The sequence below is a fragment of the Arachis stenosperma genome, chromosome 1 (genome assembly GCF_014773155.1).
Source record: "Arachis stenosperma cultivar V10309 chromosome 1, arast.V10309.gnm1.PFL2, whole genome shotgun sequence".
NCBI classification, from domain to species: Eukaryota; Viridiplantae; Streptophyta; class Magnoliopsida; order Fabales; family Fabaceae; genus Arachis; species Arachis stenosperma.
Window position 1 is genome coordinate 121,090,889 of NC_080377.1, and position 140,473 is coordinate 121,231,361.

The 140,473-nt window shown below is 33.5% G+C and overlaps 15 protein-coding genes across 23 annotated transcripts; 8 read left to right on the top strand and 7 right to left on the bottom strand.

Moving 5' to 3' along the window:
- Positions 1 to 8,714: 8,714 nt before the first annotated feature.
- On the bottom strand, positions 8,715 to 11,641 carry LOC130946354 (uncharacterized). Its single transcript, XM_057875106.1, has 5 exons — positions 11,437 to 11,641; positions 10,521 to 10,777; positions 9,582 to 9,672; positions 9,114 to 9,180; positions 8,715 to 9,005 (listed from the first exon to the last, which is right to left on the bottom strand). Exons 1-5 carry the CDS (start codon positions 11,481 to 11,483, stop codon positions 8,952 to 8,954), a joined length of 516 nt encoding a protein of 171 aa, XP_057731089.1. The 5' UTR covers positions 11,484 to 11,641; the 3' UTR covers positions 8,715 to 8,951.
- A 1,143-nt stretch (positions 11,642 to 12,784) lies between these two features.
- On the top strand, positions 12,785 to 17,430 carry LOC130969217 (uncharacterized). 3 transcript variants are annotated; one of them, XM_057894868.1, is made up of 9 exons: positions 12,785 to 12,881; positions 12,967 to 13,074; positions 14,020 to 14,083; positions 14,205 to 14,349; positions 14,433 to 14,506; positions 14,593 to 15,066; positions 15,341 to 15,748; positions 15,842 to 16,054; positions 16,335 to 17,430. In XM_057894868.1, the coding sequence occupies exons 3-9, from the start codon at positions 14,036 to 14,038 to the stop codon at positions 16,911 to 16,913; spliced, it is 1,941 nt and encodes a 646-aa protein (XP_057750851.1). In that variant the 5' UTR covers positions 12,785 to 12,881; positions 12,967 to 13,074; positions 14,020 to 14,035; the 3' UTR covers positions 16,914 to 17,430. The 3 variants fall into 3 exon arrangements, with proteins under 3 accessions (XP_057750851.1, XP_057750859.1, XP_057750845.1); XM_057894876.1 differs by lacking the exon at positions 14,020 to 14,083 and having other exon boundaries at positions 12,791 to 12,881; XM_057894862.1 differs by having other exon boundaries at positions 12,830 to 13,074.
- Positions 17,431 to 17,970: 540 nt separating this feature from the next.
- Positions 17,971 to 23,467, top strand: LOC130969203 (probable inactive DNA (cytosine-5)-methyltransferase DRM3). 2 transcript variants are annotated; one of them, XM_057894844.1, is made up of 10 exons: positions 17,971 to 18,207; positions 18,470 to 18,591; positions 18,681 to 18,777; positions 18,938 to 18,984; positions 19,451 to 19,549; positions 19,915 to 20,014; positions 20,997 to 21,127; positions 21,408 to 21,507; positions 21,733 to 21,812; positions 21,932 to 23,467. In XM_057894844.1, exons 2-10 carry the CDS (start codon positions 18,475 to 18,477, stop codon positions 23,264 to 23,266), a joined length of 2,106 nt encoding a protein of 701 aa, XP_057750827.1. In that variant the 5' UTR covers positions 17,971 to 18,207; positions 18,470 to 18,474; the 3' UTR covers positions 23,267 to 23,467. The 2 variants fall into 2 exon arrangements, with proteins under 2 accessions (XP_057750827.1, XP_057750834.1); XM_057894851.1 differs by having other exon boundaries at positions 17,975 to 18,207; positions 18,482 to 18,591.
- A 2,385-nt stretch (positions 23,468 to 25,852) lies between these two features.
- Positions 25,853 to 71,303, top strand: LOC130969197 (uncharacterized). The gene is made up of 63 exons (XM_057894833.1): positions 25,853 to 26,122; positions 26,304 to 26,385; positions 27,144 to 27,247; positions 29,283 to 29,378; positions 29,454 to 29,501; positions 30,511 to 30,552; positions 31,660 to 31,763; positions 31,896 to 32,013; positions 33,158 to 33,259; positions 33,385 to 33,585; positions 34,155 to 34,312; positions 34,451 to 34,609; positions 35,325 to 35,417; positions 35,976 to 36,327; positions 36,431 to 36,544; positions 36,913 to 37,008; positions 37,375 to 37,442; positions 37,907 to 38,027; positions 38,132 to 38,353; positions 38,462 to 38,686; positions 38,788 to 38,897; positions 41,660 to 41,756; positions 45,571 to 45,669; positions 45,790 to 45,927; positions 46,762 to 46,830; positions 47,808 to 48,287; positions 48,632 to 48,952; positions 49,122 to 49,253; positions 49,390 to 49,503; positions 49,634 to 49,818; positions 53,962 to 54,070; positions 54,144 to 54,287; positions 54,735 to 55,010; positions 55,356 to 56,030; positions 56,185 to 56,391; positions 56,580 to 56,683; positions 57,125 to 57,420; positions 57,564 to 57,648; positions 58,410 to 59,105; positions 59,198 to 59,516; positions 59,683 to 59,841; positions 59,962 to 60,125; positions 60,272 to 60,452; positions 60,542 to 60,811; positions 60,916 to 61,119; positions 61,434 to 61,488; positions 61,634 to 61,764; positions 61,856 to 62,362; positions 62,462 to 63,265; positions 63,390 to 63,466; positions 64,469 to 64,922; positions 65,017 to 65,103; positions 65,240 to 65,395; positions 65,485 to 65,669; positions 66,173 to 66,697; positions 66,951 to 67,128; positions 67,238 to 67,380; positions 67,461 to 67,587; positions 68,540 to 68,761; positions 69,027 to 69,383; positions 69,783 to 69,941; positions 70,054 to 70,341; positions 70,448 to 71,303. The coding sequence occupies exons 1-63, from the start codon at positions 26,108 to 26,110 to the stop codon at positions 70,589 to 70,591; spliced, it is 12,753 nt and encodes a 4,250-aa protein (XP_057750816.1). The 5' UTR covers positions 25,853 to 26,107; the 3' UTR covers positions 70,592 to 71,303.
- A 1,739-nt stretch (positions 71,304 to 73,042) lies between these two features.
- On the top strand, positions 73,043 to 78,110 carry LOC130941507 (hydroxyproline O-galactosyltransferase GALT3). 6 transcript variants are annotated; one of them, XM_057870078.1, is made up of 9 exons: positions 73,047 to 73,491; positions 74,205 to 74,384; positions 74,577 to 75,399; positions 75,726 to 75,958; positions 76,050 to 76,325; positions 76,419 to 76,547; positions 76,647 to 76,823; positions 76,927 to 77,034; positions 77,731 to 78,110. In XM_057870078.1, the coding sequence occupies exons 3-9, from the start codon at positions 74,610 to 74,612 to the stop codon at positions 77,935 to 77,937; spliced, it is 1,920 nt and encodes a 639-aa protein (XP_057726061.1). In that variant the 5' UTR covers positions 73,047 to 73,491; positions 74,205 to 74,384; positions 74,577 to 74,609; the 3' UTR covers positions 77,938 to 78,110. The 6 variants fall into 6 exon arrangements, with proteins under 6 accessions (XP_057726027.1, XP_057726061.1, XP_057726035.1 ...); XM_057870052.1 differs by lacking the exon at positions 74,205 to 74,384 and having other exon boundaries at positions 73,047 to 73,308; positions 73,474 to 73,491; XM_057870086.1 differs by having other exon boundaries at positions 73,047 to 73,308.
- Positions 78,111 to 80,897: 2,787 nt separating this feature from the next.
- Positions 80,898 to 83,275, top strand: LOC130969274 (probable protein phosphatase 2C 2). Its single transcript, XM_057894935.1, has 2 exons — positions 80,898 to 81,264; positions 81,803 to 83,275. The coding sequence occupies exons 1-2, from the start codon at positions 81,112 to 81,114 to the stop codon at positions 82,790 to 82,792; spliced, it is 1,143 nt and encodes a 380-aa protein (XP_057750918.1). The 5' UTR covers positions 80,898 to 81,111; the 3' UTR covers positions 82,793 to 83,275.
- A 504-nt stretch (positions 83,276 to 83,779) lies between these two features.
- LOC130969265 (dihydrolipoyl dehydrogenase, mitochondrial) lies at positions 83,780 to 86,197 on the top strand. Its single transcript, XM_057894924.1, has 2 exons — positions 83,780 to 84,298; positions 84,714 to 86,197. Exons 1-2 carry the CDS (start codon positions 84,020 to 84,022, stop codon positions 85,962 to 85,964), a joined length of 1,530 nt encoding a protein of 509 aa, XP_057750907.1. The 5' UTR covers positions 83,780 to 84,019; the 3' UTR covers positions 85,965 to 86,197.
- Positions 86,198 to 86,629: 432 nt separating this feature from the next.
- LOC130969284 (uncharacterized) lies at positions 86,630 to 88,969 on the bottom strand. The gene is made up of 5 exons (XM_057894945.1): positions 88,808 to 88,969; positions 88,062 to 88,142; positions 87,820 to 87,944; positions 87,520 to 87,705; positions 86,630 to 87,248 (listed from the first exon to the last, which is right to left on the bottom strand). Exons 1-5 carry the CDS (start codon positions 88,818 to 88,820, stop codon positions 86,880 to 86,882), a joined length of 774 nt encoding a protein of 257 aa, XP_057750928.1. The 5' UTR covers positions 88,821 to 88,969; the 3' UTR covers positions 86,630 to 86,879.
- A 634-nt stretch (positions 88,970 to 89,603) lies between these two features.
- LOC130960366 (transcription termination factor MTERF5, chloroplastic-like) lies at positions 89,604 to 91,014 on the top strand. The gene has a single exon (XM_057885748.1). The coding sequence runs from the start codon at positions 89,691 to 89,693 to the stop codon at positions 90,783 to 90,785; it is 1,095 nt and encodes a 364-aa protein (XP_057741731.1). The 5' UTR covers positions 89,604 to 89,690; the 3' UTR covers positions 90,786 to 91,014.
- Positions 91,015 to 92,993: 1,979 nt separating this feature from the next.
- LOC130961765 (stress-response A/B barrel domain-containing protein HS1) lies at positions 92,994 to 94,622 on the bottom strand. Its single transcript, XM_057887768.1, has 2 exons — positions 94,421 to 94,622; positions 92,994 to 93,397 (listed from the first exon to the last, which is right to left on the bottom strand). Exons 1-2 carry the CDS (start codon positions 94,558 to 94,560, stop codon positions 93,208 to 93,210), a joined length of 330 nt encoding a protein of 109 aa, XP_057743751.1. The 5' UTR covers positions 94,561 to 94,622; the 3' UTR covers positions 92,994 to 93,207.
- A 4,323-nt stretch (positions 94,623 to 98,945) lies between these two features.
- LOC130946978 (pathogenesis-related protein 2-like) lies at positions 98,946 to 99,849 on the bottom strand. Its single transcript, XM_057875897.1, has 2 exons — positions 99,573 to 99,849; positions 98,946 to 99,474 (listed from the first exon to the last, which is right to left on the bottom strand). Exons 1-2 carry the CDS (start codon positions 99,748 to 99,750, stop codon positions 99,179 to 99,181), a joined length of 474 nt encoding a protein of 157 aa, XP_057731880.1. The 5' UTR covers positions 99,751 to 99,849; the 3' UTR covers positions 98,946 to 99,178.
- Positions 99,850 to 103,005: 3,156 nt separating this feature from the next.
- Positions 103,006 to 103,829, bottom strand: LOC130957958 (pathogenesis-related protein 2-like). The gene is made up of 2 exons (XM_057884857.1): positions 103,583 to 103,829; positions 103,006 to 103,491 (listed from the first exon to the last, which is right to left on the bottom strand). The coding sequence occupies exons 1-2, from the start codon at positions 103,758 to 103,760 to the stop codon at positions 103,196 to 103,198; spliced, it is 474 nt and encodes a 157-aa protein (XP_057740840.1). The 5' UTR covers positions 103,761 to 103,829; the 3' UTR covers positions 103,006 to 103,195.
- A 5,668-nt stretch (positions 103,830 to 109,497) lies between these two features.
- Positions 109,498 to 111,225, top strand: LOC130932921 (uncharacterized). The gene is made up of 2 exons (XM_057862387.1): positions 109,498 to 109,984; positions 110,192 to 111,225. The coding sequence occupies exons 1-2, from the start codon at positions 109,498 to 109,500 to the stop codon at positions 111,223 to 111,225; spliced, it is 1,521 nt and encodes a 506-aa protein (XP_057718370.1).
- A 9,927-nt stretch (positions 111,226 to 121,152) lies between these two features.
- On the bottom strand, positions 121,153 to 121,985 carry LOC130957158 (pathogenesis-related protein 2-like). Its single transcript, XM_057884276.1, has 2 exons — positions 121,718 to 121,985; positions 121,153 to 121,626 (listed from the first exon to the last, which is right to left on the bottom strand). Exons 1-2 carry the CDS (start codon positions 121,893 to 121,895, stop codon positions 121,331 to 121,333), a joined length of 474 nt encoding a protein of 157 aa, XP_057740259.1. The 5' UTR covers positions 121,896 to 121,985; the 3' UTR covers positions 121,153 to 121,330.
- An 11,973-nt stretch (positions 121,986 to 133,958) lies between these two features.
- On the bottom strand, positions 133,959 to 134,820 carry LOC130934932 (pathogenesis-related protein 2-like). Its single transcript, XM_057864473.1, has 2 exons — positions 134,551 to 134,820; positions 133,959 to 134,449 (listed from the first exon to the last, which is right to left on the bottom strand). Exons 1-2 carry the CDS (start codon positions 134,726 to 134,728, stop codon positions 134,154 to 134,156), a joined length of 474 nt encoding a protein of 157 aa, XP_057720456.1. The 5' UTR covers positions 134,729 to 134,820; the 3' UTR covers positions 133,959 to 134,153.
- Positions 134,821 to 140,473: the final 5,653 nt, after the last annotated feature.

The window sequence follows — 140,473 nt, forward strand, 5'->3', positions numbered from 1 at the left end:
AAAAGAAACAGAAGCAGAAGCAACCAGAAGCATAAACAAATCCACAAATAAAAAAATTCAACAATATAATAAACAAAAGAAATAGAAGAATTGGAACACTAGGAAGCACAGCAGCGAGTGACGACGAGGAGGACGAGGAGCAGCGGCAACCAGCTAGGACCAGTGACCGAGCGAGGAGGAGGAGTAGAAACGGCGAGCGGCACGCGACGTCCACTCTCGCAGAGTTGCTGGCGTTGACGTCAAGTGAGGAAGAGAAGGCGAGATCCAGCGGCGAAGACCAAACGACGAGCAGCTGCGGCGGATTCCCTTCCCATTCTCTTTCCCACCTTCCCTTCTCCTTCTTCTTCCCTGAACCCCCCGCGTTATTCCCTTTCCCTTTAACCCGTTTTTCTTTGTTTTTTTTAGTTAGGAGTAATTTGGCAATAAAAATTAAAATTTTGGTAAAAATGACGATTTTAAAATTAAGTTAAACTTTAGAGATGATTTTATAAGCAAAAAAAAAAATTGGGGACGAAAAAAATTTTCAGCTCTTAACTTAAAGACCAAAATCGTATTTAACCCTAAATTATATAATAATTTACATGAATAAATAATTTGGAGTTAAAAATTACATAAATATTTTAAATCAATTTTTGTTACTACTAATACAACATATATATATATATATATATATATATATATATATATATATAATAAATCAAATCAAGTACTACTCAGCCTATTAAATTAAATTATTTAATTCGATTTACATTTAATTATCATAAATCGAATCAATTTACATAAAGATGTTTACGATAAAGTGTATAACAAAAATTAATTTAAAACATCTGTATAATTTTTATTCTCAAATTATTTATTCATGTAAACTATCCTAAATTATAAGTCAAAATGCACTAACTTATTTAAATTAAGTAAATAAAAAATTAAATAAATATCACAAATAAACTTTTTGAAAGAGTTAATAATGTATAGTTGAACACGAAAGCATTCTCCTAGTCAATTGCATGATATGAGATATTTTTTGTAGCCCATAGTGTCAATCAGTGAAAAAGAGACCTTATCAACGGTATCATCATATATATGCTATTATTTTCAATGAAATTTAGCCCATAGTGTCATGATGCTCTGTTTCCTAATTCCTATAATTTAATTTTACATGGAATGCACGAAATGAAATGATAGTCCACATACTAGTCACCTATCGCATTCTTGATTGCGCATTATCGAAATTTACACTCTCCATTAATTAATTGATCATAAGATCTTTTTTATTTTCTTTTTTTCCTTTTCTTTGTAAAACACGCAATTGAAATATCATTATGAATGTTGCATCATCGATGAATTAGAATGGGGTTAGACCATAAACTACGAAAACTAAACCATGCATATTATACACCAATAGGTATGGTCATAATTATTTATTTATTTATTTATTAACACATAAATGATTAATAATACTATGTGTTTAAGTTGCGGCAATGGCCGGTTGAGAAAGCTAGCTAGCTAGTACAATATAATTTGTATGATATGGTATATGGGACTAGAAACATTGGACCTTCTTTTTTAACCATTTTGTCACGTTCCCACTTGCCTCCACCTATAATTAAGCCCTAGCTAGTAAAACAATTAAAAATAAATTAAAGGACCTAAGGTCCTGAATTTAATATATATATATATATATAATTAACCTCCGTAGCTTGCAGGGCCTAATAACTAGGTCACAACATAAATTAAATGAAATACATGCATATTATACATTCTACGTATATATCTAATAATAGTATATATGAATTAATACTTTGGGTATTTTTGAATGACACTAATTAAGTGACAACTTTTGGAATTAAAAAAGGTAGCTGGACATACATGCCAGTCAGTCTCACACACTCACTTATCTGTACAAGGGTTGTTTTGTAATTAACCTTTTTTAAGCTTTAAGAATGCTTGTCCACCTTTGCTTGGTCCACAATTTTTTTGTTGTTTTTTTTTCTTCCATCCTTTGATTTATTTTTTCCAAATAGGAATTTTAATTAGTATATTGGATTTAATTCCTCAATTTGGATGACATCTAACTGGCATGTAATATAAGTGATCAACTTGATGTATGTAAGTGTATTAAAATAATTGCAAATTTGTAATGGCGGATTAAATTAGATTCTGTGTGTGAGTCTCTATCATTGCCCTTTATTGGGACAACTTGGCCAGTACTTGTCAACTTGCATGAACCATTGCCATGTGCTCATGATCTTAATAATCACTTACATTGAGTGTGTTGTTAACATAATAATATATATATAATTAGGATTCCGCTAGGAAGACAATGGACTATTTGTACCATATCATAATACCATTTATCCTAAAAATTTCAGCTGATGGGAAAAGATAACACTAATGATTATATCTCTAATATTTCATAAATTTTCACTGTACACATTATACAAGTATTCCATTGGCTCCTCATACTTTTTCATATAATTAGAATAGAGATAAAGCGAGAGACTAAGTTGAGTTGATCTAGTAGTTAGTTTACTAGTCTGTTTAAGTAAGTATTAGGATTCAAATCCCGTCTTGTGTATGTAGCAAGCCTTTAATGAATCTTCAATTTATGAACAAAAATAAGATATTTCAAAAAAAAAAATTATTCATAATACACTATGTATTTAACTCCAATCTCATCAATTAGATTTTAATTAATAAAAAGAATATTAGTTTACAACAACTAACCATCCTATTTTCCTAACATTTATATGTTCTTATAGAAAATATTTTGTGTCTACATAGAAATCAAATCTGTAATCCTAACTCCAATACCAAGAATAGGGTGAAGTACTTACCGTTAGGTTAGAATTTATAATTGTTAATGAAAATTGGAAACACATTTTTTGTTTAATAAACTAATTTCAATTACCATTAGCAAGTATATTATGATTTGATTTGGCTCTAATCACATACGTATAATTCTTTCCTAGTTAGGGTGGCCCAAGGACAATATTTCTGAAGAGTGGACGCCTTATGGTTTTTCTTGTTTTTTTTCTTGTTTTTTTTTTTTTTCCATATTTTCAAAAAAGGGATTAAATTCAAGGCTAGGAAAAGGTCTGTGTGTTCATGCCATTAAGAGTTCATAAGGCAGAAGACCCAATTCATAGTAATGTCTTGATAGCCCCACTTTAATTAGAAAATCAGATAAGTGATTATATTTGAACCAACAATGAACCAAAATTTGGCATTATTGAATAAACAACTACCATATTTATATTTGAGGCAGTTCTTATATATAATAATTCAGCTGCATGCATGTATTTGTTCCTTTTATGGGCTTTGTGATATGAACTGATTGGGCACCTACATTGGAAAATGTATTCTCAACACAAAATACTTTAAAAAATAAACGTATTATTCTATGACTTTTTAGAAAAGTAATTGTAAGATATTATTGAATGTTAATATGAAACTTTGTTAGAGTTATAATGCACAGAAATTAAAATCTAAAATAGAATGAAGGATGTAGTATGTGAGTTTGTAAACAAACTAACTACAATAAGATAAAAAATTGAGATTTTATGTAAAATTAAACAAATAATTAAATTAAATATATAAATACAAAATTGTCATGAAATTCAAATTATAAAATTGTTCGGGTTAGTGAAAATTTATAAAATTGATTAACTTTTTTAAAATTATAATATTAAAAATTTTTAAATAAAATCAAAGTTTTGATTATTATGCTCATAATTAAAAAGTAATTAATATATTTGTATGTTACAATAATATAATCAAATTGAATTAGTCTGTTTTGATTGACTATATATGTATTTTATATTATTATTAAATTTAAACAGTCTAATTCAATCTACATATAAATAATTAAAATCGAGTTCTAATTTAATTTATATAAATATATTTAAAATAAGACGTGTATCTAATTCTAATTTAAAATATCTACATCATTTTAAAAACTATTCGTTTTATTAACATAAATCACCCAATTATGCATTATCAATAATGATAATAGTAAGAACAATAATGATAACAATGATATGAATTAGGGCAAATTAGTTGGAATATCCGAAATATATTCAGAATTTTAAGTGGTCAAAGATTCATCAGTTGACACTGATTTCTTCATTTGCGTTCTGAATCTTGGAGATGCACACATATATATGTCTCCACAACCTATTTTGAACTTTGGAAATTGAATATTCAACAAAAATAAGCGGTGATATCAACAAATCCCTACATGTGAGAAGCTTCTATAGTTGGTCAGTCATGTTGGCACATCAGATAAGATACGCAGCACGTTCCCCTAGTAGATTATTATAGAGATTAAGAACCAGAAAATCTTGATCTTCACTTCTACGCATAAAATACTTGTTTTTTAATATTGAAAACAAAAAAATTTTATAATTTATCTTATTTAATATTTATTTAAAATAAATATTAAATAAGATAAATTTAAATAAATATTAAATAAGATAAATTTTAATTATTTTTAATTTATTTTTTTTATTATCAACTATTTTTTATTTTTTTAATACGATGATAATAATAACCACGCATCTTGTTTCGATGAAGGATGTATCTGAGTCATCAATTTAAATTTAGATTGTTCAACATAGTTCCAATTTTGGACTCCTCCTCCTATGACTGCCATAATGATAATAATAATCTTTTGAGGATTAGATAAAGTATACAAGGATGATTGGAGTTTTTTTATGCCTCCATGGCCAAGTTCTTAGCCCTTTAGAATATTTTTTATTTGGTTAAATAGATTGGATAATTTTAATTTTAAATATTATATTACAAATTTGTATTTATCAGCCCACATAATTATATGAATTTTTATATTTTATTATAGAATAAATTACTATTTGTATTCATAAATTTTATAAATGTTGATAAAAGTATTTATTAAATAAAAAAAATCAATGTCGTACTTTTAAAAGATGGTTTCGTATGATAAAAATACTAAAATTTTAATTTTTTGTTATTTTTTAATAAAATTTTTAAATTATTCCGCTCTTTATCTTCTTTCTAAAATTCTAAACTTTTATAATTCTCACCACCACCAATATCTTTCCTGATTATCATCGTTTCTCCTCTCCCTCTCCACTGCCATCACCTACCATCACCACAATCGACACCACCATCATCACATCTTACCATTATCATCCCTTTTTTTGGATCAATCAAGCATCCAGAACTAAATCTCAGCGCACTGAAAATTAAACCTCAAAATTTTCATAGATAAGGAATCAGACAAGGGCACAATCATGATAGACAAAAAATTGTTATACAAAATAAAACCTCAAGTATTCAACTCTAAATTTATGAATATGTGCTTGATGTAAACTATCTTAGGAGTGATTGTGACAAGAAAGCAAAAAACCAAAGAATAAGCGATGAGGGTAAAAGCATAATTACCCCGGTGCCGACGAGGAAAAAAAATGTGAGCTTGGAAGGACAAGGCTAGTAGCGGAAGAGCGCTTGGCGGTGTTAATAGCGAAGGGGTAGTGGTGGAGGAACCCTAATTTGTTGAGAAGGTAGGTGCCGAAAGTGGAAGTGAGGTACTGAAATGCGGTTAAGAGACTGAGGTAGTTGAATTGGGTGATGACGTACTTGTTGATGATAACAAAGAGACTGGACTAGAGTGCGTAATCGACCACAAAGAAAGGGAATTCTGTGAAGAAGAAAAGGGGAGGCAGTAGTATTCAAGAAGGTGTTGGTAATGGTGAGAGTTACGAAAGTTTAGAATTTAGAGAAGAAGAAAAAGGGTGGAGTAATTTGGAAATTTTATTAAAAAATAAAAAAATTAGGATTTGGATACTTTTGTAATACGAAATTCATCTTTCACGAGTACAACGTTAATTTTTTTTATGAATACTTTTGTCAGCGTTTACAAGATTTATAGGCAGGGGCGGAGTTAGACTAACTATTTAGAGGGGGCGGTGTTTAATAATTTACTAAAAATATTTTATATTACTATTTCTAATGATAAAATAAAAAAAAAACTAAATATATAATCTGAATCAAAGTAAGACAATAATATATAAAAGTTACCACTTACAATTTTGTATTATGAAAAGGCTATTCGACGCTTTTTTCTATTTTCAAAATAATCTATTATTAAATTTGTGTAAAAAATAACTGCTAATTCTTTTTCTATATAGATGACCAAATTGTCTGCAAGAAATTCATCAGTCATTTTACTTCGGAGTCTTGTCTTAACAATTTTTATTGTCGAAAAAGCTCTTTTTGGTGTTCTGGTAGAGTCAAAACAAGACTTATTAATCTATCAATAACCATGTGATAAGTTCTTGATTTTTTCATTTCTTGTAACTTGTTGCACAATTCAAAAAGTGTACCAACCTCTTTCAAATGATTTGGTATATCATACTGATAATGTTACAACTGAGATTTCAAAATATTTAGCTCATTAGAAGAAAAGTCAAGGGGATAAAACTTCTCTGCTAACTTGCTAATTTCTTCAATGTTAAATGATTTGAAATTGTCCTTAGCATCCAAAGCACAACTCAAAGTCAAAAGCTATATTGTTTGCTCATTAAATCTACTATTCAACTCTTGTATTTGAGAGTCAATTGTTGCCAAAAATACATCTATTCGATAATGATGCTCAACTGTCATACTTGGTAGACGAGATCGACCTCTTCCAAAAACATATTGTGCACTCATATTAGGGACTTCAATTTCATGCTTTTCACAAAAATCTTTTAGCATTTGCAAGAAAATTGCACCATCCACCATCTCTTAATTGTTGAAAAAGTAACTTTGATGTAGAAACAATATGCATTGCATTAAGAATATCTTGAGATCGTTGTTGCAGTACTTGGCAAAGAATATTAATGATTCCCATAATCTCTTTCATCAAGTGCTTGACCCAACTTTAATATAAACCCAACGGATTTCATCTCTTTGATTTGGAGGAAACTTCTAAATCATTGGTCGCATTTCAGGATCTCTTTCCAAATGAAAAACATCCAGTTGATTAGGAAGAAGTCGTGGACGCTTTGAGCTATTCAATGGAAAACTTGAAGTAATGAAATTTGAGGACCTCTCAAGTATTGGAGTAGTAATAGCAGAAGCATCTTCACTCCCTTGATCTTTTCTTTTAAAAAATGTATCATTGATTTTAAACTTACCCATAATTCAAATGGCCAAATAAGTTCCTATAATTAAAAATATATTTAACAAAAAGTGTAAATTACAATCTAAATCTTTATAAAATATAAAATATATATTTCAATTCAAAATAAGATATTAAAATTCAGAACAATAATACTAATATTGTACTATAAATAATATAAAATTATAATTAAATAGTTAACTAATAAAAAAAATAAATATACAAACTAACATATAATAACATAAACTTAATTAACAAATAATAGTAAATTAAGTAAATAACTAAATATATAAAAAACATAAAAAATTTAGGCAAGACTAACAGAAAAATAATTAAAAAAATATTAAACAAAAAATTACAATGTTAGATTATATAATTTATTCTTCTTATCCTTTTATTCTACAACGTAATATTTATTAGTCTTTAAAAAAGAATAAAAATAGAATTTTTTTTGGAAAAGAAGAGTAAAGAACCATTTGTTAAACTATTATTTTTTTTAATTTGCAAAAAAAAAAAAAGAGTCAAAGAAATAGAAAATAAAAAAATAAAGAGATAAAGAAAGAAAAAAATAGAAAAAGTTGTTATCTACTGCAAAGTGAAAGTAAAAATTTGAGTGAACGAAGAAATTAAAAAAAAATTATATTTTATTTTTTAAATAAAGTGAACGATGGGTTAGGCCTAAAATTATTATACTTTGTTAATGTTATATAAAAATAGACGAATTTTTTTTTATGAATTAAAGGAGACTGAAAAAATGTACCGAACAAAAAAAAAGGAGGAGGTTGAGAAGGGGCCATGTCTATTATTATTTTTATTTTAACAAAAATAAAAAATTTGGGGATTGTCCCCTGTTTTTAAGTGTGTATCTCCCTCCCTGTTTAGAGTACAAATGGTAGTTTATTATGAAACTCATATTTTATTTTTGGACAGGAGTAAACTTACTATTTCTGTCAAGCCTTTACAATCTCGAAAAGTATTCCCTTGCAATGTGGGCACCAATTGGCATGGCCCAATACTTATAACAAGTTTGAAGATTCACGGCATACGGACCAACAAATAAAGGAAAAAGAAGCTTCATAGCACATGCCACCTTTTTTTTTATTGTTTATTTTTAAAATTATTATTAATTAATTATATATTTGAATTATTTTATTGACTTTATTAAATAATCCTAATGGTTTTCAAATTTGCAATTGAGTCATTATAAATTAATACGTAAATTGATATCTATTGAGCCAATTATTTAACATTTGTACAGTTATAATACAACTAATGTTGCAAAAAATGTATAAAAGAAATTGAACATTTAGTAAATTTTTCTAATGAGTCACCAAAATGTTTAGTAAGACTTACAGTTATGCAAGCAATACGGTGCAATGCCATTTACCAAAAAAGATTAAGATGCAGAAGAACATTTACCTTGAGGCGATCAAAGAAAGAAAGTTGTGAAACACTTACAAAGGCTATCATGACGATCATATCCTCCAATAATGCAATTACTTTAATATAGGCAGCATCTAGATTACGTACCCAAAAAAGAAAAAAAAATCCAGTTACAGGTTACAATAACAACTGCATTAATCACTTTAGATTTTAGTTTGAAAATGACAAGTCATTTACAGGAGGAGCAAAAACAAAACACTTTCGTTGGCATAGCTTTTCAAATCACAACAGAAGATCAGACTTGTGTTTGATCTTAATTCTTGTCTGCACAACTCAACTATACACTAAAGCCTTTCATGAGTTAAACACATCATCATAAGCATTAAAAACACTATTGGAAAAAGGGCAGCTTCAGTACTTTGACCTCTCAATCATACATCCCTTCATGCTCCCAAACATCCACTAGGAATTTGACCATTTCCTATTTTATAGAAAATAGAAATATATATTATGAATTAGTAACTTTGAATTTTCATTAAAAAAACCACAACATGGAACAATATATTATACATATACGCAGCAGACTTACAGACAGAGGTATGCGCTTGGGGAAAGGTTGTCTGGTCCCAAGTAAACTTTCATAAGTCGCATTCCAACTGCAACAAATACAATGACTCATAAGTCATCTGCCGGGAGCAAATCCGGATATATAACAGAAATATGGAACCGAAACTTAGATTTGATGAGCAATATAAATAAACATAACAGATATCAGTTAGATGGTTTGATTTGAACCAAATGAACAGGTTATAGATTACGTGTAAAGTTGAGCAGTGCATTAATTATCAGGAAAAAAAAAGTGGAGTAGTGAATTGGGATATATCTAGAATTTGATTGTACAATGAGGGCAGTATCTTTTTCATTAAATTAATGTTGTTCCCCCTCCTCCAATCGAAATATCGAATTTAGTTATCTAAGATGATACCCCCATTTGTATATAGACTATGTTAAAGACCACTTTAATAAATTGGTATTGAATGTAACGTTGTAAACACACTTTAATCTGGGTTCACGATCTTGTTGGCTTTGCTTCTTAGATCTGCCACTTCCAATCCACTGAAGCCTGCTTTCATTCCAGAGGAGAACACCTGCAATGAACACCATGCATTTGATAGAAATTAACCATCATTTTTTCCTATAAAGAGAATACACGGCAACAATGTACGAGTAAAGAGAAATGAAATGGTACAATAATATTTACCCATATTCTCACCAAATTGCATAAAATAACATAATATATCATTCAGCAATGCTCCAGTGAAGCACATGCACCTACCTACCTTGGTTATAGGACTGGACTTGAAGAGATGGGGAATTTGTATCTGAAAACTTTCTCCTTCATCCTAGACCTTAGGGCCTTGTTGTATTACACGTTGACAACAACAATAATGAAACCTTGTCCCACTTCTGGGTTGGCTAGATGGATCTCATGATGCTATCATGTCATAAATTATGCTTGAATTTAAACAACTAGGAATCTGAATCTCTTTTAATAATTGCACCTATGATTTTTCCCGCTGTCTATAGCCATTGTGTATCCTCAATCTAATTCACTTTCTTTATTGGGATTTCTTGAGACCATTCCTCACACCCAAATGCCGAATACTGGATTTTACCATCCATTTAACATTAAGTGTTCCCCCAACTTTCTCTCCAATACATTCATCTCTAATTTTGTCTAGTGTGGACTCATCTAATAATTAGTCTTGGTCTTATAGTCCTGTCATAAAAAATCCCTTCATATTTTAGTGGTAACTATATTTTATCACAAATAAACATATGACACTCCAAGTATCCATCTTGAATCCCATGGTATTACAGCAGATATTGATTTACTTCCCAAAAAAGTGTCATATGCTAATACGCTATGCCAAGAGTATAGATGAGCATGTTAATGTCAGTTAATATAAGAAAGACAAACTAAAATCAAACTTGCCTTGGTTTACGAATTCAGGATTGGTGCCTGAGGTAGAGGTTCCACTGGTTTGAAAAAGAATTTGATTTAATGTACTGACAGAGGAGATACTTCTTTGAGATTGAATAGTGCTGTTATCCAAATCACATGTGCTTGAGCTCCAGAAACCATCAGTTATGGTTGGTTTTCTTACAGTCTGTCCCTGAATTCTTAAACCCTTTGCTGGTTCATCCACAGCTATAATTGGTGTGGGCTTTATACAGCATCCAAAACAACCACTGCTCTGCTATAAAGTAAGTTAAATAACAGCAAAAACATAGGCAACTGTAAAAGTCTACCGATACATATTGAGCTTCAACAAAACACATTATTGATTGCAAAGAACAATTATGCTATGTGTACCAAGAATCAGCTACCATATCAATACATTTTGGAATACAAAATACATATTAAAAATGAGTGAAACACGTATTTATACACAGGCTGATTTAATAGCTGATTGTTTTTTTTTTTGTGTTCACGTAGCATTTTTGTGGAAAGAAAGAACTATGTGTATTCTTTCCAAGGAGAAAGTGAGAAACACAGACTTCTTGATTGTTATTTAGAAACGTTTCCATACTGTTGTTATTTTATAATAACAAGAAGCAGCTCTTGGTGATTTCATGGCACAAATAAGAGACCTTTAAACCAAATAGGATTATACAATTTATCCAGATACATTGATGTTTTAATGCGTCAATTTGTGAAATAAACATAAATCATTGCAAGGAATCATAGAGCATTATTGTTACAACAGTAACCCCTACTTAATGTTAAAGTAAAGAAGCAATAGGATTTAGGTTTAGGCAATTGGCAATCGGCATAAATGGAAAGAAATTGAAATGGAATCGAATAAAGTACGGAAATTGGGGAAGAGAGAAAGAGAGGAAGAGCTCACCCCATGCAAGCAAATAGGTCAGTGATCCAAGCAGTAATCATCACCATCGGAAAGAAGAAGAAAAGAAGAGCAGCCACATAGATAGAATTTTTCCCCAAACGAAGAAGAAGAAGAAGAAGAAGAAGAAGAAGAAAGGAAGGTTCGGAGAAAAAGCAGAAGAGAAAGTGAGAGTGTTGTGAGAATTGAAAATGAAAATGAAAATGAAAATTGAATGAGTGAGTGTAGTTAGTCTGCTTAGCTTTTAGTTTTATCGTGTCTGCTGCACAACTGTCGCTGTCTTATTTCTTTCTCTTTCTCAATAATGGGAATTATAATTTATAATTCAGACTAATGCTTCAATTAATCAATTTCCTTAGTAACATTATTTTCTAAACTTGTTCTTAGATATTTTAGAATTTGAAAAAATAGCCACATAATTATAAAATAAATTTTAATATTCATACATTTAAAAGATAATCATCGTTTTTATAATAGTATTTTACAAATATAATTAAAAGAAAATTATCATCACTCATAATTGTTATTCTTTCTATGGACAACAAATTTGTACATTTTATTCTTCAATTGAATCCAAGGTGATGTTATTTGAACTAGATTGATTTATTTGCTTTTTTAAAGAATAAGATTTAAAAATATTTTAAATTTATAAATAGATTAATATTTTTTTATATTTATCAAATATTTATTGAGTAATAATAATACTAAATAAAATAAAAATATATAACAAATTAAATATATTATAAATAAATCTCTAATTTTTTTATTTAAAAGACAAATAAATTTGTTATTCAATTTAATTATTAATAACTTTCTTATCTTATAAATGAACAATACATAAGTTCTTTCATATTGAATATAAACTATCACTAAGAAAATTTATATGGTTAAACATTTACAAAGATTAGAGACTGGTATTTTAATTAGAAGAAGAATTTATCTGTCTTGTGATAAACGATAAGGATTTATTCCTTTTTTAATATAATATAAGTAAAAAAAAAATATTAAAGTTTACAGTTATACATATTTGAGATGTATTGAAAATTAAAAGTAGTTCAATTTTTTAGTTTAAATTAGCAACAAAAAAAGAAATTAATCACCTATAGCTTTTTGTAATTATAATTAAATAAAAAATATTTATTTTTATTAATATAATATTACGTAATTAAATACACATAAAATTACATTATACCAATAATACATTAATATTAAATTTTATATAAACATAAATTATTTTTTTTAAAAAAATCATTTAGTAAAATCACTTAAAAAATAATATATTTTTTTAGAAACTCAAAGCCCATCATATCTTATTCGCCTTCAAAGGAAAAAAATATTTTGAATTATTGGATGACAAATTTAGGAATTTATATAGAAATTGAATGACGAAACGCTTCGCATCTTAAAAAGGGTGGAATCTGAAATTCCGACACGCTTTTTTCAAAGGCGTAAGGGCTCTCTGCTCTCTTCTTCTTCCTTTGTTTCGTTGAATATGGTTAGGGTTTCTTAGTCTCAGCCATCGGAATGTTGCAGGAAGCACCTCCTTCGCTGTTTGGCCTCTCCAATTCCAATTCGCGTGGCCACTTCGCCTCCGCCATGCCTTGATTTGTTTCTAACTCTTTCCTTCTCCTTTTTATTTAGGTAATTCCTCACGCTTCGGCTTTTTCTTCTCCCTCAGTTTTGGACTATTGTTTTGTTTCTTATTTTATATTCTTCGATTGAACAAGTTCTTTGCTTGAACTCGAGGTTGACTAGAGAATGCTCCGTGCTTTTATTCAACGGGTTACTTATTCTCTATACGCTTTTTTTTTTTCCTTTCTGTTTTCTGGTTACTCGGTTGCGTCTTAAGGACTAGGGTTTCTTGATTCTGCATGGTTAGGGGAAGGGTTTTTTTTTTTTTATTCCGTTTCTTAATTGCTAAGTTGTTCAGCTGTCCCCTGTTCGGAGGTCAAACAACGTTGGTGTTCATCTCTTTTTGCGGGTGTATTTTCGTTTATTATTATTGAAATGAAGTTAGATTGGATAGTTGACCGTCTTTGGTTTTATATATCATAGGTTGCTGAGTAGTGAGATTTAGCTGTTCTCCCTTATCTGTTTGAGTTTGTGGTTGCTACTTCTATAGTCATGGGTGCCATTTTTGGGGTGTTCAGGCAAGGGAGTTTGACAGTTTAGAAACATTTATGCTTTGTTAGAGTTCGGAATAACTCAAATACCTGACCTAGCAAAGTATAGCTTGGACTCAATTGGTGTATCCTTCAGATTTTTAAACCTAAGCTTGATGTTTTGTTTGTAGACTTTTCATTTATTTATTTTTATGTGCATTGCTAACACAGGTTCAAATTTTTTCTCTTGGTTATTTACGGTCTTTGTAGTTTGTTTGGGTCCAGGGTATTGATTCTTGGTATAAGAGTGCTCCATATTCTTGTTTGTATGATCTTTTGTTGATAAATGAAAACCGTAGCTTTTTCTTAGTGGTATTTTTCTACTTCAAATATGATTGTGTTGATTTGCTTATCTGATTCCACCTGATGGAACAAGATGTAAATTTTTATGTTTGCTTATACTTCATACTGTGGCTATCTGCAGTGGTGGCAGTTCTGTTATGGAAATGCATGATGTTTCTGAAAATAGGAGCACAGATGCTTACTTGGTAAAATTTTGAGAGTTTTATGTGTGGTGTTTATTAATTATTTGGCATTATTGTATCTGAGTCTCTCTGTCTTTTCACTTAATTAGTGTTATAATGATGTTTCTATCTCTTCTAATTTTAGATCGAAGGTACTGGTTTAAACCCACAGTTGACAAGCCCAAATTTTCAACAATTTGAAGCTATGTTTAGCGAAGGAGCCCCTGAGTTTATTGTTGATCAGAACTTGTATTACCCTTCTGCCACCAATTATGGGTATTACTGTACAGGTAAATTTCCAACTATTGTATGTCACTGCTTTTTGGGTCAATGTTATATAAAATGATGTTGACTACGTACTTATTGTGGTTAGGATTTGAATCACCTGTGGAATGGGAGGACCACCATAGGATTTTTGGTGTAGATGGTCCCGAGATTCAGTACATGGTAAGTCTAAATTTTGTTTGCATGTGTCTTCTTTGGTTGGATATGTTGGCCCAGTGGCTGATTTTAGTACTTGCTTCTTTTACCAGGGTGCACAAAACGAAAGTTTTCCATATGTATATTATACACCTAGCTATGGATATGCACAGTCTCCATACAATCCATACAACCCTTATATTCCTGGTGCTATGATGGGAGTTGATGGCTCATTCGGGGGAGCACAACATTATTACTCCCTTCCAAGTTATCAAAACCCTGTTTCCTCACCTGGTTATATTCCTTTTGTTGTTCCACCAGACAATTTACCTGATAGTTTTGTTGATCCATTGATCGATACCAGTGCCTCTGTCAGCAAACCTGATGGAAGAGGTTTTAAACATAAGTTCAATTCAGTTTCTGGTGCCTTTACTAAGAACTCTTCAAAACCATTATCAAATCAGGCAAGTTCCTTGTCCAGGGTATTAGAAGTGCCAAGGGCTAATGCTGGGGCAAAGAAAGATTCGAATATTGGAAGTGTTTCTGGCAGTGGTTTTCTCAACATGACTCCATCACCCATCCATGAGGTAGAATCTTGCATATTTTAGGCTTGACTTTGATTTCAGTATATGTGGTCTTGTGAACATGTTTAGATCAGAATTATCTATTCTATTATTTCTATTATTTCTATTATTATTATTATTATTATTATTAGTAGTAGTAGTAGTAGTATTCACTGCCTACATAATACTGCCACTATTTCTTTGATGACTATTGAATTTTTATGTCAAATTTTAACCAAGAGTGTAGTTCCTGCTAAGTAGTGGATTTTCTGACTTTTGATCTCTTGGTAATGGACAGTCTGCTTCTGCCAAACTTCGTCCAAAGTTTCATGTTGGAAAAGTACCAAGTGACGTAAATAGTAACTCTGATGTATTGGGTGAGCAAAACCGAGGCCCTAGAATTAGTAGATCAAAACACCAGCTTTCTGTCAAAGCCTATACAACCAAGGCAGGAGACGGTAACACACATGGGAACATCATCATTTATACCGATCAATATAACAGAGAGGATTTCCCTCTTGAATATGAAAATGCAAAATTTTTTGTCATAAAATCTTATAGTGAGGATGATGTTCACAAAAGCATTAAATATAATGTTTGGTCTTCAACTCCTCATGGTAACAAGAAGCTGGAGAGTGCCTATGAAGATGCTAAGAGAATAGCTGCAGGAAAATCTGGAGGCTGCCCAATCTTTCTTTTCTTTTCTGTGAGTTTCCAATAGGTTACTCTACTGATTCTGTTTTCTTCCGGATCTTTGTATGTAATATAAACTCTTCTGCTTCCTCTCTTGCAAATGCAGGTTAATGCGAGTGGGCAGTTTTGTGGGGTCGCTGAGATGGTAGGCTCAGTTGACTTCAATAAAGATATGGACTTTTGGCAACAGGATAAATGGAGTGGGAGCTTCCCTGTAAAGTGGCATATTATAAAAGATGTGCCAAATGGAAGTTTTAGGCACATTATACTAGAGAACAATGAAAGCAAGCCAGTAACTAATAGCAGAGACACACAGGAGGTATATTATTTTTCTGTTACAGAAGTTCTGCTTTCAGTGTAAAATTGAGAACTGCACCAATAATAATTGAACATTCTTGATGAGTAAGATTTTACCTAATTTTCTATGCTAAATCGTTTTCCAATGTGAATTGATTATTCTATTTTCCTTAATTGATGTAGTTGGAATGTCAATTTTCTTTTTGTATATTTTAATGTGAGGATAAGCTGTATTTTTAAATTGTTGGGTTGTTCTCATGTTAGTTGTGATTTTGACAATCAAACATCTGTTTCTTGTGCAGATAATGTATAAGAAAGGTTTGGAAATGCTGAAAATATTTAAAAGTCATACTTTGAAGACAACTTTGCTTGATGATTTTATGTACTATGAGAACCGTCAGAAGATAATGCAGGAAGAGAAGGCAAAGTTGCTAATTAAAAGTTTTCAAAATCCATTATTGATACCGACAATGGAACCACCCCGGAAATTGAATTTTGTTGTAGACGTTCCGCAAGTCAATGATGAGAAGAATTCAAAGACAGATGATAAGTTTGATAGATTGGTTTCTAGTGTTAAGGAGACTGTTCAAAGTTCTGATGTCACTAGCACCAAGTCCACAAATGAAAAGGCCGAGAAAACTACAGCTGACAAAGAGGATATTTCCTCCATCTTAAAGATTGGTTCAGTCAGTATTACCCCAAAACAAGGCGAGACTAAACCTTCATCCATTGGCGTCAGTGATAGGGAACCAGTTGATATTGTCACAGTGGGCTCGATGCAAGTCAAAGTTAATGGTTTTTCAGAGTCTTCGAGTGTCTTGAAGGTTGGGAGTATCCCACTGGATCGAAAAGCACTGCAGCTGGACAAAGGAACTGCTTAGTTAAAAGTGGATCTGATTCTCAAGGCACGATTGGGTCTCTCTTGTTTTGTGCAGACTGCGTCGGTATCTCCTTGATTGTTTGATACAGTTGGGAAGTTGGGTTTCTCTTTTTGTTTACTGCTCTGTTCTTTTACATCTGATACTGATTGCTTTGATACAAGGCTTATACAGGATGCAATGGATCTTTTGGGAGGTGTCTATTCAAGAATCTTCACTGAAATAGTGTTAACTGTTCTCTTTTGTATTTCGTTTTATTTCGTTTCTCTGGTCACCGTGGGAGGGTGGCGTTGTCTTCTTCCCTCCCCCCTTTTTTTTTCTTCTCTGATTAAATTCCATCTGTTGTGAAACATTCTAAAACATCCTGTAACCTTCCTGTTACTGCTGTTCTGTTGCATTCAAGAAAAGATATCCATTTGATTCTGTTTCTTCTGTATTTTAGTTTGATTTGGTCTAAAATGAAGAAATGTAACGGCAGAATATCTAAGAATTATGGCACCATGTTCTTGGGCTTATTTCCTTTGTTGTGTGCGATTGACGTGGTAGAAGATGCCGCCAAACTTCTGACTTCTGAGTGCACGTTCTTCCGATTGGTGAAATTTTTTTTATTGTCCAAGTGGCGAAGGATATGACCGTATAGGTTATACGAGATACATGGATGATATACAAAAGTTAAATAAAAAATGGGAAGTGATGTTACGGTAAAATTAAGAGTAAATTAGGTCCAACACATGATACATTGTTCTCTAAAATATTATTTTTTATCAGTAAGCAAAAGTGTAAGGTCTGATTGGACTTAAGATAGCCAGGAAATGGTCCTTCTATAGCCTAACAATTTTTAACTTTATGAACGACAAACTCTTAGGTGGAATTCTGTGGAAAACAATTTAACCCAACAGTACTCATTCTCCATCTACCACGTGTAATCCCATGTTAGCATGTCGAATGGGGCCCAGGAATCCAGCTTCACAGAATCCGCCATCTTGACTCTGCAGATTGCAATGTGTTGAGTTTAGTTTTACACTTTTACCCTTTCTACGACACACCTGTAACTCTGAGAAAGTGAGAAGTGTTAAATTGTGCGAGTTGTGTCACGTGTTTGCGCACTACTAACGTGGGCAACATCCCTTCCTCCTTCACTTTCACGGTTTCACTTCACTTTGCTTGGGTTCTTTTCTCTTAACCAGTGTGCAGCGAGTGCGATCACGCGCCTTCACCCCTTCATCCTGTGCGCGTTGGAAAACCCACACTCAACTCAACCGAGCACAGCTCTGTCGCCGGTTCTAGCTCCGATCAGGTATTCCCATTTTTCACACTTGCCCCCACTCAATTCAATTCCCTTTTAAACAATCACTCAAATTCACGAATCTCTCTCTCTCTCTCTCTGTGTCTCTCTCTCTCTCTCTCTCTCCCCCCGAATTAATTACCTTAGTAAAATTCATCAGAAAAATTAACGTGATTATAAGAACAAGAATTTTTATGTCAGTTTATTAGGTTTTTCTAATAATGTTTATTCGATACCTAATTGTAATGTAATTATATTTACATTCATTGGGCAGTTGCAATGGCAGGGAGTTCAAATAGACGAGAGGGCAAAAACGCTATGGTTCCAAAACCTGAATTGCTGGATTTTGATGTTGAGCTGCAGCCACCTTATGCTACATTCTCTGGGAATGTTGGGGTATGCCATTCACACATATGAATATGGTCCATTCATACTATTAATTGTTCCTATTATAGAATAAATTTACATCAATATACGATTGGCAGGATAATGTTGCAAGTTCATCTGGAAGCCAACTGCGTTCATTTTTTGTTGGAATGGGATTCCAGCCATCCCTTGTTGATAAAGCCATTGAGGAGAATGGTACACTACTTTATGTGCTAGCATGATTTTTTTGGTTGAGTCTTAGAGTCTTGACCTAATTGCATATCATATTTCATGCTATTCCAGTATTATGATCTTCTGCAATTCCTCATTGATTATTATTATTATTATTCTTATTATTATGTATGTGTATAATTAGGTGACCAAAATTCGGACAGGCTATTAGAGGTCCTCTTGAGCTATTCGGTGAGTAGACCATAATTTATCTTACGTGCACCTTCAATGTTCGTGTTCTAGCGTTGAGGATGGAGAAGTTTTTATTTGATTATAGTAGATTATAACTGATAATTGGGAAGTGAAACTTTATGATTTCGTTACACTTGCAGATAGATATGCATCAAAGATTCAATTTAACATTTCGTTGAGCATGTTCATTAAATTCCATGATACTTCTAGAAAGTAGAAAATGGTGAAAAAGAAAAAAGAACCTAATTTATTATTATTATTATTATTATTATTATTAACTGTAATTTCAATGAGTCAGGAACTGCATAAAATAATTCGTTTGCTGTTTCTGTTTATCCACTTTTATTTCTTTTGTATATGTAATTAAAGGTTAACTTACAATATATTTTCACTTTTCCAAGGATTATTCTTTCTACATGGTTGATGTAAAATTTTTACAGCTGCAACTTGTTTTGCAACTATATAGGCACTTCAAAAATCAAATTCAGAGTCTTCAGATTCTCTAGAGAGGTTATTTGATGATAAGGATTCTCCTGAAATTTCCACAGTCAATCAACCAAAAGAGGTACTTCCTTCTTACTCCTTTGGAAACAGCAGTTTATTTTGCTTCTTCTCATCAACCTTTAATACCTGTACAAAATTTATTTTTGAGTTGTTGTCAACTTTGTTACATATATCACGGGCATCAGTTATGGCTGTGGTCAATAGTTTGTCACATATGCTGACAATTGAACGTTTGCCTTTTCTGTATATGGTGACAATTAGCTTTGCATTCTACGTTTCTCCTTTCTCTTGGCATTGATGGCATTCAATCCTTTCCTTTTTGTGCTTGGCATTCATTTTTTTTCTAGTTTAATCAGTCTTCATGATATAATATTATGTTTTATATAATCTGAGTTTTGTTCTTGTTTGGCATAATATCTCATGCAGGAGTTAGATGAATTTGGTGAATTTATTGATGACAAAAGAAGTTCCTTACTGATGATGAATTTCTCCGCAGAGGAGGTAGACTTTGCAATCAGTAAGCTTGGTATGTGAAAGTATATGTAATCTGAATGTACATCCTTATTTCTGGAGCTGCTTCTGAGTGATCAATATGTACTTTCCTATGCTACATGCACAAAGTAATTTTTTTATTGGAAAAGAAAATGTGTAATGCCTATGTATGCTCAGATCAAAGTGCATTTTATTGTTATGGTCATTTTACAAATCGGGTGCACCGATTTGTTTTTGAAAAGTTGCAAATTTTGTAATGTTGAAATCGGACTATCCGATTTTACTTTTCTAAAAATTAAAAAAATTAAAATATTGAAATCGGACCCTCCGATTTCTATTTTAGAAAGTTTAAAAATTAAAATCGGATCTACCGATTTATGTGGTGTCCAGAAAAAAAATTGCATGCACTGAAATCGGAGATTTCATATTTCTTTTTGCCACTCAACAAATCCGTCCGATTTGTTTAATAACAATTTAAAAAAAAATTAATACCATATTAAGAAAAAACAATTATTCCAATAACATTGCATACCACACCATTTTCATCCATATTAAAAAAAATTAGCCATGCTACATGGGGTGGCATTTATTTTCTTATTTGTCTTTTCTGGTGTTAACTGACCTGGAAAATATGTTTTATGCTTCTTTTGACTATTTGATGAAGTGTTGCATGACTTTGATCGAATATCTATGGTTTCTTGGATTATTAGTTCCAATCTGCACTTTTGGACATGCTAGTAGTATTTGGTTAAAGTATGTAAAGTGTAAACAAAAACATGAAGTCCACCATAAATTGAATTGATGTGCATTTAGACATTTGGGGGTAATATTTTATAGAATAAGTGCTAGGATGAAAAAACTTTTACGTTGGTGTAGCAGCCAACATTTCCCTTGAAGATATATGAATATATATAACTTCTAATAACACCAAGGTCTTTTGATCTAGGTGGCAAAAACAACAGTAACTTCATGCATTACTGCTTCAAATAGAGATTTGATTGTGTGTTTCAAAACAGGTGATGGAGCTTCAGTTCCTGAGCTGGTGGACTTCATCTTTGCTGCACAGATAGCTAAGAAGTTAAACAGAGAAACAGTTCATATAAAAAGGGAAACAATTGATATCACCTGCGATGACACAGGTGGTGAGGTATTGAGATTTAATCCATTTTTGTGAGATGTTTCAGGAGATGATGCTATGCTTATGTGAGTCTGATACTCTGATTTCTTAAGTTAAAACTCAACTGTATCCATATACAAAATGTTATCTACCATGTTCCTATATGTTATGAACTTTATTTCTTTGTGTCTTTTTCAATAATAGGTATGATCTTATCAAGAAGTTTGCCCCCGTATTATGTTAACTTATGTAAATTATAATTATTATTATCTCCTTAATATGCATCTAAAATTTGTACTTGGGATTTCAGACTAGCAATGAACGACTATTTGGGATTATGGAAAAAACACTTCAATTGCTTGAAATGGGTTTCTCTGAGAATGAAGTATCCTCAGCGGTTGATAGATTAGGTCAGTAATTGAGACGGCTGATCTATTTTAACTGATAAGCTATGTGACTATGCTTTTTACATTTTTCTTTGGGAAGCAATTATCTTTAGTTTGCGTAATGATGTTATTGGTTGTTTTTTTCAATTTGGAAAATTCTATATATTTCCTTACCATTTATTTCCTTTACAAAGTCTTACGGTTGCTTTTGTCTCTGCAACTTTGGCTTCTAATATGGTGTTTTATCAGGGACGGAGGTTCCAATTTCAGAGCTTGCGAACTATATTTTTGCAGAGCAAAGTGGGATTGAATATGTAATGGAATATAAGGTTAGACTAATATCGTACTGTCCCCAGAAATTTTTTGTTATTAATTTTTTTGAATAATTTTTTTTTAAGAATAATTATCGTCGGTGCTTTACTGAATCTCAAATTTCTTTTTCATCCAGTATCCCTTTACTTCAATGTATTCTATGGGGATCAAAGAAGAGCAACAATGGGATGGTACAGCTGAAGTAAAAACAGAGTTTTTTGGATATGAAGCTCCACAGTCAGGGCCGATCAACTTTAGGGGAACTTTTAGTGACAGGGGTAAACGAGTGAAGGAAGAGGGTATTGATGAATTTGCAAATGGTGCTTCTGACATGGGATACTCTGATTTCATGGAGAATGATAGAAGTAAAAGGCCCAAGAATGAATATGAGGAGGATGAGTCGAGCTCTTTTCTTGATATTTATTGGATGGAAGAAAGGGTTGATGCTCAGGTTGCTAGAATGACAGAACTTCACAGATCAAAACCAGCCAGGACTCTTAGCGATATTGCTGCGAAATCTCCATTTTTCTTATTTGGAAACGTCTCGAACATTTCTTATGAGTCATGGACAAAAATGTCTCAGTTTTTATATGTTGAACCTGAATTTGTGAATACTCGGTTCTTTTCAGCCTTAAATAGAATTGAAGGATACTTACACAATCTCCCATTTGAAGGCCGGACACACATCCTTCCGAAGCCACCTTTGACTATAGAAGAAACAATGCCACGGACAACGAAGTGGTGGCCATCTTGGGATTCAAGAAAGCAGTTGAGCAGCATCTGTTGTGAAACCAATGGAATATCTCGCCATTGTGAATGGATAGGAAAGATTCTAGCTGATTCTGGTGGAGTGCCCACACCTGAACAGCAAGAAGACATTGTTCGAAGCTGTCGCATATTGAATCTTGTGTGGACCGGTCAATACAAACTAAGCCCTGTAGAGCCTGACAAGTTGGAGTTTATCTTGGGCTACCCTTTGGATCACACTTCTGCCGTGTGTAACTTGGCTGAAAGACTAGAATTACTTAAATACTGCTTTCAAACAGACACATTGGGGTATCATCTCTCAGTGTTGAAGCCACTGTTCCCTAATGGTTTGACAGTGTTATCAATTTTCAGTGGCATTGGTGGTGCTGAAATCGCACTTCACCGCCTCGGTATCAAGATGAAAGCAGTCGTCTCCGTTGAGACTTCTGAGGCAAAGAGAAAGATTCTTGAGAGATGGTGGCGAGTTTCGGGACAAAAAGGTAATCTGGTGCAGATGGAAGAAGTTCAAAAGCTGACTGGTAAAACACTTCAGGGTTTAATCAATAAATTTGGTGTGTTTGACCTGGTAATTTATCAGCACCCTAACTCTTACGCAAGTTCCAGGATTGATCCCACAGGGAGACACCCAGCTTTTGATTTTTCTTTGTTTGTTGAATCTGTTCGCCTTTTGCAACGTGTGAGAGGCTTGTGTAAAAGGAGTTAGGTTTAGTGACTCGTCTGTTTCTTGTAGTAAATTATGTCAGTCTATGTATATATATAATATATCCATGCTTCCATTTATTACTAGATGTTTAGGTTCAATGCTATCCATCCTGAGAATGGTGGTTGAACTTTATGTATGACTTTTTGTAGATCCATATGGATACATGTCTAAACTGGTTGTGTGGATATTTATTTTCGTTTTGTTGCGTTGTATCCATAGAAATTAATTTGGATATTTTCGCTATTAATCAGAATTTATTTGTGGTGTTCAGGGTTCGCTTGTTCGTTTTCTACGTTCTACAGCACAATTATCTAATCATTAAATCAAATTATCAATGAATACGAATGGCCGGCAACGGTGACAAACAAGCAGGATAATGTTATAGAATGGACAAAGATTTATTTATATTTTTGACAAAGTTTTCAACTAATATTCTAATAGTCTAACATATTAGACGGACACAAGAAGATTACAAAATACTTGACCTTTCCTATTGTCTCGTGCTAGTTAGATGTACATGCATCAGCCGTATGTTAAAGGCAGCACATATAATTTGCGTACACTTTTATTTTTATTTAGTTTATAAATATTAGATTTAAGGGTAAATTACACAAATAAATCAGAATTAATTATACGACATAAACACCTCTATATAATCGAATCAAATTGACTTGATTTACGCTATTTATATGTAAAATTGTAGTCGAACAAGTTGATTCGATTTACTACTTGTGCAGCACATATATCATAAATCAAATTAATTTGATTCGATTCTACATATAAATAGAATAAATTGAATCACTTTGATTCGATTTATATAGAGGTGTTAAGGATTAATTCTGGTTTAGAACTATGTGTAATTTTAATTTGGAATTATATTTTGTGTAATTTATCCTTAATTTAACTATTTTGTATTTTAAAGACAAATTTTAAAATACAATAATAAATTTTTTAAAATTTTAATTATATTTAGTGCATTGAAAATGTAAAAAAAAAATATTTTTATAAAATGTTTTTTATAATATTTTTAAAATATACTCTTAAAATATATATTGGCAAGACCATAAATATTATTAGCTTCAGAAAATATAGGCATTCATCAGTTGTAATAAATAAAGTCCGACAAGCTTGATATAGTCATTCAATCCTTCGTGTTCGCAATAAATAGAGAGTTCAAAAATAGGTTTTAAGGGACAAAATGTGGGAAAATTTCCAAGGACACTGTTGTCCTCGGAAAAGACTAACTTGATTTTGACCCATAATAATTATAATGAGTGATTATTCGGTTTGCTAAGGATGAGTTTGTCCTGTAGTCTGTACTTTTGATAATATGCCGGATTTATTACTTGAAAAATCAAAACAGAAAATTACTATTTTAAATTATGATAATGATTACTATTTCATATTTACATGTCAATTTAGGCATCTATACTTGTCCAACTATGTGAGAACTATGTACCACAAGTTTCACACAAAATACCAGAAAAGTTTCTGCGACAAAACAGACAAATAAAACAGAAATTAATTACCGCCGGAATTAGATTAGATTAAATTATATATAATGAAAATATTATAAGAATTAATGTCTAATTTTTTATTATGTATAATTTATAATTTTTTATTATTTATATATATATATTCAATAAATAAATAAAAAGTGAATTAATAATGGCTATTTATATAGAGAAATTCTAGAAACAATAATTTTTAATAATTCTAGCTATCATTTAACCATTATAAACACTAAATTAACTTTAAAAAAAATAAATTCTACTAATTTATGTATGTAAATTCTAAAAAAATGTGAATACAACCTGTATTGATTTGTAAAACTCTAATAAATATAAGTGTAAATTATATAATTTTTGTGTGCAAAATTCTAAAAATATGAGTATAAATTATTATTGGTCAAATATTGTACTTTTTATTTTTGTTATTTGGCTTCTAATGATATTTTTAAACACTGGACAGTTATGTGTTTTTTTTCATGTAGAGAGTACAATTTTTTTTAAATACCTAAATTTGAGAGTCAGATCTGGATTTTTTATTTTAATTTTTTTAAATATTAAAATGTGACACTCAAATTTATATTTTAATATTAAAAAAATTTTAAAAGTTCAATTGAATCTTTAGATATATTTCACAGTAGAAAAAAAATTTATTTCAACGTAAATTAGACCTTCTAATTTGTCCACTATACTCCAAATCTAAAAGTTCGATTTATTACTTAAAATTAAAAAAAAATTTAAATCCATATAAAACAGATACACCAATTATTTATTATAATAAATTACACACAATCTTCTTCCATATCCAAACAAAATTAACCCAAATATTGGTAAAAAATAATAATGTTTGTTCACATAGTATTGCTCATTTATATATACTATCAATAAAAGGAAAAAAAAAAAAGAATGAAGGTTAGAGCGATAGAGGGTGGGGCGTGTCAGAAGCAGAAGCAAGTTTTAGCAGCAAGGTTATGTTAATTGCCTGATATGTTACGGCCTTAGGGGTTGTCCCCACTTATAAACGTGTAAGTGCAAGTGACCACTGACCGCGACCTATATAGCTTCTTTCATTTATTTCACACATATTAACAAACATCGCATTCCGTTTCTTCTTTCTTCCAATTCGCTCTTCCATTTCACGCCATTTCTTCCGCATCTAACCGCCACCACCGTTTCCATCATCCTCATCATCACCGAACCCTAACTTACTCTCTCTCTCTCTCTGATGGATTTCGATTTCGATTTCGATTCCGATTCCGATTCTCCTCCTCCTCATTCTGCCGATTGATCGTAACGCCGAGTTTCTTCGGATCGTTCCTGCTAATCCTTCACCATGTTCGAAGCTCACGTAAGTCTCCTTACACAATTTTTCCTCCGAACTTAAATTCTTTGTTTCCAGAATTTGTAACTGCATATAGTGATCGTATTTTCAATCGTCGCTGTTCCTTTTGATGTTTCGGATGATCGTGTGAGCTGAGGCAAATGAGGTAGTTGATAATGTTGCATTCTGTTGTTGCTATTGTTGACAGGTACTGCATTTGCTTCGAAGATATTTGGGCGAATATGTCCATGGACTCTCTCAGGAGACCTTGAGAATTAGCGTCTGGAACGGTTCGTATTCTCCCTCATATCTCCTATTTCCCGTTTTCTAGCATTTTACGCTCTTTATCACTCATGTCCCTGCTCATTCTCATTCTTACCTCAAAATTCATTTAAACGTACTCGAGTTGAAGATTAAACTGAACATTGAGCTGTGGACTGCGTTTTTGTAATTTTTTATTTTTTCAAGTCCACAAAGCTGGCAAAGGTTGTGAGGTAGTTTGCTAGTTATGGAGCATGTAAACATTGGATATTTCCTGGTTTCACTATTTGCTATTTGCTCTCAATTTTGTAATCATCTTTAATGGCTGTGAGTGTACATAGGAGGATAAGAGTAGAATTCTACTCTTTTTAGTCTTTTTAGATGAAATGCTTATGGTGCGTTTGGTTGGAGCTTAACTATAGAGCCTCCGGTTAGATATTTTTTCTTTGACATATCTTGTGAGTAAAGGCTTGCCTGTTTGTCACACCGTTGATATAAATTGTTACTGTTTGTTTTCAGTCTTACTAGAGCTGAAATTGCGTATGTAGCAAAATATCTATTATTATTATTATTAGGAGGTGTTGTGAAGTACCTTTTGTTGTTTTATAATTATGATATTTTTTATAAGTTAAATTTATTGAGGTGACCTTTGTCGCATACATCTAATTATGTGATTACATTGGGTTGAAATTGTGTCATAATTATTCATTCAAGTTTTCACATTAATCTTAAATAGTTGAGAGATAGTTCGCACATTGTTATTCTAACCCAAGTATGATCACTTCAGGTGATGTGGTCCTCAAAGATTTGAGGTTGAAGGCAGAGGCACTGAATTCGCTAAAACTCCCTGTTACTGTCAAAGCTGGCTTTGTTGGTTCCATTACATTGAAGGTAACGATACGTTTAGCATTTTGAATTGTTGATCTTTGGTTTACATCTAAAATCACATGGATATATATACATTTTTACATACTTACTTGTATGCGTAAGTCTGTTTCTAAAATCCAAGGAGGGAAGTATCTGGTTTTTAGCAAATGGATGTTATTTTGACATTTGACATAGATTCGTGTGGTGGTTTTCCAATGGGGGTGTACCTTCTAAAGTCTTTTTGATGATGAAGGGAAAGTAGATGGATCAGGGAGGATTTGGATCAGAACTATAGGCAGGAAAGTTGAGTTTCCTACCTAACCATAGGACTCTCAATAACTAACAGATAGAAGGTTGTTAAGTATCTAAGGAAAGTAGGGAACCACACCTTAGGAAAGTGGGGAACCACACCTTAAAAGCTAGCTGGGACTTTGAGCACCCCATAATACCCAAGTCCCTAACAATACACCGGCCCTGGAGAGCCGACGTCCATGGCGGCTTCACTCTATCGACACTGACCCAACGGTAGCCACTTTGCTACGGTCTATCAGTATTCGGTATTCACCTTAATCCAGCCTATATGTAGCCCTTTCCATGGCGCCGACAACCACGCTCTGATACCATTGTTAAATATCTAAGGAAATTGGAGAACCACACCTTAAAAGCTAGCTGTTAAGGGGGAAGAACCACTTTCTTTATATACAACATCAAGCATTCCATACTACTTGATGTGGAACTTTGAGCACCCCATAATACCCAAATCCCTAACAAAGGTCCTAACTACCACTACGTGTATGAAGAAATGCTTCAGTTCTCTATTAAAAAAAAAAATAAAAATCTAGCATGCCACTTAGTTCAGCTTGTTATTGACTGGGGAATGAGTTGCTGCCGTCTACTAACCCTAGTTTGTTCTAAGCCATGAGAGCATGTTTTGAATTCTTTCTTACAGTGTCAGAAGTTTGTTCATCTGAGGAAATATGAGCTATGTGTGAGTTGTGCACAATTCTTATCGAACATGGAATAAATTTACCTCCATATGTTTGTGTCTTGAGTGTAGAATTGGATTGTGTGCAAGCGCATTAGTACTCCAGTAGCCAGCGTAAGCAAACAATTTTGGCAATAGTGTAGCTAAGCTTCTGTCCTCTGCCCTTGTGCTAGATCTAGCAATGATAGGTTGCATCTTTTATGGCCATCATACGAGTTTAAGTTCAATCCGGAGAATATACAAGCACCTGAGGTTGGTCTTCTATCATCTATGTTAGTTGCCCAATCAGCATCACAATACCCTATATTACAAGTTACCCAAGTTCTTTGATTAGTTACGTCTGTTACGTAATTGACATCACAAAACCCTCTTAAGCCCAAGAAAATGAGTGGATTTTACCACATGCAGGCCATGCTGAACTGCTCTTTCCAATGTCCGAAGTGATGCCTTCCAATGAACCTCTAAAGGTTCCGACATAATCCCTGTTTACATTAAAGTATATAACCTTGTAATTGTTGTATACCAAGGAGTGTTGGCAATTGAACAATATAATGGCATTTTTATCACAGAGAGGGAGGAAAGCTTTGTATGGCTGAGTAAACGATTGGCTGACGGGCATAAGATGTTTTTTCTGGACCTAGTATGCATTAGGTGAAAGCTTTTTCATGAGGAATGGAAGGAGTCAGGGGTGGTGGTGAGGATAGCTTTTTGGCCTCAAAGCAAAAATCTTCAAGTTTGGCTAAGATCAGTCTATTGTTACTTACGGGTAAAGAAAGGTCCTTCGAACTTCACTATAACACAGCCATAAAGGAAGAGAGAGATAGTCAGTTTCCTTATACTTTTATTCCTCTCTCGCTCTCTCTACACACACACACACACACACACTTCCTATATTATGGGAGAAATTATGAGAAGTGAGTTTATATAACAAGCATTCTTTTAAGGTTTCATAATTTCAATGCACTCCATTATATTGCTTTTGTCAATGCTTTCTGGTTTACTCTGTTCATCTTTTGTCAATGCTTTCTGGTTGACTATTTATTTGATTTTTCCACCCTTTGTAATGGAATATAGGTTCCATGGAAAAGGTTGGGCAAAGAACCTGTAATCGTTTTGATTGATCGTGTGTTTGTTCTTGCTCAACCTGTACCTGATCGTCGGACTATGAAGGTACAACAGTGTTCTGTATCTACTGGTGTAAGTGATATGTTTGTATCTCTCCAAACTGACTTTGTTTCCTTGTAGGAGGAGGATAGGGAAAAGCTTTTCCAAGCCAAACTCCAGCAAATTGAGGTAAGATTCCATGCAACTTGTGTGTATGAAGGCTTGTTTACTATTGCTTAGTTGCTTGTGTTATTTTTCCATTAAAAAACAGCTACAGGACAATGCTAAAACATGTGAATTTGATTCTAAATTAGCCCCAACCATGAAGCAAACATTATGGGAATAGCCTTACATGGCCTTTGAACCTGTAACATGTAATTAGTATTAATTCTGTTAAGCATAACTCTCCATATATATGTGCAAGATTATCACTGCGTTTATTTTGGACCAATGGTGCATCGTATATTGTCATCCAATATTCTTTTAATTGTCTATAATCTAAAATGAAAATGATGTTTTTTGTTCAATTATCTATATTTTTCCTTAAAAAAGAAAAACCATAGAAGCACCTTTTGTCAAAATTAAGCAGATGCATTCTAAATGATATAAATATCTGCACCTGACAGTCATAAGTTGTAACTGTCCCCAAAACTTTCTTCAAACAAATAGCTAATGGTATCCCCCCAACTCCCTGACAAACAAAAATCCTGTACACATGTATTTTTTGGGTTACACGCCCTTGAAATGTCTTCCACATCTGAGCTCTTGTCTAAGTATGAAACTAGGGGATTAAGTGATTTTTAAAAAAATGAAGCTGTTGAGTTCATAGCGTATAATTATGGAGTTATCTTGGGTGTTCTCTGGCCTGTCTGCAGACAAGCTTGTTTTTTTTTTTTGGTGTCTAGAAGGGTACATTAAAGAAAGACAAACACAGAAAAAAAGAGAACTAAGAAGGATTATAAAGAGATCCCTTCTAAGAATTACACAGTCTTTCCCAAGGCTCTAGCCATTCTCAAAGAAAAAAAGATCAGCATTTTTAACTATAATGTTTGACATCTTGATTGAAGTAAACAATCTTATTTTTATATGCCAGAGGTAACTTTAAAAGCTGAAGTGTTGGTGAAGTTTATTTTTGTCACTAAACTCACCTTATTGTGATATTTTGACCTAAATTCTTTTGTTTTCTGTCCTTATGCAGGAACTAGAGTCAGCTACACTTGATGCAATATCCAAGTCAAAAGTAGGAAGCATACGACTTTTGTATAATCTGGCTTTTAGTTTTCAAATTCATTTGTTTCTATGTTCCTAATACCCATTTCATTTTCTAGTTATATTAACATTTGCTTTAAAGGAATACGTTTGCCATGTTTACTAAAAGAGATCTATATAAATGGTTGAAACATAGATATTATCTATGATAGGGAGTACTAATGTATCATGTTGTCCTTTGATGCATGCAACTGTCTCCACCTAGGATATAGAGCTTAGTTGTTATTGAATGGGTGTGCTGTGCAAGGTCAGATGTTAAGATTCGGGTCCATTTTGGTGATGATTTAAATTGAAATAAATCCAGATGATTGTATTAGAGTCATTTTGTGATGCCTTACTTTCATATGAAGTTACCTCTGCAATATATATTGGTTCAATCATGTGTAAAAGGGTATATGAAGCTGCGTTTAATAGGTGGATCGAAAATAGAGAGGGAAGATATAGAAACTAGGCAAAACATTTGTGGTTTTACCGCTGTTCTACTGTCCCTGTTTTTTAGGTGGAGATTTCTGTCTGACATAGTGTCTTGTAATACCCGTCTCCAGCTCCAAATACAATCTTGTTTTTTTATCCATGTATTTTGGCCTGTCTCAGTCACCAAGCTCAGCTTAAGAGTATGTAGCTCATTGTTTGAGGTTGAAAGGATCTTAGACAGACACTATGAAAATTTGATTCCTTTTTTTGGTTTCTTATGAATTATTCTCTCTTCTTCTGTATATACCAGTTACAGTAGTTTCAGCAGTTGTGTCTGTTATGTAGTTGCTGGCCATAGAGGAGTGATACTCTACATTACACCTATACTAATCTCTTACTCTGTCACGATGCACTATCTGTATTGAAGTGTTTGAAATGAGTTGTGCGAGAAAGAGATTATAGATCAGGTTAGAATTGGTCCAATTTGGAAAAATTTAATATTCCATAATTAATTCATTTTGTTTGATGTTAGATAGAGTGAGATGGAATGAATGTTGACTTATGTATAATCACATTATAAAACTGCCGATAGTATTGTAGTTAAGAAATTAAATGATTTGTGTTTTTCTGATTATAGCATGACTGACAGCTAATTGTCTTACAGTCAACTTCTGGAAATTCGTGGCTGAGTTCCCTTATTTCTACAGTTATTGGAAATCTCAAGATATCTATCAGCAATGTGCATATCAGATATGAAGATTCAGTCAGGTTGGTTAACATTAATAAATACCACTTGAGTTCACTTCCTTCATACCATACAACTGTGCATCCATATTGCCATTTAACTCAATTCCCTTGGCTTATTTTCCATATGCTTATGCAAAGAAGTGTTGTGTGCAGTAATCCGGGCCATCCATTTTCTTCAGGTGTGACTTTGGCGAAGCTTGCTGCTGTTACAATGGATGAGCAGGGAAATGAAACTTTTGATACAAGTGGTGCTTTGGATAGATTGAGGAAGGTGAGCAGTTCCGCTTCATTAAGTTAACTATGAACAGTTTGTTGAAGGTTAAGTCTTATTTAAGAAATCTAATTGAAACATCTCGAGGTTAGCTTTGACATAAAAGAAGAATTTGGCTAAAGTGCAATAAATAAGTTTCATGTAATTCTATGATATGGTATTAGTACACGGAATTAGTTGAAGATTGAAGAAAAGAAAGCAAGATGAAGGAAAACCATTCATGCCTGTGGAAATTAGATCAACGGTGTTTGGCAAGATTGGTGAAACAAATCAAGTTTTGGCTGGCATTGCATTAAGAATTACTTTGTGAAGCAGCAAAAACTCTGATTTGGCCACCATAAATTTCAATATCAACTTTTTAGAATGTATGTTTTCGTGATTAAGATATGTCTGCTTTGGTTCTATTTATTTAGGTTTTTAGGTTTCTTGTTAGATTATCTCTAATTTTTTTTTCTTTAATAAACACGTATTATTTTTTTTTGGGATAGAGCTATAATTCCTTTCTCATCATAAGTTTGAGTGTTTTAATCATAAAAAATAGTTGTAGTATCCAAAAACATGGGAAGAAAAGTAAGTTTGATAAGCCCTTATGAAAAGCTGAATTGGAATGTTACAATAGAGGATGGTGCAAATGAACCAATTTTAACAATTGAAAATGGAGAAAAAAGTGAAAATTTCTGATATGGTTATCTTAATTAGCTCGGTAGAGCATCTAGTTAGGAAGCTAGATGAGATGGAAGGTAGATAGGGGGAGGAACGTTGAGGAAGGCCCAAAAAACCATACATGAGGTAGATCTATTTGTAAATAGTCTCGCTGTAGATATGATACATGATAGGGATAAATAGCGGCGTTTGATGCATGTAGGTGACCCCACATAGTGGATAAATCTTTGTTGTTGTTGTTGTTGTTTATCTTAATTAGCTCCCCTTTGCATAGCGGCTTAGAACTTTTTTTGTTCTATATAATTGTGGAAGAAATTGAAAATATTAAAAACCTTAGTAATATGTCATAATCATAAATCCTAAAATTAAATTGTATTGTGTAAACAATGAAAGATGTAAAAATGCTGATTTAGGTGAGCGTTTTGCTTAATTTAAACAAGTTTAATTATTTTGGCTTGAGATTGTTGTTTTTTCATTACAGTCGGTGCAGCTTGAGAGGTTGGCTCTTTATCATGATTCAGACAGGCTTCCTTGGGAGATTCACAAGAGTTGGGAGGATATCAATCCAAATGAATGGATCGAGGTTTAACCCAATTTATTGATATGTCTTCTCAGTCTATGTTATATATCCATGACTATATAACTGTAACTGGCATTATGATATTGGTCTGTGCCATTTCATCTGTTTTTTATTTTGTTCTGTGCTAGATATTTGAAGATGGCATTAATGAACCTAATGATGAAAAAAAAGTGGCTTCTACGTGGGGCATGAATCGTACATACTTGGTTTATCCTATCAATGCAGTCCTTCAGTATCATCGACTTGGAAACCAAGAAAGAGTTAATCCAGAAATTCCATTTGAGAAAGTTTCGCTTGTCCTCTCGGATGTCTCTCTTACTCTATCAGAGGTATTGTAGTTCTTAATACTTGATTTTTTTATTTTTCTGTTTTCTAGACTCACACCTTGCATTTATTTCTCAAGAAGAATCTAATTAAGAGAAATCTAGAAGCCTGAATGCAACAAAACCCCAGCCATGTTTGTTATGTCACACATCATATTCATCATATAATATGGGTACTTTCGGCTTTGATTTTAAATTTTAAATTTTAAATTTTGAATTTTGGGCCAAAATAGGTGGTATATATCATAAGAAAGTCTAATATTGTGTCTAAAATAATTTTCTTCACTTTCTCCCTTAATTGTGACATGACCTGACCCTCTTCTTTTTCTTCTTTTATGATAATTGATATGTAATGGTTATGTTATTTTCTATATATATGTGATGTCATGTATTACTGTAATCATATCCTAATTTTCTAGGATATTCTGCATGCTGTATCTTGAACATCTATGCATGTCTGTTCTTGTATGTGCACATCACAGAAGTGTTATCCTTCGGAAGAGCCTTAGATTTCCAAATAACTTTAACCAATGGACATATTTAATATTTTGATGCCTTTTCCTTCTTCAATCCAGGCTCAGTATCATGATTGGATTAAACTTTTGGAATCTGTTTCACGGTACAAGACATATATGGAAGTTTCTCATTTACGACCAGCTGTTCCCATTTCAGAGGCTCCTTATTTATGGTGGCAGTTTGCTGCACAAGCTGCACTCCAGCAGCAGAAGAAGTGGTAACTTAATTGTTGTTTTGTTGAAATAAGCTCCTACCTTTTAATGGGATAGGTATATCAGAGTATGAGGGTGCTCTATAACAGGGTTTATGTCATTCTAGAAGTTCAGGCTGACTTAATATTCTTGCATTAAATCAGTTTTCGCTTGTCATGGGATCAAATTCGGCAACTTTGTCAGCGTCGGCGTCGATACATTCAGTTGTATGTGGCTTCACTTAAACAATCATCTAATGTTGATCACGCTGAAATGAGAGAAATAGAAAAGGATCTTGATTCAAAAGTGATTCTTCTATGGAGGTATATGTATTGCTTCTGTTGTACATTGCATCATGATGACAAATGCTATTTATGTTTGTTCTGAAGAATGGGATGCTTTATGTTATACCTAATACCATTTTACATCCTTCATCCTATTTCAAGAATAGCCAAAAGAGTTGTTTCTAGTTTTCTCTAGAAACGTCATATATGTATTTAACAGAATTGGTCATGGGAAGTTATTTTTTTAGGACCAATTGGGATATGTTTAGGTGTATTATATTTTTTGGATTTTTATCTTCTCTTTGGTTTTGCTTATGATCGAGTCTAATTGGTTATTTCGCTTTTGCACACCATTAATTGGGAGGTGGGGAAGGCTTTTGAGCTAGAGGGAAAATATGTAGAGGAAAGTAAAATAGTTCAAGTTTTTCAAATACCTATGTGAAACCTTAAACTAAGGTCAATGCAGACAACTTATGTCCAATCAGGGGTTGCCTCGAGGAGAGCCATATTCGTAAAAATGTGAAGACAAGAAACTTCACAAAAGTTATTTTCTCATAGTAATTCTGGTCAAAATTGTCCTTGACTGATGTTTGAGAAGAGAAAAGACTAATGCATATTATGTTTTTTGCCCCCTGGATTATTTATTTATTTATTTTCGTTATGATAAATTTTTTGTTCTTTTAGGAGGGGTCTTGCTATTTTTGTCTTCTTCCACCAACATTTTTGTATGTCACCTTTTGCTTGGTATGTATAGATTACAAGCTCGTGCCAAGGTTGAGTCTGTGAAGTCAAAGGTAGCAGCTGATGAAAGGAAATTCCGGAAGAAGGGTTGGTTTTCATTTAAATGGTATGTGTATGTCAATTATTATGATTTTCTTGTCTTTTCTTTTCCTCCGGTGTTTGGATAAATGGAAAAGGTCACCGAGACAACGGAAAAAAAAAAAAAAAAAAGAGATGGGAGGGTGAGATCCTCCTTGAAAGAGCAAAAAATGAAAATAGTTACCTTGAAGCATAACTTTCCAATCTTTCAATATGTCTATGTTGGGAAGTCTTCAAAATTTGAGCTTTACACCAAAGCGAGTCAAATGTCTAATCTATTATCTATGCCATAATAACGGCTTGTCTGAAGATCCATCATTATTGGTGCAAGAATTAAAAAACCTAAAATTCCGATGGCATATGCCACACATTTGCACAAAGATCTTCCTCCTTCCACTACCAAACTAGCAAGTCGAGGGACAAAGTATTCCGTTATTTCAATCTGTTCTTATCACTCAGAATTATTTTGCTTCCTCTTTTCACTTCTGATGGATTTACTTCCGTAACATTCCCTGCTTTTTCTAAATTATGTTTTCCGACAGATTTTGTGTGTATGAAGATTTACTGTAGTTGCATTTCTATGTAGGCGTGGTGATTCAGAAGAATCCTCTTTGGATGATGCTTCTGAGGGATCAGAGGGTACGGAAGAAACGTTAACCAAAGAAGAATTGCAGGCAATCAATAATTTACTGAGTTATCAGCCTGATGAAGAATCGACGAAGCACTCTTCGAAAGATATGCAAAATATGATCCAACATATGGTAACTGTATCTGTTGGTCAGGCTGCTGCCAGGATTATCAATGTGAATGAGACGGAAATTGTTTGTGGTCGATTTGAACAACTTCATGTGTCAACAAAGTTTAGGCATCGCAGTGTTTACTGTGACTTGTTGCTAAAATTTTATGGTTTGTCTGCTCCTGAAGGTCCACTTACTGAGGTTTGCTTCTGTTTGATGTTTGGTGCAAAATAATTAGCATCTGTTAACATTTATTATTGTCTAATTTGAAGTTGCTAAAACAACTATTGAACTGGACGTGCAGAGTGTCCATAGTGAGCAGAAGGTAAATGCTTTAGCCGCCAGTTTTGTACACCTACCGATTGGGGAGAATATTGACTGGAGATTGTCGGCTACAATTGCTCCCTGCCATGTTACGGTGATTTCACAATCTTTGGGATGCATTATAAGCCGTGTTACTATATTTTTTGCTTTTATGCACAAACCTTTCTTCTGTTAAAATCGTCTTGCCTACTAATAAATCATCAAACCCAAGTAGAGAAATCTTGAGATGATTAACTCTTTTATATAAAAAAACAAAAAGATTTTGAAGGATTCTGAAACAAGTGCTCTCATCAAATCTTCTAAAGAAACAAATTCTTGTAAAGAGAAAGGGTATGGACTTCCATTTTTAACAAATAAAATAAAACTTGAACTGCGAAACGCTAGATCGAAAGAAATCAAACTTTCCAATGCAGAAGATTATTGTTTTCACTGTTTTATCTTTGGAATTTTTATTACTCGCAGGTTTTGACAGAAAGTATTGATCGTGTCTTGGAGTTTGTTAAACGAAGTAAGGCAGTCAGCCCCACTGTTGCATTGGAGACAGCTACTGCCTTGCAGGTATGTGTGTTTTGTCTCTTTCTTCTAATCATAATAGAAATTTGATTTAAAAGAAGACCATAACATTGTTTTTGTTCCTGATTTTGCATATATTTGTTTTGTCTTTCAATTACACTTAATAAAAATGAAGACATTTTTAAATTTATTGGCTTGGAAGGCCTAAAAATGTTTATTTTTTCAAAATGGGAGTCTTTAACTTTATATTAAGCATTAGATAAAAGCATTTAGGGTTTCATATCACTCTCAGGAACTCCTAATGTGAAATATTTCCCCCAGCCTTGATTGAGTGGGATCTTATTAGTGTTTTATCTTTGATTGAAATATTTCCTTTGTGTTAACAAGTCTTATTGGTGATTGCAAGGGCAGATGAAGATTGAGAAAGTGACTCGTAGAGCACAGGAGCAATTTCAGATGGTTTTAGAGGAGAAAAGCAGGTTATCTCTCTTTGTTTTTATCTTTATTTTCTTATTATTTATGTTTTATTTTCTGTCTTTAATCTTTTTGTTACTTTGAATATATTGGGTACTGGATTAGAGTAGCCATAAATAAGAAGAAAATAACATGAAGCTAGGATAAAAGATAAGAGGCACAATAATTTCTGTACGTGTGTGTTAGTCCCAAACATAATATGAAAATTGCACGGAGTATTAGAGACATATTCTCATGTGTCCCGATCCGATTCTTTATTGCCTCTAACAAGAATTTCCAAGGTAGGGATCTTCTTGAACCACATTTCATGAGATGTGTAGTTTAAAGCAGTTATTGTGCCCCAAGGGGAAATTTTCCACCGTTTTTAAACAGATGAACAAACTTCCGAATATCTTATTAAATTTTTCGGTTAACTTAGAAAGGTATAGAAGGCTCATTTACAGATTCCTGTTTCTTGTTAATTTTTCAGATTTGCATTCGATGTTGATCTTGATGCTCCAAAAGTTAGAATTCCTCTCAGATCTCGTGGTTCAGCCAGATGTGATAGTCATTTTCTTTTGGACTTTGGTCATTTTACACTACACACTGCGGTATGCTGCTTGAGCTGTGGGGAATTGAGTTGCACTTTTGTTGTTTGGCCTTTTTATTGACAACGTTGTTTGGCCTTCTCTTGTCTGATTTGGTGTTTTTACAGGAAAGCCAGTCTGATGAGCAGAGGCATAATCTTTATTCTCGATTTTACATATCAGGACGTGATTTTGCTGCCTTTTTTACGGACTGTGGCTCTGATTTCGGGAGTTGCAGTTTGGTTAAACCAACTCATGATAGTCAAATAATAAGCTCACCACGAGCCAAAGAAGCTGATAATGTGTATTCTGTCATTGATAGGTGTGGAATGGCAGTACTTGTTAATCAGGTTTGTCTGTCGTGTACTTACCAAAACTGTACTACAGTAATGATCTGCATCGCATTTTTGTTGAGCATAATTTGTTCTTATCCTGTTTGTGCCTCTGGTTTTCTGAAGATTAAAGTGCCTCATCCAAGTTACCCATCAACATGTATATCCATTCAAGTGCCAAATCTTTGCATTCACTTTTCACCAGAGAGATTTTGTAGAATCATGGAGCTGCTGAGCATATTGCGCAAGACTATGGAAACATGTAATCAGCCTACACCTGATAGTTTACACTCCAAACTCGCTCCTTGGAGTCGTGATCTAGTTGTTGATGGTAGAATCCTAGTTTGGAAGGTACTTCTGCAAACCTTTTTAAAATTTTTCCGTTAGCGATTATATTTGAGGTAATAACTTTTTTCGTTAAATCAGAAACCTAAATAGCCCTCATCTTACAGGGAATTGGGAATTCAGTTGCTACGTGGCAAACATGTTTTCTGGTGCTTTCGGGGTCATATCTTTATGTATTTGAAACTGCAGAGTCTCAGAGTTACCAGCGATACCTAAGGTTTTAAACTCCTTTCCTGTTTTAGAATTTTGATATTATTTCCTATTTTAAATTGAAGAGGAGAGAATAGGGAAACATTTATATGGAGAGTGAAATATAGAAATATACTCCAAAGTAGGATGGGCAGTTCATTTGCATGTCCGAAATGGGAACTTCGTTAAAAGTTAAAACAATCATGATGCAGTAATGTAAAGAGGACAGTTACTGCTGAGAGAGGCATCCTGGTTTATATTGGCATTTTTTTCTCTTTGAAAATGCATCAAGTGGTTTATTTTAAACTGCATTGTCATACACTTGACATTCTTTTCTGTTCACCTTATCCTTGATATATTTATTTATTTATTTTTGAAAAAATAAGAATTTCATTAGGAAGAGAGTAGGATAGTACAAATTGGGGATAAGGGTTCCCCCATACAAAAGCAAAGCAAACAAAAGATGTATCTATGAAGCATAGCTTTCCAATATCTGAACATGTTGGAGAGGGAAAGCCCCCTGTAAAGATTACGAGCTTTAATCATCCAAATAATGGTGAAAGCTGCACAGTTCCAGAAAAAAATTGCTTCTTTTCTACTGCCAAACCCAAGAAACCTATTCAAAATAAGCTGATCTAGGGTCACATGGCACACCCAACATTCATGAAAGATACTAAACAAATTGTTCCACTAAAAAAACACCCATTGTGCAATCAAAAAGCAGTTGTGAATTTGGCTGAGTTTGCCACACCCATAACACACGTCATGGGAGATAGCCTTACGTGGCCTTCAAACCTGCAACATCATTGGTATTAATTCTGTTAGCCCTATTGTTGATGAATGCAGCAACTAAGGGTGGGTTTGGTTTGTGTTTTCATTTTCATTTTCATTTTCTGTTTTCATTTTCAATGTTTTCTGTTTCCTGGATTTTGTGAAGGAAAAAGTGAAAACAGGAGGTGAAAACAGAAAACAGGATTTTATTGTTTTCACTGTTTTCACTTTTCCCTTCACAAAATCCAGAAAACAGAAAACACTGAAAATGAAAACGCAAACCAAATGCCCCCTAAGCCTTGTCTTTCTAGGTAGGTTGGCTATAGATAAGATGACACTACAATGCACTATCATAAATTGCTTATGTTGTTAAACCAATTATGATCAAATCTCTTTTAGTAATTTCCTTTAAATTTTTCTTGGCTCTCCAACTACCATTGGATTCCTAATTATCCCCCATTAGGTGCACCATTTTTCCTATAGGACAATCTCCAGAACTTTCCACAGAATCTCCCTTGGTACCCTATTATGCTTAGACTTTATGAATGATAAGGGAAAGTAGATAACTGCTCCAAATCAAAATGGCAAACCAATTCCCTTTGATTTTCAACAAATGACTTTCTTATTATCGAAGAAAATGTAGCCTGTTGAGATTGATCTGCGTATCATATATGTTTGGATGGGGAGTATTGTATGGCTCATGAATTACAAAGAGTGGTATAAGAGATGAGTTTGAAAGGGTAGTTCAAGGCATATGATATTGAAAGTTATTGTATTTAAGAATTCTATTGAGTACTTCTGTCCAAACAAAAATTTAATCCTAGGAAGACCTTTGGGCTCAACAATGGGTTTGTCAAGCAAGAATATAATGGCTTAGGGGAGTCACGTCTCACATGCTGAAGTATTTGTCATAGCACAGCAGAAATATGAAGACCTGTTTTTGTTTTCAGTTTTATTAACAATACCACCACCTTATTTTTTATTCGTTTCCTGTTTTCAGGGTTTTATTAAGTAGATATTGAAAACAAGATTGTTTTTTCACTTTTCCCTTTATCCTAAAAATGTGAAACAATGGAAATAAGGTTAGATTTTTGTAATTAAGTTTGTGAATAGAAAATGATAACAGAAAACATTTTAAAACACTAAACAGGCCCTAGAATCCCTTCTGTGGAAGTAAATAAGCCAGTAGAATTCTAGAAACTCATTGTAGTTGCTCTAAGACTCCCATTTAATTGTGTATGGAACTGAATGTCCCAAATAAATTTTTACAACCATGAATTTAAGAAGAAATTCGCAATGGGCAAATTATGGACAATAGGGTGCTTATAATGGATGTGAAGATCCTTTAAGCAGTGGGTACTCATAAGCCAAATGTCTTCCTAGAATTTTGTGAGCATCATCACCCATGTGAAAGAAGTTAGAGCTCCTTGAGAATTATAAGTTTTTAGGGCAGGTGTGAGTACTCACTGGGTTAGCTCAGTCATTCCATTCTAAAGCATACTTTGAATTTCTTTGTGCCATAATCCGGACTCAACCATTTCCCTATTAGGTTTTGATCAGACCTGCTAATTGAGAGATGATATCTCCACTGGTTGGCCACACTTCAGTAAGGGAATCTCTTGATTTTCTCTGTCCTTAGGCATCCCATTCCCACAAGAAGCGGAAATGTGAAGGATTTGTGTGAAAAACCTCATAAATGATAGTATAAGTTTACCTAGTCCCCACACCTCCCCGTCTGAAGAAAAAAGGATCCAATCCTTGAGTGTTTGATGTAGGTAATCAATATGGGGATAAAGTCCCCATGTAGTTTATGAAAGAATGCTGTTATCAAATAGGTTTCCATAAGAAACAATGATAAACGCACCTAATATGAAATAAAATTATAGAAAAGTAAAGGAAGGATCTGTGGTTGTTTATTGGTTATAGCTTTTGGTTAGATTTATTCTATTTTATTTTTATTTATTCATTTATTGTTGCAACTTGAACTTTTTTTGTTTAATATATTCTTGGACTTTGCAGCATGGCTGGCAAGCAAGTCCTTGAGGTTCCCCCAACAAATGTTGGTGGTTCGCCATTTTGTATTGCTATAAGCTCCAGGGGGATGGACTTCCAAAAGGTAATATGATGTCTTCTATTCATCCCAATAAAGTTATTTTATACAAATTTTTGGAGCAACTTTTTACTCAAAACTGTCATTGGCACCTAATGTTGTTTGGTTTTCCCCTTTAGGATTTACTTTCTTTTTGTTTCTTGAGGTGCTATTGGTCATGTGATCAGATGCACCTGAATCAATGATCCATGGTGCATTCAAATTTGAGGTTCAGTTAAGAGAAGTAGGAACACTAAAATTATTTGTTCGAGTCAAAGAACCACTAGGAGTACTAACCACACAACTGGACTTTAACAGCCTTATGAGCTGCTCAACCTGTTCCTTAAAGATGATTTTGCGGCCTCATAAGCGGTTGGAGTAGAACATGTTTTGGGGCCAGGTTTGCTGCCTTTAAAGTGTCTGGCTTTCCATGAATCTTCTAGCATGTTTCTTGGGTGTGTCAAGCTTTATTGCAGTGGTCACACAAAAGGTTAGAGGGGTTCTTCTAATTTGGTGAACTTTTGAGTGCAGAGGTTCCACTAAGAGTGCATTCGATTCCAAATTTTGTTCAGTCATGCCCTTCCCCATCATCAAAGCTCTACGGATTTTCTCTCTTCTAACTTCTGCAAATACTTCCCGAATTGAGGGTGGGATTGCTCTTCCAATATTTCTGCCATGAACTTCATCTTGTTCTACATTGAGGCCTGTAAGAAATTGAATATTCTCCCTTTTTCTGCTGTTTGTTGGTGTTGTTTAGCATCAACAGCTGTATTCCACTTGTAGGCAGCATTTGGTTGCTGTCCATGTCTCTCTAAGACATGGACACGGCCAAACATGTCTCTCGTTTGGTTTAGTGAAACACATTTTTTTGATGGACACGAGGACACGAATTGACACGGAGACACTAAATTTGTGTATCTCCAAATAGTTGAGACACTGAGACATAACTTAGTGAGACATTGATTTTTTACACTTATACCCCTATTTAATTTTCAGAATCCCAAATTTACCCTCTTAAACTTGTGTCCCTCCTGTTCCTCTCTCATGCATCTTCCACCTCCCTCTCTGCAACTCCTTAATTTATTCTCAGTAGTTCACCATCCTCCACTCTCGCTCTTCCTTTTCATGGCGCCCACCGCCTCTCTCCCTCTTCCTCTTCGCAGCACCCGCCACTGCCTCTCTCCCACTCTTCGTCTTCGGCCACTGTGCCTTCTCTCTCCGCTTCACCCTCTTCCTCAAATAGTTAGACCTGGGTTCAACTTCTCTGTCGATCGCCACTTCTCCTCCGTGTTTGCTCATCTTTCTTCTCTCTCGAAGGGCTTAGGCTTCGGGTCGTCGTCTAGATCCGCCGGTGGCTTTGGGCTTTGACGGCGTCTCCCTCCATCCGCTCTCTGGCGATGCCGTTCCCTATGCAAGGAGAACATCTCCTCCGATCTTCTCACCTTTCCTCCTCTATTCTCCCTTCATTGAATTGTTTTCTATTAAAAAATTGAATTTGTGTATCTTATTTTGTTTGGGATGCATCAAATTGGATTTTTGTTGTTGATTTTATACATATTAAATTTAATTTGGATTAGGATACTATTGTTTTTGTATTTGGTTGAAGATCGTGGTGCCATTGATGACTGACGATCTAAGAGAGGGAGAAGGACAAAAATTATGGTGGTGGGGGAATGGTGAGGGTAAAATTGATATTTTGGTGAAATTTTGAGTTGTGTGTTGTATTGTGTCTAAGTTACCAAACAAGATAAAACATTAAATATCTTCTTGTGCCTAACTTCTATGTAATTGTGTCTATGTCTTCATTATTTGAGACATCAACCAAATACAACCATAGTTACTGCTGATATACTCTTCCATTGACTTCACCACCCATGTCATCACCATGGAATTTTCAGTATCCCACACATTATATTGTGGGTCAGTGACATCAGGCTGGCCTTGCTCACGGGTGAGGTATCCAATCTTCCCGCTTCCACAGGCATACATCTGAACTGATTGGGACCACCTAAGGTAGTTCAACCCATTGAGTCAAAATGTGATCTGAACTGAATGAGAGTCACCACCAACTAGTACCCGTTGCTCAGATTTTGAATATGAGGGAGTGGGAGTGGCAGTCTCCTGTTCATAATTAGTGGCTGAGAAACTGTCAGCTATGGCTGTAAATCAGAGGCATAGTGCTGAGATCCTGCCCTAATACCAACTTGGAGTGTTATATTAAATGTACTGAAAATCATCATCTTTATCAAGGGATTACAGAAATAGGAATAATTAGAAAACAGGAAAATACTTGCTTAAAATAAAGGAAAGCTTCCAAATAATAAACTTTCTAAAAATAAGCTAAACTAACAAGGAAAGAATATTATAACTAATCCTATTTACAGAAAAGGTTTGTGAAAGAAATCAGGGAATCTTTTCAGATTTGATGTGCTTCTTGACATCTAGTCGATAGGTGCCCTTGGATTCACACACTTGTTGCTTTTGCCAATAACCTTTGCCATTTGTATACTACAAAGACCTAAAGGCAGCCCAATGTAGAGGCATTTTGCGTTATACAGGGTTTGGAAAAGGGGCACACCCAAAGGATGTTCTGTAGGCAGCCTATCATGATGCAAATGTTAATAGTTGATTCCACGGTTTGAACCTGTGACAACTAAGCCCTCTACTACAACTACAAGGACATAAATAGACATAACTTATTGTTCCCTCAATAAGTTAATGAAATTCTTTCTTTTTTTATAGAAAAAAGCGCGCGCGCGCGCGCGCACACACACAAAAGGTGGAAAGATGTTGTATTAAACGAGTGAGTTGGGAATTGAAAATAAGATTTCTGACTAAACATACTAGATGAATCTAGGGTAACCTCTTATCTAGGTTATATTATCAAGGAGACCTAACAACACGGGTATTTGCGGCATACAGATATTTGGGGAAAAGTAACGAGAGGTTGCAGTTTTGCACTAATGGATCATTTTTCTTGTGTATCCCTTTTAAGAATAACAATTCAAACAAAAGCTTTGGTTTTTGTGGGAGCTTAAGCTCCAAGAGGGTCCTCTCTCTATATTGAGAGAGGAGGTGAAGAACTGAAAGTAAGTTTTACTACCAAATTCTTTCCTGCCCTTTGTTGGTCCATGTGGCTTAACACTTGTTTGTTTAAGCATAGTATCACTGTATTAGTACAACTATGTAAACAAAAGTTCAAATTTAGAGGGTTTTTTGGATTTACATATTGCTTATAATAAAATATGAGTTTAAATAAAATGAAGAAAGATTTGAAAAGAAGCACGCCTAAAGAGAGTCTTTAGTCCACAATTTGATGTCTTATTTGGCAGCAAATAGAGTGGGATAAGGTAAAACAAAGCAGGACTTTGGCTAGATGATTTCCTTTTTGTTCAACTCTTCAAATTTGGAAACTCCAAGCATCCGAGTTTAAAGGAAGTGAGTGTTGAGATGAAACCATGCTTCTAAGCTGCCACTCTGTTCTATACATCAAGAACAAATTAAGTTGTTCTGAGTTTGTTTTTATGTTTCCTTTCCTTCAGGCATAACCTTGTGAAGATAAATCTATATGTGGGAGGATACATAGATCTAGAAAATTTCTGGTTTGCTTAAAAAATTGTTTACTTGAAAGTGGCGAACAAAAAGGTGTCTGTTTATTATCTGTAATGAATATATTTCTTCCTTCAGTTTTTGTATAGCTAATTATAAATACTGGACCATTCAGCAACATTCTGTTAAGCTTTTAGTTTTTGTTGGTCTATTCATTGAGAATGTGTATTCCTTTTTCTCCCCTTGTTAAACTACTTCCCATTTCTATTTGAAAATATGCATTACTTTACAGGCTTTGGAATCTTCTAGCACCTGGATTTTGGATTTTCGAGAAGAGAAGGAGAAGGCTAGGTGGTTTAAAAGGCTTATACAAGCCACTTATGAAGCATCTGTATGGCATTTTTAATGTGCTCTCTTTTCTATTCCCCTTTTCATTTCCTTAGTTTTATAAGTTATTATTTTTGTGATATTCGTTATTGACTTCTTTAATGTATACATGCTGCTTATGTAGGCTCCCCTATCTGTTGATGTTCTAGATGATTCAAACAGTGATGCTGCTTGCGACAATGTTCTTAATACAAGTAAAAAATCAGCTGACATTGTCATAAATGGAGCATTGGTAGAAACCAAGCTACTTATATATGGAAAGGTTAACGTGTTTCTTTTACGCCTTTCTTTGGAAAACATAGGGAATAAGCACCATCTAATATATAGATTCAAATATATTTTCTTGATACATATTTTCTTTAAGGCATATTTTGTTTCTTCTTGTCACCTTTCTCAAATTTTGACAGGAGAGAAATATCTGAGGTATTCTTAATCAGCATGTTCCATGTTGCATATATTCCCACCAAATGTGTAATCTTAATATACCCTGCTTCATGCCATGTACTAGGCTAGATAATGAAATTTTAAGACCAAATTGTGTAGGGTCTTTCTGATTTCCTATTCATTTTCTTTATTTTCTTATTTCAATTTCTTATGAACAAAACCGTGAAAACAGAGAATGGAAATGGTTAATAAGATTTTATTGTTTTCACTTTTTTTTTACAAAATTTAAAGGGAAAAAAAAGATATAGGAAATGAGAACAGATCACAAAGACAAAATTATACTTGTCTGATATATAGGATTGAATAGTTGCTTGACATTAGGTCTATCCTAGTCTCCAATTCAAAGTTAGGATTGAGAACAACCTAATTTAGCTCAAAAAGCTAGCTCAAGGTGGAAAGAACTAACATTTCCAAAATGTTAAACTGTAAGTTGAACCCGTGTTAATGACTTTTATTGTATCTATGTTAAACAATTTGGCTAGTATTTGATGGCTCAGACTCTTGTTCAAATCATGTGTTTTTTGGCACTTTGGATTAGTGGATATTTTTTTTCCTAACCTTCCTACCACGTAGTTGCATTAGATCCAAAGGTTAATGTCATTTTGTATTCTTGCAAAATTGATTGAAGCATACCTGTTTAACGTTTGTGCAGGCAGGGGACACCTTAGATGGGAAATTTGGCGAGTCTCTAATGCTTGAGGTTATTGCAGATGGGGGAAAAGTATGTGCAAATAAGCTTCTACACTTGTACTCTGATAGATAAAATCTCAGAATTGCCCTGGATTGGTGAATTTTTTTAAGTATTATGTTATACACATTTATCTTTATCTATTTGAACAAAAACACAGAAGAAAAAAAGGTGGTGGCTATTGTTCTGCATTTTGGTAGTTGAAAAAACCTGAGCTTTTTTTTCCTTGGAGTTCATTTGGCATGCTTTTTTGTTTTCAAAATTATTTTAGTAGGGATCCTCAATAATACATGTTAGATAATATTTTTTACACACGGTGTCTTAGCATTTCCTGTTAGAATATTTAAATAGAATAGATTTAGAATCTCAAACTTCGTATTAAGGAAAATAGTGTTGTTGAGAAAATTGGGTTTAAATAGGGAAGGAGAAAGAAGAGAAGAAATACTGAAATGATATGAAATGCCTTGATTTGATTATATTGTAGTATGTTACATGAGGAACATCCATGCCCGTTTATAACAACAGGAAATTGCTTATTATTTCAAATAAGGAAACAATCCTAGGAGACCAAAATAATTATGACCCAGCAATTAAGGCTGAAGATAGTGCAATATTGACTAGGTTTGCTTGTTTTTTTGTAGCATAAAGAGACAAGATCTTTTGCAATGTGTAGTAGATTCCACTGTTTGGAGTGTTTGTTTGCAGTGCAATTATCATACCTCCAATGTTAGATTATAGGAAAATGAATTTTACGGGATAGGAATAGACGTTTTGCTTTTGTTTTGTGTAAAGCTCATGATTTATTTAGAGGACTTTCTCTCTCAAATTTGTTGAGAGATAGGGAAGCTACGCTTCATATATATCTTTTTTTTTTGGTTTTTGCTCTTGTATGGCGGATCCCTTATCCTCCTTTTTCTTGTACTTTTCTTCTTTCGGTCTTGATGACATTCCTTTTTCAAATAATAGTAGTTCAACAACAATGATAATGTGGCTTATGCTTTCTTACATAGATGCATCTGGCTCTTGCAAATGCTGACCTGACAATGAAGATGAAGTTGCATTCGTTGAAAGTTAAAGATGAACTTCAGGCTCGTCTGTCAGTGACCCCACAATATCTGGCTGTTTCTGTCTTGAAGGAGAGTGTATCTTCTTCACCCTCTGCTTTATTTGATTCACATGGGAAGGATGCATCTCTTGGATTTCCTGATGATGATGATAGCTTTAGTGATGCTCTATCTGATTTCATTTCTCACGTAGAAGGGGGAAACCATTTACATAATATGGATTGGGATATGCAAGGGGGGATGGGGATTGCTTCTGATTTTGAATCTCTTGAAAGCTTAATACATGAAAAAGAAATTGAGAAGGGAAAGAACACTCCTCGAGAGGTATATTATGAGGCTGAGGGAACTGATAACTTACATTTTGTGTCTGTCACCTTTGCAACAAGAAGTTCAAGCTCACCTGATTATGATGGTATCGACACACAGGTATTTATGGATTCTTAATGATTAATTGTTGTTTCTCGTATACTCTTTTCTCTTATGATATATGACATGAACTATCTCTCCTAAAAGTTTTAGTTGTTAGGTAGAGGACACACAAATAGTTATATATCTAATACGTCTCTTCATACAAGAGCTTCCTTTATCCATAGATCTAGAAGAATGGAGGTAACAAGGACCAATTTAGACCTTTTGGTTATAGAAGCTTTGATACCTTACACGACCTATCGCTCATAAGAGTTTAAGTTATTAGATAGAGGCACATGAATAGTTATATATATATATATATATATAATGTTATGTTTACATTTCTGATTGATAATTTTCAGATGTGTGTTCGAATGTCCAAACTGGAATTTTTCTGCAACCGACCAACTATTCTTGCTTTGATAAGCTTTGGCTTGGATATAAGCTCTGGAAATAAAGGGAAAAGCGATACAAGCACTATAGCCACTTCTCCTGAGCAAACTTCCATGAAGAAGGATAAGACTGATGAAAAAGAACGTGTTAAAGGATTGCTAGGTTTTGGTAAAGAGCGAGTAGTATTTCATTTAAACATGAATGTGGATAGTGTAACTATTTTTCTTAACAAGGAGGATGGTTCTCAACTTGCTACCTTAGTACAAGAAAATTTCCTAGTGGATCTTAAGGTAATGGTATAACTTTAATTAGTTGATCTAGAATCCCCTTTTCCTTTGTGATTTTCTACATGGAGTTCTTTTCATATTTCGTCATTATTCCATTTTATGTCTCATAAACCTTAGAGGTGTTCTATTTTTTCTGTCACCCATCTAAAAACTGAGATATCTTCTTGTCTAGGTTCATCCAAGTTCTCTTTCTATTTGTGGAACATTGGGAAATTTCAGACTTCGTGATACATGCCTTGGACCAGAACAATGTTGGGATTGGCTTTGTGACATACGCAATCCTGGTGTTGAATCACTTATAAAGGTTTCTCTCTGCTCCCCCCTTTCTTTAAACAGAAAAAAAACCCCTCAAGTCAATGAACTGTTTGGAGATCATCTATCTGTTCTCTTTGTATTCATTCCAAATTTTTAAGCTTTACTGTTGTACTTTTTCTTTTTAGTTCAAGTTCAATTCGTATAGTGCTGGAGATGATGATTATGAAGGATATGCCTACAAACTGCAAGGTCAACTCTCAGCTGTTCGCATCGTTTTCCTTAATAGATTTGTGCAAGAGGTATGCTAAAAATCATTGAATTTCTTTAAAGCTGTTTGCATCATCTCTTGTTCAGATACCATTTGACATGAACCATCTGTTTGCAATACCTGACTTTATTTATTGAAGTAATATTATGATACCTATGCAGATAATGGTGTACTTTATGGAACTTGCCACCCCTCGTACAGAAGAAGCAATCAAACTTGTTGATAAAGTTGGAGGGTTTGAATGGTTGATTAAGAAACATGAAATAGATGGAGCTACCGCACTCAAGCTGGATCTTTTACTTGACACTCCAATTATCATTTTTCCAAGGGATTCACTGAGTAAAAAGTAAGTACAAGTTTTAACTTTCTTTATTATTATTATTATTAGGTGTCAAGCCTCGGTATAAAGATGAAAATTTAGTAGGGTGTAAATTGCATTTCTAGGTGATGCATTATAAATCTGAACTTAGGATAACTGGGACTCTGGTGTTTAGCTGAACTGATATACACATTTGTGGGTATATTGCTAGTTTGCTACCATTGAATGATGTATATTTGGAAAAATGAATTCTCTTCTTTCATTGTATTTCAAAAGGAGAAAATAAAGTTTGAGTGAAAACAGAAGGCCACTGGAATTGAATTTATATCATATGTTATAGAGTATAATATGTGGTTAGTGGATTAGGTGAAGGTTAGCGTACAAGGTGAATGATTAGTGGAGTTGTTAAGTGATTAAAATAGTTGTAATTATGACTATATATATGTATCAATTGTGGTATGATATCAAGGGAATACACACATTCTCTTGAATCTCTGTTTGTAACATGGTATCAGAACCATGGTATCTGCCTTGAAGAACGGTGAAACCACTCTGTTTGGCCTTCTCTTCCGTGCATTTCTCCTTCCTCTTTTGTCGCTGTTTGGATGCTTTCTCACCTCACCATTAGCTCACCCTCTCTGTCTCTTCTTTTCGAGTTTAATTAACGAAAAACCACCCCCACCCGCCGCCAGCAGCTCATTGTCCATCTCCAAAAGCCATGCTTCTTTGAGTCACTTTTTGAGCCAGTTTCCGACGTTTTCATCCATCACTGAGCATACCATCGTCTTCTTGTGTCGTTCCGAGTTGAACGAGCCCAACTACACCCTTTGCCGTTGATGGGTGCGCCTACACGCTCCACCTGAAGGGGCTGCCTCCATCAAGCATATGCTCCATCTCCTTCGTTCAATCTGTGTCGTCTTTCTTCACATTTTCGGTCATATTACTGGCATTTTCTTCCCCCACCGATCCCATCGTTCAACTTGTCTCGTTGTTCTAAGTCCAATGGACCCAAGATCGTCGCCGTCGGAGCTGTAACGTGCCTCCATGCGCCTCTCAAACTTTGCTGCCACCATCACTTCATCTTAGATTCCTAGATTGCACTGCAGCCATTCGATCAGCATACGAATCAACGGCTCTGATTTCGAAGATTCTCCATCATTTGATCCATGTGCAAATCAACGTCACAGATTCCACTTTCACCATGTCCGTCCCGGCCGTTACCAGTGATCCGTCCGACCCTTTTGCGTGTTTGCCTGTGTCAACCCTACCGGTTCCGCGACCCGCATCCGCATTCAAACCGTGTCGCTGATGTCAGCATAATGCTGAGTCAGCGCGCTAACGTGGTTCTCTCTCCAATCAGGCTTTGCTACGTGTCTCCTTTCCGCTGACATGGCAGATCTAGCTGGCTGCTGACGTGGCATCTTCGTGTGAATCCCTCCTAGGGTTTTTTGGCGTCCTCTTTTCTATTTTTATCTGTTTTTGCGATTTCTGCTCCGATCTTGCTGTTTTCACATTTTACAGGTATATTTACAATTCTCATGGAGAAACCAGTTGCCTTTCAACCCTTCCATTTGCACCATGTCATCTTCAGCTTTCATACAGTTTGCCATCTTTTTGGCACTATTTCGGCAGTTCCCCACTCTTCTGGCAGTTCCGTGTTCCCCACTCTTCTGGCAGTTCCGTCTGCGTTTCCTTCTGCCAATTCCGTCTGCGTTTTTTTCTGGCAATTCCGTCTGCGCTTTCTCCGGCAGTTCCGTCTGCACCCGCTCCGGCAGTTTCGTCTGCGCTCATTGCCGTTAGTTTCTGCAATTTTTCCTTATTCCGTTATTTTAAATAAGTTTCAAACTCAAGTATCCACTCGAGTTTTAAGGGGATATTAGAGTATAATATATGGTTAGTGGATTAGGTGAAGGTTAGTGCAGTAGGGGAATGATTAGTGGAGTTGTTAAGTGATTAAAATAGTTGTAATTATGAGTATATATGTGTGCATCAATTGTGGTATGATATCAAGGGAATACACAAACACATTTTCATCAATCTCTGTTTGTAACATCTTATATCATCCTCTTCTGTGTATGATATGCTCTCGGACTCGGTTTACATTTTTCTCTCTTTTCTTACTCTTTCTTTTATTTAAACAGTTGTTTAATCAGTGTAATCGACTCTCCTAAGGTTATGTTTATGAGTTGGGATTTGGAGGGGAAGGATGGAAATGGAAGGGAACGGCCTAAAGAATAGAATGAACCTAACTTTACTCTTCATTACATGAGTGAAGTGTAAGATCCGGGTACCAATATAGCTACACTTGACAAATAATACAGAGAATAGAGTAGAATATAGTGTGTGGTAGAAGATACAGCAGAAGAATAAAGTAGAGAATAGAAGAAGATGGAATAGAAGCAGAGGAGCTGAATCATATTAGTTAGGTATCATTCTTGCGTCTGAAAATGTTAAGGAATGTAAGAAATGTGCAGAAAAGGAAGATACATGTAGCATTTGAGAGGCTACTACTTTCCTATGGGTTCTTTCCAGCCTAATCTCCAACCAAATTCACGCCAAGTCTCTTCCCTCTTATAGTCGCTCATTTTTCTCTCTCCTCTCATAAAATGGCCCCACTTGACTACTCTGCCAAATTGATAAGAGTTATTTACAATAATTTTCCTCCAAAATACCCTCAATATCTATTTCTTTCCCCTAAACCATATACGGTTAAGTAATGTAAAGATTCTGCTAGTTGAATGATAAAGGCCATGCATGATTTCGATATCTGCATATCTTTTGGGATCATGTTGATATTCAATGTTGTGAACTTGTGATGGGTGTAGGTTAACTTGAAATCAAAAGAGCCTTAAAGGAAGATTAAAGTTTTGGAATCTGGAAGCTTTTTAGGAGAAAGTTGAAATATAAAGGTCATGCATGGTTTTGATATCTGCATATCTTTTGGGATAATGTTTGTATTCAATGTTGTGAGCCTGCAACGGGTCTAGGTTAACGTGAAAGCAAACGAGCCTTAAAGGAAGATTAAAGTTTTGGAATATGGAAGCTTTTTAGGAGAAATACTTCATGATATCTTCCATTATAGCCTAACCACTCTTAACAGTAGAGTGACAACTGTCATAATCTCTAACTAACTTTCTCTAACTTGGCTAATATCCCAGCATGCCCCCTCAAACTGAGGGGTGTAGCTTCTGTCCTCCGTTTGGTTCTGAATTTTAGAAAGGCACTGGCCAAGAGAGGTTTAGTCATGGTATCTGCCATTTGATCAAGTGAAGGAATGTGCTGCTGATGAACTTCCTTCTATGATATATAATCTCGATCAAATGTACCATGGCTTGTTTTCTACTTGACCAGGATAGGAGATTAGGACCAATGAAGATGCAGAATCCACTTGTGGAATTTCAATCATCAATGTCATTGCCCCAATCTGAGCCTGTTAAGCCATAGATTCTGTTCTCACTTTCCTTTGCTTTCTGAAATTGCAACCTGTAGTGTATACTTCCTGCCGAGTACCTCAATATCCTCTTTACTGCCTTCCAGTGACTCTCAAGTAGCTTATGCATAAATTGTGATACTTTATTCACTGCAAATGTGATGTCAGGTCTAGTGATTGTAGTGTACTTCAGGCCTCCTACCACTGACCTATACAAAGAGGCATCCTGAAATTCTATATCCCCATATGCAGAGCGCTTTAATCCTGAGGTCCTTGGTGTTGGCATGGGTTTGGCTTCACTCATTTTGGCTTTTGCTAGGAAGTCTGCTATGTACTTTTTTTGTGAGAGCTGGATTGTTCCATTCAGCTGTTTTTCTGTTTCAATTCCTTGAAAATAGTTTAGTTCTGAATTTTAGAAAGGCATTGGCTGAGAGAGGTTTAGTCAAGGTATCTGCCATTTGATCAAGTGAAGGAATGTGTCGCACATGAACTTTTTTAACTTGGCTAATATCCCTAACAAGTCCTGTTATGTTTTCTACTCAATATCCTTCTCAACCAATCATTTGGTGAGAAATATCTTTTTTCTCATCATTTAACTTTCCCTTTTTTTTCCCTTGTGTTTCCCCCACATCCAAACAAGGAATAAACCTTAAGCTAATTATGCTATAGAATATAGAGCTTGGTTGGTTTTTATATCCGACAATTTGAGAATTGTAATCTCATTTCTTCTTGACTTGCAGCTTTATACAACTTGATCTGGGTATGCTACAGATTAAAAATGAATTCAGATGGCATGGATCTCGAGAAGAAGATCCTTCAGCTGTGCATATTGATATACTTCATGCCCAGGTATGCATCTGTTGCCATCTGTGCTATTGCTATTATATTTATTTATATCTTTCTGACTCCAAGTTAACTGCAGATTCTAGGAATTAACATGTCTGTTGGAATTGATGGTTGCCTTGGAAAACCAATGATACGGGAAGGTCAGGGATTTGATATATTTGTCCGTCGAAGCTTGAGGGATGTGTTCAGGAAAGTCCCAAATTTTTCACTTGAAGTGAAGGTATGCTAGTGATTAATGTTTTCTTTCAGTTAAGCTTTCTTCAATGTGTCTAAATGAACCAGCAATCATGATGAATTATCAATTTCTGGCTCACATTACCTCTAAATGGAAAGAAGCCCTAATGTTTAATATCACCTTGTGTAATAAACTTTGTCTGCTTTGGTTTTATTGGATCACTTCTGTGTCAAATTGCTGGTCATAAGAAAAGCAAGTTAAAAAACGTATTTTGGAGCTTAAGAGTTGGTTAAATGGCCAGTGGGAAATTTATCTATTTCATTCCATAGTAATTAAGAATTATATTATACTTGTTTGATGTTGCTATGTGGAAGACAATGAAACTCCCAATAAAAAAAAAGTTGATAAGCAGAGAGTGCCAATAAAACATGCTGAAATTCTAATCTGACATTGTAACCAAATTTTCATTTGTTTTTATTACCTCTTATGCAGGTTGATTCATTGCATGTTATAATGTCTGATAAAGAATATAAGGTGATTTTGGATTGCACTTGCTGGAATTTAAGAGAACCACCGCGGCTTCCTGCAAGCTTTCGTGGTGGAAGTTCTGATTCAAAGGATACCATTAAGCTTCTGGTGGATAAGGTTAATATGAATAGTCAACAACTGTTGTCACAAACCGTTACAATTATGGCGGTTGTGGTGAACCATGCCTTACTGGAGCTCTGTAATGGCACTGGTGGGGAATCACCTTTGGCTCATGTTGCTGTGAGTATTGATTATTACACACCTGAATTTATTTTTGTTTTAGTATTTGGCAATAGTCTTATGCCAAACATGTCTAGTCCACAGAAGACTGCATTTTAACACTGGACCTATCCGAATCATAATGTATCCATTGTCAGATTTCATCAAATACTTTTCTTTGATATCGGTCTGAGTGTGCTTTACTATTTAGTTTTCTCACGTTCCTTCATTTTATACTACAATTAATCCTTTTGTATGGCATTTCTGATGTGCGTGTGTGTGTGTGTATATATATATATATCAGCTTGGTATGTCTGAATTAGATGTTCCTTTTGTTCTTATATATTTATTGCATATTTTTTGCAGATTGAAGGTCTTTGGGTTAACTATCGCATGACTTCTTTGTCAGAAACAGACCTCTTTGTGACAATTCCAAAATTCTCCATACTAGATGTCCGCCCTGATACAAAACCTGAAATGCGTTTAATGCTTGGATCATCTACTGATGCTTCCAAACAATCAGTTACCGGAAAAGTTCCCTTTGCATTAAACACGGGCAGCTTTCGAAGGACAATAAATGATGCTGGAGTTGATGTTGATATGCCAATTTCAACAATGTTTCTGATGGATTGCAGATGGCGGACATCATCCCAATCGTTTGTGATTCGTGTGCAGCAGCCCCGGGTCCTTGTTGTGCCAGATTTTCTTCTTGCAGTGGCCGAGTTTTTTGTTCCTGCTCTTGGTGCACTAACCGGAAGAGAGGAAACAATGGATCCAAAAAATGATCCTATCAGCAGAAACAACAGCATTGTACTGATGGAATCAATTTACAAGCAGAAAGAAGATGTGGTGTACCTCTCTCCCTCTAAACAGTTAGTAGTCGATCATGTAGGTGTTGATGAATATATATACGATGGTTGTGGAAAGGTTATTTGTTTATCTGTTGAAACAGACACAAAGGAAGCCCGCACCGTAAGGTTTAGGCCAATTATAGTCATCGGGCATGGCAAGAAGTTACGATTCGTTAATGTGAAAATTGAGGTAATATGCTTTCTGTTTATATTTGAAAGCACTCGAATATCATTCTCAAAGCTTTTTTCCGAACCCAAAACTTCCACAATATAATTAGTACTTATGATATTTTACCCCAGTTGGTTCCTTATGGGATTCTTATACCTTTGTTGTTTCTTTATAGAATGGTTCTCTTCTAAGGAAGTATACCTACCTGAGTAATGACAGCAGCTATTCAGTCTCTATTGATGATGGCGTTGACATTGTGGCTCCAGACATTTTGTCATCCGGTGATGAGAAAAGCCTTGACAACATGAATCAAATGTCGAGCACTTATACAGATAGTCAAAGTGAATTAGAAATGACTCGAAGTTTTACCTTTGAAACTCAGGTAATATTCACACAAATTGTATGGATAGTGTGCATTAGTTGAAACGATTAAAGAAAAAAAGACCTTGAAAATTTTCTTGCTTTAATCACCCCCACTCCCCTCTCCAACAAAAATGTAATAAAATAAAATAAAATGCTACTGCTTCCTGTTGTTTGGTTGCCCTCTTGATGCTGTATTTTTGGTGTTAGGTTGTTTCTTCGGAGTTGACCTTCTATGATGGTACTAAGTCATTTCTGGATGATTCATCTTATGGCGAAAAGCTTATCCGTGCAAAGTTGGACATGAGCTTCATGTGAGATATCTTGGTGGACAGCCTTTAGTTTTATTTTGGGGGAATGATATGATTTAGATTTCTCATCCTAATCGAATTCTTATTTTATCAATAAAAAAAGAAAGAATTCTCCATTTGGGAACAATTAAACCAATAGCTACTCTTTTGACATTCAGAGCTTTTTTATTTAATTGTTCCCCAATCTGAACTGCTTTTACCAAGAATTTTCAAATTGTAATATCCCATTTTTTTTCTTTTGAAGCCATCATTAGAGTACATTCTATTTTTCAAATTGTAATATCTCCCAATTTTCTAACTGATTCAATTTCCCCCCTTATTTTTTTGTGTGTGTGTTGGGGGGGGGGGGGGTGGTTGTACCTTCTATTTTTTGGTTTCTGGAAAAATTGAAAAGATTTTCACCAACAAGCATATGGCTTGTGCCATTCTGTCCATTTGGAATAGGTATGCCTCTAAGGGAAAAGACTCTTGGATTAGGACCCTGGTGAAGGATTTTACTCTTGAGGCTGGCTCTGGACTTGTCATTCTAGATCCAGTTGACATATCTGGGGGATACACTTCTGTGAAGGATAAAACAAATATTTCTCTGCTGTCAACGGACATTTGTGTTCATCTTTCACTCAGTGCTGCTACTCTTATACTCAATCTGCAAAGTCAGGCATCTGCTGCATTAAGTTTTGGAAATGCAACTCCCCTTGTTCAATGTTCCAACTATGACCGAATTTGGGTGTCTGAAAAAGGTATTTTCCTAATTGAACAAAATACTTTGATCACATTCTTTCTCGTACGAATCCTTCTCTAATCTTAGTTATGTACTTTAATGTTATATAGTGTACTCTATATCTTAGAGACAATGGACTAATTGGTATTCTTCACTCTGCAGAGACTGGGCCCAACAAAAATATTACCTTTTGGAGGGCTAGAGCACCTTCAAACTATGTTGTATTAGGAGATTGTGTGACATCAAGGTATATTCTATTTACTTGTTCCCAGATCTACCTTGTCTTCCACGTTAATATTCTTGATCTTGCCCAAACAATGTTCAGCAGCACCCAATTAGTCATTGATGAAGTTCTTGAAAGAAAAGATTGCTATGAGATATCATTTAAGATGATAACTTATGTTCTTATTTCCCCTGTTGCCCAATTCTTCCTTTATACACTAAGTAAACAAGAAAAGGTCACATAGCAGAGAGACTCCCTGCACCTATGACCTTTTCATCACTTCGCAACTCTTTCAGTTGTAGCATCCCAAGATACTGAGTATTTATAAGTCATCTGGTGTTCAGAAGAAACTTGCAACCTTAATTGCAGGAAAGAGTAGTGAGAGCAGAAGAGTGGGGTTCTGAATTTCAGCATTTTACAATAATTAGCTCATAACAAGTCTAATGTTTATTATTGAAATCAATTTTAGAATAGAATAAATAAAGAATGGTTTAAGAGCACTATAAAAGGAATTGTTTTCCTAAAAGTTATTAAAAAGATAACCTTTTTTTGTTTCTAATGTATTGAGTATATCAAAAACTTCAAATGTTTCTATTATTATACTATTACAATGTACCCTTAGGGCACAAGATAGCTAAATCCATGAAGAATATTTTTGTTCCATTTGTCACAGTTAATTTTGATGAGATAACTTTTTTTAGTAATGAAGATTGTCTTTATGTTTTCTTCTTCTGGTATATTTTAAATTCCTAGCAACGTTAATATATTTCTTGATGTCATGTCAGGCCGATTCCTCCTTCACAAGCTGTAATGGCAGTAAGTAACACATATGGCCGTGTAAGGAAGCCAGTCGACTTCTATCTTATTGGATCATTGCTGAAAATTTTAGGGCATGATGGTCCTGATGGCCACTCTATTTCTGGCAGTGATTGTTCTCTTTGGATGCCCATTCCGCCTCCAGGTTATGTAGCTCTTGGCTGTGTGGCCCATACTGGGAACCAACCACCACCAAAACATGTTGTTCACTGCTTACGTTCTGATCTTGTAACATCAGCGGAATATTCAGATTGTTTGCATAATATCCCATCAAATGAACAATTTACATCTGTATTTAGTATATGGCGCCTTGATAATGCTGTTGGCTCTTTTTTCGCACATTTTTCAACTGGTTGCCCCCTAAAAGACAGCTGCTATGACCTAAATCATCTGCTTCTCTGGAATTCAAATCGAGCTCCTTTGATGGACCCCTTCTCAAGTTTTAATTCTGATAACGAAGATATTGAGGATACAAGAAAAAGTGTAACCACATCTGGTTGGGATATTGTCAAGTCCATATCAAAAGCAGCTAACTCATATATATCTACACCAAACTTTGAAAGGATTTGGTGGGACAAAGGCGGTGACCTCCGCCATCCAGTCTCTATTTGGCGACCTATTGCACGTCATGGCTATGCTGTTGTGGGTGATTGCATCACTGAAGGGTTAGTCCTTGTTATTTTTAAAGTCCTTCCTGTTCATTCCTATTATCTATCTTTTATTTCACCTAATGACTTCCTCTTACCATGCATTTCAGCCTAGAACCTCCTGCACTTGGAATAGTCTTCAAGAGTGACAATCCTGATCTCTCTTCAAAACCTGTTCAGTTTACCAAAGTTTCCCACATTCTAGGGAAAGGGATTGAAGAAGTTTTCTTCTGGTATCCTATACCTCCACCAGGTTATGTTTCTTTGGGATGTGTTGTCTCCAGAACAAATGAACCACCAAGTGCAGATTTGTTTTGCTGCCCAAGGATGGATCTAGTCAGCCAAGCAAACATTCATGAGGTGCCCCTTTCAAGATCTTCAAGTTCAAGGGCTCCTCAGTGCTGGAGCATATGGAAAGTAGAAAACCAGGTTAATTTTAACTTGCTTCAAATACTTAATTCTAGATAATTTTGACTTAATGACTTTCTAAAGTTTATATATATAATATGTATATGCTAGGAAAATCTTTTGGCAATGCTATACTCTTAAACCTATGAAAGAATAAAACACTTATTATCATCCTATATACTTGCAGGCGTGCACTTTCCTAGCTCGTTCTGACCTTAAAAAGCCATCAAGTCGTTTGGCTTACATAATTGGTGATTCTGTGAAACCAAAGACTCGAGAAAACATAAATGCTGAGCTGAAGCTAAGATACTTTTCTCTGACAATTTTGGACAGCTTATACGGAATGGTGTATTTTCTACACCTGTTAAAAATATTATTTCATTCTTTCAGAATTATTTACTAATAATTATAAGTCCTTCTCATTTTTCCCTCATAATAAGAATGTTCATTTTCAACCGCCTTTCAGATGAGGCCTCTATTTGACACTACAATTACCAATATTAAGCTTGCTACACATGGTGGACTGGAGGGGATGAATGCAGTTCTGATTTCTTCAATTGTTGCTTCAGCCTTTAATGCTAAATTAGAGGCATGGGAACCTTTTGTGGAGCCATTTGATGGAATATTCAAGTAATAGATTGTTAGAAGCTATTTTTTATTCAATTTCTTAACTGCAAACGTATACTGATAGTTCAGTTTCTTCTCTTAATTTTAATCTTGACCTATTCCTGGCTAGAATATGCTTTTGGTAGATGATACCTTTTCAATTTGTTTAGGTTTGAAAGTTATGATACGAATGTACAATCAGAATTTGGAGTTGGTAAGAGAATTCGAATGTCTGCTACCAGTATCTTGAATGTCAATATCAGTGCAGCAAGTCTTGATACCTTTGTGGGGAGCATTCTTTCATGGAGAAGACAGATGGAACTTGAAGAGAAAGCATCAAAGTTAAATATGGTCAAATTCTGAATCCCTTTGTTCATTTAGCTTATTAGTTTTTAAACTTTATCCTTTCTAGAAGCCTAACTAACTGTTTGGCTATCCAGGAAGCTGGTGATCAACAAAGCAAAGGAGAGGATACAGCTTTTTCTGCACTAGATGAGGATGACTTGCAGACTGTGGTTGTAGAAAATAATCTTGGGTGTGATATTTTTGTTAAAAAAGTTGAGCACAATGTAAATACAGTTGACAAACTGAACCATGGCGATTGTGCTTCTGTGTGGATCCCACCTCCAAGGTTTTCAAATAGATTAAATGTTGCAGATGAATCTAGAGAAGCACGTTATTATGTTGCTGTACACATTCTGGAGGCCAAGGTTGTAATATGCTGGAATGGTTTCTACAAAATTTTAATCACATTCCTTGTTCCCCTCCCCACCATGATTGCAAAATTGAAATCGAATCTTCCAAATTTTTGCAGGGTTTATCTCTCATAGATGATGGTAATAGCCATAACTTCTTCTGTGCTTTGCGTCTCGTTGTAGACAGTCAGGCGTCAGAGCAGCAAAAGCTTTTTCCCCAGAGTGCAAGAACAAAGTGTGTGAAGCCTGTAGTATCACAAAGTGATCAGGATGAAGGCACAGTGAAGTGGAATGAACTTTTCATATTTGAAGTTCCTCGAAAGGTATTGTGTGATTAATGTATAGTTTTACTTGTTGTTCACTTAAGTATTATTGTGTGCTTATCTTCTGAAGATATTGGCTTTGTCAAAAGGTTGTTTTCGCTAAAGCGTCACTCGTGTCTATTATTATTGTCATTATTTTAAATTCAATTGCTAGCTATATTGCCTACCGAACTGCCTCCATTTTTTGTCCTTAAAGGTTTTTAAATAGCAAATTTCCATCCCCACTCCTCCAATATATACATTTATACTTTATCAGTTTCACTTTTTTCTTGTGTATATTATACTTATTATTATCATTGATAAATTTGTTACAGGCACCTGCTAAGTTGGAAGTAGAGGTTACCAATCTTGCTGCCAAAGCTGGGAAAGGTATGTCTTGAATGTGCACAGGTTCAGTTTATTTGATTAACAGTTAAATTTTGCATATGCTAGTCTTTAATTCGATAGTGGGGTGTGTTTTCTTCCAACTCTGATTATTTTCCTTTTTCTTTGGCACTTGTGCATTATCATACAGGGGATGTGGTGGGTGCGTTGTCTTTTCCTGTTGGACATGGGGCAAATATTCTAAGGAAGGTTGCTTCCACAAGAATGTTTCATCAGTCTTATGATGTTCAGAGTATTCGATCATATCCACTTAGTAAAATGGTTAGTTGCTATTTACTTTATTGTTATGCAGGTGTCTTTTCAATAGTTAATTATCTATAATTTTATTGCTTCTTTCCTGTTCACTTTGCAGGTCCAACACAGCAATGCTGAAGCAATAAACGAGGGATTCCTCTTTGTTTCAACTTCTTATTTTGAAAGAAACACAATTGCTAAGCATCAAAAAGACATGGAAAGTTTGAATGATGTTGACAGGGAAATAGGTTTTTGGGTAGGGCTTGGCCAAGAGGGTGAGTGGGAGAGCATTCGCTCATTGCTTCCACTTTCAGTGGTTCCAAAATCATTAGAGAATGAATACGTTGCTATGGAAGTTCTCATGAAAAATGGAAAGAAACATGTCATTTTTAGGGGTCTTGTTACAGTTGTGAATGATTCAGATGTTACAATGAATATTTTGACCTCACGTTCATCTCATGGTATTGACCCCTCACCTGGAGCGTACAGTTCTAATACTGTAGTGGAAGAGGTCTTTCAAAATCAGTATTATCAGCCATCATATGGTTGGAGTAACAATTGGCCATTGACAGAACATGATGCTCCTGGTCACTGGAGCACAAGGGACTTCTCGTACTCATCTAAGGTTTGTGTGTGTGCATGTGTGTGTGATTTTTCTGCTAAGTGTTATTAACTTATTCTACCATCATTGTGCTTAAATCCTTTTATTTTTATCATTTTGCAGGACTTCTTTGAACCTCCACTTCCACCTGGGTGGAAATGGACATCAGGCTGGTCCATAGATAAGTTTCAGTATGTTGACAAGGAGGGGTGGGCATATGGGCCTGACCTTAAAAACTTACAATGGCCTCCTACTTCTTCAACATTTTCGACAAAATCATCTTCTGATGTTGTTCGTCGGAGACGTTGGATTCGTACTAGACAAAACTTTTCGGATCAAGGTAAAGAATACATACAAAGTGGTGCGAGTACCTTACACCCTGGTGCTTCTACTGTTTTACCTTTGAGAAGTACATCCAAGAACTCTAACCACTATTTGCAAGTTCAACCAAACTCCAACGGTTCTATGCCATCATACTCATGGGGATGTGCTGTAGCTGTTGGTTCAACTTACATGTATAGCAAAGACCAACCAGTGGATCAAAGTTCCAGACGTAATTCTGCGACATCCAATTGTTCAATGAATCTAAATGAGCTTGAGAAGAAGGATATACTTTTGTGCTGTAATCCCAGCAGCGGAAGCAAACAATTATGGCTTAGCGTGGGTATAGATGCGACGGTTCTTAATACTGAACTAAACGCTCCTGTTTATGATTGGAGAGTATCTGTCAACTCCCCTATTAAATTGGAGAATCGGCTTCCTTGCCCTGCTGAGTTTTCAATCTCTGAGAAAACAAAGGAAGGAAACTGTGTAGAGCAGCATCAAGGTGTCGTATCTTCTCGGCAGAGTGTACATATCTATTCAGCTGATATTCGGAAACCTTTATACCTTACTCTGTTTGTGAAAGGAGGCTGGGTAATGGATAAGGTAATAGTTAACTTAGCTCTGCATATTCTTAAGATTATGATTAAGAATTCTGTTATCTGAAAGGGTTTTATTTTTCAATCATAATTGTTTTACCTTCATTTTCATTGTTGATACCTTCGTTCAGGATGCTATTCTTGTACTGGATCCTTCTTTCTCCAATCATGTCTCATCTTTTTGGATGGTTCATCCAAAGAGTAGAAGGTATGTAATCAGATTTTTATACGTGACTTATTCTACTTGCACTATATTAACTACCTTCTGATAATCAATTAGTTTATTTATATTTTGTTAATTTTCTTGGTAGAGGTGAAATAATCGACCTTTGTCCTTTCAACATCCTTTTCATTATTATGAGATGTGGCTGTTAAATTGTTATTCTTAATTTGTGTATGGAACTGGAAACTAAGGACACAACTAAGTAGTAATTGACTATTCTTGAAACTATGCATGCTTTATTTGCTAATGGACTATGTATGATCTTGACTTTGTTGTGTAACCTGAGAACAGAAGCAATTCTGTCACACTTGTTTGTCTCATGCATCTCTTATTTATACAAGTTAAATATGGTAGTGAATTCTATCATACTCCAAGATCCAATCCGTTCATTAACATTCTGCTGCCAGGTTCATGCAAAAATCAGAACTCTATATCAACGTACAATGCCAATCCCTAGAACAATACCAAGTCAAGCCATCAAAATCCTATTGCCCTTATATTGGTTGCACTGCTTCATTGATATGAATTAACATTCTTTATACTATATTTTTTGTAGAATTAGATAATTTAATGTGTAAAATTATGAGATTATGCTAGATTGATATATAGATGTTATTCTCTATGGTAGTATCAATGTAGTTCTAAGATAGATACTTTTTTCTATGTTGTTGCAATGGATGACATGATAATTCTATATGAAACTTAAAAACTTATGTGTCATTCATTCACTATAACACTATTTTTGGTGCTCTTTTTATATATTATAATGGATTGGAATTAATTTCTGGAGCTTGATGATCTCCGAGCTAACTTAAGTAGCTCTCATATTTTATGTTCCATTGGGTGTGTGTGTGTGTTCACGTGCTAATTTCAACTCTAATTATAAGCTGTACTTTACACATTGTTCAACAGAATTGTTGTTTACTCGAATCTATTCAGGATCCATTTTTATTTTAGCATCTGTCTTCTCTGATATAATATATGCAGGAGATTGCGCTTGAGCATTGAACTTGATATGGGTGAAACAAGTACCGCACCAAAAACCTTAAGACTTTTTGTTCCTTATTGGATTGTCAACGATTCTTCTTTACTGTTGGCATATCGTGTGGTGGATGTCGAAGCTCTTGAAAATACAGAGGCAGACTCTGTCCTACTCTCTAGAGCAGCTAAGTCTGCCAGAACTGCCTTGAAAAATCCCATAAGCTCATTGGATAGGAGGCACTCTAATTCAAGGGGGAATCTACAAGTTCTTGAAGTAATTGAAGACAGCAGTCCATTCCCTAGCATGCTTTCTCCACAAGATTATGCTGGTCACAGTGGAGCTGCAATGTTTCAGTCTCAAAAGGATGCATACTTGTCACCGAGGGTGGGCCTTTCTGTTTCTCTCCGCCATTCTGAAATTTACAGTTCTGGGATTTCTCTGCTTGAACTGGAAAACAAGGTGATATTAATTAATGAAAAAATCATGAGCTCCATCATTGTTTCAAAGCGTTAATAACCCCTCAAGTTTAAATTTTTCATTAAAAATCTTGCAGGAAAGGATTGACGTAAAGGCTTTCAATTCTGATGGATCTTACTACAAACTTTCTGCATTGTTGAACATGACTTCAGACAGGACAAAGGTTAGATTGTCTGTACTGTTACTTTACTTTATCTTGTTATTATCATTGTTGGCTGCTATTGCATGTTAGGTGGTCAGTTTTCTGCCACACAGTATACTATTTGTATAAGCAACTTACGTCGCTATTTGATGTTCAGGTGGTTCATTTCCAACCACACACAATCTTCATTAACAGGGTTGGGTGTAGTGTTTGCCTGCAACAATGCGACACACAGTCAGCTCTATGGATTCATCCCGATGATCCCCCAAAACCCTTTGGGTGGCAAACATCAGCCAAAGTTGAACTTTTGAAGGTATGTGTTTAACTTGTTTTCAATTGGTCAGTCTGAATGACCTGCATTGCTTGTTTTTATATCTTACGTAGGATCCCCCTTTACTTTAGTTGCGTGTTGATGGCTACAAATGGAGTGCCCCATTTAGTGTTAGCTATGAAGGTGTAATGCGCATTAGCTTAAATAAAGAAGCTGGAGGCGATCCAATGCAACTAAGAGTAGCTGTCAGAACTGGGGCCAAGAAGTCACGCTTTGAAGTTATTTTTCGTGCAAATTCATTGAGAAGTCCATACAGGTTTTTATTCTCCCTCTCCCTCCCTCCCTCTCTCCCTCCCTGTGAATAATCATTTTTATGCAATTTTAAACATTGAAAGGAAAAAATAATAAACACATGGGTGTGACTCTTTCTCTAATTTCATATTTAGTTACGTATTAAAATTGAGTAGACCTTACTTAACCACAAAGGATAATTTATCAGGGATGGGTTGCCCAAGGTTTTAGAAAGGCTGTAGACATCTTTTTTCTAGGCTATGTACAATATGCAAACTTTACGTTCAGGACTGGATATTTGATCATTTGGAGCATGCAGTCTGCGATACTGGAAATTTTGGGTTGCCCAGTAGCATATTAGAATTTAGTGGCCTTGCTCAATCCTAGACACAAGCTCAAGGGGGTGAGCGTAGCCTACCATTATAAAGGCTATCACGGCCACATCCCAAGTCAAGTAGGACTTCTAATACAGCCTTCTCATTCCTAGTGTTGGACATTTGACCATTCTTGTTTTGTGACTGTTGACAGAATTGAAAATCGCTCCATGTTCTTGCCCATTCGCTTTCGTCAAGTTGATGGGACAGCTGATTCTTGGCAGCTGCTGCTTCCCAATTCAGCTGCTTCATTTCTGTGGGAAGATCTTGGTAGGAGACGTTTATTGGAACTCTTTGAAGATGGCACTGACCCAATGAAATCACTAAAGTATGATATTGATGAAGTTGCTGATCACCAGCCGACCCAAACAGGAGATGGACCAACTAAAGCCATGCGTGTTACTATTTTAAAGGAAGAGAAAATCAACGTTGTTAAGATAAGTGATTGGATGCCCGAAACTGAACCTGCAGGAGTTCTTGGCAAAAGGCATTTATCAGCAATGAGTGAATCTCAAAAGCAACAACTAACAGCTATTTCCAATTCTGAATTCCACATCAATTTTGATCTTGCTGAGCTTGGGATATCAATTATTGATCATACTCCTGAGGAAATTTTGTACCTTTCTGTCCAGAATCTTGTTCTGGCATATTCTACTGGTTTAGGATCTGGAATTAGCAGGTAAAGTTTTTCGTTTCAGTTGTTTCTTACATTTTGGTTGGTCTTTGGGAATTGGTTATTTGTCTTCAATATTTTAGTTTCTCAGGTTTTCTGGTGAAAATATAGTTTAAATCCACTATTAGTCAACCAATACAACGTGCTAACCAGGATTTAAATCAACTATACAAGGCTTTTTTTTAATTACTTTTTGGGACTGGTTTTCCATTATCTAGTCATTTGAATTTTTGTAAATACAATTTATGTCTTGTTCCAGATTCAAACTCAGAATGGGTGGGTTACAAGTTGACAACCAATTGCCATTAACTCCAATGCCAGTTCTCTTCAGACCACAGAGACTTGTGGCAGAAATTGATTATATCCTGAAATTTTCAGTGACAATGCAATCAGATGGATCATTGGATCTGTGTGTATATCCTTACATTGGTCTTCATGTGAGCATTGCCATGTTATAATTATTATTCAGCAAACTGTATGCTGAATTCCATTTTATTATTATGAGACTCTAATTTTTTTTTTTTTTTACTGATTTCTTTTAAACAGGGGCCAGAAGGCTCTGCCTTTTTAATAAACATTCATGAACCAATTATTTGGCGCCTACATGAAATGATTCAAGTGGTGAAGCTTGGTAGGCTGACTGATTCTCAAACTACTGCTGCATCAGTTGATCCAATCATTCAAATTGGGTATGCAGGAATCTCTTTTCAAATTGTATTTTTTGCGTTGTGTTCCTGGGAATTGAATATGATATTGCCTTCAATTACAGTGTCCTTAATATTTCGGAAATTCGATTCAAAGTGTCAATGACTATGTCACCAAGTCAAAGGCCAAGAGGTGTGCTTGGTTTCTGGGCATCCTTGATGACTGCATTGGGTAACATGGAAAATATGCCAGTAAGCATTGATAGTTTTTCTCTAGTTTCTAGTCAGCCTTAAGTGTAAAATAGTCCTAGTTATAAATGTGTACTCCTCTTCTATCAAAAAAATTTATTATCTATTATCTATTACATATATTATGAGGATTCTCCTTTCTTGGTGTCAAATATGTATTTTTTAAAAGAAAAAATCCCCACTCTTCATATTTAATTATTCCTCTCCTTATAAAATATTTTTTCAATGGACTCAAGCCCAAAACCATAGGTTTGCGTTTTCATTTCTAGTGTTTTTCTGTTTTTCGGATTTTGGGAAGGAAAAAGTGAAAACAATAAAAACAATAAAATCCTGTTTTCACTTTTTCCTTCACAAAATCCAAAAAACAGAAAAACACTGAAAATGAAAACAGAAAATGAAAACGCAAACCAAACGCACCCTAATGTATTTAGCTTCTTGACCAATCCTATATTAGTTATTAGGGTTAAGTACGATTTTGGTCCCTAAAGTATATGCCGAAAATTTTTTTCGTCTCCAACTTTTTTTTGTACACAAAATCGTCCCTAAAGTTTAAAACCAAGTGTTAAAATTGTCTTTTTTACTGAAATCTTAAAATTTTGGACCAAATTACCCATAACAAAAATGTTATAAAATTAAAAAAATAAGAAAAATTAGAAAAGAAGAGTGTTTTTGCTCCTGCGAAGGGAAAAGGGAAGAAGAAGAAGAAGCTATCCACGATTCACCTCTACCTCCTTTTCCGCCGCCAAAAATTGAAAACCAAGTTAAACCGTAAGGACGATTTTAAATCCAAATTAAACTTTAGGGACCATTTTGTATACAAAAAAAGGTTGGGAACGAAAAAGAATTTTTGACCTATACCTTCAAAACCAAAATCGTACTTAACCCTAGTTATTATTTATTTTTAATATATATTGATAATCCGCTAATAATAATAATAATAATACTCCTCAACCAGGTGAAGATAAACCAGAAGTTTCATGAGAATGTGTGCATGAGGCAGAGTTCAATGATTAGTATGGCTGTATCAAATATCAGGAAGGATCTTCTAGGCCAACCACTTCAGCTTCTCTCAGGTGTTGATATATTGGGCAATGCCAGTAGTGCACTTGGACACATGAGTAAAGGAGTTGCTGCATTGTCTATGGATAAGAAGTTCATTCAAAGTCGGATGAGACAGGTTCAATTTACACTTGATTCTTGTATGTTTAATCTGAGGTTGTAACTTCACTAGAAAATTAATCTTTTACAATAGAAAACATGTTGACTACTTCACTGCAATATTTTTCCTGTTTCTTCTTTTATATTTAGGAGGATTCCCCATCATCCGTATCTTGTGAAATTTCTTTCTGTTTCTTTCAATAAGATTCCTTTTCTATATGTCATGGCATGTGCACTGGTTTGTTATGATGCTGATGCCTATGGTTAATGTAAATGTGTGGCAGGAAAGCAAAGGTGTGGAGGATTTTGGGGATGTTTTAAGAGAGGGAGGCGGGGCATTAGCTAAAGGTTTGTTCAGAGGGGTAACTGGTATTTTGACAAAGCCTCTTGAAGGTGCAAAATCTTCTGGCGTTGAGGGTTTTGTTCAGGGTGTTGGGAAGGGTATTATAGGGGCAGCAGCACAACCAGTTAGTGGAGTTCTAGATCTTCTGTCAAAAACGACAGAAGGTGCCAATGCTATGAGAATGAAAATTGCATCTGCTATAACATCTGAAGAACAACTTCTCCGGAGGAGACTGCCACGCGTTATAGGTGGGGATAATTTGCTTAGACTATATGATGAGTACAAAGCTCAAGGACAGGTATGATAGGTTCTACTTGCTAAGGATCACAACTAAATCAATCAGTTCACTACATTCATGTACACCTAAGTTTTGTTTTTTTATTTTTTTATTTTTTCGTGTTCAAATGGTTTGTTTAATTGGGTTATTGAGAATTTAGTAAGAGTTCATTTTTCCTTTTTCTTCTTATATCTCGCCTATTACCAAGGCATAAGCCTTGTCTCCAACATTTAGGAAAGCTTCAATTTTGTCCCAAATGTTTTCTTATTTTCTTTTATACTTTTGTCCTTATGCTTTCATTTTCCCCGTCCCATAAGCAAAATCTAACTTATAAACAAAGCTTATCCCTCCTTCCCCCCAATATTAACCTTCCTCTGGGTGCCCAGTTTGTGAACAATTGCCATATGCTGTATTGTGTAGGTCATATTGCAGTTGGCAGAATCAGGCTCATTTTTCAGCCAGGTTGATCTTTTTAAAGTTCGAGGAAAGTTCGCCTTAACTGATGCTTATGAAGATCACTTCATGCTTCGAAAAGGGAAGATTCTCATGATCACTCATCGACGATTGATACTATTGCAAGTACGTATTCATGATCGACAAGAGTGAATAAAAACCCACCATATTCTTGAATGATTCCCACTTATGTTACTTACCTTCACTTACTTCTTACCAATTTCATTGTCATTTTCAGCAACCATCCAATGTTATCGGTCAGAGGAAGTTCATCCCAGCAAGGGATCCGTGTTCAATACAGTGGGATATACGGTGGGACGACCTTGCTACGATGGAACTTACTCATGGAAAAAAGGACAACCCCAAATCCCCTCCAACGCGTCTCATTTTGTATTTGAAGTCTAGAACATTAGATACCAAAGAAAACGTTCGCATTGTAAAATGCATCCCTGAATCCCATCAAGCTCTTGAAGTTTACTCTTCAATAGATCGTGCATTTCACACTTATGGTCCAGGGGCATCAAAGGTAACATGAATTTCATCTCTGGATTCTTGTCATTGTTCCAATGTTTAGGCACAGCACAATATTACTCGGTTTTGTGATTTGATTCTTTTTGCACTGATATTCTCAGGTAACACTGGCAAAGAATGCGAAAAAGCCTTATTCTCCGCATGTTGAGGGCTCTAAATTTGATTTAACACTGAAAGAGGTGACGCCTGGATCAACTCCCGTCTCTTCAATCTTTGGAAGCAGCAGTTCCCGTCGCTATACCTGAGTTTTTGCTCTGCATTCAGCATAATCGATCCAAAACCCTTCTCTCAAACTGCATCCCCCAAACCCTCTCTCTATTCACGAAGTTATTCATATCACAGTCGTCCTCCTCATTCTTACATTCATTCAATACAAGAGAGAGATATATATGAGCCCAGTTCCCCTTCAGCTTAAGAGGTGGATCATCTCAGAAGTTGGCTTCTTGAGGACCTGTTTGCTGAAGAAATATGAGTTCTTCCGACTGGTGAGGTATCTGAGGTGGCAGCTTTTTTCCCTCGGATCTCACTGCTCTGCCATAGCATAATGTCCAGCAATTATTGTATTTTATTATAGATCGAAATAGTTTACGCTGTACATATATACATATATATAATCATAGCTCTGATAGTAATAGGAGATACTGATAGCTTATTGAGAAACAAAATTATTTCTTGCTGCATAGAATTAATCATTCATAGCAAATACATAAAAGCTTATTACGCCAAAATAAAATATGATAGCCAAGTATACAATCATACATGCTGCAATTAGATTAGCGAGGGGGAAACTACTGGCAAATAAAATTTGTTTATCAATGATCCTGATAATCTTTGTGTGTTTGGAAAATGAATTCGTCCGACTGTGTTCGATGATACAAATTGACTACGTGCGGGATATTTATCTGTTTTCTCTTGTGATAGCAAAAGATGCACTAAACTATTTTGGGTGGGAGAAGAAGAAACTTCTCTACATACTCAGGATATTAAAGTTTTATTATGAATAAAATCTATCTACAGCAACCGTCTATGAAAATTAAATTCTATTACAAAATAGAAGTAAATACTAAATCGATACGAAATATTTTGGTGTTGACAAAATGATATTTGATTTTTGTTATTGACAAAATAATTCATGAAAGATTTTAAAATTTGACAAAATCACCCAATCATAAAAGGACGACGTCATATGGAAAATTCGTCGAAAGAGAGCTCTGATGATGGTAGAGAGTTTCCGGTGACATTCTTTTTCATGTTTGTTGCTTCTTCTTCTTCAACAAGTTGCTGCGTCTCCTTCCGCCATAGCAGCTGAAGAAGACCATCATGGCACGTTGCTGCACTTCGCCGCGTTCTTCGTGTTCGATGCTTCTTTTTCAACACACCGTTGTGTCCCCTATTGCCAGACTGCCATGGCATGCTGCTGCGTCCCCTTCCGTCATGGCAGTACCTCATCACGTTCTCGTGTTTGCCACTTCTTCTTCAACATGGTGCGTCTCTTCTGTCCTCTGCCATGGTAGCACCTCGTCACTGTGTCCCCTTCCACTATAGTAAAGAAGTTTAGGAGCTATTTTGTCAATAGTAAAAGTCAGATACCATATTGTCAGCGTCAGAATCTTTCGGTACTAATTTAATATTTGCCTCTACAAAGTATATACACCGTTAAAATTACAAATTATTAACAAACCATTTTTTGGTTATCTTTGCTGGTTACCTCTTAAATACGATGTTAACAGTGTTATTCCTTCTTAACTGTGGATTGAATCACTGCGGATTTTTAATTTTTTTTTTTAGTTATTTGATAACAAAATATCCATAACTCTACAAATAATCATGGGAAAAGAAGAAAAATACTAAAGTGTTAATTGATTGTGAAAAGTGAATATGCTAAAATGAATTTTAGGGTTATAACCCAGAATCATATCAATTAGACAATAAAGTTAGACGTTCAAGTTTTTTTAAACTAAGTACTCAACCAAGTCACAATGCGTTTTTTTAGACGTATGTATATATAGGCATTGTCGCTTCTTCTTCTTCCTACTTCTCCTCTTTCTCCTCTTTCAATATTGTCGTCACATCTTCTTTTTTGTTCTTCAACGTCATCTTCTTTTTTCTCTTGTTTGATTTATTCCCCTCCTTCTTTTTTCTTCTTATCCTCCTCCATTATCATTATCGTCGTCGCCTTCATTTTCTTTTTCTATATGTTCAGAAAATTAGAGCACATAAATTTTGATTCTAAAGCAAAATATTTTAATGCACAACACAAAAATATTTAAATGGTCATATGTCTAAAATATTGACACACAACTAACAAAATATATACAAGATAAAAATTTTGGTACACAACACAAAATTTTAAAAGACTAAATATCCAAAATATTGATACCTAGCCAACAATATACATACAATACAAATTGTACAACACAAAAATAAATTTATCGAAAAAGTTGTATTTGTTAAAAATTTAAACCAATCGAAAAAGTTTAAAATATTTTAATACAACAGGTTTATAGAAAAGATTAACAATTATCTAATTTTTTTATTAAAAAAGATTTTTCTTACTCTATTAATAAAATAAATAATTAAAATATAAACATAGAAAAAAGGATAGTATTGGTGAATTTACCGATTTAGGAGGATAAAAAGGAGAAGGCTTATAAATACAAAAACACCACCACCAACCACTTGTGCAAGTCGATCGTGTAGGAATATACAAAATGTTTATGTTAATCTTCTCAGATCAGATATTGCAGGTTTGATTTTTGTTTTTTCATGTAATCAAACATTAATTAGTTCCCATACTCATACCGGTCTCAACTGTCACTCAGACCAAAAATAGTGTGGGGAAAAACTCTCCCTATCCACCAAATAATTATTACCTACCTAATTGCGTTGTGTTTTGTTACCGACAACGACCGCGCACCGCACATCCCTTGCCGGCGTTGGCTTAGATTCCGACCAAATCATGGTACTACTTTAGCTTAGTTTTAGTCTTTTAGATATCATTACTATATTCAAGTACATGCTACAGAAAATAATGAGAAATAAATAAGGGCTTTTGAAATATTGCAAGTGATGTTTTTCACCTTCACTCTCATATCTCACACTCACCTTCTCTGACGCAACTTCGCAGCTTCAACTCAATTCAATGGTGAGTCACCACTGAGTTTCTGGGTGAATTCTTCTTCAACTTCAAATCTTTTATTCTTCCTTCCTTTCGATTCTGCTTATGCTCCTTCTCTCTCTCTCTCTCTCTCTCGTCCAAGATGCGATTTTTCTTCTTTCCTTTTTCTTTCTGGTGCCGAAAAGATAGTCTTGATCTTTGAAATGTGTAGATTTGTGGTTGACATACTATAACCGTATTGCGGGTTTTGCGCTTTTACTAACTTTACTAAGAAAAAATCGGATATTCAATTATTCATGCCCCAAAAAAGTTAATTTGAATTGGGTCTGTACTTTGCTTTATAGTTCGTACAAAAGCAAGCAATGAGCAGAATGAAGAGCAATACAGATATTAGTGCAATTTAGGAGATAGGAACTCAAATATTGGTAGCCTTTACTTTACTTCCATTTAACATTTTGCAACATGAATATGTATGTGTAGGTTAACTTACATGTAGCCCTACATTGGACAAAAAGAAACTGAAGTGTCAAACTGGGTCAATTAAGATTCAAAACATTCAATAATCTGAATTCTGTCCACTGTTGCCTAGGAAATTAGTTACTATTAGTGTAAGTTGTGTTTATATTTTAGAATTTAGAATACATTTTCAGCATTTGAATAGGTTTATTTATAACTATTTATATGCCTCTTTCTATTAGTTTAAGCTTTTCTGACAAGTGGTTTTATGACATGATATAAAGTTTATATGACCAAAAGCTCAGGAATTCAATCCTTGTTGACCCCCTAGAAGAAAATTTCAACATAAGGCAAACGAAAAGAGAAGGAAAGTCTAGAGTTCAGGGAGAGTGGCTTCATGACACTCTCATGTGCATAAGCTCATGTACCATGCCTTATTATGGTATTTGAGTCTTTGAGATGAGGTGTGAATATTGAAATTGTTGACATTACATCTTTTCCATTACTGTCATGCAAAGGGCATGTAATGAGGGCTAGTCAGAGTTCAGCCTGATCACTGGTTTTTTGCTATGCATGTGACTTGAACTCTGTAAATTAGTTGGTGTGACTCTTTTAATAATCTTGTAGTCAAAGTTATTTGATTTATGTGACTACAGAAACGGCTACGTTTAATTCAAGGTTTGCTGAAAATGAAGAAGTGGTATGGAGGCTTGTTGATCATGACTCTAGTTATGATGTTGGTTTTCCTGTACGGGTATAAAGGATTTCAGCCACAGAAACAGTCAGCAAAACAATCAGCATATAATTTCTTTCATAACCAACAATTAGTAGATGATTATGTTAACGGTGGTAGCAGTGCTCCTCCTGTTAACTCATCTAAGGTGGAACAGAAAAGAGTACCGCTGGTACCAAGAGAAAGGCCACATTTGATTCATGTTGACGGGCTTGATGATCTGTATGGCATGAAAAATTTAACTGAAAGAGAGATGAATACTGTGATTGTATGGTCTTACTTGCATTCCTTACTTTCGAGGTCAGATGCGCTGCCTGAAACTGCTCAAGGAGTTAAAGAAGCTTCTGTAACATGGAAAAAACTGCTATCCATGGTTGAAGAAGACAAAGTTTCTAGGATTAATAATACAGAAAGCCCAGAAAATCAAAACTGCCCATTCTCTGTAACCACATTTGGTAAGACAATATCGGGCAGTGGAATCACTCTCGAGCTCCCTTGCGGTTTGGTTGAAGATTCTTCTATTACAATTATTGGCATCCCTAATGGGAATAGCAGCTTTCAAATTGTCCTTATTGGACAAGAGCTTGAAGAGAAGCCAAATCCTCCAATCATCTTATATTACAACATAAGAGTTCCTCAAGATAACATGACTGAGGAACCATATATAGTTCAAAATACATGGACTAGTAATTTTGGGTGGGGAAAAGAGGAAAGGTGTCCTGCTCGCGGTTCTGCTAACCAGAAAGGTACATTTCGTAAGATGTTTGTTTGTTATCAAGAAGTTTTCACCATTAAATAATAATTCATTATAAACCTTTAATTGTTAAATAATTATGTTCACCTTGGAAATATAGTAAATAAGAAGCATTTTTAACTACTTGGACAGTATAATGTTCATAGATGACTTTTCCATCCATCAATAGGCTACAGCTCCAGTTGCAATTCTTACACACGAAGTTTGTAACACTCCAATCATATAAAACCAGTGTCTTTTTAATTTCCTTTGCTATTATGCAATGTCTTAAGTTTGAGGCTTGCAGAAAATTCTAAATCATCTAACTGTATCTTGTAGTTGATGGATTTGCTCTCTGCAATGTACAAGTCGGAAGTAACAACGAAGACAATGTAAATGTGGGTCAACCTACTAGTGATGTAACTGCTAATGTTTCCTCAGAAAGTGCACATAGAACTGGTAATTTCCCCTTTGCTGAGGGGAATCCTTTCACTGCCACATTGTGGGTTGGTTCAGAGGGATTTCATATGACTGTTAATGGAAGGCATGAAACTTCTTTTGCATACAGGGAGGTAAGGTATGGGAGGAGTGATGCTACTGAAAAAACATTTTCCTTTTTAAGAGAAGAATTATTATTCCAACCTTAGACTTTTTGTGATGCAGAAGCTTGAACCATGGCTAGTCAACAATGTTAAAGTAGCAGGCAGCCTAAATCTCTTATCTGTCCTGGCAAAAGGCTTACCCGTTATGGAAGATAGCAATTTAGTTGATGTTGATAAATTGAAGGCTCCTTCCATCACCAGGAAAAAGCTTGTTTTGTTGATTGGAGTGTTCTCTACTGGAAATAACTTTGAGCGCCGAATGGCGCTGAGGAGGTCTTGGATGCAATATGAGGCTGTACGTTCTGGAGAAGTTGCTGTCCGATTTTTCATTGGGCTTGTAAGTGATGCATTTATTTAACACTTGCCAAAGTAAATCTATACATTTTGATAAAAATCTCCTAGGTAACATTCATTATCTATCTGAATGCAGCACAAAAACAATAGAGTTAACTTTGAGTTGTGGAGTGAATCTCAAGCATATGGGGATATTCAATTAATGCCATTTGTTGATTATTATAGTTTGATTACTTTGAAGACAATTGCAATTTGCATTATGGGGGTAAGTAGAGCTACTTGATATATCCATCTTGCTCTATCTTCTTTTGGTCTTTACTTTTTATAAGCTACTTGATATATGTTTTTGGTATTAAACATGCAGACTAAAGTCATGCCATCTAAATACATCATGAAAACAGATGATGATGCTTTTGTTAGGATAGATGAAGTGCTTTCTAGCCTCAAAGGAAAGCCATCGAATGGTCTTTTGTTCGGCCTCATCTCTTCTAAATCGTCACCTGAGAGGGATAAAGAAAGCAAATGGTACATCAGTGAGAAGGTATTGACCTCTGCATGTTGCTACTAATAAATTACATTAGCAGTTTCCCCTCCAAGTTTTTTTTGGTTTATTTATCTATTTGTTTTTGTTACTATTATTTCAGGAATGGCCATATGATACATACCCACCATGGGCTCATGGTCCTGGCTATGTAATCTCCCGAGACATAGCGAAATTCATTGTCAATGGCCACCAGGAAAGAAAACTCCAGGTTAGAAGTTCTGTTTACCATGATGGAATGGAACCTTAAAAGCTTATATGCTCATTGAGTTACTGTAGGATCTTTCGTTCTTTTGCATAGTAAAAGGATATGCTTCTTAAGGTTTTTTTTTTTTCCATGGACGTGTTAAATGGTTGCCATCTTCTTAAATTAAAGGATTAAGTAAAAACTTAAGCATGCATCACCAAGGACTTACTTCTCTAAAATCAAATGGAGCTTAAAATTGATTTAAACTCTAAACTAGATTCAGGTTGTTAGCATTCATGATAGTAGCTCAAAAATAAAAATGAGATTCAGATTTCAGATGTTATTGTTTCTGTGAATGTACTATGAAAAATGTCTATTTATAGGCCAATAATACAATCTGATCCTAATGATGAAATTAACCTAATATCAAACTAAATAAATATAAAATTAATAGGAGATATACCTAAATTCTATATAAATTTATAATATCCTAAATATATTCTAGCATAGGTGAATTTGTGAAAATTGTCATCATTGTATTGTTTTAAGTTGTGTACTTGTGTTCAAGAGGTTATTCTTCTATTACATCACTCAATATATCCTTATCAAATACAAAAAAAAAAAATTGTATAGTTTCTTCTTTCAAACACTTTATTTAATGTAAGAGTGTCTTCATTTAACTAACTGCCCAAAGTTTTTTTTATATATGTTTATTCTTAGCTCTTTAAATTAGAAGATGTTGCCATGGGAATATGGATTGAACAATTCAAGAATGGTGGCAAAGAAGTTCATTATGAAAATGATGAGAGGTTTTACAATGTTGGATGTGAATCAAATTATGTACTTGCCCATTATCAAAGCCCACGGTTGGTGCTGTGCCTTTGGGATAAACTGCAAAAAGAACATCAACCAAGATGCTGTGAGTAGAATATAGTACATAGTTACCAATCTTTCTTTTGGTTACTCATGAATCTGAGGTTTGAGCTTATTTAAATTTTTAAAATGTATGTTTGTTAGTGTTACCTTTAATCATATTAGATGTATTTTGTATCTTATAATTCATTGATTTATTCATTGGAAACACTCATTTTTTCCTAAAAGGGAAGTAGATTTTTGCCTTAAAATCAATTTTCTTTTGATGTGTTGTGGCATTCTTGTATTGGATATTGTTGGATATTTATATCACAAGTGTATCCATTAAAGGGCAAGAAAAAGATAGTGTTTATCAAATCAATGATTTTAACTAAAATTTTCATATTTTAATTACGTGTATGAGTAAACTTTTTTGTATATGGAATGCTTTAAACTTGTGTTCATGATAGAACTTTCCAAAACAGATGTGATACATAGGATTAGAAACAAGATTAATACAACCGATTAGGGTATGAAAATAAAATTGTTCATCCAATTTAATTTAAATTAAAAATTGATCAAAATAATATTAATTTAAATTAGATCATATTTTAACTTTTTTCAAATCGATCAAATTCAAAATTAATAGTTTGAATCGAATTAAATTAAATTTAAAAATAAAATCAAACTAATTCAGTCTAAATTATAACAAATTATATATTTTATATCGAATATTTATTTTTTAAGTCGATTTAAATCGCATCACAAATAGTCTAATACCTCTACAAACATCAAAATTAATAGTGGTGCTTTTATTTTCCTTATTCAAACCTCATGAATGGCTTCCATTTCCATTTTAGTATTCAAAGTATTTTAAATTATAAAGCTATACCACACTGATTGATTACTATCCTGTGGGACAAAAATCCAAACCAAAAGTAAATAGACTACTTATGTTTTCACTAGTGCATATCTTATTTAAGTATTGGTAACAATTATTCAAACATTATTGAAAGCTGCTAAAATTGATTTTTGGCTTCAAATTATTGGTAACCATCTCTTAATTAAAATAGTTGGTAGTCATAGCATTTAGAAAATTTGGAATTTTCTTTTAATAAGGTCTCTTTACGCAACCTGGTTTTGAATAAAAGTGCCACGCGTACCACCAAAGGAAAGGTACTTTGATGAATAAAGCTATAGCGTTTAACCATAATAAGATTAATATTGAAATTGAAACAGAAGTATATGAATTGAATTGCATTGAATTGAACCCAATGCTCCCTCCACTTTTATAGTGCAGGAATATTGGGAAGCAATTTCTTTTTCTGTTCACCTTTCTTGGGCATCTTATCCGTTATTGTTACATGTTAGTTTCATTTATTTGGATAACATAATAATTAAGATAAGTTCCAACATATTTATCATTTAAAAAAAAGATATTTAAGTCTTTAAAAATTTGAAAATATATTTATATTTTGATATTTTTAAAATTTGGATATATCGATCCTTTATATTTATTTAGGTGTGTCAAACTCAACGAAAAAATTAAACGTGACGTGTATTGTACTGATCTGGTTGATACAAATGCACATATAAAAAATTTTTTAAAATTAAACAAATTAAACTCAAAGATTGATATATTCAAATTTTAAAAAAGTAAAAAACTTAAATATATTTTTAAATTCTCAAAAACTTAAATATTTGTAGACTAAAAAATCAAAGATCGATTTATCATTTAACTTTTATTGTGTGGATTACATCATTATTTCTTTAGGCATGGGCAAATGGCTAATTATTGATATTATTTTACTTAATTTAATTTCAATTATGAAAAATAATTGAATTTACCTATACTGCTATACATACGAGATAGATAGACACTGTAAAACGTGTTTAAGGTTAAAAAGATATGTTTATATTATATTATTGTGTTTCTTTCAAGAATGCATCCATGACCATGATATATTAATATTGGCCATTGCTTAGTTATATATTTATTTAATATTACGTGAATGATATGGTATCCAACACAAGTACGCAGTGGAATTCCAACGCTAATGTACAACCATAGCTTTTTTATCTTATAGGGAAAATATTCTATATCATAAAAACCATTCAAGTTATTTAATTAGCCGTATTTGAGAAATTTCCTTAAATTTATTAAAAGGTATTTCCATCTTTAAGTTCAATACGCTAGGAATATCCCTTCAATAATTTTTGGATTTATATCACATTAAAGGGTAATAATAATGTTATTTTTATTTTTAATAATTTTTTTATATTATATTTTTAGATGAATTATAATAAAAAAAGAAATGATATTATTAAATAAAAATAATGGAAAAACATAAAAAGAACATGATAGCCAAATTATTAAAACATTTTATTTAATATTCAATGCTACAATTATGTTTGTTCCTATGAATTTGTGGTCTAGTTATTTATTTATAATTTATTAAGTAATTTAGATTGATAGAAAAAAGGTTGCTTCACTGATGAGTCATGAGTTAAATGATATCCATTTTTTTCTATCAACAATTATATAAATATTCAAATGATTTAAGTGAACCAACTCTCATACATTATTTATAAATTTTATAGGCTTAGAAAGGTAATAATTCATGCTAATAAGAATCACTTATACGCAACATCCACAAAAGCTACCAAAGACACGAAATGCTAGGAGCTTAGCCGCAAAGTTAAACATAAAAAAAAAAGCACTTACTGATTCATTAATCTGTGGGTTAATTAACTTAACTTTGTTCAGAAGCATATGCAGGGATATTCTCGTAATTTCCGTTTTAAAAAAATAAAGAAATAGACTACTGAATCGAATCTACTTGGCCCATGAGAAGAAGCGTGGCGAATCTACGTACCGTTCCTCGTTTGACAAATCTACCCTTCACTCGAACCCCGAAATCCCATAAAAAGTAGATTTTCGGGGTTATCCGTAGGGGTATAACGGAAATTTCATCTTGCGCCCACTGACTTGTATATAAACCGCGTCGTAGTTAAGCTCCCTGGAAGTACTTACGCAGAATTCGTTGCAATTTGCAAAGCAAGGAAAAATAAGAGAGAGAGAGAGAGAGAAAGTTAGAGAGAGAAACAAACCCTAATTTTGTTACTGTTGCTGTTGTTGTTCTTCTTCTTCTGCAAAGGAATCCCAATTCAGACCCAATTTGAAGGCTTTAGGATTCAATTGGGGAAATTTGAGAACCCTAAATTCGTTCCCGAAGACGGCGTTTGAAGATGATTGTGAGCCAGAACATGGTAGCGGAAGCGGAGATTATCTGTAAGCAGAGTATTCCGATGCTGGACATGAAGTATCATCTGTGCGTGACGCAAGAACAAAACGTTAAGATTGAGGTCTCGCCAACCTCTCCTGTCCCCATATTTGGTCAAGTACGCTTTTTTTTTTTTGTTCCCTTCTCAATTCCATTCTACACATACTTATCCCTTTAAATCCCTCAGAATAAAAATTAGGTTTTTTTGTTTCAATTGGGATACGTGCTTTGGTTAAGGAATCTGGTGTTTCCTTTTATTTGTTGCGCCTCTTAATTTTCTGGGATGTTTGTTTGGTTGATTATTCTGTATTAAGTATTCTGGAGTTAGCTGTGAATTTGCGTTAGTTAATAGTTAATTATCAAATCTGAAATCGGTATTATGAATATGATGATGTTTCTATCTTATTTCAATTGGTGGATGTGGTGAAGACGAAGATCTTATGCTTCGACTAGTTCAGTGTTTTGCAGAGATTTGTGAACCCGAATTTTGGAATATAGTGTTTTACTAAATACTAATCGAGCCCCAAAATAAAAAGGCTGAAAATTTTAATCACTTTTTGCTGGTAGGCTCTATGAGCTTTAGTGATCAGGCTTATGTTCTGTTTGTTTCACCGTTTTTGTGTTGATGTGCTAACTGAGTATTGTATTTGTGTTAGGGTGCATGCTCTGAGGTTCAAGATTCCATTTTGGAGACTCCTGTGATTGAGTTTGTTCCAAATGTGCGTTCTGGTAGCTTTGCAGAGATTGGACCACGCATATCTATGGATGATGAACACATTCGGATAGATGATCTAGCTGGCCACCTTGGATTTGTGTTCAAGTGTCCAATGCCGAGTGCATTTTATGCAGTTTTTGATGGGCATGGAGGGCCTGAAGCAGCTGCTTTTGTTAAGAGGAATGCTATGAGGTTATTTTTTGAAGATGCTCATATGCTGCAATCATATGACACCGATTCACTTTTTCTGAAGAAATTGGAAGACACTCATCGGAGAGCTTTTATACGGGCAGACCTTGCCTTGGCTGATGAACAGAGTGTTAGTAGTTCATGTGGGACTACAGCATTGACTGCCCTTATACTTGGAAATCATTTGCTGGTTGCCAATGCTGGAGACTGTCGAGCAGTTCTTTGCAGGAGAGGTACGGCTGTAGAGATGTCTCAAGATCATAGGCCAAGTTATTTGCCGGAAAGGAGGAGAGTGGAGGAATTGGGCGCCTTCATTGATGATGGATATCTTAATGGCTATCTTTCGGTAACTCGTGCCCTGGGTGATTGGGACTTCAAGTTTCCACTTGGTATTGCATCCCCTCTTATAGCAGAGCCAGATGTTCAACTGGTTACTTTGACGGAAGAGGATGAGTTCTTAATCATTGGGTGTGACGGGATCTGGGATGTTATGTCCAGCCAAGTTGCCGTTAGCCTTGTTCGTCGCGGATTAAGAAGGCATGACGACCCACAGCAAAGTGCCCGGGAACTGGTGAAGGAAGCATTGCGCCTAAATACATCAGACAATCTCACTGTGATTGTCATATGCTTGTCCCCTGTCCAAAGCATTGTTGAGTCATGTTCTTCGCCCTGGAGAAGAAGATTCAAGGCTTGTAACCTGTCTGAAGAGACCCGAAATAGATTGAAAAGCTTGTCAGAGTAAAAAGTGGGATTGTAAATTGCAATTCTAATGATTCAGAAATGTTCCTTTCATTTGAAGATTAATCTGTTCTTTAGGCTTTCAGAGTTAAAAAAGAAAAAAGAAAAAAATGAAAAAGGCAACCAGCAGTTTTGTAGGGATAGAAAGGGATATTTGGTGGAGTTAGGGGGGAGACCTATTTAATTGGGAGTTCTGATTTTCCAGTTTATGTTGGTACATGAAGAGACAAGTGTAACTAATTTTGGCGGAGTAGGAAGGGTCCCTCGTCATCGTTGTTTTGATTTTTTAGCCCCTTGCATTGTTAATGCTTTTTGGTGTAAATAAGATATGAACTAGACTTATCATCATTCAGCAATGCTTTGCTCTTTGTAGTTTTGCATGAAAACCCCATTCTTACATTCTTACATTATTATCTAGCATATCACCTTGAATGGCGATTTATTTGACACGTTATAGTTTCGAATCTTGGTTGTGTTATTATTTGAACCTTTTATTGCTGTATGTATGTATGTTTGCTGGTGGGGCTAACCTAGCATGGAGGAAATATCATCCTTTGGCACTCTATGATGATAATATGATTAACCAATCCCTCATCCCATCTTTTCTGAGGATATTTTCTTGGTCGTGTATAAAATATAATCAAAAGGATCACGTGTTGTGATTCATATGTTGTCCGTTTGTATTGCAAGGAAGGTGTGGGTAGCACTGCATAACCTTTGCTAAGGTAAGGTAAGGTGTATAAGGCCGTTATTTCCTTATTATCCATTTATTATAGTAGCCCCTCTCTACACTTCTAAATCAAAATGAATGGTTTAGCTTTATTAACAACACAACCAAATTTTCACTTACCTAATTATCTTACCTTAGTAATATTAACTTTGTAATTCGCCTGCTACAACTTTTAATTCTCATTTTATTCCTTTTATTATAATATATATAAGAGTGGCGTATTGTAATTTGTGAGTCCAAGCTTTGCCTTTAAAAAAGCACAGCCACCAAACAGAATATTTCAAAGGAAACATTATCATCATCATCAACGGTCCAAGATAGCTGCCACCAAATAATACATAATAAATAATCAGAAAACCCCGAAAATGAAGGGCCGAGATCGAATCAAACACTAATTTCTTTTGTTCTGTGTTTCACTGTTTTGTGCGTTGTGTTAGGTTAATAGGTTCAGAAAAAAGAGGAGAGAAAGTGCGGTGAGTCGAAAGAGAGAAGAGAAGAAAAATGGCTATGGCGAACTTGGCGAGGAGAAAGGGTTACCTGCTTGCGACGAAGAGCGTGTCATCGGAGACGCTTAGATACTCTCTCTCGCTCTCTTCGTTCATTAGGTCGAGAGGATTCGCCTCTGGATCTGACGAAAACGACGTCGTCGTCATCGGAGGTGGCCCCGGCGGCTACGTCGCTGCCATCAAGGCGGCTCAGCTCGGTCTCAAAACCACTTGCATCGAGAAGCGCGGCGCCCTCGGTGGCACCTGCCTCAACGTTGGATGCATCCCTTCCAAGGTCCTTCCTTTCCATTTCGATTCCTCTTCTTCCTTCCCAATCAATGAACTTTCGATTGCTCCCCCAATTCTATTATAATTTTCATTGCTTTCTCGGAATTGATTGCAACTGTGCTCATTAGTCACATTCTGTTTTACTTCTGCTCTGCTTTAGATTTGTATGTTGCGTTATTTTTACACCTGCTTGTGTGAATGAGTTAATTTGATTCATTAAGATCATAGTTAAGGTATAAGCATTCATAGGAACTGGATTATCAACGTTACAAAATCAGTTTCGTAAATAGCTTAAGGCGAACTAGAAAGGTTGTAATACTTTTGTTGAGGTTTTAATTTGCTTCCATGTGTAGTTCAAGAATACTTGTGGTATAATTTCTAACCAATCTACTCGTTTATGGTTCCTTCATATCTTGGTGTAGGCGCTCTTGCATTCTTCCCACATGTACCATGAGGCCCAACATGCATTTGCCAACCATGGGATCAAGTTCTCCTCTGTTGAGGTTGATTTGGCAGCCATGATGGCTCAAAAAGATAAAGCTGTTTCTAATCTTACCCGGGGTATTGAAGGTTTGTTCAAGAAAAACAAGGTGAGCTATGTCAAAGGATATGGTAAATTTGTTTCGCCCTCTGAAGTATCAGTGGAAACCCTCGATGGTGGGAATACTGTCGTGAAGGGCAAGCATATCATAATTGCCACCGGTTCAGACGTGAAATCTTTGCCTGGTGTTACGATTGATGAAAAGAAAATTGTATCATCTACAGGAGCTCTTGCTTTAACTGAAATCCCCAAGAAACTTGTGGTCATTGGGGCTGGCTATATTGGCCTAGAGATGGGATCGGTATGGGGCCGAATTGGATCCGAGGTGACTGTTGTGGAGTTTGCACCGGATATTGTTCCATCCATGGATGGGGAAGTTCGCAAGCAGTTTCAACGTTCTCTTGAGAAGCAAGGCATGAAGTTCATGCTGAAGACTAAGGTGGTTGGAGTTGATACTTCTGGGGATGGCGTGAAGCTGACCCTTGAACCAGCTGCCGGTGGTGAACAGACCACGCTTGAAGCAGATGTTGTTCTTGTATCTGCTGGCAGGACTCCATTCACTGCTGGACTTGCGTTAGACAAGATAGGAGTGGAAACAGACAAGATAGGGCGTATTTTGGTAAACGAAAGATTTGCCACAAATGTTTCAGGTGTGTATGCAATTGGAGATGTAATTCCAGGCCCCATGTTGGCACACAAGGCAGAAGAAGATGGAGTTGCTTGTGTTGAGTACATAGCTGGTAAGGTTGGCCATGTGGACTATGACAAGGTCCCCGGTGTTGTCTATACAAACCCGGAGGTCGCATCTGTTGGGAAGACAGAGGAACAGGTAAAGGAACTCGGTGTTGAGTACCGTGTTGGGAAGTTCCCTTTCATGGCTAACAGCAGGGCTAAGGCAATCGACAATGCTGAAGGATTAGTAAAAATATTGGCCGAAAAGGAGACAGACAAGATATTGGGAGTGCATATTATGGCACCCAATGCAGGAGAGCTCATCCACGAAGCAGCAATAGCATTACAGTATGATGCATCGAGTGAGGACATCGCACGTGTTTGCCATGCACATCCAACAATGAGTGAGGCTGTGAAAGAAGCCGCCATGGCCACCTATGACAAGCCAATTCACATTTGAAAAGCCAGTAGCTTCAAAATTCATGTTTTCATTTTTTTTTTCCCAAGAATTTTACAATGACTTGGAGATGATACCGTCTTGTTTGTTAAAATCAGATTCAGGTGTTCAAAATACGAATTAGCTCTCTTTACTTCCGTGCATAATAAGAGGAATGGTTGTGCTGTTTTATCCTTGAGTAATACATCTATACTCTTCTGCTTGGAGCAGTAATGTAATTTCTATTTTTAATTCAACGACAATCTCACTGACCTTTTTTTCTTTATAAGATATTTTCATCTACCCGTCCGTTTCTTCCGATTTGCTTCTGTTGTCGGTGAGTCCAGACTCTCAGAAGAGTGCATAAAATGTCTCTTCATAAAAGTGGCCGAAAATTGAACCATTGAACAACTAAATTCCATGGTGGTTTTATTTATCAAAGGAATTCAAACAAGCAGAGGTAAAAACTGGCAAAATTTTGTATGGGTTTCGGTTATTTCGTTGCTATGAAGAGATGACCAATAGAGAAACCAACCATCAAGAACTAGCTGTATGAAGTTAGCATTAAACTCTTACAGGATTCAAATTTAAAATTTAATGTACATGTTTTCATCCGAGAATAAGTGCATTGCAGAAACAGGGTTGGTTAATTGGCTCTACACACAATATTTAAAGAAGATACTTAAAAGTTAAGGCTATAAATGAAATTATGAATTTACTAGTCTTTTAATAAAAACAAGAGAGATTCATTGGGTGCATGTCTTGCATCAGTTGGAAGAGTCTGATCCTTGTTAAATAAAATGGACATGCCCCAATCAATGATCATAGATCTTACTCTTAGGAGATCAAGACCTTCCCAGTTCCCAGGAACAATATCCCCTGGAAAAACAACTCCCAATTGAACCATACTTCAAAGATAGGAATTCTATACTACTTCCATCATTCATATGGCTCCTCTCGCATATCTGGCCGCTTCCTGGCTTGCAAAGCCAGTCTTGCATCTCTCTCCCTCTCAAACTCACGGTAATCTGTTCGCTGCAAGAAGGAGACCTTATCTAGATACTGGTCTGAACTCCTCTTGTAAGCATCAAGCTCCCCTTCCAGTTTATTTTCTTCCTTAAACTCTCCCCAGTCCATTTTGGTCTTATCAAGTACACTGAGCTTTTGCTTCTTCTTGATTTGTTCAAGGACAGCATCCACCGCAGAAGGTGCAGCAATTTTGGCTCTTCCCATTGCCTCCTTTGAGTCAAAATCTAAGAGTTTCTTTACTTCAATGTCTTGACCAGCAAAGTCTCGAACCTCAGTAATCTGTGAAAGGAAACAGATGAACAGTGACTGAGAACTCAATGGTTCAGGTCATGCAATTGGCACTGGTAAAATAAATAATTTTAGAACTACATATAAGACATACAATTAAAGCCAGAATTATTTCAAAGGCTTCATGCTATAATTCAGGGATGTTAACATATAGATCCTTAAACTTTGGAAATTTATAACATGAGGAAATAAATCAATGCACAATCCCTTAAGTCTTCTATGTGTTTCCCCCTACTTTTGGGCCAAATGAGAATGTGTTTACCACAAGCTTTCCCCTGCCAGAGGAAGAAGCAGCAGCATCATCTTTCACTGCTGCAAGAGCAGTAGCAGCAAGCTTCTTGGCTTCATCACTTGTATTGCTCTGCTCCATTACAGCCCCATTACAGGAAGCGGCTTGCCCAACAGATTCAGTTGCCTTTGGTACTAGCCCCAGATATGACAAACAATTCTGTGTTCAAAGTTATTAAATTTAGAAGTTATTAAACTCAGGCTAACAACAGCTAAAAGAGCTTTATCTAGAAATCCCATGGTTCATAGATAGAGAGCAACAGTAAGGTCTTACAAAAGCTCCCTTCTTTGCAGTTCTTTTTGGAGTGGAATTAGACTTGCTTGTAAAACTTCTGAGGATATCATTAGATACTCCTTTCTTCATTTGTCCCCACATGGCATCAACTTGAGCTTTTATTTCTATCAAGACATGGACAACATTAGGGAATTTGTCACTACAATCATCAAATCTCAAAAATCATCGAGACAGCCATCCCGAGGAAAACTTAAGTTAAACATAAATTCCAAAATCCATACTTGTATCATCCTGCTGTTTTTCCAGGCTTGTCCCTGGAACAGATTCTTTGACAAACTCAGCAGAATTTGCATTGATGGTATCTGAAACACGAAAAACTAAGCTGTTATCCAAAGGCAAATCCATCTTATATCCACAGATCCAGACAGATTATGATAAACTACAACTCTACAAGGCATGCTCCTTGAGCCACAAAACCACAGATTTTCACTCGTAAAATTTGATGAGCTGCTTACATTAACATAATTCGAAGTTCCCGGAACAAGGACTTATAAAAACGTGTATATCCAACCACAAAGTACTTACCTTCACCTTTCCCCAAAAGTGTAAGCAATCAATGCAAATAAAAACGAGCCTACAGCTAGAATTCAAACCATGGCAGCATCCACCAAGAGTAAATCAAAACTACAGTGGCCATAGAAAAAGAAAAAAAGGTAAAATTTGTTTATAAATTAGGGGTTTTACATCTGCATTAGCACCTTACATACTTACACAGTTCGAGTCTCACCCCTACCACAACACCCCCCTAAAAAAACTTTTTAAATATATAAAAAAAACTAATCAATAATCACATATTGAGTGTGTAACGAATCAGCTAAATGAATAAATAATGTGTTAGAATCCGATTGAGGCATAGATTCTAAATCCATATTTCAAAATTTATCCTTTATGAAAAGCAGAAGAGAAAGCATACACGCACGCAGCTTCAGAGAGAGAGAGAGAGAGAGAGAGAGAGAGAGGGTTTTACCAGCGGAGCTCATCGCTGCTGCGAATTGAAATCGAGGAAGCTAAGGATTTGGCTATGTGTTGAGACTTCAACGAAAAAAGCACTGCCTCAAATCTTTTTGCCCTTGCTAATTGTATTTTGTTTTTTGAACGTTCAATCTTTATGTTAATAAAAGAAAAAAATACACTAATACATATGTGGGAGGTTTGAATTCTTTCATATCCATGTGCCTGCGATTCACTATTTTTCATTTAAAATTAAATTTGTGTTTTAATTATTTTTAACAATGAAAGAAAATAAACATCCTTTTTTTAAGTATACAAAAAGTTTAATTTTAATTCACTTAACAATTATATTATTTTTTTAAATAATTATTTATATACTTAAAGTAAAATATGGTTATTTTTTACTTTTAACTTATAAAATGTGATATCATTAAATATAATTGCATCAAAATTAAATTTATATACAAAGTCACTTTAGTATTTGTCGCACACTAATTTGTTTTTTATATTAGAATGATAATGATGGTTCTTTAAAATATAGAATTATTTAATTAAAAAAATAAAAATTAAACTGTTTAATTTGTTATGAATACAAAAATTAAACTGTTTGATTTATAAAAATATATAAATTAAACCATCTTACAGAAATAAGACCACTTGTTTTCTATTAAAAAAATTAAAAAATTTGAGATATAAAAATTAAATCTTCTAATTTGTCATTATTTGTGTATTTTTTATAATTTAAAAAATATCAAAAATTATAATATTATAGTATATCACTACTTTTTTTTGTTCAAGATTTATCCAGCGTCTGCCGTTGGGTTTGAAGGGTTAGGGTTTTTTAATGGCAATTTCTGGTTCTGAAGCTCCTCCGAATTGATTGAATCCTGATTATCTTTATGATGTTCATATCTCGATTAGGAAGAGCTACTGTGTACCCATTTGCATCTGCAACCCAAAAATGCCACCTTTTTCTTTTCCAACACTCACACTTGATCTCAACCACTTCCCAACCAGTATCTTGTGGATTCTCCCAAGAATCTGCTCTCAAATTATTCAGCAAGGTTCGTTTCAATTCCATCAGACCCAGCAAGGCCGATTCAGTCATCGCATTTTTCAGAACCCACGGTTTCTCAGATGCCCAAATCACCAAAATAACAACTAGGGTACCGGCTCTCCTACGCTGTAACCCTAACAAAAGGATTTTACCAAAGTTACAATTTTTAGCCTCCAAAGGTGCTTCTAACTCTGACATTCTCCGAATTGTAACTGGCTACCCCGAATTACTGCTTCTTGGCCTCAAGAACGGTATAGTTCCTGCTTTTGATTTGATTAGGAGGTTCTTATCCTCTGATGAAAAAACCATGAATTGTGTAATTTCATCCCCTGCATCCATGGGTCACTTCTATGTAAGCAAGAATGTGAAATTGCTTCTTGATGAGGGCTTAACTCATTCCCACATTAAGCGCTTGCTTCAATGCAGGCCTTCAATATTATCCACTTCTACTTTGTGGAAAACTGTGGCAGAAGTGAAGAAATTAGGGATTGATCCTTCTTTGATGAATTTCAGTGTGGCATTGATGGCTAAGAAGGCTGTGGCGAAATCCGGGTGGGATGCCAAAGTTGAAGCCTGTAAGACTTGGGGCTGGTCGGAGGAACAATTTTCCGATGTGTTTAGGAAGCATGCGCAGTTTATGCTTCGGTCCGAAAAGAAAATCATAGCAGTCATGAGCTTTTGGGTTGGTAAGCTTGGTTGGGATCCTTCGGTGCTGTGCGTGGCGCCGGTAATCTTTGGATTGAGCTTGGAAGAAAGGATTATTCCAAGGGCTTTGGTTGTGCAGTATCTTCTCTCCAAAGGTTTGATGAAGAAGGATGCTAGCTTAGCTACACCATTTTATCTGACTGACAAGAAGTTCCTGGAAAGATATGTGACACGTTTCGAGAAGCATCATTCATCTCAGCTATTAAAGCTATTACATAGCAAAACATGTTAGCATTTGATTGAACTGTCATTTCTTCAGTTAGAATCTTTGTATACCTTGACACAGTTGTAGACTCTTGATAATAGTGATGCAAGAGTTGCAGTGATTGTTTTAGAATTTTTATGTGAAATGAAGTGATTAGTGCCTTTGTAATAAATTTGGAGAAAGGTTAGCCTTGTTACTGGCTGACTTGTATGAAAGGAAGAAGGGGATAATGTGGATTCTATTGTTACCTTGATGATATTCACACTTGCTGAGAAGAAGAGTTAATCAACAAAGATCTTTGAGATATTTTCTGTAGTGATTAGAGCAGATTTGGCAAAAGAATTTCGGCTAAGACTCCTATTAAGTTGATCTATGCATACTAATTTCTAGCTTAAAAATCAGCACAATAGAATAATCAAACCTATCATATTACATAATTAAGCCTCAAAATAGTAGAATAATCAAATTTGTTTACAATAGTACAATAAAAAAAAATTGACATGTTAAAAAAAAATTAACATGCTAAATATGTACTTCTATGGATAATGGCGTGGCTAAGGCCAACTGATTTAATTTCTTGGGTTATCTTTTGAAAATTTTAAATTAGTTTTTGCTGATATGATATATTAAGTGACTCAAAGTTCTCTTTAATTTGGGTTATGTGGTGTCATTTATTGTGTCACATTAGCAAATTTTGACGCCGTCAATAATAAAAGTAGGAAAAGTCTAGGAGGCTAAATTTTATCAAATTCTGGCCAGCATGTAACCAGTAAAGAAAAGTGAATTATTAGATGAAATCTCACACCAATCTCATACCATTAAAAGCCTTATTAATAGCTATTTGATGGCTATAAATTCCAAAAATTGTTGGCCTCTAACATTTTTTATAAAAGTAATAGAATAACTTATAAGACTAATTTAAAATTTTTGAAAAATATATTTAATTAAAATAATCTTTTAGGACCAATTTGGATAACAAGAACAAATTTAATCGATTACTCATTATTTGTAACACCTTAGTGATGGGAGTGAATTGAGAAGGTAGTATTGAACAAGGCACATGTTGCTCGAGTTTATATTCCGAAAGACAACACTTTCTAAATGTTTATATTTACATTCTATGATATCTTATACAAACACAATACCACAATGTTTCAGTTTAGTGCGAAGTAGGGATGTCAATGGGGCGGGACAGGGACGGGGATGACGGGGAGGTATCCCCGTCCCGGCCCCCAGAATTAATTCCCGTCTTGTCCCGTTCTCTGTCACGGGAGAATAATTGTCCCCATCTCCATTCCCTGCGTTTTTCGCGTTATTCGCGGGTCCCATTTTCTATCTCCCTATGTTTAACATTCGTATGAAAATTATAATAAAAAATATAAAAAAAACAAAAAAACAAATTACAAAATATTATTACAAACACACAAACATATCTTATTCAAGATTATAAGTCTAGAAATATAACTTAGCAAATCATAGTCCATAAAATAAAATCTTGAATAATAGGGTTAGGATTTTTGAACGAGTGAAATTATTAAAAAGACCCCTATATTAGAAATAAAGCAAGGATTATTAGTAAGTTAAAAAATTCGGGAAATTATCGGGGATGGGACGGGATCCCCGCTCGAGTTCCCGCGCCTGCGTCAGGATAATTTCGCTCCCCCATTCCCATCTCCACGGGAAAATTCCCCACTATCGGGACCCATTCGGGACGATTCCCGCGGGGATCCCCGCCTCCTGAGGATTTTTGACACCCCTAGTGTGAAGCCTGGTTTACACTCTTTCATTGTGGGGGTGGCTGTGTTCCTATTCTCTTCATTTGTGTCCGTACCGATGGCCAACTAGTAGTACAAGATTTCTTTCTTCAACTTCTATAGTTATAAGACTGTATGGTTCTTTAGACGGGTGAGAATGGTGTACTCCACCATTGGAGAAATCAATGGAGACTGGACATCAATGGTGTAGCCCGCCTAAACATTTGTTCTTGTTAGAAAAAGCTACTGACACTTTGCTTTTAGTTGCGACGGATTTCAAGACTACTATACTTCATGGAACATTAGTTGCTCTTTTTCTATATGAATAATGTTAGTTACTTGGTTCAGTTGGTTATGACTTATGAGTACTCTATTCAATTCATCCTTTTTTTTTAGGTATTTGGTAGGTAGTTTGCAATTCTTAAAACTTTTAAATAGTAAAAAATTTATTCAATCACAACACGTGTACTAAATGCAGGACTTACTTTGAGGCATTCATTGTTCATTTATTCTTTATCAAAATGAACACAATAATAACTCCATTGTCACACAGACAAGAAACTTTGACATATATATATATAACAAAGAGGTACACAAATGCTGCCCAGAGAAAACCATATTTATTTGTTTGTAAGTTCTAACACAACAATGGTGGCATAACACACACCCACATAGTTGCAGTAGTAATATTGGAATCAAACGTGAAGTGTGGTAGGCTTATAATCAATGATTATGACTTTGTCCAAACAGGGAAGAAACAAGTTTGCATATTCAACATGTGCAGGGTGAGCTACATACTCTGCAACGCCTTCAGTACTCTCAAAAGTTGACTCAAACACGTGTGTAAAACCTTGATGCATGTTCTCAGCACTTACATCCTTTCCCCTGTAATAACGGAATCATAATTCCACATTAAATAAAATGAATACACATGCATGTTTAGACTTCAGAAAGTAAGATGTTATAGTAAAATGACATTTCCCAAAGATCTAGAAAACTTCAATCTTGTTTATCACATGACAGCACATAATTTTAACTAGAATCCAGACTTCTATTTCATCAAGACTACTCTAAGTGACTGTTAGATATGAAATTATTCATATACTTCACCCAATAGTTTGAATTTTTCAAGAGAAATGATTCATCACATGCACCAACCATTTGTCCCAAAAGCTAACTTGTAAGAAGAAGCATATAAATGATTTTATATCTAATTACCATTACAATAACTGTTATAATTATCCATGAGAAACTTATTGAATATGAAAAGGTTTCAAACGAGTCAAAATTTACAACCATGAAGCATACTATGCCAGCTCTAACAATGGCATGTTCTCTCAGATTTTGGTGCGACCAAACCGAAACCATATTGTTTCCATCTGTAATTGCCATCAACACAGTTGAGACATCATCTGGAATTGACTTAGGTAATGACATAAAGATTTGGAGAATTTTCCATCAAAGCAATGACAAAATCAGAAGTAGTAACAAAGAACCAAAAAATAAGAATATAAAATGCAGCACTCTCTTATCCAATCCAACCTTAATATCATTCCATAGTCATCTCCAAGTTCATGAGTAAAGGGAAAGAACAAAAAATAAATCAAATAGATGATTCCAAGTACCAACATCACTAAAGGACTCGTGAATGCAGAAAATCATAGATCTTTGATCTTACAAAACCCCGCAATTTCAGTGAAGGAAATTAAGGATCTCAGCAAGACTTGAACAGTACCAAATTTGAACACTGAAAGCTGAGAGTCCACAGCACCAAATTGATGACAAAACATATAATACTCAAGAGAAACCTAACTAACCAGATCTCAAATCATTGATTAAGCTAATCTTGACTTAATTGGAGTGATGTAAGATATAGAGGTTAGGGGAAAAGGAGTATAGAGCAGTTACCATTGGAAAGCTTTCATGAAAGGGACGAGAGAGACGAGATTGGCATAACCATTGATGAGTTTCTCAATCTGCTGAGGGCTAATATCGTCCTTGAACTTTGCCACCACTACGTGCTTCACTACTCCTTTTGCTTCCTCCATTCTCTTTTTTCCCACTCTCTCCTCTTATCTGCATTCTCAGTTATCTTCTTCTGCCTTATATGCATCAGAAATAATATATTTTTTTTAAGTAAAAAAATATATATGGTTTTTTTTTTTTTTTTTTACATAAATATGATTATTTTTTCCTTTTTCTTTTTCTTCTCTCGGCGTCTACTATTTATCTGCACGTTCTTATGTTTCATAAAAATCATTGGAAGTATAAAAAAAGTTATTAGATTAATTGAATAGGAAAAAGATTTTTTAAAGTAATAATACTAGTAAAATAATAAAGTAATATTTTAATTATTTTTAAATTTGTAATATTTATTATTTGTGAATTCTACTATCTTAATAAAAAATGATTAATGGTATATTTTTTTTTAAAGTAACAATATAATTTTAGAGAAGTTAGATCTAATTAAATATACATCAATTTAGACAAATATTACTACACTAAAAAAGAAATCTTAAAACTAAGGTGAATTCTATGGTGTAGAAAAGAAATTGTTTCTACATGTGTAGAATGATAGGTGTCAATGCATTAGTAGTTTATGTTGATGGTTTTTGGATGGGAAAGAATTAATTAGAGTACACAATTATTGATTCATTGGACCCACACAAAAAAAGAGAGTGTGTGACATTATATCTATGTCATAGAGACAACTTATTAGGTTTTTTTATTTTAATAAATTAAATAAAAATTTTATTTATTAAAATAAATAATTTAAAAAATTATTACCATGTAGACGATATATATGTATTTATAAATATAAAAATATATTTTATAAAAATAATAAAAATATTAATAATTTAAATTAGACCAAACTTTTAAAAATATAACATTTCAATTAATATGGAAGGTGGACGATCTTAACCGTACTACTTCCATTCACCGGCGTTTTTTATTAGAATTTACACTAAATCAAATCAAATATTAACAAGGCGGGATTCGAATCCCCAACACTTGCTTAAACAAACTAGTGAGCTAACCACTAGACAAAGTTTATTAATTAGTTAGTTAAAACCGCCTATTTCTTCTATTATTTTGAAACTGCTCATCTTTTCTATTATTTGAAACTGCTTATCTTTCTTATTATTTGAAATATTCTATTTTTAAGAGTTTGATTTAATTTAAATTATTAATATTTTTTATTATTTTCAAAAATTATATTTTTATATTTACAAATACATATATCTCGTTTACAGTAAGGAGATATATGAAAATTGAAAAAATACACATATCTCGATACGGATAAAATTATCTCGTTTACAGTATAAAAAATATAAGAGATGCTGATGTATTTTCCTAATAATTTTTAAAATTATTTATTTCAGAAAATAAAATATTTATTTAATTTATTCAAATAAAAAATTTCCACATATTATTTGATTTATTGTTAATAAATATGTATATCACTAATCAAATTAGAATTAAGTCCATTAGATGAAAAAAATTTTGAAAAAAAAATAATATTTTTAATATTAACCAAAATATTTTTCATAGAATTTAAAAAAGAAAAAGATTTGGAGACTAACTTACTTTCACTCTTAAAATTATTACTATTAAAAACGAAAGAATGTATAATTTAAGTAATAGGTAATTACTATTCATTTACTGTGGTTAACAAATTTAATTTGTTTTTATAATTATATGTCCTAAATATATTACTAATTATTTTTATATTTTTAATATTTTACATGTTTTAATTTATAAATTGAATTGATAATTTACTATTATTAAAGGTATCCCATTTTTTTAGAAGAAAATATTTAACTTTGAACAAAAGATTAAATTAGAACGATATAAAATGTTTTAGACAAAAATAAAATATTTTAAACATTAAGGATAAAATTAGAATTTAGTTCAAATATTATGGACCAAACAATATTTTTTCAATTATAAATTGTTATTTATTTTCAAATATTTAATAATAGGGTAAAATATACTTTTGTCCTTAATGTTTTCAATTCATTCAATTACAATTGAAAAAATATTTTACTTTTGTCTAAAATATTTTATATCGTTCTAATTTAGTCTTTTGTTCAAAGTTAAATATTTTCTTCTAAAAAAATGGAATACCTTTAATTATAGTAAATTATCAATTCAATTTATAAATTAAAACATGTAAAATATTAAAAATAAAAAAATAATTAGTAATATATTTAGGACATATAATTATAAAAACAAATTAAATTTGTTAACCACGGTAAATGAATAGTAATTACCTATTACTTAAATTATACATTCTTTCGTTTTTAATAGTAATAATTGTAAGAGTGAAAGTAAGTTAGTTTTCAGATCTTTTTCTTTTTTAAATTCTATAAAAATATTTTGGTTAATATTAAAAAATATTTTTTTTTTCAAAATTTTTTTCATCTAATGGACTTAATTCTAATTTGATTAGTGATACACATATTTATTAACAATAAATCAAATAATATGTGGGAATTTTTTATTTTAATAAATTAAATAATGTTTTATTTTTTGAAATAAATAATTTTAAAAATTATTAGGAAAATACATCAGCATCTCTTATCTTATTTATACTGTAAACGAGATAATTTTATCCGTATCGAGATATGTATATTTTTTAATTTTTATATATCTCTTTATCGTAAATATATCCTTATTGTAAACGAGATATGTATATTTGTAAATATAAAAATATATTTTTTGAAAATAATAAAAAATATTAATAATTTAAATTAAATCAAATTCTTAAAAATAGAATATTTCAAATAATAAGAAAGATAAGCAGTTTCAAATAATAGAAAAGATGAGCAGTTTCAAAATAATAGAAGAAATAGGCGGTTTTAACTAACTAATTAATGAACTTGGTCTAGTGGTTAGCTCACTAGTTTGCTTAAGCAAGTGTTGGGGATTCGAATCTAGCCTTATTATTATTTGAATTGATTTAGTGTAAATTCTAATAAAAAACGCCGGTGGATGGAAGTAGTACGGTTAAGATCGTCCACCTTCCATATTAATTGAAATGTTCTATTTTTATGAGTTTGGTCTAATTTAAATTATTAATAATTTTATTATTTTTATAAAATATTTTTATATTTATAAATACATATATCTCGTCTACATGGTAATAATTTTTTAAATTATTTATTTTAATAAATAAAATATTTATTTAATTTATTAAAATAAAAAAATCTAATAAATTGTCTCTATGACACATATATAATGTCACACACTCTCTTTTTTTTGTGGGTCCAATGAATCAACAATTGTGTGCTCTAATTAATTCTTTCCCATCCAAGAGCCATCAACATAAACTACTAATGCATTGACACCTATCATTCTACACATGTAGAAATAATTTCCTTTCTACACCATAGAATCCACCTAAAACTAATTTATTACTAAAATTAATAAAAAAAACAAAAAATAATTTAATAGTGATTGTATCAACTTAATATCTTCATCGAATTAAAGCGAGTGACTCAAATTATAACCCAGGCTTGATTGAGATATTTTCTCAAGTGTTTTTTTTTTTTTTTTTGGTCTCTGGGTCAAATCTAGATCACTTCGGTTGCGGGCTAATATGTGTAAACAATGTTTTGGGTTCAGGCCGGATTGGACTATGTACCCTAATTCATATTTATTATACTCTTTAAGTATTTGTACAAAAAAAAATAATAAAGTTAAAAATAAAAAATATATTAAAATTAAAAAATAATTTTTTTAATTTATAAATATAATTTTATTTATTTATGTAATACATATAATAAAAATATCATGGATAAAAAAAATATTTTTTTAGTTTTTAAGTTTGATCGAATCGGTGTTAACTATAACTAAATTTGATTAGATTAATTGTTTAATCAATTTAAGTAACAACTCAACTCGAATTGATGACTAAGTGACTAAATTTTTTATTTGATTGGACTGGGTTTGATAACTATTTTAAATACTAAACTCTGATTGTAAAATTTAAATATAAACTATTGATATAAAATGGGATAAAATATTAAATATGTCTTTTAATTTATAGCAAATAAGCTACTGAGTGCCAACGAGTTATAACTTAAATGGGATAAAATATTAAATCTCCTCATACTCAATTAAGAGATTGCGGGTTCGAATCTTTTATCTTTGATAAAAAAAAATAAACTACCGAGTAAAAAGATATTTGGATAGTATAATAAATTAATGAATAAATGATCATTTGTACCTATGAGAGATAAAAATACTGACATTTGTATCCATGATAGCTCGAAACTAACCTTGTACCCATGAGAGATGATAGCTCGAAACTATAACCAAGCTCAGATCCAAGGCGGGGCACTTTTTTCACACGGACAGCATCTCTCATGGGTACAAGGTTAGTTTCGAGCTATCATGAGTACAAATATCAGCGTTTTTATCTCTCATGGATACAAATGGTCATTTATTCTAAATTAATAATCATTCAAATTTCTTTGATATTAAATTGTATTGATATGAAGCCCACTAGCCCAGACAAAGCTGCAGCAAAAAAAATAAATAAACAAAGAAAAGCAACACTTATTTTTCTTAATACATCGAAAAAACCAATTACTTGAAGCATACGCACACACAAACATGCTCAAAAGAAAACAAGTGCTTATGAACATGAAGCAAAGTGTTCTAATATTGAGCAGGGTTGGCCAAAACGTAACCCTCAATAGCCTTAAAGAGAGCTTCACCCTTGGCCTTACCCTTCTTCATGTCTTCCTCCTCTGGCTTCGCATCTCCTTTCGAGTGGAACTTCACACTCAGCTTCCCGATGGATCCTCCGTTGGCTCCTTCAACCAGCTTTGTCTCAAATGTTATCTTCTCCGCCGTGGGAGGCAGCGCCACTCCTCCAACAACGCTGTAGTTGTATGCATAGTTAGCCTCATCTATTGCCTCCACTTTGTGTAAGATAAACTTGGTTTCTCCATCTGCATTTATATCATTATTATTATTACAACTCACAACACATAATTATCACACATATATATATAGTATGTTTACTATGAATTGAGTAGTTGTTACTGACCCTCGACAATGGTGAGTTTCTTGATGGTTCCAGGACCGCCGTTTCCCTCGAGGATTTCAACACTCTTGACGTCATCAATAATCTTAGGGGTGAGGGAGTCGGCATCCTTCATAGCATTGTAAAGCTTGGCGGGGGGCAGGGTGGAGGTGATTTCATCCTCGAATGTGAAGACGGCCATGTTTGTGAATTAAGAAGCTCAGGGAAGGAATCAAAGGAATGAAAAGTAGATGGTAAGAAGTGAACTTAGTTTTGTAGTGTGTGATTGATGAAGAGAGGAATGACTTCTATTTATAGGCATATAATGGGGTCACGAGGAATGAGGATGAGATGGTGTGTATGTGAACTTATGAACGTGCTGACTCATTGCTACGCCGGCCGTGTTATTTGTTGATTTTTCATTTTCTTTCCATTGATGCTTGGCTCCTCATACTTTCTCTATTAATTATTGTTGGAGACTGGTTTAATTTAAGCTTTAAATTGTCAAACATTGCTATCTCGGAAGCATTTATATTCAAAGAAGGCGTTCTGTTCCGTTAATATTGAATGTTTACGCATACTTGATCAAATAAATTATAGTGAAGTATTGAACACAAAACTACTAGAAGCAGAGCAGAATGCAATTGCATTTCAAGTTGATCAAAATTTATAGACGCCACGCCCTTCTAGAATTTCCATTATTTAGTAATGCTAGTGAGATAATAAAAAAGGCTTAAATTTTTAAATAAAAAATTAGTTCAAACAATCTAAATTTTTAAATAAAACAAGTTTAAAGAACTAAACTTTTATTATTTTTCAAACATTATTGTTTTCATATTAGGTATGCGTATCATTTTCATTCATATAGTTTTGTTTATTAAGTATAAAACATGCCTATGACTAAGGAATAAAATAATAATAAAAAAATTGTCTTCAATGTTAGGAAGAAAAAAGACTAATACTTTGAACAAATTTAATATTTGTTCTGTTCTTGTATTGATCATGTGATGGATGTATATATTGACTTTAAAAAAGTTGAGCTTTTTTTTTTTTTGAAATGAGTTATATTTTGTTTTTAAAAAGTACAGAGAGTTGAGGTAGGTACTTACAAAACTATTATAATACTTAAGTGAATAAGTTGAATAATTTTTTATGATTTATAATGAAAGGAATTAGCCGACTTCACTTCATGGAACAAAATTTTATTGTTGTTGTATAATGAAAGGAATTAAAAACGGACCTCCATCCTTTATATTTTTGAGTTTTTTCTTATAGACGATGAGTTTACCCTTTTTCAATCTTCAGCTGTTTATCTAGAAATCAATAATTATAATGAAGGCGATAAGTTATTTATCCATTATCGACTTACTGATTTTCTTTTGTTCTTTTCTTATATAATGTTCATCCATCTTTTTAAGAAAAAAATGATGTAATTTTGTTTATTGCACAACTGTCAAGAACCTTGGAATTTAAAGTAATTTAAAGATAATATCAATATATAATCCTTACTTAATAAAGAGAGATGATAGAATTAAGTGGCATTTTTTATGATTTATGAGTTGGAGAGGATGAATTTTAGCGAAAAATAATTTTTTTAAATTTGGGAGATAGTATTTATTATTTATTATTTTATTTTTTGTGAAAGGTTAACTTTTTAGTTATTTTAAATAACTCCATTAGTTGAGTCACCAAAAAAAAATAACACCATTAGATAAACAATGAAAATTGTAAACAATATGAATAATAGACTATATCTTAAGTCCACTAAACATAGATAAACCTAATTAATTCAAAATTTAAATTTTAAAATTAAAATTAACTTTTTTTTAATTTATTGTTTACGTTATTCAAAGAAAACATTTTCCTCTACTTTCTCTATTTTAAATTAACTAGAAAATTTTAACTTTTTCTTTTTAACTTGTACAAAAGAATTTTTTTTTATACCACACAGTACACAAGACAAGACAGAGCAAAACAAATCAAGGTATTTAAATCATCAATAGAAGATATCCATCAGTAATGAACCACTTATTCTTTTCAGATGACTAAATTCTTTTCCGTAAGGCCTCTTCAAAATTCTTTCATAACATCCTCTTTATGCTCTTGCACTATGAAAACATAAATGGCAAGAAAATGAATCTACAAAAATAAGCAATATTCTTTAGCAATAACACCCCCTTGAATTCAAGAAATATGTGGCTGAGATTATGAATATAGACTACATAGGAGCTCAAGATAACTATTTCGGACTCCTATCAGTTGTACAACGATAAACAAAAAGATGAAACCTAAAACGTCTTTTTTTTTTAAAGATGTTTTTTAGTAATTAAAATTTAACATATATAATCGATTAAATCATGTTATTTTTGTCAAAATTAGGCTAGACAAATTGATTTAACAAAAAAAATGGTGAATCAAATCTTGAACTGGTCTAAATTAATATTATTTTTTTATAAAAAATAACTACAATACTCTTATTATAAAGAATGATTAAAATATTTTTATTTTATATCTATATATATATATATATATATATATATATATTAATTTAAAAAATTCTAAATCCTAATTCTACATAGAAAAATAAAGGACTAAAATTTAGGATTCTCAAAATTAATATATATAATAAAAGTATTTTAGTCATTTTTTATAATAGGATATTGTAGTCATTTTTTATAAAAAATAATATTTAGACCAATTCAAAATTTGATTCACCAATTTTCGGTCAAATCAATTTGTCTACCGTAATTTTAACAAAAAATAACACGATTTAATCGATTATATGTATTAAATTTTAATTATTAAAAAACATCTTTATAAAAAGACGTTTTTAGCTTCTTGATCTGAGTGGCTCCCAAAAAAGATTACCTTTGGCATAAGTAAAGAAAAAAATCCAGAAGAAAGCACAATATTAGAAGAGAAAAATCTCTTGTTAGCTGGAGGAAGAAATGTGCTAATTAAGACAGTGGATAAAGCAATTCCGATACAAACATTGTCTGACTTCCTATTAGATGATATCCATCATATTCTGAACCAATTTTAGTGGAGTTAAAAAGGAATTGAGAGAAGAATGACTTGGATCAATTGAGAGACCCTAAGAAAGACTAAAGCGAGAGGTAGGCTCCGTTTCAAGGACCTGAGGGCACACAATTTGATCTTAATGCCATGACTAGTACAATTTGGATTTGCTAATTTTTTTAATTCAACGTTGATAGACCACTTCAATTTGATATATCAATTTAACAGAAAAAAAAAATGGAAAACCGATCACATCATCATCGTTATTATTACTAGTGTCGCCTGTGGACAGATTATAATACATATATAACACTACTTTGGGTTTATAATTTTTTATCCAGATCGTAAAATCTAAATATAAACTATTGATATAAAATGGGATAAAATATGACTTTTGAGCAAATAAGTTACGGAGTAAAAAGATATTTAGATGGTATGATAATCATTCAAATTTCTTTGATATTAAATTTTATTGATATATATGAAGCCCAGACAAAGCTACAGCAAAAAAATAAAGAAAGCAACACTTATTTTTCTTATTACATAGAAAAAACCAATTACTTGAAGCATGCCCACACACAAACATGTTCAAAAGAAAACAAGTGCATATGAAGATGGAGCAAAGTGTTCTAATATTGAGCAGGGTTGGCCAAAACGTAACCCTCAATAGCCTTGAAGAGAGCTTCACCCTTGGCCTTACCCTTCTTCATGTCTTCCTCCTCTGGCTTTGCATCTCCTTTCGAGTGGAACTTCACACTCAGCTTCCCAATGGATCCTCCGTTGGGTCCTTCAACCAGCTTTGTCTCAAATGTTATCTTCTCCGCCGTGGGAGGCAGCGCCACTCCTCCAACCACGCTGTAGTTGTATGCATAGTTAGCCTCATCTATTGCCTCCACTTTGTGCAAGATAAACTTGATTTCTCCATCTGCATTTATATCATTATTATTATTACAACTCACAACACATAATTATCATACATATAGTATGTATGTATACTGAATTGAATAGTTACTGACCCTCGAGAATGGTGAGTTTCTTGATGGTTCCAGGACCGCCGTTTCCCTCGAGGATTTCAACACTCTTGACGTCATCAATAATCTTAGGGGTGAGGGAGTCGGCATCCTTCATAGCATTGTAAAGCTTGGCGGGGGGCAGGGGGGAGGTGATTTCATCCTCGAATGTGAAGACTGCCATGATTGTGAATTAAAAAGCTAAGAGAAGGAATGAGAAGTAGATGGTAATAAGTGAGGTTAAGTTCGTAGTGTGTGGTTATATGAAGAGAGGAGTGGGTTCTATTTATAGGCATAGAATGGGGTAATGGGAAATGAGGATGGGATGGTGTGTATGAGAAGTTATGAACGTGGTGACTCATTGTCAAACATTGCTATTTCGGAAGCATTGAAATTCAAAGAAGGCGTTCTCTTCCGTTAACATTGAATGTTTACGCATACTTGATGAAATAAATTATAGAGAAGTATTGAACGCAAAACCAGATGCAGAATGCGGTGGCATTTCAAGTTAGATCAAAATGTATAGACGCTACGCCCTTCTTGAACTGCCATTTTTTAAGGTAATGTTAGTGAGATAACAAAAATATTTAAATTTTTTAAATAAAATTAATTTAGACTATTTGAATTAATTTTTTTATTATTTTTTAAATATTATTTTTAGATGTGTATTATTTTCATTCTACGCACTATATACTTTTGTAATTTATAATCATTAATTAGTTATCATTAGTATTTTTAATAATGTGATATTACATTTAATGATGTAAAATTATTCAATTTTATTTTGTTAGTTAAGTATTGATTAGATAATAATAATAATAATAATAATTTGTCTTCAATGTTAGGAAGGTGTTGGTCGAAAATATTTTTGATCGAAGAGAATTGTCACATCGATGTGAATCAAGTTTGATTTCTCGAAAAGACACGTGCATAAGTACGAGTTTGAGAGTAGTCAATGTCGATTTGGGTTTCGATTATTTTGTCGAATCGAATAACGTTAAATCGAATAAGAAAGTCGATTTAAAAAATCGAGCAAAGCTTTCGAAGAGTTGGTTGAATAGAAGTGAAAGCGGGGAAGGTTAGTAGCTTTCATCACGTAAGGAAAACATGGGGAATATCTACAATCACATAGCGAGAACAGTTACCAAGAGTGATTGTATTTCAAATTCATAATTTCTTATTTAATTGTAATTAATTGTAATTTAATTAACCGTTATGTAAAATAGCCTATAAATACTGTGAAGTGTTAGGGAATAGTGGTTGAAACTTTCACTCAGAAAAACACTATAAAAATTCTCACATCCCAGTAAATCCCTGAGATTGCAATCGAGTTACACTTTCTGTAGGGTTCCTTCTACTTTCTTCTTTCATTTAGTTTTTCTGTAAACTTAACTTTTCAGGTAATTTTATTCATGAAGTGTTCTTTATGTTTTTCATCTAATTTATCTTTTTGTGTTTTCATTCTTTATGTTTAAGTTCTTTAATTTAATTGAAGGCATTGTTATTGCTCTTTCTTTTAATATTCATGCAAACCTGTCCATTTATTATTTATTTAGTTTTCAAAACTTCAATTTTCAAACTGCATTTTATCAATTTATAAAGTAATTTCCTTTTCTGTCAATATTTGTCTAATCGAAGACGCTTTGATGCACTTCTAGAAAATTGGTACTCGCATAGAGGAGTAGGTTTCGCTCCCAGATCTCTAGATATCAAACTACCATCGATTTGCTAAAAATCGACAAAACAAATTGGCACGCTCAGTGGGACAGTTTTAAATCGAAGTGTGTCAAAACAAATATTTTTCCTGTAATTTCTTAGTGTATGCGATTGCGAAGTGGGAAGATCATTCACATGGCTGATGAAGTATCAAATGTGAATGGTGGTTCATCTATCAATAATAGCATACCAGTATCCATGCAACAAACCGATGTATCTTCGCATTCGGAGAGTGCAATTGGAACTGAAAGTATAGCCGCTACGACTATACAGACTGGAAATATTGGACGTAATACTTGTCCACGTGGTCCTGTGCCACCATATCAACCTTCATTAACCGCTGGTTGGCCTCCTTATGATCTTCCCCCTGGTTATACCCCCACCGGTGGGTGGTTTCATGCCGTCTGTCCGTTTTGGGAATATGAATGGAGTGAATAATGCTCAAAACCCCCAACAATATTTCGAGTATTCTCGTGAATATCAGGTGGATTCCACTTCAAATGCTACCAATTCAATGGCAGTATATCGACAACAAGTGGAGGAAAATCACCATGATTTGGTCAATTTATTGACCCAACAAATAACTACAATTCTGAATCCCATGATAGCTGATCATGAATTGAGATTCGAACGTCTGGCTAGACAAGTTGAAAGGATCGCTCGAATCGTCGATTATGATGAAGGCGAGAGGCATAACGCTCGAGGAAATAACGAGAGGATAGAAAATATTTTTCAAAATGAAAATCATATTTCAAATCGAGAAAATCCTCGCTTGGTTCGTCGAGGGGAAAATGCTGATGATGTTGTGCATGGTTTACATGGTGATCGTTATCAAGTCACTTGAATTGTAGATGAGGTTTTAAATCGAGTTGGATTGAATGTTGGTTTTATGAATCAAACACATTTTGTATATGTTTTCTCCCAAGCAATTCAAATGGCTGAAGTGCCAAGAGGGGTAAAAAATCTGAAAATAACCACAAAATTTGCTGGAGAAGTTGGAGAGTCAACTACTGAGCATGTTGGTCGTTATTTGGTTGAGATTGGGAACCTATCTAATGATGAAAATTTGAAAATGAAATTTTTTCCTCCGTCATTGACGAAAAATGCATTCACTTGATTTTCGAATCTTAGACCAAATTCGATTACAACATGGAATCAGTTAGAAACTGCCTTTCACGCTCAATTTTATAGAGGGGAAATGAATGTAGCGGTTACTGATATAGTAGCTTTGAAACATGAAGATGATGAAACCATCGATGACTATTTAGTACGTTTCAAAAATGCTAGAAGTAGATGCTATGTGACATTACCTGAAAGTGAGATAGTGAAAATAGCAACCATGGGGTTGGGATTCTATATGCGTAGGAAATTGCTTAATGTGCATATTCCTGATCTGGCTCATCTAGCTGAATAGGTTCGGCAGACTGAGCTTATGAAAAAAGAGAAAGAAAACATAGAACTGAATAGAGGTCGAAGAGTAAACCGTTTATTCGAAAAGAAAAGGTTGCCTATGTAACCATGGAATCCTCAGAAGAGGAAATCGATTTCGAAACAGAAGTCGATTTGGCTGAACTTAAGAATGGTCCTCCAAATATTTGCTCTTTATTGAAAAAACTTCCTAGTAGTGAAAAGTTGAATGATTCGAAACTTAAAAGTGGAAAGAAATATAGTTTTGATATCTCGAAATCTGATCAGATTTTTGATGTGTTGCTTAAAGATAAACAATTAGTTTCGCCTGAAGGTAGAGGAAAGTCTTATTGCAAATTTCATCAAGCAACAAGTCATTCGACTAACAGTTGTGTCCGTTTCAGGGATTTGATTTAAGAGGCAATCATGGAAGGACGTTTGAAATTTGATGATGGCAAGAAAGAGATGAAGGTCGATGTAAATCCCTTTGAAACTGATGCCAGTTATGTGGAACCCTGCTTTGGAGTGAATATGGTGGGGATGTCTTATGACTTTGATGTGGCTCTTGACGATTTTGAGTCACAAGTGAGATCTGTGTATCCTAGAACAGGAGACGGTTTGTTGGACTTCTTGGTTCAGCAAAAGATCTAAGATCGGGATGTATCTCTGTGTCTACGGTGTAATGCTATTTTTGATGCTGAAGTAGCAGCAATCTTCAAAAAGGAGAGAATGAAGAAAGAATTGGCCCATAGGGAGGAACAAGCACGTCAGAGGCAGCCAATTCGACGTGTAGAGAGTTCTAGTTCAAAAATCTCTCAACATGATGTGACTACACCTTTAAGTCGATCTCAGACTGTAGGTGTTCAGTGGATAAGAAATTGTCAAGAATTCCAAAGGCGTGATCATTTGTATCGGCACAATCCTCAGTGGGGGCATCGAGCACCATCTCGAAATCAATATGCCTCTTATCGAGGACGAACTAGAGGTTACCCAAGAGGGAGAGGTGGAAGAAGGAATTTCCATCAAAACAAGAAAATTCAAATTGAGACAGGTAAGGAAATAAGCAAGGGGGCAATTCCCTCTGTGCATCATCGCATCGTCTTTCCTTCTGATAGAGAGACTTACCCCAAAGGGAAGGCAGTTGCTCAGTCCTCTGGGATTGACAAACACAAAGATGTTGATGTTGATGAAGAATACTTTGATGAAGGAGATGATGACATGGTAGGAACAATTTCGATAATTCCTACCGAGTACCTTGGCGAATGCAAAAGTAATCCGGATGAGGATTATGATCAAGAGGATGAAGAGGCTTTCTCTTTCATTCACATAGAAGATGAACCAGGTTTCTTTTCTCGCCCTACTGAGAGACAAATGTCTCATCTGCGTCCCCTTCATATTGTTGCTGTTGTGAATGGGTTCAAAATAAACAAGGTGTTGATTGACAGTGGGGCAGCGATTAGTCTCCTTACTGAAAGGATGTTGGGAAAAGTAGGAAAACATTTTGATGAGCTGGTCCCTACAAATATTGTTGTGACTGACTTTAGTGGGAATTCTATGCCAGCGAAAGGGTTAGTTACCTTGACTGTAAAGCTGGGGTCTTCGGAAAGACACTATGTGTTTGTGGTAGTACCATCGAAGGCCAGTTATAATGCCTTATTAGGAAGAGATTGGATCCATGGAGTAGGTGTTGTACCATCTACAGTGCATCAGAGTGTGCTTCTGTGGACTAAAGAAGGCAAGCCTGAAATTGTCAAAGCAAATTCGAGTCTCTATGTCGAATAAATGCATGTCGATTTTTAGGATATATAATCGTAAATTGAAGCCTTTAAATGTTGATCAATCTCTGAATCCTTACAATTGTGAAGGGTGTTATTTGACTTCGGAGGGGCTCTCGGTGAAGTTGCGCTATCCGAACTTGGGCTTCGAGTCGACTGGTTGGGACTGTCTTTTTTGAAGACCTTGAAGGCTGAACTATGGACCAGGTTGAGGAAGTTTTCAACTACCTGGTAACTTTGCATAATTATTTAAATAATTTTCAAGTTTTAGAAAATAAAGATGATTCATATGATAAAGTTGAATCAGATAGGAGTAGTAAATCTACTAGTTGTAACATACTTCCAGTCAAATTTTCTTATGATTTCTCTATTACTTGTAATGAAACTTATAATATGAGTCGGACTGCCGATTTAATAGCAGAGACTCATTGTGTAGAAAATAAAAATCGTGATTATTTAATCAAAGATCAAGTTTCTACTCTTTCTTATGATGCTATTGATTTTCCTTTCGATTCTATTTATGATCTGGAGCCTTTGGGATTTGAAAAATATTCAATCAAAGATGATCATTATAAGGGGTTCAAATCTCAAGACCCTTTAGAAAAAAATTAATTTGGGGACTCATGATGACGTTCGAATTACATATATTTGTAAAGATCTTGTTGATCCTTTTCGAACTGAGCTTCTCAATTTGTTACACGAGTTTAAAGATTGTTTTGCATGGGACTACCATGAGATGCCTGGTCTCGATCGTTCATTAGTAGAACATCAGTTAGCATTAAAACCCAATGCTCGACCTGTGAAAAAATCCCAAGACGTTTTACTCCTGAAATCAATGTGAAAATTAAAGAAGAGATACAACACTTGATCAAAGAAAAATTTATTCGAACTGCTCGATATGTGGAGTGGGTATCGAATATTGTTCCTGTGATGAAGAAAAATGGGAAATTAAGGGTATGTATCGATTTTCGCGATTTAAATAATGCTACTCCAAAAGATGAATATTTTATGCCAATTGCCGATATGTTAATCGATTCTGCGGCAGGAAATGAAATTCTTAGTTTTATGGACGGTTATTCTGGATATAACCAAATTTTCATTGCGAAAGATGATGTGGCTAAGACTACTTTCCGTTGTCCTGGTGCGTTAGGCACATATGAGTGGGTGGTTATGCCTTTTGGTTTGAAAAATACTAGAGCAACATATCAATGGGCAATGAATGCCATTTTTCATGAGTTTATTGGGAAATTTATGGAGGTGTATATCGATGACATAATGGTCGAATCGATTTCTGTAAATCAACATATAGATCATTTAAAAAAGGCATTTCTAACTATGAGAAAGAAAGGATTAAAAATGAGTCCTTTGAAATGTGCTTTTGGAGTATCGGCTGAAAACTTTTTAGGTTTTGTTGTTCATAAGAAGAGGATAGCCATTGATAAAAACAAAGCAGATGCAGTATTAGCATTGTCTGCCCCCAAATCGAAGAAAGAAGTACAATCATTTTGGGGTAAAATAAATTATCTTTGAAGATTTATTTCGAATCTTTCGGATCGAACTAGGGTGTTTACACCGTTAGTAAAATTGAAAAATGGTTCAAAATTCGAATGGACCACAGAACATCAATTAGCGTTTGATTCGATTAAAATCTATTTGGCTAAAGCCCCGATTATGACAAATGTTCGTTTGTGTGAACCTTTGAAATTGTATATTACAGCATCTGAAAATACTATATGGTGTATGTTGGCCCAAGATGATGAAAACGGGAATGAACGGGCTGTTTATTATCTTAGTCGAGTCTTAACTGATATCGAGACAAGGTATTCCCCGATCGAAAAGTTTTGTTTGTCATTATATCATGCTTGTATGAAGTTAAAGTGTTATATGGTGGCAAAATCGGTGAAAGATATAGCACAGACCAATGTTGTTAAGTATATACTTAGTTTCCCTATGTTAAGGGGATGTTTGGAGAAATGGATATTAGCATTAACAGAATTTGATTTGCAGTATGTCCCAGCAAAGGCTGTTAAGGGACAGGTCATTGCAGATTTTCTTGTGGATAATTCGAAAGATCTGAATGACCAGGGGACAAATATAGTTGATGTAGAGGTCGACTATTGGAAACTGTATTTCGATGGATCTAAGCATAAAGATGGTGTAGGGGTTGGAATCCTCATTATCTCACCAGAGGGTTTCCCGTCAGAATTCTTGTTTGAATTAAAGTATCCTTGCTCTAATAATGTTACCGAATATGATGCTTTAATTTTAGGTCTCAAAATTTTAATCGACAAAGGAGCTTTAGAAGTTCGAATTCTAGGAGATTCACAGTTGGTTTTAAAGCAGTTGTCAAAGGAGTTTAAATGTAATAACGAGACGTTACAAAAATATTTAGTAATTGCTTGGAAATTGTTAACATCTTTTCAAAAAGTTTCTTTGGTGCATATCCCTAGAATTCATAATGAAATTGCTAATGAGTTGGCTCAAATTGCTTCGAGGTATCGGATTGGTCCGGAAACTATTAGGAAATTATCTGGCATCCATCAAATTTTAGTACCAGCAAATGAAAGAGAAGTGTTGTGTGTGGATGAATGGGAGGATTCTGATTGGAGAAAACCTATTGCTCGGTATTTGAAAGATCCCAATGCCGCAGTTGATAGAAAAATAAAGTTACGAGCAATGAATTTTGTTTTATTTGCTGATGAGTTATACAAAAAGGGGATTGATGGAAGTTTGATGAGATGTTTGAGTTGAGAAGATCAGAATATTGCTTTGGGAAAAATTCATAATGGAATCTATGGTGCTCATCAGGCGGGAAAGAAAATGAGATGGGTATTATATCGCAATCATGTATATTGGCCGTCTATAATAAAAAATTGTATTGATTATGCGAAGGCATGTCAAGAATGTCAGAAACATAGTTTGATACAACAGATTCCAGCAGCCGAATTACATTCGATAATAAAGCCATGGCCATTTAGAGGTTGGGCTTTAGATTTAATCGGGTTGATTCACCCTCATTCATCGAAACAACACAAGTTTATTTTGGTGGCTATTGATTATTTCACAAAATGGGTCGAGGCTATTCCTTTAGTGGAGGTTGGTCAAAGTGAGATAATTGACTTTATCGAGGAAAATATTATCCATCGATTTGGAATTCCTCAAATGTTAAGCACTGATCAAGGAACTATGTTTACTAGCCAACGAATTAAAAATTTTGCGGTTTTAAGAAACATTAATATGCTTACTTCGACTCCTTATTATGCACAGGCTAATGGGCAAGTAGAGGCAGCGAATAAGATATTGATAGGCTTGATTAAAAAGCATATCGGGAATCAACCTCAAACATGGCATGAAACTTTAAGTCAAGTATTGTGGGCTTATCAAAACTCACCAAGAGGTTTGACAAGAACTTCACCTTATAAGTTGGTGTATGGCCATGATGCGATATTGCCATTGAAAATTAATTTGAATACTTTAAGAGTATCAAAACAAAATGATTTGCCAGTCGATGATTATTGGAATGCAATGTTTGATGAGTTAAATGAGTTAGATTCAGAGGAAATCTTGGCGCTTGAGAATATAATTCGACAGAAAGAAAGTTTTGCTCGAAGTTATAATCGTTGAATTAAAGAAAAATCTTTCAAGATAGGCGAATTGGTTTTGAAAGTTATTTTACCGATGGAAAAGAAATCGAGATTCCTGGGTAAATGGTCCCATAGTTGGGAAGGCCCTTTTCAAATAATAGGGACATATTCTGGAAATGCCTATCAAATTAAAGATATTAAGTCAGGAAAGGTGATTAATTCGATCAATGAGAAATATTTAAAACTTTTTTATTGTTGAAAAACTTAGAAGTTCAACATATACTAAAGTTCAGAAAAGATGGAAGGAAACTACTACAAAATAAAGTTAGAAGTAAAAAGGGATTCAAGGTGCTAATAGTTTTGCCAAATCGGAACGCAGCTTTGTTCTTTTGCTTTCCAGGATTGTAGGCACTTCAATCTGTTTGAGCTTGTCAGTTTGGATTTTCTCAAGTTGTTTTTCATATTCTCCCCGTTCGATGTCAATTGAGACAAGTTTTTGGATAAGAAGATGTTGCTGTTGTTGGGCTGCGGCCAGAGGCTCGACTAAAGTGGCTCGATTTTGGCAAATAGTGGTAAGTTATTTTTGGATCTGAGCTAATTCTGCCTCGAGTCTTGTTTCTTATTGATCATGGAAAGTTTGAACAGAAATAGCATGGGAGATCTTAAGATCAAATTCCTCACGGAAAACCTGGATTGGTTGAGCAACTGCAAGACAGTTTTCTATTTTAGATTTGGCCATAGCCTCCTCAGTTTCGGTTTTTTGGAGTTGAAATTGAGATGCAACATTTTTATTGAGAAGTTGTTGGAATTCTTGAATTGAGACAGAATGTGGTGTGTTAGTTGGCAATACAAAGGAAGAATTCAAGCAATCTTCCAGAAGTTTGTTGAGAATGGGGTCATTAACCCATGTGGTAGGTGGATGATTCAAGAGTTTGATGAGTGATCAAAGTTGTTCCCGGGTGTTGGGATCTAATTCGATTGGAGGCTTCGATATAACAGGCCTCGAGATTGCTGGTATAGGTATCGACACTTTGTTTTCTTGGATGATTTTATTTAAAACATAAGTCAAGTCTTCCAAAGTAGCACTAGTTGGAGTGGTAGGGACATTCGATGTCCCTGGTCTTGGTCCTGGAGGAGTTTGGAGTGAAGGATCAGGTTGCAAATCTGGAGGAGTTTCTATAACTTTAGATTGAGAGGAATCTGAATTGGTGGTGTCAGCAGCGTTAGAAGCAGAATCAGAATTTGGAACTGCTTGGTTCTCCTCAGAAAAGGCAGCTTGATCGTTTGGTGAAGTTGATTCAAGTCTATGGGTTTTTTCTGGAGAATATTGCAAAGGATTTGTTGTTGAATCAATCACCTATGTTGTATGAGAAACGGGTGGGAAAGCAGCTGGAATTGTTTGAATGGGTCCTGTAAATTGAATGGAGTCATGTGATGTAGATTGTTCTTGATCATGTTGTTGTGGCAGAATTGATTGGTCAAGAATCCCAGCAGTTGATGTCGAGTGGGTGACATTGACAGGCTAGTATAGAAGGTACACAATTACAAGTTTGAAATTTATTTTAAATTAAAGTATTATGTGTGTAGAGGTAATGGTATTACCTGAGAGAGCCTGGATCTTAATACTAGCTGGGAACCAGGATCAGAATCGGCTGCACCTTCTGATGGAGAGGAGACAATAATAGCATCTTTATTGGTTGGTTCACTCTTATCAGCGCTCTCACTCGATGTTAGTAGTACTAACTGATAAGAGATTCAGAATTGAGTTTAGATAAGAATATATAACTTATAGGGATTTTAAGTTAAAGAGAGGAATTACAAAATTACCTTTCGAGAAGTTCTGGTAGGAGTTCTTTTACTTTTAGATGGTGGTGGTCGAGGAGCTTCAGTTTTTCTTTTTTGAGTTCTTTTCGGAGAACCCTTAGCAACAGGGATAGTACGGATTGCAATTTGTTGAATTTCCTCCAAGGTACGAATGTACCTGGAATAATAAGCAGTCTACCATTCAAAACAGGATTTGGTGATATAGAAACTGCGATCGTACACCATGAAATTGAAGCGGTCCCTACGCTGCTGATTCTTTAAGAGGCAATAATCAAAATCCTCTTGAGTGGTTAAAGTAAAGTGACAGAAAAGTTCATCATTTCAAGGTTCTGGTGTTGGAATGGCTTGAGAAAATCCAAATTGTCTGGCTGTCATATTTGGAGCATACAGGGTGATTTTGAATTTCTCCTTTTGTGTAAAGGTAACCCTATTGGTATTACTTGTAAAGCTAGTATATTTGTCCAACTTCGATTTGCAAGATCATTTGCTTCATTGGTGTCAGGGAAGAGTAAACGGTCCAACCAAGCAGGACCACAGTTGCGACACAAGAAAGGAGTGAAATTGAGTTGGTCATTGTCAAAATCTTTACAAGAATGGAAAAGGAAGAAAATAGCCCAAAATCTATCTTCATCTGATTTGGCGTTAGGAAAATTTGGCTTGAACTCAGTCAATCAAAAACCTTCAATGTATTGCTTGTCAGTATTACCACTTCCAAGTTTTGTTATAAAATTTTTAAAAATGGCATTAAGCCATAGTTGGAGAAGTCATAAAGGACCTCCTGTACTGATGATTTTATTGTCTCGGAAGTCACAAACAAATTGACCAAGCTCTTTAAAAATGTGTCCTAGAAGAAGTTTGGCCAAATTGAAGGCTTTTCCTTCATGAAGAAGAGTGGCTAGAGGAAGGTAAATTCTCAACATTTGGAAACTTCGAGAGCAGAACAGGATGGCATTCAACCAATAAAATAGGAAGGCAACATGTTCATTATCAGTAATTTTTGTACCTTCTGCACCCATGTTGTGGGCAATAAAATCACTGTAAGAGTTGGTCAGGACCACGTTGTATTGACGTTTTGATTGCATGTCAGGAGTATAGTCTGGGGAGTTGATTGGAAGCCCTGTAATAGCAGCCACGTCCAGAAGAGACATTCCAATCATTCCACATGAAAAGTAGAAGTTGTTAGTTATTCTGTTCCATAAACAGGTCACAGCCCCAATCATCCAAGGGTGGGTGATTAGTGAGAAGTGGGAGAGCCTTAGTAGTTCATGGATTCCTGAAGATTTCCAATAAGCATTTTTAGTGGGCTCAAGACGCCGATACCAAGCTGTGAAATCGTTGCCCCTAGAACTAATCTTTGGATTATTCCTAAAAGTTTTCTGGTTAATAAAATGGGAAATATTGAAGGATTGGTTTATCAACAAATCTTCCCCTTTGGCACTTGGGAAGAAAGAGAGTTTTTTGTTCGCCTTTTTCAGAGATTCAATTGGTCCAAGAAAACAGTGTGTCTCGGCTCCAATGGTGAAAGTGATTAGGATTCTTGTGTGTTTGGATGGCAAATGAGGATTGTCGATGACTTCATCATTGACTTGGTTGAGAATGCGAAGAGCTTGTGGAGATGGCGGTGCAATTTTGTGACCTTTTCCTTTATCTTGGGTGGTAGTTTGAGAAGAAGAACCAACCATTTTCAGGAAGAATAAAGATTGAAAATTTTGTGAAGAAATCTTAGGGTATAGAGAAAATTTAGAGAATAATGGGGTTCAGGAAGTTTGAATGAAGGTAAGAATAATGAATTTAAAGTGTCACTGTAGCCGTTACTGTAGAGGGAATGTGAAAAGAGGTAATTTTGCAAAGAAAATGAAGTGATGGAGAGAGAAAGCACAAGTCTCGGGAGACGTGTCGAGTGGATCAATCGTAATGGGAGATTTAATGGTAATTATTGTTGATTTGGGAACTAACGCTTTTTGGATTAAATGCTCTAATTTTCGATAATGATATCGAAAGCAATCATATTAATCCAAGGAGGCAATTTGTTGGTCGAAAATATTTTTGATCGAAGAGAGTTGTCAGATCGATGTGAATCAAGTTTGATTTCTCGAAAAGACACGTGTATAAGTATGAGTTTGAGAGTAGTCAACGTCGATTTGGGTTTCGATTATTTTGTTGAATCGAATAAGGTTAAATCCAATAAGAAAATTGATTTAAAAAATCGAGCAAAACCTTCGAAGAGTTGGTTGAATAGAAGTGAAAGTGGGAAGGTTAGTAGCTTTCATCACGTAAGGAAAACATGGGGAATATCTACAATCACGCAGCGGGAACAGTTACCAAGAGTGATTGTATTTCAAATTTATAATTTCTTATTTAATTGTAATTAATTATAATTTAATTAACCGTTATGTAAAATAGCCTATAAATACTGTGAAGTGTTAGGGAATAGTAGTTGGAACTTTCACTCAGAAAAACACGCTAAGCATTCTCACATCCCAACAAATCCCTGAGATTGCAATCGAGTTACACTTTCTGTAGGGTTCCTTCCACCTTCTTCTTTCAATTTAGTTTTTCTATAAACTTAACTTTTCAAGTAATTTTATTCATGAAGTGTTCTTTATGTTCTTCATCTAATTTATCTTTTTGTGTTTTCATTTTTTATGTTTAAGTTCTTTAATTTAATTGAAGGCATTGTTATTGCTCTTTCTTTTAATCTTCATGCAAACCTGTCTATTTATTGTTTATTTAGTTTTTAAAACTTCAATTTCCAAACTGCATTTTATCAATTTATAAAGTTATTTTTTTTCTGTCAATATTTGTCTAATCAAAGACGTTTTAATGCACTTCTAGAAAATTGGTATTCGCACAAAGGAATAGATTTCGCTCCCAGATCACTAGATATCAAACTACTATCAATTTGCTAAAAATCGACAAAATAAAAGGTAAAAGATTAATACTCAGAACAAATTTTTGTTCTGTTCTTGTATCCATCATGTTAATGTGATCGATGTATATATTAACTTTAAGAAAGTTGAGCATATTCTATTTTTTTCTTCTAGAAATGAGTTATATTTTGTTTTTAAAAAATATAGAGTTGAGGTTGGTACTTACAAAACTGTTCTAATACTTAAGTCAATAAGTTGAATATTTTTTTTTTTGAGTTATATTTTTTGACGATTTTTTATAGTGTTTGTTGTAAATGATGAGTTACTACCCCTTTTCAATCTTCACTATTTATCTAGAAATGAATAATCATAATCAAAGTGATAAGTTATTTATACATTATCTACTTATAGGATTGATGTAATTGTTTTATCTAAGGAATATCCTAAATTTGACCTTATTCTACCCCGCTTGCTAAAGACTTTATTCTGATTAGAATCTGTTGTAATTACTTGTCCTATATCAAATAGGGGTGGAGTGGATATTCACGAATTCTAATATTATTATTAATTTTAACGGTGAGAAACTTTAAAATTTAAAGTAATTTAAAGATAATATCAATATATAATTTTTAATTAACAAAGAGATGATAAGATTAAGTGGTATTTTTTATTGTTGGGAGTTATTTAGATAAAAATGTTTAAAATGTTTTTTTAAAAGATATTTTTAATAATTAAAATTTAATACTTATAACTAATCAAACTATGTTATTTTTGTCAAAATTATATCAGACAAATTGATTTGGTCAAAAAATTAATGAACTAAATTTTAAATCGATCTAAATTAATACTTTTTATAAAAAAATGAATACAATACCCTTATTATAAAAAATGACTAATATATTATTATTATTATTATTATTATTATTATTATTATTATTATATTGAAAATCCTAAATCATAACCCTTCTCTTCTCTTTGTGCGTATTTTAGTTATTTTCTATAATAATGGTATTATAGTTATTTTTTTATAAAAATATTAATTTAGATCGGTTTAAAATTTGGTTCATCGATTTTTTGGTTAAATCGGTTCCTCCAATCTAATTGTGACAAAAATATCTTTAAAAGAATACGTTTTAAGCGTTTTTATTTGAGTGACTTCCTTTATGATTTATGATGAAGAAGATAGATTTTGATGAAAAAAAATTTTTTTTTGAATTCGAGAGTTAGTCTCTATTGTTTTTTTATTCTATTTTTGTAAAAATTAATTTTTTAGTTATTTTAAGGATAAAAAACATGCATAAACTAAACACATAATAATATTACGTGAAAATTCTAAATCAAATAACGTTTTTTTCACGATTCTATGTAATTAAATTTATTGAATTCGAATTAGCTATTATAATACTAAATTAAATCAATATGATTTGAATTATATTGTGCCAAAATAATTCAAAATAAGTAGTTACGTTTCCTCCATGTAGATCGAATAACATGATTTCGATTTACGGTTTCATGCGTTTAAAATAGTAAATTGAATCAATTGAATTCAATTTACTTAAAGGATACAATTCATATAAATTGATACTTATCAATTTGATTTATTTTTAGATTTTGTTTTTTTAATATTTTTAATATTTTTAAATTTTTATTATTATAAAAATTTTTTCGCTTTATACTCCTTATCTTAGAAATTTTTAAGAGTGATTCATTAATTTAATTAGCTATTTTTTTTAGAAATTATATAACTTTTAAGAGTGATTCATTATTTTAAAAAAAAATTTGTGCTTTTACCAAGTGAATTTGTTTAGAGGAATGTTTTTATTAATTAATTACTAAACAAATAAAAAATAACGACAGTAAAAAAATAAATATATTTAAAAACATTTATTTTTTCTACTAATTTTAGTGGTTATTTTTTTGTTAGCAGATAGATTAACAATAAACAAAGTTAAATATGAGGCTAAAAAAAATAAAGCTTTAAAAATGTGTGGGTCTTATTACTATATATATATATATATATAAATGTGTGAGGGTGGAGGAAGATAGAGAGTCAATATATGTGCCGTACAATGTATATAATGGAATTAATTTTAAATTAAAATTAAATTATGAGCAATTAATTAATTTTAAAATTATTCTAATTTGAATTTTGAAACAAAATAGAATTAGAGTCCGTTATAGAATCATAACAAAGACATCACTTGCTCAATATGGTACCATCTCCATCATCTCCGTTTCTCGTCGGAAACTACATTTCCATCGGTCACCGCCCGTCGTCGGACTCTCCTCCCACCGGCATCGTCGTCCGCATAGGCTCTCGTCCAGCACCACCTACCCATCGTGTGTTCCCGTCGTCGTGTGATCAGTTTCAAGTATTTTAAATTAGATGTTCGATTCAATAGGATATCAAATGTTTATTATTTCTGATATTCGAACGGTTATTTTGGATAGTATGGATGTATTGTGTTTGATAAATTAGTAATAATTTATCCTGAATATTCGAACCTATACAATAGCAGCTGATTACTTTTTCTTATACGCAGATGGTTATTTAAAATTGTCATGGCTTATTGTGTGTGATTTTATACAAGAATTTTAATCTGGATGGTGCAGCTTCGGTTGAACCGCCGGCATCCCTGTGACCAAGGGTGAGCCGCTAGAGTCTGGTGGGCGGAAGACACGCGACGGAAGCTAACGGTAAAAGATGCTCAACGCTGATCAGAGTTTCATTGGAAGAGACGGTGAGATGTTCAACATTGTATGTGAAGGAATTGGTTTGAAATGTCACCGTAACGGAAAAAAGAGTGATTGAGAAAAAATTAAGATTACTAATTATATGGTGGTAGTTATCTCAAAAATAAACATGAATAAATGTGAATAATTTTGCATTTTTTATTTATATTAAGCCAAAAAATCAATCCATCCTACACATTATATACTTATTTCATTAATTTCCTAACAGAATTCGTGAGTATAACTTTTGAAATACATCAATTGTAACAATTTACATGCCACAACATTCTAAAATTTCGACACCTATTTATCTATATATATAGAAAAAAGTTAACATCTATTAGCATTCGCCTTTTTTTAATTCAACGTTGATGGACCACTTTAGTGTGATATATCAATTTAATAGAAAAAAAATACAGAAAATCAATCACATCATCATCGTTATTATTACTAGCGTCGCCTGTGGGAAGATTATAATACATATATAATACTACTCTGCGTTTACAGTTTATATTCTAACTCGTCCTTCTCTCTGCGTTCGTTCTCCGCCATTACTGACTATGATAATGATAAAATGAGGTAGGAGTGTGCATGGTCTGATTCGATTTGAAGATTCAGTTCAGTCCCAAATATTTTAAGAGTTAATTTAGTGTGATTTTAATAGATTTATGGTCGAATAAGGATCCCAAAAAAAGACCCGATCATTGTTTTAAGTCGGGTCCAGGCTATAGTTCGAATCATCAAAGTCCGATCCGGTAGTCCGGTCATCATACACAATTAATATTTTGTGTTATTAGTAATGGATGATGATTATTCTTATGTAGAATTAAAGTATTGTAAACCTTAATATTTTGTGTTATTAGTTATTATAAGACTATAAGTTAATTTTTTACGTTCAAAATGCATAAGACTCTAGACTAATACATAATATTGTGTTATTTGTATTAATTTAAATATTTGGTGTTGTTAGACAATATTAGTATTGATTGTGGTTATGCTTTAATTTTAGAGAATGATTGGTTCTTGTTATATTTTTCTAAGTGAATTTTTCCATGTCAAATAATGGTTCTTAAAAATTTGAATATTTTCACGTGCTAGCTTACAAGAAGATATCAAAGTAATGTAATATTAACATCCCAGTTTTTACTCGATTTTTATCCGATATAATTGTGGCCCGAAAATATTTAGGTTTCATCGGATTTAAGATCGATTTTGGCCTAACAAATAGATCTGATATATATATTTTGGACCGAATCTGAGTCACATCAAATCCGGTTTTACTACTTGTCCATGAACACTCCTAAAATAAGGGTTGTGGCAGTAGAGTTGGCAATGATATATACAGTAGGAGAAGTAAGGTAAAGGGTTGAAGAAATATGGAATTAGGGATTTAAAGTTAAGATTGGATTAGAAATTATTTTAGATTAGAGTTAACATTAGGATTAGTTTGGATAAGGTTAAAATTAAAAACAAAAATAAAGAGTGGGACATAAGTGAAAAATTTTTCAAATGTTAGAAATTAAACTGAAGCAAATTAAATTTTAGAGATAATTTTTTTAAAATTTAAAAAAAATTAAGAAATATATATTTTCCTATCAAAATTAAAGCAAACAAACTACGAATTAAAATACTAAAATGATATTTGGATAGTATAATAATCATTCAAATTAACAAATTTCTTTGATACTAAATTTTATTGATATGAAGCTCAGACAAAGCTGCAGCTAAAGATAAGAAAAGGCAACACTTTTTTATTGCATAGAACAAAAAAACAGTTACTTGAAGCGCGCGTACACACAAACATGTCTAAAAAAACAAGTGCGTATCAAGATGGAGCAAAGTGTTTTAATATTGAGCAGGGTTGGCCAAAACGTAACCCTCAATAGCCTTGAAGAGAGCTTCACCCTTGGCCTTACCCTTCTTCATGTCTTCCTCCTCTGGCTTTGCATCTCCTTTCGAGTGGAACTTCACACTCAGCTTCCCAATGGATCCTCCGTTGGGTCCTTCAACCAGCTTTGTCTCAAATGTTATCTTCTCCGCCGTGGGAGGCAGCGCCACTCCTCCAACCACGCTGTAGTTGTATGCATAGTTAGCCTCATCTATTGCCTCCACCTTGTGCAAGATAAACTTGGTTTCTCCATCTGCATTTATATCATTATTATTATTACAACTCACAACACATAATTATCGCACATATAGTATGTATGTATACTGAATTGAATAGTTACTGACCCTCGACAATGGTGAGTTTCTTGATGGTTCCAGGACCACCGTTTCCCTCAAGGATTTCAACACTCTTGACGTCATCAATAATCTTAGGGGTGAGGGAGTCGGCATCCTTCATAGCATTGTAAAGCTTGGCGGGGGGGACGGTGGAGGTGATTTCATCCTCGAATGTGAAGACGGCCATGATTGTGAATTAAGAAGCTTAGGGAAGGAATGAGAAGTAGATGGTAAGAAGTGAGGTTAGGTTTGTAGTGTGTGGTTGATGAAGAGAGGAGTGAGTTCTATTTATAGGCATAGAATGGGGTAATGGGAAATGAGGATGGGATGGTGTGTAATTGTGTATGTGAACGTGCTGACTCATTGCTGCGACCCCTATGTTGGGTCTTTTTCTATTTTAATTTTCCACTAATAAATACTATTCTACCCATAATTTAGTGTTTATTTATATATTTATATATATATTTATATTAAAAGTTGAAAACTCACTTGTATATAAAATTAATAATTAAAAATTATTAAATAATAATTTAATTAAATTTATTAAATTATTTGATGAGTTTTAATTATTATTTATGTATTTATGTATAAATATATGTATATGTAATTTAAGGTATTTTTAATATATATTTTATAATTATAATTGATTTTAATATACATCTAATATATTTAAATATTATTTTTTTTTGTTAAAAAAATATTTTTTTTAGTTAACAATTAACCAGCAACAAAATAATATATAAACAAAGATTAAGGGTTGAATGCTCATCGTAAAAATGTGTTAATTAATTGATACCAAAAAAAATTAATTTCTCACATAATTTTTTTTCTTTTTAGATACTATTGCCAATGGAAGTGATTTAATATCAGCATTATTTTGTCCCATTTTCGAACTTAGATAGATACGTGGCTGAAGAATATATCAATCGTTGTCAAAGATGGCGATTCGGAAGCTTCCAAATTCAAAGAAGGCGTTCTGTTCCATTAATATTGAATGTTTACGCATACTTGATGAAATAAATTATAGTGATGAAGTATTGAACGGATGCAAAACAAGAAACAGAATACATGCAATGGCATCTAAATTGGATGAAAGATTTCTAGACGCCCTTCTAGAACTCCCATATTTCATATTAAGAAAAAAATTTATTTATGTGTGAATTTTTAGAGTCGTAATCTTTTGCTATTTTCTAAAATACAAGGGGTAATTTCTGAAAAGCAAAAAAAAATGACAATTTGTAAATGTTTTTTAATTTTTCAGGTATCTAGAAATTGTCAGAAGCATTTTGTATTGGCGAAGATTTATATGTAGTATTTTCATCTGAAATGATTAGTTAAAAACCGTTAGATAATTTAATATGTTTAACTAAATTATTATCTAAAAATTCTTAACTAACAACTTCACACGAATATAACTGAGTTTTCATTTTCTGTATTTCTTTAAAATTCTCCTTTCCCTTTTAAAAATAACAGTAGAGGGCGTTTTTACTTTTTTGTTTTTTTTTTCGAATTGGTTTTAAAAGGTGGGGTGTTTTAGGTTTTTTATTTTTTAAATACAAAACAATGGTGCAAATTGTATTTGTTAAAAACAGAATATAAAAAACAAAATCACTACTAGAGATTTGTGTTTTTTAAAAAAATTATAAAATACATAATTTTTTAGTTAAACATCATTTCTATTATCATAATACATCAAGAGAGTGTTCAAAGTGATCGAAAGAAATTATTGATGAGTAAGCTAGTTTGATTGAAGATGCAAATAAAAAATAAGGATTCATAATCGAAGTAATGGAAAAGCCAATAATTAAAACAGTTAAAGACGGTTATCACACTATTGTTATAGCGAAAATAATTATGTTTAATTTTCTTGTACGTTTAATTTTCTTTCTGCAAGTTTACTTTTATATGAAGTTTTTTTTTCTTTTAACATTTTTGCATTTGTATTTGAAGTTCAAAATCCTTTGATCTTATTGAAGAAGTTTTATTTGTTTTCTTTATTTTTGAACTCAATTTTTTTAATTTGTTTCAAGCAATTCTAGTTTTAAGCATTTTATTATCTCCTTTGTATCTCAATTTTTTCTTTTGTCATTTTGACCAAGTAATAGATTTTGTATTCACGTTTGAAAACTGATATTCACAAAAGGAGTAGATTTCGCTTTCAGATTATTAGATATCGATCTAATTTAGATTTACTAAAAGCATCCCATTAGGAAGACAATGGACTATTTGTACAATGTGTATAATGGGTTGCCGGCTTGAAGCAAACTATGATCATCCTGTAAATCTTAGTCAGGCGGATTCAATTGGTTATGAGTTTTGATAATTGAAAGATAAATAAAACGTAAATTAAAATAAATATACTTATGTAATTCATTAGTGAGAATTTCAGATAAGCGTTTGGAGATGCTTTGTTGCATCTGAACCTCTGCTTTCCTATTGTCTTCATCCAATCATTCGTGCTCCCTTCCATGGCAAGCTGTGTGTTAGTGGATCACTGTTGTCAATGGCTACCATCCATCCTCTCAGTGAAAATGGTCCAGGTACGGTTTCTGTACGGTTAATCAACTGTCGGATCTCTCGTCTCGGATGAAAAATACCAGGCACAGCTACCGCACGGCTAATCATCTGTCGGTTCTCACTTGTGTCGGAATAGGATCTTTCTATCCTTTGCACACTGTCACTGCGCCCAACATTCGTGAGTTTGAAGCTCGTCATAGTCATCCTATCTCAGATCCTACTCGGAATACCACAGACAAGGTTTAGACTTTCTGAATCTCGGGAATGCTGCCAATTGGTTCTAGCCTCTACCATGAAGGTTCTAATCTCATGGATTCGAATGCTCTGTTGTCATGAGAGGCAAGTCAAATCCGTGGATCAGAGACCCAAGAGACTATACTCTGGCTGTCGTCCAATGACTATTTTGAACATCATGTAGACCGCTTGTGGTTGTCAGGCACGCGGATCTGGCTATGCGAGTAACGAAGATAGTGGGTGATTGTCACGGATCACCCCTTCATTCTGACTTAACTGAATTAAGTACGAGAGTATATCTTGGAGAAGAAGTAAGCGTGAATTGAAAGAGAAACAATAGTACTTGCATTAATTCATGAAGAACAGCAGAGTTCCGCATCTTAATCTATGAGGTGTAGAAACTCCACCGTTGGAAAATACATAAGAGAAAAAGGTTTAGGCATGGCCGAATGGCCAGCCTCTCAAAATGTGAAAAATGGCATAAGCTCCCTAATACAATAGTAAAAAGTGCTATTTATACTAAACTAGTTACTAAGGATTACAGAAAATAAGTAACTAAGTGCAGATAGTGCAAAAATCCACTTACGGGAATCACTTGGTGTGTGCTTGGGCTGAGCATTGAGCTTTACACGTGCATAGGCCTTTTCTAAAGTTAAACGCCAGCTTGGATGCCAGTTTGAGCGTTTAACGCCAGTTCTGGTGCCAGTTCCAGTGTTTTACGCCAGAAAAGGGTCTCTGGCTGGCGTTTGAACGCCAGTTAGGGCCATCAAATCTCGGGAAAAGTATGAACTATTATACATTGCCGGAAAGCCCAAGATGTTAGCTTTCCAGCGCATTTGAGAATGCGCCAATTGAACTTATGTAGCTCCAGAAAAACGCGTTTGAGTGCAGGGAGGTCAGAATCCAACAGCATCTGTAATCCTTTCTCAGCCTCTGAATTAGATTTTTGCTCAGGTCCCTCAACTTCAGCCAGAAAATACCTGAAATTATAAAAAAAATACACAAAATCATAGTAAAATCCAGAAATGTGATTTTTGCATAAAATCTAATAAAAATATAATAAAAAGTAACTAAAACATACTAAAAACTACCTAAAAATAATGTCAAAAAGCGTATAAATTATCCGCTCATCACAACACCAAACTTAAATTGTTGCTTGTCCCCAAGCAACCAAAAACAAAGTAAGATAAAAAGAATATAAAATACAATAAATTTCAAAAATATCAATGAAGATTAGTTTTAATTAGATGAGCGGGACTAGTAGCTTTTTGTCTCTGAATAGTTTTGGCATTTCTCTATCCATTGGAGTTCAGAATTGTTGGCCTCTTTAGAAACTCAAAAATACAGATAATGTTATTGATTTTTCTAGTTAAGTTCTTTTTTATTCTTGAACACAGCTACTTTATGAGTCTTGGACGTGACCCTTAGCATTTTATTTTCCAGTATTACCACCGGATACATAAATGCCACGGATACATAACTGGGTGAACCTTTTTAGATTGTGACTCAGCTTTGCTAGAGTCTCTAGTTAGAGGTGCCCAGAGTTCTTAAGCACACTCTTTTGCTTGGGATCACGACTTTTACCACTCAGTCTCAAGCTTTTTGCTTGGACCTTCATGACACAAGCACATGGTTAGAGACATCTTGATTTAGCCGCTTAGGCCAGGATTTTATTCCTTTTGGGCCCTCCTATCCACTGATGCTCAAAACCTTGGATCCTCTTTACCCTTGCCTTTTAGTTTAAAGGGTTACTGGCTTTTATGCTTGCTCTTTTTTTTCACAAGTTTTTGCTTTTCACTACTTTTTCTTGCTTCAAGAATCAGTTTTATGATTTTTCAGATCACCAATAACATGTATCCTTTTTCATTATTCTTTCAAGAGTCAACTTTTCTTAATTCCAATTTAAAACATGCACTATTTAAGCATACATTCAGAAAGCAAGAAGTATTGACACCACATCAAAATAATTAAACTAATTTCAAGATAAATTTCGAAATTCATGCTCTTCTTGTTCTTTTGCAAATAAAAATATTTTTCATTTAAGAAAGGTGCGAGATTCATGGAATCATTCATAGCTTTAAGACATAGACACTAGACACTAATGATCATGTAATAAAAACACAAACATAGACAAAACATAAAGCATAGAAACGAAAAACAGAAAAATATCCCACACCAAACTTAAAAGGTTTGCTCGTCCTCGAGCAAAAGAAGAAAGAAAGGAGGAGAATAAGAAAGAATGGAGGAGATAGAGGGGTGTTTTGAATTCGGCCAATGGGGGGATTTAAGTATTTATGATGTGTGAAATTGAAGGTGGTAAGGAGGGGTATTTATAGGGCAAGAGAGAGAGGGAGTTCGTGTAAGAAGGGGTTGGGTTTGGGAGAGAAATATTTTGAATTTGAATGGTGAGGTAGGTGGGGTATTATGATGGGTTTTTGGGGAATAGTAGATGGATGTGAGTGGTGAAGAGATTATGGGGAAGTGGGTAGGACTTGATAGGTGAATGGTATTTGGGGAAGAGTGTTATGGAAAGGTGTGAAAAGGAGAGAGAGTGAGTTGGGTAGGTGGAGATCCTGTGGAGTCCACAAATCTTGAGGTGTCAAGAAATTTTGGTCCCTGCACCTTTCTGGCTTTTAAACGCCCCTGGACAGCCCTTTCTGGCATTTAAACGCCAGTCTGCTGCCTTTCCTGGCGTTAAACGCCAGACTGATGCCCCTTTTTGGCGTTTAACGCCATCCATACACCCTTTCCTGGCGTTAAACGCCAGGCTGATGTCCCTTTTTGGCGTTTAACGCCAGCCAGACACCCTTTTCTGGCGTTAAACACCAGTCTGTCTGCCAATTCTGGTGTTTAATGCCTAGAATGCTGCCAGACTGAGCGTTAAACGCCCATTCTGCTATTCTTACTGGCGTTTAAACGCCAATAAGCATATCCTCCAGGGTGTGCTGTTTTTGATGCTGTTTTTGATTCCGTTTTAATTCTGCAGCTGTTTTTGTGACTCCACATGATCACCAACCTAAAGAAAACATAAAACTAACAATGGGAAATGAAATGAAAAAATAATTAACATAGATAAATAAGATTGGGTTGCCTCCCAATAAACGCTTCTTTAATGTCAATAGCTTGACAGTAAACTCTTACAGAGCTTTACAGATACTCAGAGCATGCTTGTGGCCTCCCAACACCAAACTTAGAGTTTGAATGTGGGGGCTCTGCTTGACTCTGTATGGAGAAAATTGGATGAAACTTTTCATGCTTCTTCTCTATGTTTACAGAAGAAAATCCTTGAGCCTTAAATACAAGGTAGTCCTCATTCAGTTGAAAGATTAACTCTCCTCTGTCCACATCAATCACAGCCAGTGACGGATCCAGAAATTTTAGGTCGTGGGGGCATATATATATAGCACATAAAAATAACAAAAAAATCATATAAACATATCAAAACATATAAAAATAAATAACATAAAATATTAAATAATTTTTTATTTATTAATTATCAATATTAATATATTAATAACTAATAACGTAGTTATTAATTCAATTTTTTATAAATTAACTACATAATAATAATAATAATAATAATAAATTGAGTTAAAAAATTCAAGGATATAAATTTTAATTAAATAAATTCTTAATTTATAATGCTATTGCTAGTAATGTTTTATTTTTATTAAATTGATTTAATGAATATTTTTATTTATACTTTTAGATAAAAATTAGAGTTTAATTTTGATGTACTGACGATATAAAATATTTTATATGGTTGTTTAATTACATATGTTCTTTTAGATAATCATTTACACGATTAATATAAAAAATAATTTTTTTATGATATGACATTAAGTAATTGGATACACGTGTAAATTTATTTTATACTAATAATATATCAAAACTTAATTCTAAAAATTATATATATAAAAAGAGTTAGCTAACTTATATCTTAAGAGAACATGTTTAGAGTATAATAATAAAATATTTTTAAATTTTTAATATAATTAATATATTAAAAATTTAAAAAAATCAATAATTTTTTGTCAAACATTTTTTTATGGTATTTTTAAAATTGACTCTTATGGCATATGTTAACAAAATTTTTAAAATATTTTAACACAAAATTTAATAGGTAATTTTTTTTAAATGTAGGGACAAGTATAATATTTTAATGGGGGCATATATATATTTATACATATAGTTTGGTATACTTTTTCAAAATGTTAGTGGGGGCACTTGCTCCCACAAGTTATATAGTGCATCCGTCTCTGATCACAGTTCTTGTTGTGGCTAGAAACCTTCCCAGTGTTTAAGATTATGAAGTTAGTAGGGATGTAAAGGCTTTCAACCTTCACTAAGACATCCTCTACAAGTCCATAAGCCTGGTCCCTAGAGGTAATTTCTGCTGAACCAAGGCATTCATTTTGGGTTCACCAAGGATCGAACTCTTGACTTTTCGAATCTAACGCTCTAATACCATGTCATGATACCACTCATTTCAAAAGTTTCAGCTGATGGAAAAAGGTAACACTAATGGTTATATTTTTAATACTCCATAAACCTCCATTGTATACATTGTACAAATATTCCATTGGCTCCTCATACTTTTCCTTATTAAAAATATGTATAACACATCATAAAAATAATTTATGCATCATATACACTTTTTTTTATAGTATTTACTGTGCTATAATGAAGGAACGAGGTATAGAAATGAAGAAATATTTAACTCAGATGAAGAGTGGACACAGAATAAAATGAAAGTTTTGGTTCAGAGATAGAAAAACGAGTTCGAACAGATTCTCTCTCAGTCTCGACAGTTTTTTTAGTCCATAATGTGATATAAGAATTTCCTTAGCTTGATTTTTGAAGATAAATTGTAATATCAATATATTCGAAGAAGTTCAAATAGCAGCAGAATTTGATTCTCTGCCAAGGAATCATTGCCGTAATAGACGATGAAGAGTTGTCCAAAAACATTCTAACCTGAGATTGATCCACATAAATCTCTTGTTTTATGGTTAGGAATTCACAGATAATTAAATTTCTCTCTCCCTTGGTTTATTGCAGGACCGAGATCCGCTTGAATCCCCATTCTCCATCTTGAGGTCGGTATGAGCTTGCTTTTGTCTATTGTCCCCATGGCTATTGCAAATGTTCTAAACAATAACTCCGTACGTAATCTTTCTTCTGTTCAAGTGCCTCCGAAATTTGGTTATGGTCATGAAATGAAGAGTGATGGTTCTAGAAAATTTGGACCAAGTGTAATTTGAAATGGGAAAGCAAGTACAATAAAGGTGTTCTTACAAATAATAAAAGGTATTTGTTTCGGTATGATAATAAATTTATACGTATCGGTACGATAAAAATATAGATAAATTAAAACATGATACGTAAAAAATTATATTTTTTACGTCAATAATTAATTATTATTTTTTAAAAATATATATTATATTAATATTTTTATTAAATTATTTTTATATTTTAATAAAAATAAAAAATAATTTTTATTTAATATTATAAAAAGATTTAAATATCCTTTTTTTTATATTAGACAAAAATTATTCTAAATCTTTTAATTTAGTCCAATTAGTTTTAATTTTATAATTTTAAATTTGAACCAATTTAAAAATCAAAACTAAAATACATTTTATTATTCATAATTTTATATACATTAAAAAATTAGTTAGTTTTTCGTGAACCTTAATCTAATCTCTTTACCCATTCATACCAAAAAGAAGAATTCTGCAAAATCTAATCTTTATGGTCACGGTTTTAAGGTAGGGTGACTATAGAAGCTATGGTCACGGTAAAAACCGTGACCATAGATAAGGCTATGGTCACGGTTTTAAGGAGGGGTGACCATAGAGTTTATGGCCACGGCTAAAACTGTGACCATAGATAAGGCTATAGTCACGGTTTTAAGGAAGGGTGACCATAGAGGCTATGGTCACGGCCAAAATCGTAACCATAGATATGGCTATGGTCACGGTTTTTATGCGTGACCATAGATTGTCCTATGGTCACGGTTAAAAACCGTGGCCTAAAGTGTCAGAATTTGAAAATTATAACCGTGACCATAGACCTATGGCCACGAAGGAATAGGTCACGGTAAAAAACCGTGACCATAGGTCCAAAACCGTGACCATAGATCTATGGTCACCCTTTTCACTAGCTATGGTCACGGTTTTTTACCGTGACCATAGGCCTTTTTTTTGTAGTGCCAGTCTACTAATAAAGAGCAACCTCATCAGTCAGCTCTGATCCCCCTACCCGGACAACAACAGTCTATCCTCACCTTCTCCCTTCCTCGTAGCCGCACTCTCTCTTCGTCGGTCTTCACGCAGTAGCAGCACGCACCAACAACAACTTTATCGTTCTTCGTTGTTCTCCTTTCCGTCTAGATAAAGAAGAAAAAGATCCCAATTCTTTCACGTCGTTTCAATTCTATGTAGGGATTTGGCGTCGCAGCAAATTGAGGTGGGGGAGGAGATCGATGAGCCGGAAGAGGTTGAGCCATTGCCAGCTGCCATGCCTTTCTTCCGCCTCTTCGCCTGCGCCGATCGTTTTGATTGGTTTCTTATGATTTTCGGCTCCGTTGCCGCTGTAGCTCACAGCAGCGCTCTCGTTGTTTATTTGCATTTTTTGCCAACATCATTTAGGTTCGTCAGCAAAAACTTTTTCTCTGTTAATTTACCAAATAATTTCTCATTTTCTTTATGTAAGTTCTGAAAAATATTGAATTATAAAATAATTTTTCATTTTGTCATTATACTTGAATTATATCCCTTTTGATAATTCATTAATTCAGCTGGTTTGCTGATAATATTTCAAATTATTCTCTTTAAAAATTACGTTCAAGTCTAGATAATTTGCTTAAGTTTATTTTGATTTTGATTAAATTTTATTTAAGTGAAAATTATCTCCACGTTGTTGATATTATAGGTTGTGTACATGTGTTTAGGTTTTAAACAATCCTCGTTATTGGTAATGGTTCTAGCTGACTTCTTGTGAGAAGTACCTAGCAAAGTATTAGTAAAGGTATATACTATACCGTGAACCATATTCCAATGTTGATGTTGTGCATGTGACTTGTTTCATAGGGCTTGCTTCGGTTGGAAATAAAGATAAACAGGTCTGGCCATTTACTTATAGAGACAATGGATTATTTGTACGGATTATTTATACAATGTGTACAATAGAATCATCCGAGTATTAATGAATATCTCTCATACTATCTAGAATAACTAGAACATCTTTCATATTATCTAGAATAACTATTCGACTATGAGGGATAATAAACATCTTCTCAAAAGTTTAAATTGATTTTGGGATTCACTAAAAATCAAATTCTTGACTTTTCGAATCTAGCGCTTTAATATCATGTCATGATACCACTCATCCCAAAAGCTTCAACGGATGGGAAAAGGTAACACTAATAATTATATTTTTAATAATCCATAAACATCCATTATACACATTGTACAAATATTCCATTGACTCCTCGTACTTTTCCTTTACTTATTCTTTCATCATTTGTCCTCCATTTTGATTAGGTATTAATACTTGTAACTTGATTTGGGTAGATGTGAGATTGCCTCTCCTCCCCTAACTTTATTTTTGTCCCTTTTCTAGTTCTATGATATGTTGACTCCATTGTGTAGATGTCCAATCTGATTATCTTTTTTCCCTTTGGGTCAGCTATTTTTTGCTTAATAATAACACTAGTATTTTGTTAAATATGTTTGAATTTCATTCTTATTATGTGATAAAGTATATTTGTTTTTTTTTTAAATTTGTCAAAAATTTTTAAAATACTTTTAAATTTTATTTTGTTTTAATTTTATCCTAAAAATTTTTAATTTGTATTAAATATATTTTTGACAATTAAATTTTTAAAAAATTTAGGATAAATTCAACAATAATGTATAACAATTATCTCTGATTTGTTAATATTAATGGTTATTCTTGTAAAATTATTGCTAAATTAATTGTAAATTTTTTGAAAAATTAGCTATCAAGAATATATTTAATGCAAATAAAAAATGTATAGGATAAAATTAAAACAAAATAAAATTTAGAGATATTTTTAATATTTTTAATAAACTATAAAGACAAATTATACTTTATCTTAAAATAAAATTTTAATTAATCATATTATGTAACATCATTGAGAACAGGGTTGATCACAAATTGTGTTTCATATCAATTTTCAAGTTTGTTCTGCTGGTAATAAGGTCTTGTTGCCAGTGGCTGCCTGGGGTACTGTGGACGGGCGTTTTCCAATAAGATTGAAGACTTTAGTATGTTTGAGTTTATTTTAGAAATATAATAAATGTTGTTATTCACAAGTAAATATATCATAATGTGTTAGAGACCATTTTGTAAATAATTTAAGCAACTCCATCTAATGAAGTTTTGTAGTGGCTCCCTCAAATAAATACTTTGTCTACAAATAATAAAAAGAGTCTTATTACTCAGGAGTAATTACACCTTAATAAATTAGACTATATTAATATATTATAAATACTTTAAATAGTTCCATCAGATGGAATTATTTGCGAGAGATCCATCAAATCTTTTGCCCTCATTTAAATCCTCATTCTTGATTCTGAAAAGTGAAAACAAACGAATACTGACTCTACTTCATTTTGGTTATGTTTATTTACAGGTACAGAATACTGAAATAAAAACATAAAGACATAAAATTATATTTAGTAAATGAGATATAAACAGAAATATTGAGTTAATATATTTCGTATTTATTTTAACAAAAAAAATATAAAAATATTAATAAAAGATACAACTTATTTTTTATTTTTTAATTATTTTTTTAGCTTTTATAATCATATTTTTTAGGTGAAAACTCAGGTGAATTTGACTTTACGTGAAATTGATATCTGAGAGCTGTTAGATGAAAATTTAGTCAAATCAGTCAAATTATCACCTAAGTTTCTATCTATTTTTTATTATTATATTTTTCTTCTCAAATTTTTAAATAAAAAAATAAAAATAAATTAAACTTTCATAATGCATTCTAATTTATTACTAAACAAAATATAAAAATATTAATTTTTATATTTCTATTCTTTATATCCTACTTTCAATATTTTATTTTATATTATTTTTAAAATCAAATGCAGTCTTAGAGTTGAACGTTTATTGCTCTTCTCCAATTCAAGGTAAAGCTTTTACCTTTCTCATCATTTTTATACCCCCATTTCACTTTACTTAAGAATTCATAATAATGTTTTATTATTACTTTTATAATTACCATATAGTTGTTTTGGTAAAGAAAGAAACTTGATTCAGCTATTGCCTTTTGTTGTCATTTAAGGAGAGAAGTAGAAGTGAAATTTATTTTAAATTTTTAGCAATAAAATTTAATCAAATTACACATTACAGATCATTTTAAACAATTTAAAAATATTAAAAATAAAAAATATATTTTATCTTAGAAAGTAAATAAGCTATTGAGAAAAACTAAAATAATATTTGTATACCATAATAATCATTCAAATTTCTTTGATATTAAATTTGATTGATATGAACTATGAAGCCCAGACAAAGCTACATCAAAAAAACAAAGAAAAGCAACACTTATTTTTCTTATTACATAGAAAAAAACCAATGACTTGAAGCATGCGCACACACAAACATGCTCAAAAGAAAACAAGTGCTTATGAACATGAAGCAAAGTGTTCTAATATTGAGAAGGGTTGGCCAAAACGTAACCCTCAATAGCCTTGAAGAGAGCTTCACCCTTGGCCTTACCCTTCTTCATGTCTTCCTCCTCTGGCTTTGCATCTCCTTTCGAGTGGAACTTCACACTCAGCTTCCCGATGGATCCTCCGTTGGGTCCTTCTACCAGCTTTGTCTCAAATGTTATCTTCTCCGCCGTGGGAGGCAGCGCCACTCCTCCAACCACGCTGTAGTTGTATGCATAGTTAGCCTCATCTATTGCCTCCACTTTGTGCAAGATAAACTTGGTTTCTCCATCTGCATATATATATCATTATTATTATTACAATTCACAACACATAATTATCACACATATATATAGTATTATGTTTACTATGAATTGAGTAGTTGTTACTGACCCTCGACAATGGTGAGTTTCTTGATGGTTCCAGGACCACCGTTTCCCTCGACGATTTCAACACTCTTGACGTCATCAATAATCTTAGGGGTGAGGGAGTCGGCATCCTTCATAGCATTGTAAAGCTTGGCGGGGGGCACGGTGGAGGTGATTTCATCCTCGAATGTGAAGACGGCCATGTTTGTGAATTAAGAAGCTAAAGGAAGGAATGAGAAGTAGATGGTAATAAGTGAGGTTAGGTTTGTAGTGTGTGATTGATGAAGAGAGGAGTGGGTTCTATTTATAGGCATAAAATGGGGTAATGGGAAATGAGGATGGGATGGTGTGTATGAGAAGTTATGAACGTGCTGACTCATTGTCAAACATTGCTATTTCGGAAGCATTGAAATTCAAAGAAGGCGTTCTCTTCCGTTAATATTGAATGTTTACACATACACTTACTTGATCAAATAAATTATTGTGAGGTATTGAACGCAAAACCAGATGCAGAATGCAGTGGCATTTCAAGTTGATCAAAATGTATAGACGCCCCGTCCTTCTAGAACTCTCATTTTTTAAGTTTATGCTAGTGAGATAATAAAAATATTTAAAGTTTTAAATAAAAAATAAATTTAAATAATTTATTTAAATTTTTAAATAAAATAAATTTAGGCAGTTTTAATTAATTTTTTAAATATTATTTTTAGATGTGTATTATTTTCATTCTACACACCATATAAGTATAAAGTGTGGGCATAGGATTCGGTGGTCCAGGAACCTTTGGACCACTTAGTGGTCCAAGTAGAAAACATGTTTTTAGAGTTTTTTTATCAATTGCTACGTAGTTCTTGAACTAATTTTAATTACAAATCAACCCCATATATTTTATTTAATTATAAAAATAATTTTTTATTTTATAAATTATTATTTTATCAATTATCAATTATATTATTAACATCAAATACAAAAAACAACCAATTATATCCTCCATTCATCCTAATAATTCCAATTGATTAAAAAATTAACTTTAATCTCGTTACGTTCGTCCATGGCTTCCAAATCGTGTTTTCTTGAAATTCAATCGATTGGTTTTTCAAAACAATCGATTGAATGATAACTCAATCGATTGGTTTACTATATCACAAAACATCGATTGAAAGTTGTAAGGTAGATGGTAAAAAGCTTATACCAATCGATTGTTTATACTTTCCAATCGAATGAATGCCTCAAAACAATCGAATTGTTGTTGTTACTCAATCGATTGAATTCACGAAAACAACATGGATTTGCCAAATACAATCGATTGGAAAGTGATGATATTGAAGTTTTAGCCAAATTCAATCGATTGGTAATGTAATCCAATGATGAAGTTGAATGTTTTGCCAATTTCAATCGATTGGTAATGGTACATAAAATTTATAAAACGTCATGATATTTTCTTTTAAATTAATTTAAATTTTTTTAGATTTGTGTCTTATGAAAAGTAAAAAAAAATTATAGTAGAGTAAAACTGCTGAAACCAAATAACATAGTATAACACACATCTTTGATCAATATTAAAAAAAATTAGCCTAATTATGTACATAAATCCTAAAAAATACAGTTCTAACTTTTTTAATTAAGTTAATTTTAAAATACCAATAATGTTTTTTCATGTGCTGCTTTTAATCTAAAATCCTAGAAAAAAATTGATTTAAAATATTATAATGTTATTATATTGGCACAACACTTTATTTTTGTATGATAAATATAAGTACATTTTTATATAAAGTATTTAAAGTATATAAAAATGTACTCCTATTATAAAAAAATATTTAAAGTCATTAAATTTTATATGTTATTAAATTTAATAAATACAAGTACATTTTTATATGTTATTTTAATTCAATGTACTAATAGGAGTTAAAATTAATTTATATTAATAATTTTATACTAAAATTAATTTACTATAATTTTGTTTTATACTTCTTTTAGTATTTTTTTTATATTATATAGTATTTTTTTTAGTATCTTATTGTACAATGTGTAATTCGAATTACCATTTGATTCGAAATGTGAGTAATTCGAATCAATTTGATTCGAACTTATAATTCGTTCTAAGTTGATTCGAATTACTTGTATGCAATGGTTGGGAATAATTGGAGCTGTATTGATTCGAATTATTAAGTAATGTAATTCGAATAAAGTTGTTTCGAATTACATTAAAGTGTGCTTTGGTGAATTCTTGTATCAGATTCTTGTTTGGCTTATATGCGTAATAAACTTCTCTCCTTGGCTTAAATACGTTTTTTACCCTCAGTTTTATTACTCTAAATATTAAAAGAATTTACTCATATATTCTAACATTTAACTAATTGCAAATACTTATCCTAAAACATATTTACAAAAATTAGAGCACTGGTTACTAATATTTAACGAAACTAAATTGTGCATAACACAAATAAATAAATTAAGCATACTTATACTTGATACGCTGCTACCTTATCAATATCATATACTTTTGTATTTTTACTCTGCCTTACTTGAATAAAAGCAAAAGGTACTATTGATCGGCAAATTATTTTATAAATTACCCATCTATAAATTAATTTATGTACCATTACCAATCGATTGAAATTAGCAAAACATTCACTTCTTCACCTTCCAATCGATTGGATTACATTACCAATCGAATTTGGCTAAAACTTCAATGTCATCATTTCAATTTGGCAAATCCATATTGTTTTTCATGAATTCAATCGATTGTTTGAGGCATCATTCGATTGAAAAGTAATTAATTTTATAAATTACCCATCTATAAATTAATTTTATGTACCATTACCAATCGATTGAAATTAGCAAACATTCAACTTCTTCACCTTCCAATCGATTGGATTACATTACCAATCGATTGATTTGGCTAAACTTCAATGTCATCACTTTCCAATTGGCAAATCCATATTGTTTTCATTCAATCGATTGTTTTGAGGCATTCATTCGATTGAAAAGTATACAATCGATTGGTATAAAACTTTTTACCATTCTACCTTACAACTTTCAATCGATTGTTTTGTGATATAGTGTAAACCAATCGATTGAATTTCAAGAAACACGATTTGGAAGCCATGGACGAACGTAACGAATCAAGTTAATTTTTTAATTAATTGGAATTATTAGATGAATGGAGGATATAATTGGTTGTTATTTTTATATTTGATTGTTAATAAATATAATAGATATTGGATAAATATAATTTTAAAATAAAAACTATTTTTATAATTAAATAAAATATATGGAGTTAATTTGTAATTAAAATTAGTTCAAGGACTACGTAGCAATTGATAAAAAAACTCTAAAAACATGTTTTCTACTTGGACCACTAAGTGGTCCAAAGGTTCCTGGACCACCGAATCCCGTGCCTAAAGTGTGCCTATGACTAGGAATAATAATAATAATAATAATAATAATAATAATAATAATAAATTTGTCTTCAATGTTAGCAAGGAAAAAGGTTAATGCTTATTGCTTGGAACAAATTTAATATTTGTTCTGTTCTTGTATTGATCATGTGATCGATATATATATTGAGTTTAAGAAAGTTGAACTTATTCTCTTTTTTTTTTTCATCTAGAAATGAGCTATATTTTGTTTTTAAAAAATATAAAGAGATGAGGTTGGTATTTATAAAACTATTCTAACACTTAAGTCAATAAGTCGAATATTTTTTGTGTTTTATATTTTTCGACGACTTTTTTATAGTGTTTTTTGTAAATGATGAGTTATCCACTTATCCTTTTTCAATATTCAATTACTTATCTAGAAATGAATAATCATAATGAAAGTGATAAGTTACTTCTACATTATCGACTTATAGGATTGATGTGATTGTTTTATCTGAGGTATGTTTTGGATTTAACCGCATTATAATCACCAATCATATTTTACTCTTATTTAAATATTGCTATATCAATATGGCGGTCCGTCATATTGATTATTTTATGTTTTTTTCTATATAATATTTATTTATTTTTTTAAAAAAAATAAAATTTTCAAAATTAGATGAATAATCAAATCGCTTTAATTATTAATTTATTAATTTAATCAGTCCAATTGGTAGTTCAACTAGGAGAACTATTTTAAAATAAAATGATAAATAAATTATAGATAAGGAAAAGTATGAGGAATTAATGAAATATTTGTACAATAGGTACAATGGAGGTTTATGGAGTATTAGATATATAATCATTAGTGTTACATTTTCTCATCAATTGAAGCTTTTGAAATGGGTGGTATCATCACATGGTATTAGAGTCCTAAATCCGAAAGGTCAAGAGTTCAATCATTGAATCTTTTGGGAAGACGGATGGTTATTTTAGATAGTATGGGAGATGTTCATTTTGTAACCTATTGTACACATTGTACAAATAATTCATTATCTCCCTAGCGGGATCCGATAAATAAACATTTTAAAATATAATTATTCGAAGCTAAATAAACGTTAATATTATAGTTTTTCATTCACTATTTATAGAACAACCTATTTTTAAGCTAAATCTATTTTTCCCATATGAAAAATCTTATGACAACCATCGTTAGAACTAGAAGAATTAAGATTAGTAGCTTCATTCGAAATAAAAGGATTGGCAGACAAGTCATTATTTATAGATGCATTGTTATTAGTAATTACTTCTTGATTAATACTATCATCCATAACTGAAATTAATAAATCATGCACAAAATTAAAAATAGCAGTAGTACAGTCAAAAATCAAATAATCATCCATAAGACCATATCTAAAATCAATAATAAACACCAAACCACATTAATAGCAGCTTTCAAAGGATAAACTCAATAAAAAAACACCATTAACCCTGTTGCTAAACAGCAACCAAATTTCAATAAAAATTAAAAATACAGCAGCAGCACAAAATCAATGAACAAAAACACAAATTTCAGTAATTATTTGATTTTTCTATTTAGCAGAAACAACCAAATTTCAACAAAAATGATAGAAATTTAAAACACAGCAGCAGCACAAAATTTTAGTAATTATTTGATTTACCTGTTTAGTAGCAGCAACCAAATTTTAGCAAAAAAATTCAAAAATTAAAAACACAGCAGCAACACAAAATCAATAAGTAAAAGCACAAAATTTGAATAATTATTTCCTTTCCATTAATTGATTCACAACTCACAAGAGAACATTCAGACTAAACAGATTGATAAAAGGAAGAAGTGAAGAACCGGAGAGGTGAAAGTAGTGACATTAACCTTCGACGGAAAGACAAATGGAGACCGGCAAGACGATGGCGAGTGGCGACACGATAGCGAGTTGCTCTAAGCCTTAAACAGAGAAGCCAGGCACAACTATAAAATTACTTAATACATACATATTTGGTCTTTATTACTGACAGAATTTTGGTTACCGACGGATTTCGTCCTTCTGTAAAAGCTTCGTCGAAAATTATTTACCGATGGATTCTTTCCGTCGGTAATTTGTTGACAGATTTTTACCAGTTACCGATAGATTTTTCCTCGGTAAATTCTCCCCTCCATTTTTTTAGAAAGTCAAACTCGGTAATTAGAGACGAATTTTTCATCGGTAATTAGAGACAGATTTTCCGACGAATTTTCTGTCGGTAATCAGCAACAGATCTTCCAACAGATTTTCTATCGATAATTGGAGCCTTGAAAAGCATTTCAAACTTTGAATACAGACAAAAAATTCGTCTGTAAATCCGTCAGTAAGGTAAAATAAAATTTTCTTAGATTTTTCTATTGCAAAATAAACTTGTTTTCATACAAAATAAATATAAATTTGATGAATACAAATTTTCATCTAACTTGTATCCAAACATTCATAGTATTTCAAAATAACCAGTATTTGATATTAGCAATAGAACCAAACATGATGTTTTATTTTTACAATGTATCAAGAATAAAGTTCAATAGTGCCAAGTTAATTA

What these genes read in the sequence shown, in the direction of transcription:
- LOC130946354 (XM_057875106.1), bottom strand. Translation starts at nt 11,483, where the DNA reads ATGGTGATGATTACTGCTTGGATCACTGACCTATTTGCTTGCATGGG. An exon ending in GACCTATTTGCTTGCATGGG is followed by an intron (nt 10,778 to 11,436) that starts GTGAGCTCTTCC and finishes ATAGCAGAGCAG; the next exon opens with TGGTTGTTTTGGATGCTGTA. An exon ending in GATCGTGAACCCAGATTAAA is followed by an intron (nt 9,181 to 9,581) that starts GTGTGTTTACAA and finishes TATTTGTTGCAG; the next exon opens with TTGGAATGCGACTTATGAAA.
- LOC130969217 (XM_057894868.1), top strand. Translation starts at nt 14,036, where the DNA reads ATGGAAATGCATGATGTTTCTGAAAATAGGAGCACAGATGCTTACTTG. An exon ending in GGAGCACAGATGCTTACTTG is followed by an intron (nt 14,084 to 14,204) that starts GTAAAATTTTGA and finishes TTCTAATTTTAG; the next exon opens with ATCGAAGGTACTGGTTTAAA. An exon ending in CTCCATCACCCATCCATGAG is followed by an intron (nt 15,067 to 15,340) that starts GTAGAATCTTGC and finishes GGTAATGGACAG; the next exon opens with TCTGCTTCTGCCAAACTTCG.
- LOC130969203 (XM_057894844.1), top strand. Translation starts at nt 18,475, where the DNA reads ATGGCAGGGAGTTCAAATAGACGAGAGGGCAAAAACGCTATGGTTCCA. An exon ending in CATTCTCTGGGAATGTTGGG is followed by an intron (nt 18,592 to 18,680) that starts GTATGCCATTCA and finishes TACGATTGGCAG; the next exon opens with GATAATGTTGCAAGTTCATC. An exon ending in CTTTGCAATCAGTAAGCTTG is followed by an intron (nt 20,015 to 20,996) that starts GTATGTGAAAGT and finishes GTTTCAAAACAG; the next exon opens with GTGATGGAGCTTCAGTTCCT.
- LOC130969197 (XM_057894833.1), top strand. An exon ending in TCTCTCTTACTCTATCAGAG is followed by an intron (nt 33,586 to 34,154) that starts GTATTGTAGTTC and finishes TCTTCAATCCAG; the next exon opens with GCTCAGTATCATGATTGGAT. An exon ending in ACTTCTCGTACTCATCTAAG is followed by an intron (nt 62,363 to 62,461) that starts GTTTGTGTGTGT and finishes ATCATTTTGCAG; the next exon opens with GACTTCTTTGAACCTCCACT.
- LOC130941507 (XM_057870044.1), top strand. Translation starts at nt 73,058, where the DNA reads ATGTTTATGTTAATCTTCTCAGATCAGATATTGCAG. An exon ending in CTTCTTTTGCATACAGGGAG is followed by an intron (nt 75,959 to 76,049) that starts GTAAGGTATGGG and finishes TTTGTGATGCAG; the next exon opens with AAGCTTGAACCATGGCTAGT. An exon ending in TTGCAATTTGCATTATGGGG is followed by an intron (nt 76,548 to 76,646) that starts GTAAGTAGAGCT and finishes TTAAACATGCAG; the next exon opens with ACTAAAGTCATGCCATCTAA.
- LOC130969274 (XM_057894935.1), top strand. Translation starts at nt 81,112, where the DNA reads ATGATTGTGAGCCAGAACATGGTAGCGGAAGCGGAGATTATCTGTAAG. An exon ending in CTGTCCCCATATTTGGTCAA is followed by an intron (nt 81,265 to 81,802) that starts GTACGCTTTTTT and finishes TATTTGTGTTAG; the next exon opens with GGTGCATGCTCTGAGGTTCA.
- LOC130969265 (XM_057894924.1), top strand. Translation starts at nt 84,020, where the DNA reads ATGGCTATGGCGAACTTGGCGAGGAGAAAGGGTTACCTGCTTGCGACG. An exon ending in TTGGATGCATCCCTTCCAAG is followed by an intron (nt 84,299 to 84,713) that starts GTCCTTCCTTTC and finishes ATCTTGGTGTAG; the next exon opens with GCGCTCTTGCATTCTTCCCA.
- LOC130969284 (XM_057894945.1), bottom strand. An exon ending in CTGCAAAGAAGGGAGCTTTT is followed by an intron (nt 87,706 to 87,819) that starts GTAAGACCTTAC and finishes CTTTGAACACAG; the next exon opens with AATTGTTTGTCATATCTGGG. An exon ending in CTGGCAGGGGAAAGCTTGTG is followed by an intron (nt 87,249 to 87,519) that starts GTAAACACATTC and finishes TTCCTTTCACAG; the next exon opens with ATTACTGAGGTTCGAGACTT.
- LOC130960366 (XM_057885748.1), top strand. Translation starts at nt 89,691, where the DNA reads ATGATGTTCATATCTCGATTAGGAAGAGCTACTGTGTACCCATTTGCA.
- LOC130961765 (XM_057887768.1), bottom strand. Translation starts at nt 94,560, where the DNA reads ATGGAGGAAGCAAAAGGAGTAGTGAAGCACGTAGTGGTGGCAAAGTTC. An exon ending in TTCATGAAAGCTTTCCAATG is followed by an intron (nt 93,398 to 94,420) that starts GTAACTGCTCTA and finishes CCGTTATTACAG; the next exon opens with GGGAAAGGATGTAAGTGCTG.
- LOC130946978 (XM_057875897.1), bottom strand. Translation starts at nt 99,750, where the DNA reads ATGGCCGTCTTCACATTCGAGGATGAAATCACCTCCACCCTGCCCCCC. An exon ending in GAAACTCACCATTGTCGAGG is followed by an intron (nt 99,475 to 99,572) that starts GTCAGTAACAAC and finishes ATATAAATGCAG; the next exon opens with ATGGAGAAACCAAGTTTATC.
- LOC130957958 (XM_057884857.1), bottom strand. Translation starts at nt 103,760, where the DNA reads ATGGCAGTCTTCACATTCGAGGATGAAATCACCTCCCCCCTGCCCCCC. An exon ending in GAAACTCACCATTCTCGAGG is followed by an intron (nt 103,492 to 103,582) that starts GTCAGTAACTAT and finishes ATATAAATGCAG; the next exon opens with ATGGAGAAATCAAGTTTATC.
- LOC130932921 (XM_057862387.1), top strand. Translation starts at nt 109,498, where the DNA reads ATGTTAATCGATTCTGCGGCAGGAAATGAAATTCTTAGTTTTATGGAC. An exon ending in AGAAGTACAATCATTTTGGG is followed by an intron (nt 109,985 to 110,191) that starts GTAAAATAAATT and finishes TGTATATTACAG; the next exon opens with CATCTGAAAATACTATATGG.
- LOC130957158 (XM_057884276.1), bottom strand. Translation starts at nt 121,895, where the DNA reads ATGGCCGTCTTCACATTCGAGGATGAAATCACCTCCACCGTCCCCCCC. An exon ending in GAAACTCACCATTGTCGAGG is followed by an intron (nt 121,627 to 121,717) that starts GTCAGTAACTAT and finishes ATATAAATGCAG; the next exon opens with ATGGAGAAACCAAGTTTATC.
- LOC130934932 (XM_057864473.1), bottom strand. Translation starts at nt 134,728, where the DNA reads ATGGCCGTCTTCACATTCGAGGATGAAATCACCTCCACCGTGCCCCCC. An exon ending in GAAACTCACCATTGTCGAGG is followed by an intron (nt 134,450 to 134,550) that starts GTCAGTAACAAC and finishes ATATATATGCAG; the next exon opens with ATGGAGAAACCAAGTTTATC.